The following is a 140,630-nucleotide window of genomic DNA, read 5'->3' on the forward strand; positions in this document are numbered from 1 at the left end:
GGTAGGATGCTGGCTTACCAGGGGAAGCCAGGGCAGTGGAGCTTGGGCACACTGTTTCCAGCCAAGTATGAGAAATGGAAGCCTCCGGGGTTGAGGACCAAGGGAGTCAGATCAACCATGTGGCTGCAAGACAAGGTAGAGACAGGCCGTCAGCCCTGGGCCCCTCCAAAAGCTTCCACATGCAGGATTCCCATACAGAACCCAGACTCTTTCCCCGGGGAAATGAGGATAATAACCACTCAACATTGTGGAGAGAAGCGAGGCACCAGTGCTTCAGGCCTATAATCCCTAGCAACTCAGAAGGTTGAGATTTGGGAATCAAGATTCAGAGCCAGCTGTCGCAGACAATCTGCAAGACTCTTATCATCAATTAACCTACAAAAAGACAAAGTAGAGGCATGGCTCGAGTGTTAGAATGCCAACTTTGAGGGAAAAAGGGCAAGCAAGAGTGTGAAACCCTGAGTTCAATCCCAGTACGAGTACACACAAATAATAATAATAACAATAACAATAATAAATTGGTTGGGAGAAAACATCAATGGAGTTGGCTTTCAGGATACCCCCTAATCTTTAAGAAAGATTTTGTATTAGCATACATGAGTTGTACAGGGGAGGGTGTCATTGTAACATTTCCATACTCCTATATTATATACCCTATCAACCTTATTCCTCTATCACTCTCTCTTCTTCTTTCCCCACCTTCTAAAAACAATTTCAAAAGATATCACTTTTCTACTTTCACACACACATAAAGTGCTTTGATCATATTCATCATACATTCTACCCCCTCACATCAACATCCGTACCCTCAAACAGAACTTTACTATATTCTTTTTTTTTTTTTTGGTGCCTGTACTGGGGCTTGAACTCAGAGCCTAGGCACAGTCCCTTTTTCACTCAAGGCTGGTGCTGTATCACTTGAGCTACAGATCCACTTCAGGCTTTTTGGTGGTTAACTAGAGGTAAGTCTCACAGACTTTACTACCCAGGCTGACTTCAAACTGTGATCCTCAGATCTTAGCCTCCTGAGTAGCTAGGATTATAAGTGTGAGCCACTGGTGCCTAGCATCTCTTATGATTCTTTGTAGTGGATATCAAGTGTATGAAGGATTTTCACTATGGTATTTCACAAATGCATAATACACATATATGTACTATACATATAATATACATATATGTTATATGTCATATATATTGTATATATTATACATACATATATATATATCAGAATAATCATCTCTAGGAGAACAAAAAGATGTAGGGTAAATAATTTCAAAATACAGGGCTGGGACAATGGCTCAGTAGTAGAGTGCTTGCCTTGCATGCTTGAGGTCCTAGGTTCGATTCCTCAGCACCATATAAGCCGAAAAAGTTGGAAATGGCACTGTGGCTCAAGTGGTAGACCACTAGCCTTGAGCTGAAGAGCTGAGGGACAGCGCCCAGGCCAAGGGTTCAGGCCCCATGACCAATAAAAAAAAAAAAAATTTCAGGGGCTAGGAAGGTGGCTCAGTGGTAGAGCACTTGCCTTGCATGCATGAGGTCCTGGGTTTGATTCCTCAGCACCACATAAGCAAAAAGAAAAAAAGCGGAAGTGGTGCTGTGGCTCAGGTGGTAGAGCGCTAGCCTTGAGCTGAAGAGCTGAGGGACAGCGCCCAGGCCCAAAGTTCAGGTCCCACGACTGGACCCAAAAAAAAAAAAAAAAGAAAGAAAGAAAAAAAATTTCAAAATACATTGTAAACTACATATGTATAGCATAAGGGATCTCAAAGAAAGCTGCTGATAGGGTTGGGGGGGAGCAAGAAAAGAAGGCAACAGAGAAGGTTATTCTGAGCAAAATATAATATTTGCATATCTGAAATGCCATCATAAAACACTTGATACATTAAATAATGAATAAAAGGAAAGTAAAACAGGCTCTGTTTCAGGTTAGTACCAGTGAGAGTAGAAGGCTAATGAAGAGGGTGAATAGGATGTCCACAGTTGAAGTAGTTTACACATATGAAAACAAAACAATTAACCCTGTTGAAATTGTCTTAAGAAACAGGGAATGGGATAAATGTGATAGAGGGGGTAAAGTTGATTGAGATACATTATTTACATATTTGCAAATATTGTAATTAAACCTTCTTGTACAATTAATGTATGCTAATTTTAAAAAATAACAGAAGTGGAATGATGGCTCAAGTGGTAGAGCACTAGCCTTAAGCACAAAAGCTCAAGGATAGTGCCTAGGACCTGAGTTTAAGCCCCAGAACTGGCACAAAAATAAATAAGTAAATAAATAAAAATAAAGCTAAAAAAAATAACCCCCTCTCTATAGTTCTCTCTTTTGCTGTCACCCTATCCATATACCACAATGTTCCTTTTTCACTTCTCTCAAACCCAGAGTAAATTCCTTCCACCTCTTTGGGTTTGATGACAGGCCATTCCAGGTTAATTTCACTTCAGACTTTGAAATGTCCAATTTCTCCATCTGCAGGAAACAAAGAAATTTCAGGACAAATGTAGACACTTCAACATGCAGAACACTAATCCTCACGTAAGAACCAGAAGATTTTCATTCATTCAGCATAAGTATCAATGCCACCGTTGCTTTTGACATTTTAGGGGAACAGAGAATGAACTGATGGCTGGGATCCTAACCCAGCATAGAGGGCTGCCTGGAGGAGGTGGAAAAGGGACCTGAAGTGAGATGCCCAAGATAAACAGAAAACTGGAAGTATTTACATTGAAAGGAGGCAACAAGGAGACAACAGCCATGGAGAGGAGAAAAGTGAGGTCAAGGTTAACCCGAGGGACTGGGAATGTGGCTTAGTGGTAGAGTGCTTGCCTAGCATGCATGAAGCCCTGGGTTCAATTCCTCAATACCACAAAAACAGAAAAAGCCAGAAGTAGTGCTGTGGCTCAAGTGGCAGAGTGCTATCCTTGAGCAAAAGCAGCTCAGGAACAGTGCGCAGGCTCTGAGTTCAAGCCCAAGGACTGGCAAAAAAAAAAAAAAAACAAGAAGAAGAAGAAAGAAAGAAAGAAAGAAAGAAAGAAAGAAAGAAAGAAAGAAAGAAAGAAAGAAAGAAAGAAAGAAAGAAAGAAAGAAAGAAAGAAAAGGTTAACCCAGGGAGAGGCCCATGGCTTACCACCTGTCCTTTGGGAGTTCAAGAAGCCTCACCAATGTACTTGGGTGAAGGTAGAAATATGGCAGGGAGAGTGGGGGGGTCCTGGGGCCTGAAATCAGGCCTGGGCTCTGTCCCTGAGCTTTTGTACTCAAGGCTAGTGCTCTACCACTTGAGCCACAGCTCCAATTAATTTTTTGTGGCTAACTGGAGATAAGAATTCTCATGGGGGGCTGGGATGTAGCTCAGTGGCAACGCACTTGCCTAGCAAATGCAACGTCCTGGGTTCGATCCTGAGTACCAAAAAAGAAAAAGACAAAAAAAAATACAGTTAAAAAAAAACCCAAACAAGCAAACAAAAAAACAACCCTTGGGGCTGGGAAGGTGGCTCAGTGGTAGAGTGCTTGCCTTGCATGCATGAAGCCCTGGGTTCAATTCCTCAGCACCACATAAGCAGAAAAAGCTGGAAGTGGTGCTTGGCTCCAGTGGTAGAGCGCTAGCCTTGAGCTGAAGAGCTGAGGGACAGTACCCAGGCCCAGAGTTCAGGCCCCATGACTGGCAAAAAAAAAAAAGAATTCTCATGGGCTTTCCTTCCCAGGACTGCTTCAAAGCATCATCGTCAGATCTCAGCCTCCTAGGTAAATAGAATTACAGGTTCAAGCTACTGGCACCCAGCAGTCTGTGCTTTTGACTCACACTATGACCTGCCAACCAGAGTTGCCCCTTTTTCATCCATTGAAATTCTACCAAACCTGGTCTACAAAGGTCTATCTGCAGGGATCTGAGTGCCATGGCTGCGAGCCCAGGACAACAGCAGGGATTGTTCTGAGTAGGAGGCTCAGAGGCTGCCCCAGCATGAATCTCTGAAGTGAGGGAAGTCCACTGACCGTATTTGGAGGGAAGGGACCAAAGACCCTAGGCATAGTATAGACAGGTGGTGATGAGGCCACCACAGAGGCCATGGTGTTGACAGGTGGAGGCAGTGCTGGAGGTGACAGGCATGGGGAGGTTGACTGGTCCTGTGAGAAGACGGGAACTGGCTTCTTGAGTTTAGGCTTTCTCCTCTTCCTCTTGGCATCTATAACAAAAAGTGCAGTGAGTGCCTAACCTAGTCCAGTGCAGGGTAGAATAGGGGCCTAAAATAATGGGGTACAAGGTCTTCACACTATCCATAAAAAAGGGAAGCACTCGCCGGGCGCTGGTGGCTCACACCTGTAATCCTAGCTACTCAGGAGGCTGAGATCTGAGGATCGCGGTTCAAAGCCAGCCTGGGCAGAGAGACGGTGAGACTCCTATCTCCAATAAACCACCAGAAAACCGGAAGTGGCGCTGTAGCTCAAGTGGTAGAGCGCTCGCCTTGAGCTGAAGAGCTGAGGGACAGCGCCCAGGCCCAGAGTTCAAGCCCCACGACCGACAAAAAAAAAAAAAAAAAAGAAAGGGAAGCACCTCACAGCAATAACTCGAACCACTTCAGACAGGCACCACCAAGTGCCATCTTACCAACCCCATAGTCCTATGGGAAAAAGGTACTTCTGTCTGAGAGAGATAGAGCTCTGTCTGTACAGTCAGAATCCACACTGGACAGTGAGATAAAGTACGAACCAGGAATTAATGACTCATATCTAAAATCCCAACTACTCAGGAGGCTGAGATCTGAGGAGCACAGTTCAAGGCCAGTTCTAAGAAGGGAAGTCCATGAGACTCCTATCTCCAATTAACTAGCAAACAAGCTGAAAGTGAAGCTGTGGCACAAGTGGCAGCCTTGAGCAAAAAAGTTAAGGGACAGGGCTGGGAAGGTGGCTCAGTGGTAGAGCGCTTGCCTTGCATGCCTGAGGCCCTGGGTTCGATTCCCCAGCACCACATAAGCAAAAAGAAAAAAAAAAAAAAAAAGCCGAAAAAAGTTAAGGGACAGCATTCAGGTCCTGAGGTCAAGCCCCAGTGTGTATACACACACACACACACACACACACACACACACACACACACAAAGGAGAGGAAAGCATGGCTATGCAAACTAACTCCCCAGCTCTGTGGAAAGTTGAGTCTGACAACATCAGCAAGGGACATCCATGCCACAGACCTGGGTGAGCAGACCCAGACTCAGGGCTGTCTTGGGGCATGGATATGAAAGGGGATGTATCCTTCATTAGGAAACATCCACTGAAGTCTATAGAGGTGGCCTCCGGAAGGGAATCTATGAGGGTTTGGACCTGGGCCACTTCCTTCCCTTGTTCTTCTCTTTTAGATCTTTCTAACATATTCAAGAGCCAGGCTATTTGTACTGTTTACACATTGGAGATGAGTAGCATGGTGGTACACACCCATAATCCTAGCTACTTGGGAGGTAGAGGCCAGCCAGGGCAAAAAGTTTATTTTTATTTTTTATTTTTGGGGTCTGGTCGCGGGGCCTGAACTCTGGGACTGGGCGCTGCCCCTCAGCTCTTCAGCTCAAGGCTAGCGCTCTACCACTTGTGCCACAGCACCACTTCCGGCTTTTTTCTTTTTGCTTATGTGGTGCTGAGGAATCGAACCCAGGGCCTCAGGCATGCAAGGCAAGCGCTCTACCACTGAGCCACCTTCCCAGCCCAAGGGCAAAAAGTTTATAAGACCTCATCTCAAATCAGTAAAAAGTTCAGTGTGGTGGTGTCTATTACACAAGAAGCAAAAATATGTTGGGGTCCAGGCCAGCATGGGATAAATACAAGACTCTAGTTTTAAAATGACAAAAGCCAAAAGTGCTGGAGGTGTAGCTCAAGGGGTAGAATATCAGTTAAGAAAGCACAAGACCCCTAAATACTGCAGTACCACACACAAAGTAGAGATGTCCACAGCGCTCAGGCCCAGAGTTCAAGTCCCATGACCGACAAAACGAAAACAATAAACAAAACAAGTATAGATGTCCAGTGACAAGAGTGCTAACATATCCCTCAAATAGCTCATCAGAACAGCTCATCTATTAACTGTAGTGATAATAATCAGCACCCCTCTGGCCTGCAGTTAAGAGCCAGTGCTCCTGAACCAACCCAGACCCAAGCTCAAGTCCAGCCTCAGCCATATTTACACTACATGACCTTTCATATGTCACTTAACCTCCTGATTCTTTCTTGTTCTAACCTCTTCTTTCTTGTTCTAGAGTTCAAACTCTCAGCCTGGGTACTGTCCCTGGGGCTTCTTTTGCTCAAAGCTAGTACTTTACCACTTGAGCCACAGTGCCACTCTTGGCTTTTCCTGTGATTAATTGGAGATAAAAGTCTCACAGATTTCCCTACCAGGCTGGCTTCAAACTGCGATCCTCAGATCCTCAGATCTCAGTTTCCTATGCAGCTAGTGCAGCTAGGATTACAGACCTGAGCCACCAGTACCTGGCTCTCATGTTTTTGTGTATATGTGTGCTTCTGGTGTATGTGTGTGTTGAACCTGGGTCTTGAACTCAAGGCCTGGGCACTAAGCTAGCTAGCATTCCACTACTTGAGCCAAACCTCTACTTCTGGCTTTTGGTGGTTAATTGAAGAGGCTCACAAACCTTCCTGCTCACTTGACTTCAAACTTTGATCCTTTAATAGGTGTGAGTCACCAACACCCGGCTTCTATTTTGGTTTTTTTTTGTTTTTTTTTGGGTCTGGTCGTGGGGTCTGAACTCTGGGCTTGGGCGCTGTCCCTCAGCTCTTCAGCTCAAGGCTAGCACTCTACCACTTGAGCCACAGCGCCACTTCCAGCTTTTTTCTTATGTGGTGCTGAGGAATCGAACCCAGGGCCTCGAACATGCAAGGCAAGTGCTCTACCACTGAGCCACCTTCCCAGCCCCTATTTTGGGGTTTTTGTTTGTTTGTTTGTTTGTTTTTGCCAGTCCTGGGGCTTGAACTCAGCCTGGGCACTGTCCCTGAGCAGCAGCAGCTGCTGCTGCTGCTTCTTTCTTCTTCTTCCTCCTCCTCCTCCTCCTTCTTCTTTTGCCCAAGGCTACCACTCTACCACATGAGCCACAGTGCCACTTCTGGCTTTTTCTGTGTATGTGGTTCTGAGGAATTGAACCCAGGGCTTCATGCATGCTAGGCAAGCACTCTACCACTAAGCCACATCCCAGTCCCATCAACTTCTATTTTCTTTTTTTTTTTCTTTTTGTCAGTCATGGGGCTTGAACTCTGGGCTTGGGCGCTATCCCTCAGCTCTTCAGCTCAAGGCGAGTGCTCTACCGCTTGAGCCACAGCTCCACTTCTGGTTTTCTATTGGAGATAAGAGTCTCACGGACTTTCCTTGCCCAGGCTGGCTTTGAACTGTGATCATCAGATCTCAGCCTCCTCAGTAGCTAGGATTACTGGCATGAGCCACCAGCGCCCGGCTCAACTTCTATTTTCTATAAAACAGAGATAAATAACCCAGAAGCCACTTCAGTGGCTATATATCCTGTTATTGCAACCACTAGATGAACCAGACACATGGATGAGCCACGTAGAGCACTACAGAAAGTGGAGGCCTTCATGTGTGCAGGGTCTCCTACCCTACCTCTAGTGTCACCTATCACTCAACACAAACACGCCAGAACTCAGCCTGAATCCAGTAGCGCCATTAGAGTGACTGTTGAAGAAATAGGGGACAGACGAACTCTCAAAGCACAACACAATTTCAACAGATGACATGAGGGGGAAAAGAGAGGAAGTGGCACCATCCATCTCAAAGAAGTATCCAGAGATTGCCCATGGCAACCTCAACTTACATCTGCCATCTTCATGTGATTAAACTGTCCCCAATGGAACACTGTGTGTGTGCTGATACTCCGGGACTTGAACACTGAGCGCCTGGGTGCTGTACCTTAGTTTTTTCACTCCAGGCTGGCACTTTACCACTTGAGCCACAGTTATGCATTTTGGCAGCTAATTGGAGATAAGAGCCTCATGGACTTTCCTGCCCAGGCTGGCTTCAGACTACAATCCTCAGATCTCAGCCTCCTGAGTAGCTAGAATTACAGGCATGAGTCACTGGTACCCTGAACACAAATATGCTTACTCCAGTGCCACAGTAACCTAAGAAGCCTAACACCCAAAATGAATGTGCATGCCTCAGTGAATCCTGATAGGAGGTTGAGATGAGATCATTTGAGCCCACAGGTTCAAGACTAGCCTAGACATAAATAAAAAATTCATCTAAAAAAAAAATTAAGGTATGTCCTAATGAATTAAGAAAACACAATGAGCCAGCTGCCGGTGGCTCACCCCTGTAGTCCTAGCTACTGAGGGGGCTGAGATCTGAGGATCATAGTTCAAAGCCAGCCTGGGCAGGAAAGTCTATGAGAGTCTTTTTTTTTTTTTTTGTCAGTCATGGGGCCTGAACTCTGGGCCTGGGTGCTGTGCCTCAGCTCTTCAGTTCAAGGGTAGCACCCCACCACTTGAGCCACAGAGCCACTTCCAACTTTTTCTGCTTATGTGGTGCTGAGGAATCGAACCCAGGGCCTGATGCATGCAGGGCAAGTACTCTACCACTGAGTCATCTTTCCAGCCCTGTGAGACTCTTATCTCCAATAAACCACTCAGAAAACTGGAAGTAGCGAGCCAGGCGCCAGTGGCTCTTGCCTGTAATCCTAGCTACTCAGGAGGCTGAGTTCTGAGGATGGTGGTTCAAAGCCAGCCTGGGTAGGAAAGTCCATGAGATTTATCTCCAATAAACCACCAGAAAACCAGAAGTGGTGCTGTGGCTCAAGTGGTAGAGCGCTCACCTTGAGCTGAGGAACTAAGGGATAGTGCACCACGACCGACAAAAAAAAAGAAAAAAAGAAAAAACGAAATGGCACTGTGGCTCAAATGGTAGAGTGCTCATCTTGTGGTTGAGTGCTCACCTTGAGCTGAAGAGCTGTGGGACAATGCCCAGGCCCAGAGTTCAAGTGCCACGACCGACAAAAAAAAAAAAAAAGAAAACACAATGACAACATCTGAGATTCCCTTTAAAATATGCTAGGCAGCCAGGTGCCGGTAATCCTAGCTACTCAAGAGGGAGATCTGAGGATCATAGTTCAAAGCCAGTTGAGGCAGGAAAGTCTGTGAGACTCTTATTTACAATAAACCACCAGAAAACCGGAAGTGGCTCTGTGGCTCAAGTGGTAGAGTGCTAGCTTTGAGCTGGAGAGCTGAAGGACAGCGCCTAAGCCCAGAGTTCAAGCTCCATGATCAACATAAAAATAAAATAAAATATTCTAGGAAAAGACAAGGAGTTACAAAGAATGAAATAAGTATGGCATGAGGAGGCCACTGGCTGAAGCTCTGGTGACAGATACTTTGGGTGCACTTTCTTCCTGTGGGGCTTGAACTCAGGGCCTGGGAGCTGTCCTTGAGCTCTTTTTGCTTAAGGAAGTGGTACTGTGGCTCAAGTGGTAGAGCGCTAGCCTTGAGCTGAAGAGCTGAGGGACAGCGCCCAGGCCCAGAGTCCAGGCCCCACAACCGACAAAAAAAAAAAAGGAAAAAGAAGAGTCTCTCAGACTTTCCTGCCCAGCCTTCTGAGTAGCTAGGTGACAGGCATGAACCACTAGTACCTGGCAGTGAGTGTTTTCTTTGTAGTCTTGTGTGTGTGTGTGTGTGTGTGTGCCTATACTGGTGCAGTTAATTGGAGAATCTTGAAGACTTTTGTACCCCATCTGGCTTTGAACATCCATCTTCCAAGTCTCAGCCTCTTGAAGCTAAGATTACAGGCAATAACCACCAGCACCTGATTTGTGACCTCTAGTTTTATGTGTAATTGTGTGTGTGTGTGTGTGTGTGTGTTAGTATTGGAGCTTGAACTCAAAGACATCACTCTGCTTTGGCTTTTTTGCTCTCAGTTGCTGCTCTACCACTTAAGCAATGCTTCTAGACCAGCTTTTTGCTGGTTAATTGAACACTTTTCTGCTTAGCCTAACTTGGGATAGAAATTCTCAGAACTCATCATCCTGAGTAGTTAGGATTATAGGTGTGAACTATAGATGCACACTGTATGATCACTTTCTCAATAAGAACTCTGACAAGTGTCTACTAGTGGGTGATATGTCAGGCTGGCTGGGTTAGTAAAGCCAGGCAGATCCTATATTTCTCCACACACTACTCCAAAGCATCATATGAGTTTATCTGCAAGGACTCTCCAGTTATAAGGGTAACAGTGATTTGCTCAGATAGGAAGAATTGGAAATTGGTCTCCTATCTAGCCAATCTAGCGAGGAGCTGTGCTTGTTTCTCTCTGGACCCCACCTGCCCCAGGTCTCCCTTTCTGCTCTGAATAAAAGTTGGCCCCAGCCTAGCCTCGTTGGCTCATGCCTGTAATCCTAGCTACTTAGGAAGCTGAGATCTGAGGATCATGGTTTGAAGCCAGGCAGGGCAGGAAAGTCTGTGAGACTCTCATCTCCAATAAACTTCTCAGAAGAAAAAACAAACAAACTGGAAGTGGGGCTGTAGCTCAAGTAGTAGAGTGCTAGCCTTAAGCAAAAGGAGCTCAGGGATAGTGCCCAGGCCCAGAGTTCTAGCACCAAGATCAGGTAAAACAAACAAACAAAGCAAAACTGGTCACAGGAAGGCAAGTCCCACAAGTGGACCCCAGCCCCTGAACTGCTCTGCGCTGACTCCTAGGGAGCGTAGGCAAAGGTTGCACCTCACCCTGGGAATACAGATGCACACGGAGGATGCGCCTCTTCAACTGCTCCAGGCGCTGGTGCATCTCTAAGGCTCCCATGGTGTTGCAGTGGTTCAGATCCCCCTGGACAGTACTGATGAACTTAGCCTGCAATAGGATGCCAAGAAGGCAAGGCCGGAAGGAGCCGGAGAGGTGAGTCGTTGGTCTGTTCACCCTTCCCTCCCCCTAGACTGGAACAGCATTGGGCATCTGGAACTTGTTACCTGGGGGCCCCAGCTAGGCCGAGTGGTAACTTCTGCCCTTTGCCCCTCCCCGCCTCCGTCCCAACCTCAGAGCCCTGCCCCCAGGGACAGCCAGAGGTGCTGGGGGAGGGGGACGGGGGGCGGGAGGGGGGGAGGAGGCGCTTCTGCACTCGGGGACCCCTTCTCCCTGGTCCGCACCCAGAGGAAGGAGAAGAGCCCTCGCTGCTCGCACTCGATCTGCTTGCCCCGGCGCATCACCCGCTCCGCCAGCGCGGGGTTGCGGTCGAGGGTGCGGAAGAGGCGGCGCAGCGCGCGCTCCGTGTAGATCGCCGCCTGCCTCTCAAAGTCTTCCTCCGAGATGAGCTGGCAGAAGGTCACACTCAGGGGGAACTCGTTGTCGAACTCATCCAGGACCTCCATCGGAGGGGGGACTGCGGGTCGTTGGGCCCCAGATGCCTGGGGAGCGGCGGGGGGCGAGTGTTTGGGGCAGGGACTCGGGATCTCCCGGGGTTCGCCCATTCCCACCCAAGGGAAGGAGGTAAGTGGCCCCTCCCCAGGGCCGAGGCTGGGGGGGCTACCCGAGGTGGCGGGGTCCTTCCAGCAGAGGCTGTTGGAACGCACCCTCTCTTCCCTACAGCCACGGTGCAGAGGCAGTTCCCCTGGCCGACCACCACCCCCCTCCCTAGCCCTTCCCAGGCAATGAGGGTGGAGGCGGAGGGGCGGGGTCAGCCCCACGCACGTGACAATGCTCCCCGCCCTGGGCATGCGCCCTGGCTCCAACGACGGGACGCACAGGACGGGACGCACAGGACGGACGCGGCTCCAAGGCGCCCAGGGTGGGTCAGGTCCCATTCCCGTGTGTCAGGCAATTCTGGCTTTTATCTCCTTCCTACTCAGGTCCAAGCCCGAAATCTTACAACTTCTCTGAGGCACTCATCCCTCGGGCCCCAGACCAATGCCCACTCAACCTCGCCAGTCTGTAGCCTTTCCCTGGGGGATTGAGTCTTGCTTCTCCCTCACTTAATTCCCACTTGACCCTTTAAGACGACTTACTCTCTGGTACATAACCCCCCCCACACACACACACACCCCTCCTTGCCCCCAACTCAGGCACCTAGCTCCTTTCCACCTTCACCTACATCCTGGACCCTCTTCATGAAGTACCTTCCTTTTCTGCTTGTTCAGTAGCTGACCCCACTATCAACCCAGACATTGAATGGGTACACTTTGGACTGCTTCCTCGGTCTGTCCATCAGTCCTGGATCCACAGGAAGACTAGCCAGAATTTTTGCTTCCTACAGCCAAACCACCAGCTTTCTACTTCCAGCTTTCCCCAACACAAGAAGTGGCAGGAACTTCTTCCTGCTTGAAGTCAGGACACCAGGTGGAGACAACTGAGATCAGGGGCAGGTCAGAAAAATCAGAAGTGAAGTTGAAAAGAACCATTCTTCTGTGCCACACACAAAAGCTGGTAGAAGAGCTATGGTTTGGCCTAAGCAACCTTGGGGTATGTCTCCCACAGAGCCAGAGTAAGGACAGGATGACCTCTGAGGCAAATGAAGGACACATCGGCTAATGGGCCCTAGAAACCTCTGGAGTCAAGCACAGGTACTTATATACCTCTGTATCTTCATGCTGCTTTCTGCCTGATGGTACTTACATAAACCTTTATAGAGGAATGACTTTTTTCAAATATCCTCTGAGGGTCAGTGATAGTACTATCATCTTATATTAATAATCATGCTTCATGTCTTATATTTGTGGTGGTATGTGTTTGTATGTGTGCGTGCATGCACACACACGCCCTGGTCCTGGTGCTTGAACTCTGGGCCTGGGCACTGTCCCTGAGCTTTTCAGTCCCTGATCTGCCCAAGGCTAGCACTGTACCACCTGAGCCAAATGTCCACTTCTGGCTTTTGGGTGATTAATTAGAAATAAGAGTGTCACAGACTTTTTCTGCTCAGTCTGGTTTCAAATCGTGATCCTCAGGTCTCAGTTTCCTACATAGCTATTGGCATGAGCCACGGGTACCAGGCTATTTTTTGTTTTTTAAAGTATACCAAGATATTCAACCATGGTGGTACTTGCTTGTAATTCTAGCAGGTAGGAGGCAAGTCCTAGTTTCAAAAACACAAACAAAGTATACTGGGCCCTTCTGGGCAAGGGAGATTTAAAAATCAAAATACAATGTGTACTAGTGGCTAGTGCCCGTAATCCTATTTACTCAAGAGGCTGAGATCTGAGGATTGTGGTTCAAAACCAGCCAAGCCAAGGAAGTCTATGAGACTTTTATGTTCAGTTAACCACCAAAAAGCCAGAAGTGGAGGGACATCAACTAGGCCCTGAGTTCCAGCCCAGGATTGGCATATATACGCATACACCCATGGCCTCTGTTCTCAGACTCCCAGTCTAAATGAGGATTTCAGCCACTAGAAGAAAACTGAGATATAATAGGCTCTGCTGGAAGAATTAGGACCAGAGAGCTAAAAGAAGGCTTTCCTTGAGGGATTCTTTAACAGCGAGTATAGAATCTGTTCAAGAGAAACAAGCAGGCTGGGCACCAGTGGCTCATGCTTGTAATCCTAGCTACTCAGCATGCTGAGTTCAAAGCCAGCCCAAGCAGAAAAGCCCAGGAGATTTGAATTAACCATCAAAAAGATGGTGAGGAGCAGCCACCTCTAGCTTTGGGCCCAGGAGTCCAAGGAAAGGGAAGATGAATTTCATTCAGGTGACCCTGTGATCAAGAAGCATCAAAGGAGCTGGGCACCAGTAGCTCACACCTGTAATCTTAGCTACTCAGGAGGCTGAAATCTGAGGATCACAATTCAAAGCCAGCCCAGGTGGGAAAGTCCATGAGACTCTTATCTCCAATAAGCCACCAGAAAATAAGAAGTGGCGCTGTGACTCAAGTGGTAGAGTGCTCACCTTGAGTTGAAGAGTTGAGGTACAGCGCCCAGGCCCAGAGTCCAAGCCCCATGATGGACCAAAAAAAGAAAGAAGCACCAAAGGGTCAGGACTAGAATGCAAGGAGCTTGTGCCACTGGCATGCATCCTCCATGGTACTAGGGAGATGTAATATCATTTCCAGTAGTATAGAAATCAGTGTTGCAATGTTCTCTGCCAGGGGTGAAGAGTACTCTCAAAAACCCCTCTGGAAACCTGGGTTTCCTCTCAGAGACCAGCTTGAATGACTGTCATTCACTGGGCACATTGTGTCAGGTCCTGATGGTAGAGGTGGCCCTGCAAGCACACCTAGGGGCAAGATCCTTGGAAGTTCAGCTCCAGTCTTCTTATTGCAGATGTGAAGGCAGGCATGCCAGGCACATCACAGTCCTCCCTGCAGGCTCAGGACATAGCTAGCTCCCTTTAAGAGAACAAGCTGGCAACTGGGCCCTGTAATCCTACCTTATCAGGAGGCTGAGATCTGCGGATGGAGAGTCAAAGCAAGCCTGAGCAGGAAAGTCTGTTAGACTCTTATCTCCAATTAACCAAGGAAAAGTGGAGCTGTGGCTCAAGTGGTAGAGTGCTAACTTTGAGCAAAATGCTCAGGGACAGTGCTCAGCCCTGAGCACGCATGCACATGCACACGCACAAGTGCGCACACACACGAGCATACACACACACACACACACACACACACGAGCATACACACACGAGCATACACACACACACACACACACACACACACACACACACACACACACAAACTAGTCTGGTTCTGGTTGATAGGCCTTGCTGATATGATAATATCCCAGATAAATGTCACTCCAGCTGATCTTCAAGGCAATTAATGCCCTAATGTGAAAGCTACCTCCCAAAGCCAAACCCCGAACATTCACTCCAGACTCTTTTCAAACATTCAAGGAAGTCTGGGTCCAGTTGACCCCCACATGGTAATAGTTGGACTGGATCTGAGCCAGGTACTGAAAGCCTCTGCATGTGGCCATTTATTTCTCCACAATCTTACCTGGGGAGCCAGTGTGGGAAGATCTTCAAATAAGAGCCTTTGTGAATCTGAGGTCTATGTCTTTCCATCTATCCAGCCATGTTAGACAGCTTGGGGGATGACCTAAGGATCCACTGATCCTCTATCTGATGAAGGATCCAGCTCTGGTGTCCATGTTTAACTAGTCCATGCATGTGCTGTCTGGGATTTTCAGCTTTCTGAGCTTGAGAGAAAGGAAGCAGCAAACCCTCTTCCCACCAAGCACTGTGAGCAGCAGGCAGGGCCTGACCAATGCCCTTTCATCATTGCACTGCTTTCCAGCAGCCCACAGTAGTGCAACAGGGAAAGAGTGTTGGCCAGGCCTACTAACATCTGTCTTTTCTCTCTCCCCATGGTGGTGGTAATGGTGGTGGTGGTGGTAGTGGGTGGTATCTGAAACCTGGAATGCAGGCCCACTAGGCGGGGCCTCTGCCTGGGGGGAAGGGTGCCCTCTGACCCCAGAGGCCCAGGCCTGGCTAGAATCTCAAGTTTCCATGGAGAAGGGAGTGAAGTAAGGAGGGGGAGGGGAGAACCTGCAAGCCCAAGGTACTAGGCCTAGAGGGAGGAAAAAGGGGTTGTGATGGGGAGGGAGGGGGTCTCCAAGGCTGGTCCCAGATGCTATGACAATATCATTGCACTGCTTCTCAGAGCACAGTAGTGCAACCTCGTCAGAGCACCTGCAGCCAGCAAGGGGGGACCCCATCACCCACCATACTCGCAAGGCGGGAAGCTGAGCCAGGGATGGGTGGGTGGGGCCAGAGCCCTTGTCCATGACTTGGGGGCGCAGAAGCCGATATCTGAAGGACTGCCATCTTCAGGGTCTTCAGAACCCTAGGACATCCAAACCAGATCCAGGATCTAGTGGAAGACAAATCACAGCTATGTTGGGAGAGCTGATGGGCTAGACAGAGGAGGGAGGGCACACACAAAGGAGAGGGACCGCATTCTGCCCGCTCTCCGAAGCCCACTAGTGCTCGGAGCAGGGCGAGTACAGCCCGACGACCCTGAGCCCACATTCGCCCCGCAGCTCTGGGACCACAGTGCCCGCCCCCTACCCCCACCCCGGTGATACACCTCTTCTGAGCTCAATTCCCCATTGCCCTGGCTCCTAGCCCTCCCTTGGGCTTTGCATTCTGTCCTAACAGATTCTCCTACCCAAGGGTCCACAGCGGAACAGAAAAATGCTCCCTTCTGGACTTCCCCGTGGAGTGAGGGCGTTCGGGGGTCCTGGTAGCACCCCCTCCACAAATCCCACTCTGCCGCCCTTCTTCCCGCGCCCCTCCGCCCCAGATCGGCGACTCACGGGAAAGACCCTCCTTTTGCCCAGGGCAGGGACAATACCTAGGCTAGTGCGAGCAAGTCCTCCAATTGTAGTCCGCCCCGGGCCCACCCCGACGACCCCGCACCTCGTGGTGCTCTCTCGCCCGCCGGCTCCATCTTTAACCCGCTGACAGTCGGAGAGGCTGGACCCACAGGTCCTTAGCATAGCGCCACGCTCATTGGCCTGCGCCGGTGCGGGGCTGCGCCTCCCGCACACTTTATTGGCTGTTACCCGAGAGATTTTAAAATAGCCTCCGGGTTTGGATTGGCTTGGGTTTGGATTGGCTTGGCGCCTCCCGAGGCTCGGCTCCCGTGGTTTTAACAATGAGTTCCACAAGCACTTTCTTCCCATTCATAACTTATCAAAAGGAAATTTTGCCCGCCTTTTTCTTAGCAAGTTTTCGAGCAGTAACCTTCCCGGAGCGCTTCGAAGTCCGATGGGAGGGGTCCTGCCGCTGAGCTGGGGGCTGCGACCCCTGGAAAGTGTTTGAACCCCTGATCAAGCCTGTTGTTGAATGCAGTCGCAGGCTGCTTCTTATTGTGTGCCAACATTACTCGATGTGCATCCGGGATGAAGTACTCATCCGGACCCCTTGGGCTTCTGAGAGGGGTGGTCCCTTCTTTCTGTCCTCTGACTCATCGCCGGAGTGGCGATGTGGAGCTTCAATGAAACCACTTGTGCTGAATTGGGCTGTGGAGATTGGATCCCGAGGCCCATGAAGCCTTGGGCATATGTGGATGGGCACAGGGAAAAGGATGCTTGAATCCCTAGAAAAGGGTGATTGTGATCCACAGATCCTGTGGGCTCTAGAGCAAGAGGGATATGTTTCTGGACACTAAACAGTTCTGAAGGTGTGGGAGTGTTGGGAGCTAGGAGGAATGTTTAAACAATTAGGCATCTAGGCCTTTCCTGTTTTATTATGTTTAGTGGCTGTGAACAAATGTTTTTGAAGCAGGAAGGGCTGGTTTTGGACCTTTACAAACCTCAACTGTTTTCTCTGCAAAACTGAGACAATAATTGGATCTATTTCATAGTAGCCTCCAAATGCAAATTAGATGATGTAAAAATCATTCACCCAATACCAGGCACCTATGAAGTGTTCAATAAATTCGAGTTCTGCTGCTAGTGTGGTTTTTATTTTTAGTTTTGTCCTGAATTTGCCTGGAGCCAATTTATCTACTCCCAGTTTAGGGTTTGGTGGTCCAGGGAGTCCTGCTTGCTGTGCCCTGTTGGGTTCCTCCCTTTATGTTACCTCATTCCTTTCCTCTGTGTTGTGTGCCTGGTATAGGAGGGTGCATCAGGATAAAGCAAAAGTGCACTCATATGCAGGGTATAGTCCATTTGTGCCATGAATCCCAGAGCACATAAAGAATGGTCACTGCCAATACCTGTGGTTCTACCTAAAGGCTTTATACTGACCACAGAAACTCCTTCTCCAAGGTACAAAACAGTGGGAAGTTCTGCCATGTGATTGCCCCCACCCATCAGGCAGACCACAACCAATCAGGAAAGACATTTTTGGTGGGTAAGTAAGTACCCTAGCTTCTTTGCCTTTCAGGTAGGACCTGTATATATGTATGTATGCATGTATGTATGTATGTATGTTTGTATTTATTTACTTATGTACTTAGTGCCATTTCTAGCATTAAACTCAGGGCCTGAGCACTGTCACTTAGCTTTTTTGCTTAAGGCCTGTACTCTACTACTTGAGCCACAGTTCTGCATCTGGCTTATTGGCTATTAATTGGAAATGAAAATCTCTTGGACTTACCTGCCCAGTCTGGCTTGAAACCATGATCCTTAAATCTCAATCTTCTCATTAGCTAGGCATTTTATTTTTATTTTTTGCTGGTCGTGGGGCCTGAACTCTGGGCCTGGGCTGTCCCTCAGCTCTTCAACTCAAGGTGAGCACTCTACTGCTTGAGCCACAGTACCACTTCCAGCTTTTTGTGCTTATGTGGTGCTGGGGAATTGAACCCAGGGCCTCATGCATACAAGGGCAAGCATTCTACCACTGAGCCACCTTCCCAGCCCCTAGCTAGGCATTTTAAGCAGAAGCCATCAGTGCCTGGCTCAGGTGGGACAACTTCAATGAGATCCCCAATAAGCCTGAGTTCCAGTCTCTTGCATGGGAGTAATTTGCACCACAATGCACCCTTCACTGGCTCTTTCCCCTTCCCCTCTCACAACTCCCTGTTCTGTATGTGTGTGTGTGTGTGCGTGCGTGCGTGCGTGCGGTGTGTGTGTGTGTGTGTGTGTGTGTGTGTGATGGGGCTTGAACTCTGGGCCTAGGTGCTGTCCCTCAGCTCTTCAGCTCAAGGCTAGCGTTCTACCCTTTCAGCCAAAGTGCCATTTCTGGTTTTCTGAGTGGTTTATTGGAGATAAGAGTCTCATGTACTTTCCTGCCCGGGCTGGCTTTGAACTGTGATTCTCAGATCTCAGACTCCTGAGTAGCTAGGATTACAGGCGTGAGCCACCAGGGTCTGGCAACCCTACTATTCTATCATGGTGTTTTCTGGGACCAACTCCCAACAGTCTAGCTCCATTTAAGTCCTCTCTGATCCAGAGTGATGAAAGAGGTGAATAGATTGTGGATGATACTCTAAAGAAGTATGGCAGTGGAGGCTGGGGATGTGGCTTAGTGGTAGAGTGCTTGCTTAGCATGCATGAAGTTTTGGGTTCGATTCCTTAGTACCACATAAAGAGAAAAAAAGAAGTGGTGCTATGTCTCAAATGGTAGAGTGCTAGCCTTGATCAAAAGAAGTTCAGGCCTTAAATATGTATTTTAATGTTTTTTTTTCTTTCATGCATGTGTTTCTAATGCATTTATAAGATTATTTCTTTGTTGCTTTGTATGTCCCTCCCCCACAGTGTAACCCCCACTTTCACTATATTTGATGTCAGTATAACTTGTGGAGGAGATGGGGAAAAACAAATCGTTTAAGGATTCAGGTGGACCTGTTGCAACAATGAGAAGTACAAAATGTCATGTCAAAAACGAGCTTTACAATGTCGGTGTGGGGGGGAGGGGGGGAAGGATTGGGTGGGGGGGGAGGGGGAGGCTGGGAAGGGAGGTGAAGGGTAAACAAAGGAGGAGGCTGCAATGCTTGGTAAGAAATGTATGCATTATCCTGCCCATGTAATTGTAACCCCTCTGTACAGTATATTCTCAAATAAAATAAAATAAAATTTAAAAAAGAAAAAAGAAACAAAAGAAGTTCAGGGACAGTGCCTTGGCCCTGAGTTCAAGCCCCAGGGCTGGCAATAAAAAAAAAAAAAAAGGTATGGCGGTGGAGGGCCTGGGTCTCAAAGGGAGAGAGGAAGAAATAGAGTAATACATCCAAGGCTTTCCCACAATGACCCATCCCACAGAACTCAATTGATTTAGAGCTTCTCTCCCATCCCCACCCTCCTAGCATTTAAAAAGGCCAATTGATTCCCCAAATATAAGTTCTTATTTCCACACTATTCCAAGCCCTTTCTGGCAAGGTGCCACTTCCAACCTCTCCTTGGACTCTTGCTTCAGGGAAGCAGCACCCAGCTGCTCCCTGAAACCCTTCCTCAGAGCTCAGTGAGCTAGTCCAGGAAGTCTGTCATCCCCTCCTGCACCTCCACATACCCGTAGAGCTATTAGTTTGCTTAATTTGGGCCTTCCAGTTGTTATGCTTCTGTCTTTAAATTACAATACTTGCATTGACCAAATTGTGTCCCCTCTTCCAGTAAGCCCTCTCAGATTTCTGCAAGGATTTTCTTTGTAGTTATTTTCACTTAAGGTATCTTGGTAAATTCTCTCTTTAGGATCTTGGAATGTTGTGGTGAAGACCTGAGATGCCACATCCCTGAGTAGTTTGTAGAGGGTGGAATTCCATTATACCAAGAGTCAGGGATCCTGACCTGGCACTTGGTCAGAGACAAGTGTCAAGACTGCCACAGAAACCACAGGAATGAGGTCTATATTACAAGAGAAAAGGGGACTGAAGAGCCTGAGTCATCTACGTTGGCCCTTAATAAGAAATTTCATTAAGTTCAAGAGCTGGGAAACCCTCTTAACATCACAGCAGCTAAGGGTAGAGAGGAGAGCTGACTGCTCAGAGAAGTATTAAAAAGCATAGAATATCAAAAAGGTTTGGACAAGCGGGGCCCTGGTGTGGCTAACACCTGTAATCCTAGCTACTTAGGAGGCTGAAACTTGAGGATTGTGGTTCAAAGTTAGCCTGGTCACTAAGAGACTTTTATCTCCAATTAACAACTCCAAAACTGGAAGGGGCGCTGTGGCTCTAAGTGGTAGAGCACTAGTCTTGAGCTAGAGAGCTCAGGGACAGTGCCCAAGCACTGAGTTCATGCCCCATGACCACCACTAACAACAACAAAAAGAATAGATGGTAAACTGGGTCTGGGCTAGGCAGCAAACTCCTGGTCACCCCCAGACTCACAGCAAACACAAACACAGACCAACGTTCTTTAATCACAAAGGCACTTGAGGACCCCTATAAACACAAAGTCTCTGCCGAGAGTGGCTCTGCACCCTCTGCCACCCAGTTACTCATCCGTGCACTCAGAGTTCATCATGACCTGCAGAGGGCTCTGCACCAGGCTTGATGAAGATGCCTTCCATGGCCTTCCATGTATTGTGTGTGTTGGCACTGGGCATGCCGTGTACCTCAAGCTGTCCACGGATGGGACTCCCATACTGCTCACCAGTGACTGACAGGAATACAGAGGTGCCCACATGCTGGAAGCGCACAGTGGCCTCACGTTCCCAGTGCTGCCCAGAGCAGCGCACTGTCCACAGGTCCAAGTCATCACCCTCACCATCTTCTCCAAAGGCACTGACCTCCTGTAGGCATCGGAGTAAAATGGGTTAAAATGATCAACACAGAGTCCCCCTGAAGCTGCTTGCCTGGCAGGGGAATTTAGACCCATGCACTCATCTCTAGTCCTTTCCCTGCCTCTCTATGATCCTCAGCTTCTACAGCTGCAAAAGTAAGACAGCAGGACCCTGCCCCTGCCCCTACCCCACCACCACCAGTATTCTTTCCCCAGTGCAGAATTTATGACACATACACACATGTATTCATGCAACTATGTAATGATCACTGGTCCCTTGAGAGCTAAAACCTTTCCCCTCATTCTCAAGTCCTAACCCCTCTAAAGTCCAGTGCCTAGTTGAGGCCTCTATCTCCAAAAGCATTGTCAGGCTGGGTAAACCTGACTCATTGTAATCCTCGCTACTCAGAAGTCTGAGATCTGGGGCTGGGAATGTGACTTAGTGGTAGAATGTTTGCCTAGCATGCATGAAGCCCCGGATTACAGAAAAAGCTACAAGTGGTGCTGTGGCTCAAGTGGTAGAGTGATAGCCTTGAGCACAGAGAGGCTCAGGGACAGAGCCCAGGCCCTGAGTTCAAGCCCCAAAACTGGCAAAAAAAAAAGGCTGAGATCTGAAGACTGTGGATCAAAGCCAGCACAGGCACGAGTGTCTTCATGAGACTCTTATCTCCAATTAACCACCAAAACAGCCAGAATTGGGGCTGTGGCTCAAGTGGTAGAGTGCTAGCTTTGAGCAAAATAGCTTGGGGACAGCACCCAGGCCCTGAGTTCAAGCCCCAGGACTGGCACCAAAAACAAAACAAAAAAAACCCTCAGATCTCAGCCTCCTAAGTAGCTAGGATTACATGAGCCACCAGTACCCACCTGACATTGCTTTTGGAGATAGAGCCCTCAAGTGTGGACTGGACTTTAGGATGTTGAGAACAAGGAGAAAGAGGTTTTAGCTCCCCGCCCCCAATCTACCAGCCACAGCTGTAATGATCTCCCTGTGTGTGTACACGTGCACCAGGGCCTGAGTGCATTTTCACTCAAGACTGATGTTCTACCACTTGAGCCACAACTTCACTTCCAGTTTTTTGGTGGGTAATTAGAGATAAAGGCCCCACAAAATTTCTTGCCTGGGTTGGCTTTGAACTCAGGTCTCAAGGAGTACAGGTTTGAACCAGTAGCAACTCACTTAATCTCCAAGTCTTGACACATGCTCATAGAGGTCTGGAAAGTCTGTTTCCCCTCTGAGGCCAAGAAGAGAGCTCCTCATCCTTCTACACCCTGCCGAGATTTCCCCTCCCCTGTGGAATTTCCTATTCCACATCCAGAAGGCTGTGTGGATCCCTCTTCTGAGTCTCGTGTACCTACCAAAGAGGAGCTAATGACAGGGATCTATCTCTCTTCCAATCTCTCAGCAGGACTGGAAGCTCCTGGGGACAGGAACCCCTTATCACCAGAGAGGGCGCTCAGGTAACATTTCAGAATTGAAATCCCCATTTCTCAGAGGCCCAGAAACCTTAACCTGGGTGTCTCTCCACGAGGTCAGGGAGTGGGCTTACCTGGTTATTGGATAGCGGCGAGGGAAAGTGGTGCGTGTGCAGATTCTTGCCCGTGAGCACGTGGGTGAGCCGCACAGCCTGCCCGCAGCGAACCGGGAGCCCCCGCGGGCACCCGCCCTCCGAGCCGCCGCGAATCCGCCAGTAGCTATTGGCGTCGTCTGACGCTTCCACACCGGTCACCGACTGTTGGCCGCTGCCTAAGGAGTGACATCCCCACCCACCCCAGGGTCTGTCAACCGCAGAATACCAGACGCTGGTCTTGAACATCATCAAACTATCCCCACAACCCCAAGTCTGGGACTCCAAAAACTCAGTCCTGCCTGAACCCCAAGGCACCAGGTTCCCTGTTGACCTTCCCAATAATGTAGACGGCCCCTCAAAGCCCCCGTCTTTATCTCTCAAGGGCCAATGACTCTAGGTTCCCCCAGCCACCACGGATCGCTACAACTACAGCTCAACCTCCCCTCCCCCGGGGTCCCCCCACCCACAGTGGCCAGCTCCGCGCACCAGATCCGTATTTGATGTCATGTGAGTGCAGCCGAACCCTGTGGTTCGTGTTGAGTAGCTTCAGCACCGACCCACATGTCACGAGTCCCGCGCCAGTCTTCGAGGTGCCATCGCCTGGCACCAAAAATGCCAGTAGCAGCACCAGGAGCGCTAGTCCAGCAGCCCCGCCGCGGCCCGCGCTCCACATCGCCGCTGCCCGGCCCCCGCTGCTCGGGACCCTGGGAAGCTTCCGTCCCCGCCACAAGCCAATCCGGCTCTGACAGCGCCCGCTCGCGGCAGCAAATCGCCATCCCGCTCGGAGCTCTTTCCGCACTGCAATTGGATTATAGTGAAAAAGACCCACCCCCAGCTTTCCAGATAGGTAGGTGGGAGGGGACTGCAGACACGAGGAGGGTTTTGATTGGTCCACGCTTCGGAAACCTCGCCAATGAATGCCAAGGCTCTATTCCCAAGCTTTAAGAGATCGCGGGGTGGCGTGGTGAGTGAGCTTCCTCAGCTTTAGGTCCAGTGAACAGCAAAATACCACCTCAGTGTCTTAAGACCTTTATGCCAGGAAGCTTGTGATTCTGGTTTCCTAGGGCCTTATTCATGTGTGTCTCTCCCTGGACCTGCAGCTTGCCTTTTATTCTTTTCTTTTGGTGCCAGTCCTCGGGCTTGAATTAGGGCCTGAGTTTAGGACCTGGGCTCTGCCTTGAGCTTTTTTGCTTAAGACTAGCACGCTACCATTTGAGACACTTCTGCCTATTTGGTGGTTAATTGGAGATAAGAGACTCACATCCTTTTCTACCCCTGCTGGCCTCGATTCTCAGATCTCATCCTCTTGAATAGCCAGGATTACAGGCATGAGCCAGCAGTGACTTGCTAATTTCAGTCATATGTATATGTGTGTGTGTGTGTATATATATATATATATATGTATATGTATATATGTGTATATAGTGTGTGTGTGTGAAAATACTGTACAGAGGGTTACAGTTACATGAGCAAGGTAATGATACATTGTTACCTGCTCCTTTGTTTTTCACCTACATTCCCTTCCCTCCCACCTCCATAACTACACTCCCCCCCCCCCCCCCTTTGCAGTCTTGAGGCTGCTGGGTCACTATATTTTGTGATCACAACTCTGGGATCTGTGACTCCATTGCTGAATCCTCTGATCCTTCAGTCTTTTACCCTTAGAATTCATTGATTCCCCCAGCTATTTGATCTCTGTAACACTTGGTCACCTAAATCCCTGGACAGTGGGGTTTCTGAATTTCTCTGACCATTCTTCCATGCCAAACTGTCATGATCACTGGGTCAGGCAGTAGAGGGCAGCAGGGAGCTATGGTTTTTGAGGAGAATAGCAGGTTCTCAAAGAAGTCACAATGCTGTCTTAGGAAACCATAACCCAAGGACACTAAGGAACTGTAGGAACTAAGCCTGTGTAATTATGACTCAGGTCTTCTGGACATAGGTGGGTTCACATCTTGATACCTTCTCAGACAATTGTCTGCTCAGTCTTCAAGGGAGGAAAAGCTGCCATTGTTTACTTATTCATGCAAAGTGCCTACATTGACTTCACTCCAAGCTTTATGCTGGTGGTCACAGAGGAACTGCCTCTGAGCTGCATTTCCTAATAGTCTGACAAATCATGTACTTATGGCACCGGAAAAAATGGTGATTAAAGTTCATATTAAACTATTCAGAATTTTGCATTAAAAAACCCAAAGGTGCTGAAAACGGATGGTCTATGTCTGTAACACAAACTACTTAGGAGGCTTAGATCTGAGGCCTGCAGTTCAAAAGTAGCCAGGGGAAAGTCCATGGGACTTTTATATCCAATTAGCCAGTAAAAGCAGAAATAGAGCTGTGGCTCAAGTGGTAAAGCATTATCCTTGCGTGAAAAAGCTAAGATAGTACCCAAGTCCTGAGTTCAAGCCCTAGTACTGACGGGGGGAGAGAGACAGAGACAGAGAGAGAGAGAGAGAGAGAGAGAGAGAGAATTCAAACCTAGTACTGGGAGAGAGAGAGGCCTTTTCAGTACAGCAACATGATTTGATTTTTTTAAATAGTACTGGAGTTTAAACTTAGTGCCCTGGTAGGAAGTACTGTACCACTTGAGCCCTAAGTCTTTTATTTATTTATTTTTTACCTTTTAAAAAGATGTTCCTGGGGCCAGTCTCTGACCAAAATTTTCATGATATGTGCCTCCTGAATAGCTTGGATTACAAGGGTATAATGGTGTTAATTTAGACTGTTTCCTGTAGTGCTGAGGGTCAAACCCAGAGCCAAACACTCTCCCACTGACCTCAAAGCAAGGTTTTTCCTGTTTAATGTTGCTTTGATTTTGAATTACATATGGGATAACAAAACTTGAATCTGGGCATCAGTGGCACATGCCTGTAATCCTAGCTACTCAGGAGGCTGAGGTTTGAAGATCTCATGTATCCTGCCTGGTAACAAGAACCACTCACAAAACACTGCACACAACCTTGTACAAAGGCTGTCACACCTGATTAGAAGATATTTCTACAAGGAAACATCTGTGCACGTGTGCCAGTAATGGGGTTTGAACTCAGGGCCTCAACCTCCTGCTTAGCTTTTTCTGCTCTACCATTTGAGCCGTACTTCCATTTCCAGCTTTTTGCTGCTCAATTGGAGATGAATCTCTTAGATTTGTCTACCTGAGCTAGCTTTGGACTGAGATCTTCAGATCTCAGCCTCCTCTTGAGTATCTAGGATTACAGGCTACAGGTATGAGTCACTCGTACATTTGTTTTGTGTATTGGGGGCCGGGAGAGCCTTGAACTCAGGGCCTTCCTATGCTCTCTTGGCTTTCTTTTTCTTTTTATTTTTTTGCCAGTTCTTGGGCTTGAACTCAGGGCCTGGGCTCTGTCTCTGAGCTTCTTTTGCTCAAGGCTAGCCCTCTACCATTTGAGCCACAGCATCACTTCCAGTGTTCTCTGTTATATGGTACCTATCTTTTGGCTTTTTTTGTATGTGTGTGAAAATACCATACAGAGGGTTTACAATTACATGAACAAGATAATGAGTACATTTCTTTTTCTTTTTCTTTTTTTTGTTTTTTTTTTTGGGGGGGAGGTTCGGTTGTGGGGCCTGAACTCTGGTCCTGGGCGCTGTCCCTCAGCTCTTCAGCTCAAGGCTAGCACTCTACCACTTGAGCCACAGCACCACTTCCGGCTTTTTTCTTTTTGCTTATGTGGTGCTGAGGAATCGAACCCAGGGCCTCATGCATGCAAGGCAAGCACTCTACCACTGAGCCACCTTCCCAGCCCCATGAGTACATTTCTTTATTTTATTTATTTTTTTTTTTGGTGGTCCGGTCGTGGGGCCTGAACTCTGGGCCTGGGTGCTGTCCCTCAGCTCCTCAGCTCAAGGCTAGCACTCTACCACTTGAGCCACAGCGCCACTTCCGGCTTTTTTCTTTTTGCTTATGTGGTGCTGAGGAATAGAACCCAGGACCTCAGGCATGCAAGGCAAGCATTCTACCACTGAGCCACCATCCCAGCCCAGTACATTTCTTATCAAGCATTGTTGCCTCCTCCTTTTGTTTCCTCTTACCATGCTCTCTTGGCTTTTTCATTCAAGGCTAACCCTCTACTACTTGAGCCATACCTCCACCTCAGTTTTTGCTTTTTAATTGGAGATAAGGCCAGGTGCTGATAGCTCCTGTCTATAATCTTAGGTACTCAGAAGATTGAGATCTGAGGATCTGGGTTTGAAGTCTGCCCAGGTTGTGAGGCTCTTATCTCCAATGAAAAGCCCAAAATGGGGCTGTGTCTTGAGTGGTAAAGAACTAACCTTGAGCAAAAATAAACTCAGAGACAGCTCCCAGACCCTGAATTCAAGTTCCAGTACTGGCACAAAGAAAAGATATATTGTCTGGCACAAATGGACCTGTGACCTAGCCACCTTTAGAACCTAGGTCCTGCAGAATGAGAGCCAACGAAACACTCCTCAAAACTAAAGGTGTGTGGGCTGGAGAGCTGGCTCAGTGGTAGAGTGCTTGCTTTGCATGCATGAGGCCCTGGGTTCAGATCCTCAGCACCACATAAGCAGTAAAAGCTGGAAGTGGCGCTGTAGCTCAGGTGGTAGAGCTGAAGAGCTGAGGGACAGCTCCAAGGCCCTAAGTTCAGACTGCACGACCAACGAGGTGGGGTGGGAGACCTAAGGGTGTGGGGCGGGGATGTGGCTTACTGGTAGAGTGCTCACATAGCATGCATGAAGGCCTGGGTTCGATTCCTCAGTACCATATAAACAGAAAAAGCCAAGTGATGTTGTGGCTCAAGTGGTAGAGTGCTATCCTTGAGCAAAAGCTTAGAGACAGTGTCCAGGCCTTGAGTTCAGGCCCCAAGACTGGAAAAACAAACAAACAAACAAAACTAAGGCTGTGGGAGTGATAGGTATCCAAACCCTGCCTGGCTTGAGGACGCTCTGTACTTGCTGCATCTTCTCATGTGAGCCTTGAGTCCCTGAGCCTGATTATCAAGCTTGGCCAAGCAGACCTGCTCTCCTTTAATCACGATGGGCTCCAGATGGAGGCAAGGCTTCCCATAATGGTAGCCTACATCATAAAGGCACAGTGTTCTTTTGTCTAGAAGTGAGGCCAGGTCACAGAAACATATAGGGGAAAGTTGAGCCGTTCCATGGGTGAAGGCATGTCTATATGGTCACAGAAGGCAAAGGGAAGCAGGTGCTCTGCTGGATGGCAGGGAGCATTAGGAGAACCTTGGGAGGGAAATCTGCCAGAGTATGAACCACCTGCACAGACCCTTCTAGAGAAAGTTGTCCTGCCCAGAACCATTGCTGAAGAGTTACTTATGTGGCCAGCCCTTGGCAGCCTGACTTGATCAGCAGTCACAAGGTTGCTTGGAGTGGAAACCTCAAATCAGAGATGCAAATTAGAATGATGATATCAAATTAGAAATGCAAATTAGAATGATGATATCCAGGACTATATCAGAAGACGGTGGCTACATAGGTTTTTGATTGCCACAAGAGGGTGTGCATATGAAATGAGAAGGCTTAAGGAAAATCCTTAAAAGCTGGAGCCATGAACAGGGTGATAGTAGCTTATGTCTATATTCTCAGGAAGCTGAGAGCTGAGGATCACAATTCAAAGCCAGCCAGGCAGGAAAATTCATGAGACTCTTACCTCCAAATAACCATCAAAAAGCTGGAAGTGGAGCTGTGGCTCAAGTGGTAGAACACTAGCTCTAAAAAAAAAAAAAAAAACTAAGGAAAGCTAGGTGCTGGCGGCTCATGACTGTAATTCTAGCTACTCAGGAAGCTAGGATCTGAGGATTGAGGTTCAAAGCCAGGTCTGGCAGAAAAGTCCCCATGAGACTTTTATCTCCAATTAGCCACTGAAAAAAGAACAGAAGTGGCACTGTGGCTCAAGTGGTAGAACTCCAGTCTTGAGCACAGAAAGGCTCAGGGACAGTGCCCGGGCCCTGAGTTCAAGCCCCACAACTGACAAGAAAAAAAAGAAAAAGAAGGGCTGGGAAGGTGGCTCAGTGGTAAAGCGCTTGCCTTGCATGCATGAGGCCCTGGGTTCGATTCCTCAGCACCACATAAGCAAAAAGAAAAAACCGGAAGTGGCACTGTGGCTCAAGTGGTAGAGGGCTAGCCTTGAGCTGAAGAGCTGAGGGACAGCGCCCAGGCCCAGAGTTCAGGACCCACGACCGGACCCAAAAAAAAAAAAAAGAAAAGAAAAAGAAAACAAACTAAGGGACAAGCTGGGCACTGGTAGCTATAATATTAGCCACTCAGAGGCTGAGATCTGAGGATTATGATTTGAAGCCAGCCTGGCAGGAAAGTCTATAAAACTTTTTTTTTTTTTTGGTCGGTCATGGGGCTTGAACTCTCGGCCTGAACACTGTCTCTCAGCTCTTCAGCTCAAGACTAGTGGCCTACCACTTGAGCCACAGTGCCACTTCCAGTTTTTAGAAATGGAGTTTCACAGTCTTTCCTTCCCTGGCTGGCTTTGAACTGTGATCCTCAGATCCCAGCCTCCTGAGTATCTAGGATTATAGGCATGAGACACCAGTGCCCATTATGAAATTTCTTTTTTTATTTTTTTTGGTCCGGTCGTGGGGCCTGAACTCTGGGCCTGGGTGCTATCCCTCAGCTCTTCAGCTCATGGCTAGCGCTCTACCACTTAAGCCACAGCACCACTTCCGGCTTTTTTTCTTTTTGCTTATGTGGTGCTGAGGAATCGAACCCAGGGCCTCATGCATGTGAGGCAAGCGCTCTACCACTGAGCCACCTTCCCAGCCCCCCATTATGAAATTTCTATCTCCAATTAGCAACAAAAAACTGGAAGTGGAGCTATGGCTCAAAGTGGTAGAGTGCCAGACTTGAGTGGAAAAGCTCAGGGACAGTGCCTAGACCCTAAGTTCAAGACCTATGACCACCACCACCAAGAAACCCCAAAACTAAGGGACAGTGCCAAGGAGCTGAGTTCAAACCCCAGTACCAATACACACACACACACACACACACACACACACACACACACACATTTATGCCATGATGTACAAGGGCACAAAGACCATAAGTAAGGGGGCCTAAAAGGCCTTCAGAGCAAGGGCGAGCCACACAGCAGAGGTGGTAGAAAGTAGCAAAGTTTGACCATGTGAAAGAAAAAAGTAATTCCAAGCTGGGTGCCCGGTGGTTTACATTTGTAATAATCCTAGTTACTCAGGAGGCTGACTTTTGCAGTTTGAAGCCCTGGGCAGGAAAGCCCATGAGACTCGTCTCCAATTCACCACTCTACCTCAAGTGGTAGAGTGCCTTTTTTATTTTTATTTGTTTATTTTTATTTATTTATTTATTTATTTTGTCGGTTGTGGGGCTTGAACCCTGGGCTTGGGCGCTGTCCCTCAGCTCTTCAGCTCAAGGTGGCACTCTACCACTTGAGCCACAGCACCACTTCCAGTTTTCTGGTGGTTAACTGGAGATAAGAGTCTCATGGACTTTCCTGTCTGGGCTGGCTTTGAATTGTGATCCTCAGATCTCAGTCTCCTGAGTAGCTAGGACTACAGGTGTGAGCCACTGTTGCCTGGCTAGAGTGCCATTCTTGACTGAAAAAGCTAAGGGACAGTGCTCAGGCCTTGAATCCAAGCTCTGGTATAAGCACAAACAAAATAAAGCAAAACAATTATAATGCTCCAAAGAAAAGTATGTTAAGTTCAGGGTCAGAATACTACTAGCTTCCTGAAGGTCAGCAGCTAGGATTAACCCAACCTGAAGGTGCTTAACACAAGGGAAGAGGCATTGGTTCAAGGAAAAGGACACTGAGATGGCTAAATAAAATGACTATTTTATTTTTGTCTCTCTCATTGGCTCCCCTGAGGGTGTCAAAAGACCTCCTTGGGGCCATTCGATGCATCCTGACCTCCAGTCAGGGCAGGGGCCGGCTGAGTGAGCAACTACTCTGATGGAGCAGCAGCAGCAGCAGGCATGTCATGGAGGATTACTGCGACTCATATCCAAGGTACTGATCAGTGTCGCTCAGGGCGGCCAATGAATGCTCAGGGCGACTATGGAACTCATTCTTATCCTCAGGGGCTCCTTCTTCCTTATCCTCAAACTTGTTCTTCTGTTCTTCACTGTCTTTACTGTCCTCAATGTTCACCACTTCCTGGGACCTGGGGACATTAGAGTCCATGCTGATGAAGGAGAACACAGAGGCATTGAGCTCTGACAAGTTTATGGGTAGATGCTCCTCAGCTTCAGCAGATCCCCGAGGACTAAGCAGCTGGAAAATGGGCAATTCGTGGAGGGAGAGGTGGGACTCGGTGTCAACCTGTTCTCGGCTTTCAGTGCCTGGTGCAAGCAGGTGCATGGACTCTGTGCTGCTTGCCGTGGTTTCCTGCTGAGTAGTAACATCGGAGGTGTCAGGCAGGTTGGCTGTTATCTGGGAGGCCTGCTTCGAGACCTGCTTTGAGGTCTGCTTTGAGGCCTGCTTTGAGGTCTGCTTGGAGGCCTGCTTCGAGGTCTGCTTGGAGGACTGCTTGGAGGCCTGCTTGGAGGACTGCTTGGAGGCCTGCTTCAAGGCCTGCTGTTCTAATTCAGTTGCCTCTAGTTTGTGTAACAGGCATTTCCAGTCGATGTTTGAGGACAGGCAGATGTGGGAATCCTTCACCTTCTTGAAGCCCAGGAGGATATCCATGAAAGTCTCAGTGACAGGAAAGGAGATGAAGCCAAGTTGCTTGTTGAGACTGTCCTCAAATTTGTACTTATAGATGAGCAAGGATACAGCTTGTTCAGTCAAAAGATCGGTGAGTTCCTCTTGCCAAGGGTTGGCTATGCTTGGCTCGGACGAGATGGAGGGCAGTGGTTTCTTCTTTAAGAACCTGCTGCTGGTGCTCTGCACAGCAATCAAAGAATGGAAAAATGAGACATGTCATCCCTTGTGAGCCATGCTCTTCTTGCTGTCCTGTGACACCCATCACATCACAGCACCCTCCTTTACAGCCCCTCCCCCAACAGCCTTGCCCATCACAAACACACAATCCATACTTGCCACACTAAGAAAACAGCTCTGCCACATCTGCCATGCTGTCACATTCAACTGCCAACTCTCACTCTTACTTCCTCTGCCTTTCCCGTTGGGCCTGGGGCAAGGCCAGTGGCCTCAGTCAGTGTCAGTAAACGTTAATCTTGATAGACTGTCAAGCTCATGCCAGACCTCTTGTTCAGAGGGAAGCACACCTAGACTCTGCTAAATGAAGGCAGAACTGGGGGAATGCTGGGGATCAACCAGGGTGAAACAACCTCCATCTTCCACATACCCTTCCTGAGCAATGTTCCCTCAGCAGGGTAAACATATCAGCTAGACTCTACGATACAGGATCTTAGTTCCTGCCTTGGACAATGGCTGTTGTTCAAGAGGGACCGGACCCTCTCCAGGTGGGAGGACCTCCAAGATTCACAAACAGATGTTAAAAAATAACCAGGATGTTTTTTAAAAGAAGAAGAAAAAGAAGAGCCTTTATTTGTCTTTGGCAATACTTGATAGTAGTTAGGCCAGGATTCCTAATACCCCAGCAGCTTGTACTTTATCCAAAGTTTCCAGAGTGCAGGCCAGGAGATTTTGACTTTGGCCAGTAACAGTGTCTGCTAGGAGTGGTGGATGAAACAGCACTACCCTGACAAATGTTTCCCCAAGACTCATAGCCCTATAGTGGACAGTGAAGTGGGTAAAGGGGAGACAAAGGGCAAGGACCAAAAATAATAAGGGGAGAAGAGGAGATGGTCCTTATTCATGGGAGAGTGGGGAAAACATGGGAAGGGTGAAAAACATGGGGAGAAGGAGAGATGCTTCTTTCCAAAGAGGGGAATGGGGAAATCTTGGAGAGAATGGGAGACATTCCTCACTGAGGAGAATGGAAAGAATATGGAGAAAAGGTAGGAGGCAAGCAGGAGAAGGCAAGTGATGGTGGACAGGGCCCCTGAGACAACCCTGTCTGGAGTTCAGGACCACAGGTTATTTGAGTAATTTGAGGTCTGAATTAGGTGTCCCCTGCATGGGGTAGGGCAAGGGCCTGGGGACATTGGGCTCTTCTGTGGGTGTCACCTTGGGCCTGAATCTGGTGACCATCTGGTGGGCAGGAGATATGGGGGAGACCCGTCTGGTCTTGATTTTTCTTTGAGGTGTCTTGGGGCTGGAGGTTCTGGTGGGAAAGGAATCAACCTCCTCTTTGTTGGTGGGTACAGCCATCTTAGAGTCTGCCTGCAGCAGATCGGTAACTGGGAGCCTTGGACTGGGCTCCAAGTTCTCACGGAAGAGAGGGACGCCATTGTGGCAATGGGCACTGCTGAGCTTTTCCACAGCCTGGCTGACCACACTCTGCAGGGCTGGGAAGAGGTGATGCTTGGCCAGGAAGTCCAAAGTATGATGAGGTTCACGGATCGGGCAGTAGACTGGCAGATCAAAGGATGCTGGCTGGCTCAGCAATGACTTCATTTCCTTCTTGAATTCTCGTTTGGGAGATCCAAATCCCATGTCTGATGCCCCAGAGGTGTCTGCTCTGGAGCCCAGCAGCTCTGAGAACCAGGGCAGGGGCTGCTCCCTCCATTGGCTGTTGGTAGGTGGGTTCCACAGCAGGGAGTCCCTCTGGGAGTAGCGTTGATTCATACATCTCTGCAAGAGAGACGGGGATTCTAAAAGGCATTCTGGAGCATGTAAACCAGGCTTGACCCAAGCCCTAGGCTTGGGTCCACCCCCAACTCACCCCAGCTGTGGGCCCAGATCTTACCCCTTTGTTCTCCAGTCGCTGCAATCTCTTGAGGCTTTTCTCCAGCAGGAGTTTGTCCTTTACTGGTGGCAGTGAGCCCAAGCCTTGACCATCCAAGTCACTGTCTCGGAAGCCCAGCCAGCCAGCTTTGAGGCTGTTACGGGAATCAGACACGGAGCTGGAGCAGGATGGGTAATTGTTGAGGTATCCAGTGCAGAGGGTGGGTTGAGCACGGTGCTTGTACACAGTGCTGAAACTTGGTCGGGTCCTGGGTCGCTGCATAGGAGTCGGCGCTTCCACAGGGTCCTGCACCTCCACCAATGGCACCCCAGTGTTTGTCTTCATGGCAGCCATACGCTCTGTTGCCTGTTCCACCACTAACTGCAGGCTATCCAGTATCTGGCCCTCAGTCAGGAAATCCAGGAAGCCACCAAAGGCCTGAGGGCATGAAGGGTCGAGGCGGCGGCTTCGGTGTGCTGAACCGCCATCCAATGATGGTGGAGGTGGCATGCGACCCCGCTTGGAGGCTGATCTCCTTTCTGGCAACAATGGCTTCTTGGACTGCACCTAAGCAGACAGACTTGTCACAGTGGGCAAGATGCCCTGCAAAGCTGGGGGGGGGGTGGCCTAAAGGTGTCCCTGGGGACCTCCTAAAGTGTAGGAACTGCTTGGGGACTGAGCAGTGAAATTATTTTTTTTTTCCTTTTGGTGATGCTGGAGATTGAACCCAGGACCTTGAGCATGTTATGTGAATGCTCCATCACTAAACATTTCCAGCCCTGGAATTTTACACTAAAAGTCACTTAAGCTGGGCACAGGTGGCTCATGCCTTTAATCCTAGATACTAAGGCGGCCCAGATCTGAGGATTGCAGTTTGAAGCCAGCCTGTCAGGAAAGTTCGTGGGACTCTTATCTCCAAATTAATGATAGAAAAAGCTGCTGGAAGTAACACTATTGCTCAAGTGGTAGAGTGCTAGCCTTGAGCAAAAGGAGCTCAGGGACAGTGCCCACCAAGTCCAGAGTTCGAACTCAAGACAGGCAAAAAAAGAAAAGAATAAAAAAGTCATTTAATCCAAGAGCAGTGGTGGCTCACATCTTTATTTTATTTTTTGCCAGTCCTGGGGTTGGATCTCAGGGCCTGGGCACTGTCCCTGAAATAATAATAATAATAATTCTTTTGGTCTTGAGGCTTGAATTCTAGGCCTGAGCGCTGTCCCTCAGCTCAAGGTGCTACCTGAACCACAGCACCACTTCCAGTTTTCTGGTGGTTAATTGGAGATAAGAGTTTTATGGACTTTCTTGCATGGGCTGGCTTTGAACCATGATCCTCAGATCTCAGTTTCCTGAGTAGTTAGGATTACAGGTGTGAGCCACCGGTGCCCAGCTTCCATGAACTTCTTTTGCTCAAGGCTAGCACTCTATCACTTGAGCCACAGTGCCACTTCCAGCTTTTTCTGTGTATGTGGTACTTAGGAATCAAACCCAGGGCTTCATGCATGCTAGGCAAGCATTGTAACACTAAGTCACATTCCCAGCCCTTGGCTCACATCTCTTTTTTTTTTTTGCTGGTCATGGGGCCTGAACTCTGGGCCTGGGCCCTGTCCCTCAGCTCTTCAGCTCAAGGCTAGTGCTCTACCACTGGAGCCACAGTGCCACTTCTGGCTTTTTTTGCTTATATGGTGCTGAGGAATTGAACCTAGGGCCTTATGCATGCAAGGCAAGCACTCTACCACTGAGCCACTTTCCCAGCCCACATCTTTTATCCTAGTTACTTAGAAGGCTGAGATCTGCAGTTCAAAACCAGCCTGGGCAGGAAAATTCATAAAACTTTTATCCTCAATAAATCACCAAAAATCTGGAAGTGAAGCTGTGACTTAAGTACTAGAGCAGAGCACCAGCCTTGAGTGAAAAAGTATGGGAGAGCAACGAGGTCTTAAATTCAAGCCCCAGTAGTGGACTCTCTCTCTTTCTCTCTCTCTCTCTCCCAGAGTCAATTAATCCTAGGTTAGAAGTCTTGGCTTTGTTATCCTCAGGTGGGTGACAGTGCCCATGCCAGCCCCTATTAAGGTCCAATTTCCTCATGTATAAAGTGAGGCTCTACATGGCTGGGCAGTCTGAAAAAGCAAACCAGACTCTGTACTCACATATGGTTTGAATGGGATTTTTTTTTTTTTGGTCAGTTGTGGGGCTTGATCTGGGCCTTGCTCTCTCACTTGGCTTTTTCCTTCTGCCACTCTACCACTTGAGCCACAATTCCATATATGGCTTCTTACTGGTTAATTGGAGATAAGGGTCTCATAGGCCTTGCTGCCTGTGCTGCTTCAAACTGCAATTTCAGATCTCAGCCTCCTGAGTAGCTAGGATTAGAGGCATAAGCCACCAGTGCCCAGTTCTCTGGCCCTTAATTCATCCATAGAGCTACTAACTACATTCACTGCTGTGCAATGAAGAGACCCTGATCCCCTGCTCTACCCAACTTGAGTCTTAGGCCTTGGTTGTCTATGCTCTAATGCTGAGTTCCATCCAAGTCCTCCTGCGTGGCTGGAGTCAGAGGGCAATAGGAAACCAAAGGTGATCAAGATGCAGCAGGCAGTCAACACTACCTACATACTTCACTACGAGTGAAGTGAGGCGAGTCAATAGGAACTGGGAAAGGAGGTGGTGGTCTGCTGGACACACTTACCCGTGCCACAAAAGTGCTGTGGCCAGCCTCATCATCGGCCAGGTATCCGGACTGGCGGTGGTAGCTAGCCATGATGCTTGGAGACAAGCCTTCCCTGCTTCCTCTCTCTTAGGTTGGCAGCACAGCCAAGGACTCCTTTGGTGGGGGGGTGGGGGGAGGAGGGGGGAGGAGGGGAGGAGGAAGATGGCATGAGGTTCGGTCTAGTTCTTCATGGATCTAATACCTTATTCGTTTTTCCCTTTCTGTTTCAATGCCCTAAGGCCCCTTGTTCCCCGCACCCTGTGTCCTGGGTGCATAGAGAGCCCTTCCTTTGCTCAGAAGCTTCTATGCCTCTGCGGACTGTCCCATTCCAGAGTCGCCGCAATGGAGGAACATTCAAATCCTGTTTCTGACTGTTCCCGTGGCTGGGTATGTATCCAATCCTCACTCCTCCCAGACCAGGGTCGCCCTGACATTCTGACCCTCACCAGAGTCCCAGCCGCGCAGAGCTCGGATCAGGTTCCCGCGATCCGCGCACACTGAATAGAATGGTTAGAATTGCCAGGCAGCCTCCCTCGCTTGCTCATTTACATACAGAGTCCTGATTGGATAATAACATCTCTTTTTCCACTAGTTTCCCCGACACAATGGGTGGGGTGTGGTCATTCTTGGCTCCTCCCCCGCCACGCCTTGCTCCGGAAGGTCCACTGAGAATGGCTGCTTTGTCCTGCCAGATGGGAGTTTTGAAACTGGGGCTCAGATCATTTTTAGGGCAAAAGCTAAGGCCTCCATCAGTAAACACTTTGCCCAGTTCCTCCCTGGTCACTACTCTGCTTTCCAGTCTACACCCAGCTCGACAACCCCAGTCTTTCAGGTCCTGGCTCTCAGGCACAAACTAAGCTTCAATACCTGGCTCTGATGTTTCTTGCTAGTGTGATTCAATCTGAGCATAGACTCATCTGAAAAAGGTTGAGCATTATTCTATGAGGGAGTAGGAGGATTACACAAAATCGTCATAAAATACAAAACTGTAAGAGAAGCTCCATATATATTTTTTTTATTTATTTACCAGATGGTACTGGTCCCTAATTTCTAATCTTCACATTGCCTAGCATGCAGAGATACTTAATGTCAGTTTCTCCTTTCCAATTACTATGATGGAATACAACAATCTTTATAACCACAATCTTGGTTGAAAGGCCCTTTGAGGACTCCAATCTTCACAAGATCCAGTGATGCTGTTTATAATTCTACTCTGCCCCTTTGCCCCGATTTAGGGGATCAGACAAGGGATACAGGCCATCAGACAAGAGATACAGGCCCAGAGCTGCAGAAAAGTCTCAGCTCCATCGCTACTGGCAGGATCACACCCTGCTCTTTAGACTCGGTTTCATTATCTGTGTAAAAATGGGAGCGAGACTACAAATCTTATATTTGGGCCCAAATAAATGCCAGACTTTCCATAGAAATCAAGATAGCCACATTACAATAAAAACTGCCTATCATCATGATATCAGAATACTTATGGACAAAGAAAGATTTTTTTTTTTTTACAAAGGGCAAAAAGCAAGGTTATGGTTGTAAAAGTTGTAACTTTTCCCATAACTGGAGATAGAAACAGGGTCTAGGGCTGGGAAGGTGGCTCAGTGGTAGAGTGCTTGCTTTGCATGCATGAGGCTCTGGGTTCGATTCCTCAGCGCCACATAAGCAGAAAAAGCAGGAAATGGCACTGTCACTCAAGTGGTAGAGCGCTAGCCTTGAGCTGAAGAGCTGAGGGACAGCAGTAGACCCAGAGTTCAGGCCCCACAACGAACAAAAAACAACAACAACAAAATAAAAAACAGGGTCTAATGATTTCTTTGATGAAACCATTGATATAAGTGGTCATTCATTTTTTTTTTTTTTTTTTGGATCCGGTCGTGGGGCCTGAACTCTGGGCCTGGGCGCTGTCCCTCAGCTCTTCAGCTCAAGGCTAGTGCCCTACCACTTGAGCCACAGCACCACTTCCGGCTTTTTTTTTTCTTTTTGCTTATGTGGTGCTGAGGAACCGAACCCAGGGCCTTGAGCATGCAAGGCAAGCGCTCTACCACTGAGCCACCTTCCCAGCCCCATTCATTTTGTTTTTATGTTTTTGTTTATATGGTACTGAGGAATAGAACCCAGGACTTCATGCATGCTAGGCAAGTACTCTACCACTAAGCCACTTTGCCAGCCCCAAAGTGGTCATTCATTTACTTGCTTACAGTTTTTATTAAGCAAAAGCTTTGGTGGGCACCAGTAGCTCACACCTATAATCCTAGCTACTCAGGAGGCTGAGATCTGAGGGCCTTGGTTCAAAGCCAGCCTGGGCAAGAAAAATCTGTGAGACTCCACCAGAAAACTGGAAGTGGCACTGTGGTTCAAATGGTAAAGCACTACCCTTGAGCTGAAGAGCTGAGGGACAGCTCCCAGGCCCAGAGTTCAGGTCCCAAGACCAACAGAAAAAGAAAAAGAAAAAGCTTCCTCAGATGACACTGTATGAAAGGAAATGTGCTCATTACCTGACTCATGTAAATGTAACCCCTCTATACATCACCTCTATAATAACAGTAAATTTTTTTTAAAAAAAGAAAAAGCGGGCTGGGAATGTGGCCTAGGGGTACAGTGCTTGCCTAGCATGCATGAAGCCATGGGTTCAATTCCTCAGTATCATATAAACAGAGAAAAAGCCAGAAGTGGTGCTGTGGCTCAAGTGGTAGAATGCTAGCTTGAGCAAATGAAGCTCAGGTACAGTGCCCAGGCCCTGAATTCAAGTCCCAGGACTGACAAAAAGAAAAAGAAAAAGAAAAAAAGAGAAGAGAGAGAGAAAAAGAAAGAAAGAATGAAAGAAAAAAAGAAAGGAAGGATGGAAGGAAGAAAGAAAGAAACAAAGAAACAAAGACAGACAAAAGAGTTTCCTGCCAGGCACTGGTAGCTTATGCCTGTAATCCTAACTATTCAAGAGGCTGATATCTGAGGATCCCAGTTTGAAGTCAACCCAGGCAGGAAAGTCCATGAGATTTTTATCTCCAATTATCCACCAGAAAACCAGAAGTGAAGCTGTGGCTCAAAGTGGAAGAGCACTAACCTTGAGCAAAAGAGCTCAGGGACAGGGCCCAGGCCTTGAATTAAAGCCCCATGACTGACCAAAGGTGGGGAAGGGAAGTTTCCTTTTAGTAGATACTATGTGGAAAATGAACTATGTAACTTATGGGCAGGAATGGAAGGGGATAATTGGAAAGCAAATAAAGGGGTGACATCGTTCAAAAAGACATACACTCATGTCTGGCACCAGTGGCTCATGCCGATAAATGCTCGCTACTCAGGAGAATGAGATCTGAGGATCAAGATTCAAAGCTAGCCCAGGGAGTAAAGCTGTGAGACTCTAACCTCCAATTAACCACCAGAAAACCAGAAGTGGTGCTGTGGCTCGAATTGATAGAGTACTTGATAGCCTTGAGTGAAAAGTTTAGGGACGGTGCCCAGGCCCGGAGTTCAAGCCCTACCACCGACCAAAAAAAAAAAAAGCACCTCTGCTTAGAAAAAAATCAGCAAGGGGCTGGGAAGGTGGTTCAGTGGTTGAGCGCTTGCCTTGCATGCCAGAGGCCCTGGGTTCGATTCCTCAGCACCACATAAGCAAAAAGAAAAAAGCCGGAAGTGGCACTGTGGCTCAAGTGGTAGAGCGCTCGCCTTGAACTGAAGAGCTGAGGGACAGCGCCCAGGCCTAGAGTTCAGACCCCATGACCGGACCCAAAAAAAAAAAAAAAAATCAGCAAAAGACAATAGACAATTTTTGTCAGTCCTGGGGCTTGAACTCTGGGCTTGGGCACTGTCCCTGAGCTCTTCAGCCCAAGGAGAATGCTCTACCACTTGAGCCACAGAGCTACTTCCAGTTTTCTGGTCGTTTATTGGAGATAAGAGTCTCACAGATGGGGCTGGGAAGTTGGCTCAGTGGTAGAGTGCTTGCCTTGCATGCGTGAGGCCCTGGGTTCGATTCCTCAGCACCAGATAAGAAAAAAGCCGGAAGTGGCGCTGTGGCTCAAGTGGTAGAGCGCTAGCCTTGAACTGAAGAGCTGAGGGACAGCGCCCAAGCCCAGAGTTCAGGCCCTACGACCGGACCCAAAAAAAAAAGAGTCTCACAGATTTTCTTGCCTGGGCTGGTTTTGAACCGTGATCCTCAGAACTCAGCCTCCTGAGTAGCTAGGATTACAGGCCTTAGCTACCAACGTCCAGTGACTAGACAAAATAAAAATAGCTAAATGAAAAAGATATCTATATATCAATATATAGATTGACATATAAAGATATATAGACATATAGATATTACTATAAAAATAAGGAAAGGGGGGCTGGGAAGGTGGCTCAGTGGTAGAGTACTTGCTTTGCATGCAAGAGGCCCTCGGTTCAATTCCTCAGCACCACATAAGCAGAAAAAGCTGGAAGTGGGGCTGTGGCTCATGTTGTAGAGTGCTGGTCTACAGCTGAAGAGCTGGGGGACAGCGCCCAGGCCCAGACTTCAGGCCCCTCAACCGACAAAAAAAAAAAAAGGAAAGAGGCTGGGTGTTGATGGCTCACACCTGTAATCCTAGCTACTCAGGAGGCAGAGATCTGAGGATTGCAGTTTCAAAGCCAACCGGAACAGGGAAGTTCGTCAGACTCTTATCTCTAATTAACCACCAGAAAACTGGAAGTAGTGTGTCTCACGTGGTAGAGCACTTGCCTTGAACTGAAGAGCTCAAGGACAATGCCTAGGTCCAGCGTTCAAGCCCCATGACCGACAAAAAATAAGTAAGAAAGTAAAGGGGATCAGGCACTGGTTCTTCACACCTGTAATCCTAGATACTCAGGAGGCTGAGACTGAGTAGCCTGCTTTAAAGCCTTGCCAGCCAGTGAAGTCCGTGAAACTTTTTTAATCACCAAAAAGCTGGACGTGGAGCCGTGGCTCAAGTGGTAGAGTACCAACCTTGAGCAAACAAGCTAAGGGACAGACCCAAGCTCTGCGTTCAAGCTCTAATTCTACCTCTCCCCTCCCTCTCTTTCCCTCTCTTCTCTCCCTCCCTCTCTCCCTTCTCTCCCTCTCTCTCCAAATTTCACTTTCTAGTCAAGGAAAGTTCTGGGATGCCTTGAGGGCAGTCGGCAGTGTGGTTGCAGTGCTTCACCGGGACCACTAGATGGCAATAACAAAACCGTGTTTGGGCATGTGCGTCGGGGCGGGGCCTAGCAAGCTGAGGGGGTGTCCAGCTTCTATCTCTTAGGCCGAGGGTTCCCCGCGATCATGGCCTGGCCGCGCGTGCAGCTGGTGGTCACCGCGGATGACTTTGGCTACTGCCCGCGACGCGATGAGGGCATCCTGGCGGCCTTCTTGGCAGGAACCGTGACCAGTGTGTCCCTATTGGTAAACGGCACATCCGCAGAGAGCGCGGCGGAGCTGGCCCGCAGGTGAGAACGATCCCCTCACAGGATCGGGTGGGGCTGGGGGGGCTGGGGGCTGCCTGTGCTCCCGCTCGAGCTCCTCCCGCAGGTACAGCATCCCCACGGGCCTCCACGCCAACCTGTCCGAGGGCCGCCCGGTGGGCCCGGCCCTCCACGGCAACTCGTCACTGCTCAGCCCGGAAGGCTTCTTCCTTGGCAAGATGGGATTCCGGGAGGCAGTAGCGGCCGGAGACATAGCTTTGCCCCAGGTGCGGTGGCGCGCCTGCAGGAAGATGCGCACGATGACCCCTAAAGCCCAGCCCAATGGTAGCACAAAGAGGGGACCGTCTGTAGCTCATCTGGAAGCTTAAGGTGTCCGTACCTCTTCCCCCAGGTGCGGGAGGAGCTAGAGGCCCAACTGAGCCGCTTCCGGGAGTTGCTGGGCAGGCCCCCCACGCACGTGGATGCCCACCAGCACGTCCACGTGCTCCCAGGTGCGTGGACTGACGCTCCCTCCCATGTCTAAGGGGCGTTGCTCCCGGGTGAGGAGTCTTGCTCTCCTCCTAAACCTGCTCCTCCAGCAGGCGTGTGCCAGGTGTTTGCTGAGGTGTTGCACGCTTACGGGGTGCGCTTCACACGGCTACCAGTGGAACGCGGCATAGGCAGCTGCACTTGGCTGGGAACACCGGCGCACGCCTTCGCCTGCACTGTGGAGCGCGATGCCCAAGCTGCCGTGGGCCCCTTCTCCCGACACGGCCTGCGGTGAGCACCCCTTCCCACTCCAGTCCTCTGGTTCTCCCCGCTGTCACTCCTCCCTCCCCGCCACCCCCCGGCCACATGGGACTTCAGGGCTGTTGGCCTGAATGTGTCCCTGGTCTGCTGGCCTGCTGTGTCCCTTTCTTAACCCGGAAATGGGTCAAGCATCCACTGGCTGCCCCCATTCAAGTTCTGCCCCGACTTGCTGCAGTTCTTGTCCTGGCACTCACAGGTGGACTGACACCTTCGTGGGCCTGAGCACTTGCGGCCGACACATGTCTGCTCAACGTGTGCTGGGGGCCCTGGCACGAGCCCTGGAAGGTATTCCTGCGAGCCAGCCTCTGACAGCCGAGTTAATGGTCCACCCAGGTTATCCGAGTGTGCCTCCATTTGGGGGATGTGGCCAGGGCCCTGATGCTTTCTCCTGTTCTTGGGAACGGCTACATGAGCTCCAAGTCCTCATGGAACCTACACTGAAGACCCAGCTTGCCCAGGATAGCATACAACTCTCTACTCTTGATGACCTGCACTCCAAGTGGGCTGAGGAAGGAGTCCCTTGTGAGCCAACTCTGGAACCTATCCTGGAGCCTTCACCTTGATACTAGCAGCCTAAGCACCAATGCCCCAAGTGGGGAGGAACTGGTCAAGATTAAGCTCTTGCACAGCCTGGTAACAGGCCTCAGAGCAGTGTCTATGACTTCCCAGGGTAAAACACTGTCAGTTCTGTGCCCAACTTTGTGTTCATATGGCTCAGAGTGATAACTAGTGTCTGTGACATCTTGATCTAAGGCCTGCAGAGCCAATTCGTGTTGCAGTGTCAAAACTGATTGCTCAGGGGCAATGGGTAGAGACCTTATGTTAATAAAAGAATAATTGCTTCTTTCAGACTTGAGTGGTTTTCACAAAAACAAGATTGGATATAGAGCAACTCTTTTGTGGACCAAATCCAAAAAAAAATGTTTCATGGCTAGGAATGTGGCTTAGTGGCAGATTGCTTGCCTAGCATGCATGAAGCCCTGGGTTCGATTCCCCAGTGTCACACAAACAGAAAAAGCCAGAAGTGGGCTGGGAAGGTGGCTCAGTGGCAGAGTGCTTGCTTTGCACAACAAAAGAAAAAACAAAAAAGAAAATGTTTCCGAAAATATAAGCAAAAGCATCTCCACATTCTAGTTTTGTTCATGTTTAGGTGTTTGGATTTTGACTTAGGGAGGGGTCCCATTATGGCCTTGAACTCCTGGAGTCAAGCCTCCTACTAGCTGGGACAGGCACATGCTACTGCATCTGACAAAACTTCCTTTTTTTTTTTTTTTTTGTTGGTCATGGAACTTGAACTCAGGGCCTGGAGCTGTTCCCTGAGCCTTTTCAATCAAGGCTAGTGCTCTACCACTTTATGGCACAGCTCCACTTCCAATTTTCTGGTGGTTTACTGAAGATGAGAATCTCATACTTTCCTGCCTGGGCTGGCTTTGAACCATTGTCCTCAGACCTCAGCCTCCTGAGTAGCTAGCATGAGCCACCAGTGCCCACCTTCATTAAAAAACTTATTGTAAAGATGATGTACAGAGGGATTACAGTTACATAGGTAATGAGTACATTTCTTTTAGAACAGTGTTACCCCCTCCCCAGCTTCAGTTTTTTAATTTTTGGTGGGGAAGGGATAGGAATAAGAGTGTCATCTCAGCCGGGCACTGGAGGCTCACGCCTGTAATCCTAGCTACTCAGGAGGCTGAGATCTGAGGATCGCAGTTCAAAGCCAGCCCGGGGAAGGAGAGACCGTGAGACTCCTATCTCCAATAAACCACCAGAAAACCGGAAGTGGCGCTGTAGCTCAAGTGGTAGAGTGCTCGCCTTGAGCTGAAGAGCCTAGGGACAGCACACAGGCCGAGAGTTCAAGCCCCACGACCGACAAAAAAAAAAAAGTGTCATCTCACTAGTCTATTTTGAGACATATGGTAACCTGAAGGAGACTATCATCTCACTAGTCAATTTTGTGAGACATATGGTAACCTCAATTTTTATTTAAAAAAAAAGATCACAACAGGTGCTGGTGACTCACATCTGTAATCCTAGCTACTCAGGAGGCTGAGATCTGAGGATCATGGTTCAAAGCCAGCCTGAGACTCTTAGCTCTAATTAACCACCAGAAAACTGGAGGTGGCACTGTGGCTCAAATGGTAGAGCACTAGATTTGAGCTGAAGCGCTGAGGGACAGCATTGAGACCCAGAGTTCAAGACCCACAACTGACAAAAAAAAAAAAAAAAAAGACCCACAACTGACAAAAAAAAAAAAAATCAGGTTGATCCCATTGTTAGTAAGCCTTTCTAAGGTACAGGTTTGCATAGAAACTGCATGCTCGTAGAAGTGTTTTTTTTCCAGGACAGGCAATCTTCTGTGGAATTAAGAACCTGATAGCAGCTGGGCACCAGTGGCTCATGCCTGTAATCCTAGCTACTCAGGAGGCTGAGATCTGAGGATCGAGGTTCAAAGCCAGCCCAGGAAGGAAAGTCCAGGAGACTCTTATCTCCAATAAACCACTGGAAAACCGGAAGTGACACTGGCTCAAGCGATAAGAGCGCTCATCTTGAGCTGAAGAGTGCAGGGACAGTGTCCAAACCCAGAGTTCAAGCCCCACGACCAACCAAAAAAAAAAAAAAAACCAAAAGAACCTGATAGCTGGGTGCCAGTGGCACACCCCTGTAATCCTAGCTGCTCAGGAAGCTGAGATCTGAGGTCTGAAGTTCAAAGTCAGCCCAGGCAGAAAAGTCCCCGTGAAACTCTTATCTCCAATTAACTACTCAAAAACTGAAAGTGGTGTTGTGGCTCAAGTGGTAGAGTGCTAGCTCTGAGCACAAAGAGGCTCAGGGACAGTGAATAGGCCCTGAGTTCAAGCCCACAACTGACAAAAAAAAAAGAACCTGGGATTCCTCACTGGACTTGGTCAAATATGGTTCCTCTCAACAGGGACTCTTAGATCTATTGGATCAAAAACCCTGAGATGAAGGGAACAAATAAGCAATTCACAGGGAGTTCTGGACATAATCCTCCATCCCACTCCGGAGGATGGAAAAGTAGGTCTCATTTCTTTCTTTTTTGATGTTGGTACTGGGGCTTGAACTCAGGACCTTATGTTCTTGTTCAGCTTTTTCAATCATGGCTGGCACTCTATACTTCAACCACATCACTAGGTCTGGCTTTTTGATGGTTAACTAGAGATAAGAACCTCATGATTGGGCTGGGAAGGTGGCTCAGTGGTATAGAGCGCTTGCCTTTATGCATGAGGCCCTGTGTTCGATTCCTCAGCACCACATAAGCAGAAAAAAAGCCAGAAGTGGTGCTGTGGCTCAAGTGGTAGAGCACTTGCCTTGAGCTGAAAAGCTGAGGGACAGTGCCCAGGCCCATTGTTCAGGCCCCACGACTGGACCAAAAAAAAAAAAACCCAAAAAACAAGAACCTCATGATTACTTAATTTCTCATGTCCTCATTTACAGACTTATAGGTAGGAGTCACAGAGCACAGCTTTGAATATGATAATTCATTTATTTGATATACATTAGCCCCTGGCCTGAGTCAAATATGGGATCAGATGCCAAGAGGGCTACTACTCAGTCTTGGCAGTCTTTGGGGACAGGTAGTTTTCTGAAGGCATGAATCGAATCTTGTACCTCCTTCCTGCCTCCAACCTCTGAACTATGGTTTCAGCTCTGTCATTTATTTGTTTATCTATTTTGCAGTTCCTGGGTCTTGAACTCAGGGCCTGGGGACTGTCCCTGAGCCTCTTAGTGATCAAGGCTAGCACTCTACCACTTGAGCCACAGCACTATTTCTGGCTTATTTGAGCAATTTACTGGAGATAAGATCTAATGGGGACTTTTATAACTGGGCTTGCTTTGAACTTTGGTCCTCAGATCACAGACTCCTGAGTAGTTAGGATTACAGGCATGAGCCACCTGTGCCCGGCTTTCAGCTCTGTCTTTTCTAGTTCCATACTCATCTTCCCTCCTAACCTGCCCTTGACTTTGACAAGAGTACCTTTCCTACTTTTTTTTGGGGGGGGGAGGGAAGGGTCAGTCATGGGGCTTGAACTCTGGACCTGGGTGCTGTCCCTGAGTTCTTCAGCTCAAGGCAAACACTCTACCACGTGAACCACACACCCCTTCTGGTTTTCTGGTGGTTAATTGGAGATAAGAGTCTCATGGACTTTCCTGCTTGAGCCCGCTTGGAACCGTGATCCTCCGATCTCAGCCTCCCTAGTTAGAATTATAGGCATGAGCCACAGATGCCTGGCTTCCTACTTCTTCTTATTCCTGCTTAAAGGACTTGTAAGTTTGGTTCCTGCTGTTGTCTAGGCTTTGCCTCCTGGCATCAGCCAGTCTAGTGGCAGTGATGGTTAGTCACAGCAGCAGGCTGCTGGCTGGGGCTGGCAGGAGGGTATGGCCACAGAGGCAGCTCTCAACAGAGGCATTCTGCTATGGAGTGCTCAAAGCTGACAGCACCTGGCTCTGTTTGGGAGAGAAGTTGGGTAAGCAGAAGATAGACTTGGGGAAACAGGAGCCTGCACAGATGCTCAGAGGGAGCTGCAGGAATGGCTACCCAAGGGAAGGAAGAAGAGATCAGCAGTGAGAGGCTAAGAATAGCTCTTTGACTGTGAACATTCAGGAATGGGGAGACTTGCAAGAGAATCAGGTGAACAAGGCTCACCTCACTGGGGAAAGAAAACAATGAATCTACGGACAGAACTTAGAGAATGTCAAATAAATGAATGAGAATTCAAAGCTCTACTCTGCCACTTCCACCACTAAGTCTGTAAAATGGGGGCATGAGAAATTTAGTGACTGTAAAACTTTTTCTTTGGTTCTGGGGATTGAATTCAGGGCAGGGCAGGGATCTGTCCCTGAGCCTCTGTGTGCTCAAGGCTAGTGCTCTAGCACTTGAGCCACAGCGCCACTTCCAGACTGTGAAACTCTTATCTCCAATTAACTGTCAAAAAGCAAGATCTGCTGAGCAGGTGGCTCATGCCTATAATCGTAGCTACTCAGGAGGGTGAGATTGGAGGATTGTGATTTGTGGCCAACCTAGGCAGGAAAGTCTATGAGACTCAAAAAAATATTTTTGAGAAGGGAAGGTTGGTCACGGGGCTTGAACTCGGCTTGGGCACTGTCCCTTAACTTTTCTGCTTAAGGCTAGCACTCTTCTCATAGCTCCATTTCTGGTTTTCTGGTGGTTAATTGGAGATGAGTCTCATGGGGACTTTCCTGCCCAGGCTGGCTTTGAACCATCAACCTCAGATCTCAGCTTCCTGAGTAGCTAGGTTTACAGGCGTGAGCCACCAGCATCCAGTTTGTGAGACTTCTTCCAATGAACTCAAAAAAAGTCAAGCAGTAGAATGCTAGCCTTGAGCTGAAGAGCTGAGGGACAGTGCTTAGGTCCAGAGTTCAGGTCCCACTACTGACAACAAAAAGTCAGTAAACTGGGTGCTAGTGGCTCATGCCTGTAATCCTAGCTACTCAGGAGGCTAAGATCGGAGGATCGCGGTTTATAGCCTGGGTAGGAAAATCAGTGAGACTCATGATCTCCAACTGACCACTAGAAAACTGGAAGTGGTGCTGGGGCTCAAGTGATAGAGCGCTAGCCTTGAGCTGAAGAGCTCAGGAACAGTATCCAGGCCCAGTTCAAGCCCCATGACTGGCACATGCACACGTGTGCACATACACACAAAGCCAGATCTTTTTTTTGGGGGGGGGTACTAGGGTTTGAACTCTAGGTTTATATTTGCTATGCAAGTGCCTCCAGTATGAGCATATTATGAGGAGTCCTCTGCACACAATAAATGACTTAGACAAATGGTTTACTGTTATTCCAAACTTCCAGTCCTCATGCATGGAAGGTCTGCTTTTGCCAGAATCCAGCCTGGCCAACACAGTAACGGCCAGTGTGATCTACTGGGGAACCAGTACACTGGGGAACCTATAGTCATGTGTGAGGCCTATACGTGGACATCCCTAACCCTGTCAGGAAGATTCTCCAGAAGTGGCTTACTTCCCTGATCCTCAGGGCTCTCCCAGGAGTCCTAAGGAACTTGTTCTAACCAATCAAGTAATGGCTATTTTATCAAGTGTGGCCTGGACCAGCCAGGCACTGGGCTGTAATGAAACAGTCCCTTGTCCTGGCTTTACTGTGGGCTCAAGCAGGAAGAAAGACTAGATAGAGCCAGGCAGGAAAAATATCAGCTCTGGCTTCCTCTTTGACTGGGTTGAATAGTGTATGTGGGCACAGATGCACTGCCAAATGAAAGTCAGAGAAGGGCTCAGAAGTTGCTCATTTGGCAGTGAGGTAATTGTGAGTCCTATGTCCAAAAGGGGCTTCAATATATAAGGTTGACAAGCCAGTATCTAATTGGTACCAAAGTCATGAACTAAATGCTTATTTAATTCTAAACAATAAACTGGGGAAGAAAAGACAGGTGTGATAGCACTCACCTATAATTCTAGCACTCAGAAGTCTGAGGCAGGAAGATGTTAAGTTCAATGTCACCATGTACTATGTATTGAAACCCTCTCAAAATATCAAAAACCAGGGCTGGGAAGGTGGCACTGTCCTGAGCTTTTTAACTGAAGGCTAGCACTCTACCACTTTGAGCCAGAGCTCTACTTCAGGTGGCTCAGTGGTAGAGTGCTTGCCTCACATGCATGAAACCCTGGGTTGAATTCTCCTCAGCACCACAAAAGTAGAAAAAGCCAAAAGTGGCACTGTGGCTCAAGTGGTAAAGTGCTAGCCTTGAACCGAGCTGAGGGACAGTGCCCAGGATGAGTTCAGGCCCCTTGACCGACAAACACACACACACACACACACACCAAAAAAAACCCAAACCAGCACACACACACACACACACACACACCAAAGAAAACCCAAACCAGAACACACACACACACACCAAAAAAAACCCAAACCAGATCGGTGCTGGAGTTCAAGTCCCACGACTGACTAAACAACAAAAAAATCCCAACCCAACCCCCCTCTAAACTGTTGGAGTGTGAAGGCCAGAAAATAGCAAGATTTAGAAAACAGGTAGTTGAAGATTTTTCAGGCCTCTGACTTTAGTGGAGAAATTGTAGCTAGGTCTAGACACACAGGGATCCCCAGGAAGGCAGTATTTGATTGGCAGGACCACACTGTGATTAAGTGTAAAAACACAGCCAGGTATCCTTGGCCATTATTTGGAGCCTATGTAATAAAAGGTTCTCACAGCAGTGTGTTGGGACTAAAAACGACAAAAATGTGTGTGTGGCAGAACCCATCTATGATCAAATGAAAGGACCTTTCTTTTCCCCCTGGTAAAAATGACACACTAGGAAGTTTCCCTCCCTAAGATCTGCAGATGTGGTCTCATCTAGTGGCCAGTTCCAAGTAGAAAACCTGGTCTGACCAAAAGTATTCATTGGTCTGTCTGAGTCAGCCCTATTGCTGGCAGTGCCAGCTATCCTAGGGATTCTGAACTGTTTCTGGCTAGAATCCTTCAGGGAATTAGCCCAGCTCCACCCTCAAGCACACATCCTTTTTTTTGTTAAGGACCTTGATCAAGCCACCCTTCTCAGAGTGTCTTCACCTCTGCTAAATGAAAGTGGTTTATATCATTGCTTTTCACCCATCTGCTTATGCCCCTTTTTGGGGTTGGGAAGGAGAGATCAGAGGCCCAGCCACCCCTTCCCAGTGTCCAAGGCCCTGATAATGCCCACCCCTAAAGGAAGAAGGCAACATGACCAAACCAGTGTTGGAGAGCATTTTTATTAAGGGCAGCAGAATGGGTTCGCAGCATCTTAGAAGAAAGCCTATTCTCCGCCACTGTGGAGGGGGCAGGGCGAGGACCTAGGGCACTTCAAGGAACCAGGCAGATGTGAATTCCTGAGGCAGCACGGGTCAGTGGTGGATGGCTGCTCCACAGCTTGCCCCTTCTCCGGAGGATCCAGCTTTTAGGGTTTGGAGCAGCCGGAGCTGCCACCAGCTTGCTCAAAGCCTAACCAAGGGCAAGGCTGAGAGGAGTCCAGGACACCTAGGCCCAGGGAGGGATACCCACTGCACTGACTCCAAAGCCAGGCCTCTGCTGCCAGGGAAGACAAGAGTCCCTGAGGGGCTGCCGGCATGGCGGTGCCCTCCTGTGGGGGACAAAGAGCCGTGAGGGAGTGTCAGGCAGGCAGAGCTAAGTTGGCAGAAATGTGAAGCAACAGGAGTTTCAGGAATGGCAATATTTCTAGATTTGAAGGAGTAACGAGAACAAATGGTGGCTTGTTTAGATAGCTTCTGACAGAATTTGGCATTTTATTACAAATCTGAGTGTGAGTGAAATAAAATCCATGATCACTTTTCTGCTAGTGGAGACAAAAGATGTGGAAATGCTAGCCCAGTGCTCTTGCCAACTGGAAACATGGGAATCTGCAGCAACCTGCCCCCCCGCGTACCTAGGACTAAAGAAGCTGAGTTCATTTCCACATTGTGGGGCTGCGTGCTTGAGGCAGTATTATGCTGCCTGACCCACAAAACTTCTTACTTCTGCACAGATGAAACCCAAAGCTGTCTTACACATCTGTGAGCCAGGAAGACCTCAAGCTCTAGAACTAAAGTTAAAACAGAGTAAAGTTTCTGGAAGTTGTCTTCTCCACAGGATCTAGTCTCCCCACAAGCCGAGAAGGGAAGCCGCCAGTGGTAGAAGCAGAGTTGGTGATACAGGGTTGGGCGAATGCTTGTCAGCTTCCGCAGGGTATCAGAGTGCATTGTACTTGCTACTGTTTCAGGGATAGTCCCACTTGCTTTGAAAAGACATTAACATTCAACTCCTTACAAAGTTCATCTGATGATAAATTCTAAGGTCAATTTTTATTTCTACAAAAAAAAGGCAATCAAAACAATATAAAACACATTGAAAGGGTATTGAGTGAGCTTCAAGTGGAGCTTGACTCTGCAAAGGCTGTGAGTCCAAAGAGAGGGAAGGCCATCTTGTTCCTGGGCTGGGCTGGCAGCTGCTCCGAAGGAAGAGGCCAGTAGGAACCCGAGCGACCCCAGACTGGTGCTGGCCACAAAGCCGAGTTCTACCAATTCCAATTCTGCAAAGGGTCAAATCTGCCAAGGGAGGGCTGTGGTGGGACTGCCGCACTGAGTTGGAGAGCTCTGTGGCACATTCAGATGGTAGAGGAGCTCGGTAGTAGAGGAGCTTGGAACTTCAAAAGAATATTCTGGCTTTTGCTTTATGATGACCAGTGGATCTTCTAACATGGCTGCATGAAGGGATGCTGACCTTTGAGAGCTTTCTGGTGAGAAATTCATCACACAAGTGCACAGCATCCTCAACTGGCAGGCCCTAACTCCAGGATCACCACAGACCTGGCCACATACAAACAGTGGAGCTTTTGCCCATTCAATCCACAGTACTGTGGAAACAACCAAGATTTTATACAGGAGCTGGGCTTCTCTTTGGGTGGCCTTTCTGTTTTATTTTTTTTTTTAATTATTATTTTTTAAAGACAGGAGGTATGTGCGTGGAGTGTGGATGTTTGCTTGTATTGTCTTTTTTTTTTTTTTTTTTAAAAAGAATGTTATAAACTGGTATCAGGAAAAGTCTGAACCAGCTCCCACAGGGCAGTGTGACAGAAGAAAAGTCACCACTGCCACTTTGTATAGGGAGGCAATAAGACTTGGGCCTGGGGAAGTGAATTACTTGAAAAATAAACTAAATGCAAGAAAGTAGGAGTTGCAAGGGCAGGAGAGGAAAAGGAACCACAACCTTTTTTTTTTTTTTTTCCCAACCTTCTGGACTAACTTGAAGATTTGGGGTAAATTTGGACAAGAAAAGAAACACCATTCTTTTGAAGTAGATTGAAGCAGTGATTTTTAAAACAAAGAAAGCAGAACTAGAACATATGAAATTTTTAATCCTTTCTTTACAGGTTACCTAGACCACTTTTGATTAAGAAAACTGTAGAAAGTTAGTAACTGCCACAAGCGAACGCCAGGCGGTGGCACATGTCAATTTTCCACAGAGTCCTGCTTTGCGGGGTGTCTGAATGCACTGCTCGGGGTCTCTGTTCACACTTGCTGGAATCGTTCACGGCAGATTTTAGTCCACAGGTCGCTTTTCCCCATATTTCTTTGTAAACTCTTCAGCGTTCTTACAGAATTTTTTACGGTCCTTAGAGTATTCTTCAGCTAGGTCAGCCCGGAGGGGGTGCTCGGGCTGGGGATCGTTCACCAGTGCTATGAGGGACTGGATTACTGCCAAGAGAAGGACAAGGCATCGGGGGTTAGAACAGACTCAGAGAGTACAAGAGGCCGCTGATCTCAGGAAACAAACTCTTGACTTCTACAAGGACTAATGAAGAAAAATTAGTCTCTTTTTATTTAAAATTTTGGCTCACCAGAATTCAACCTATCTTTCCTCTGTAATCAGAAGAAAAAGTGATTGGTGGCAAACAGCCAACGTTAGAATGGATATCTGAGTGAAGCCCTGAGCCTCTGGGAAGGCTTCCTGACTTGACACCTTGGGATTCCCTGGCCCTGGTCACTCCCATCCACCTTCTGTATGTTGAAAACAGTGAGTGCGCATGGTCCCCCCATGCACACATAGTCATTTCTCAGATCCAGACTGGGTAATGCATGTGCTCAGGTGGTACTGTACATAGTTCAATACAGTTTCAATCACAGTGACTGAGTGAGCAGGTGAAGGAAGGGAAAGGGGAGTATAATAAGGCTGCACTTGTCCATGTGCAATGAGCTCATCCTAGTGGAACCCAGAATCTTCTGAATCTGGAAGTAAAATGAGTTGGTATACTTCATCCAACTACAGAGAGATTGACAACTATCAGCAATATGAGACTGTCAATGCCACAGGTATTGACAATGCTGTGTCTGTGTTACTTCCCACTGACAAGTTCCTGGGTCAAAGGTGCCTCTCATCTCTGGATGTTGATGCTGCAGATTCCTCTCCCGGGGACCCAGGCTTTGCATCTATCATTACAAAAAAATGGAGTAAAACACGAATACTGGTTCAGTTATGCAGAAGTATAACCAGTAACAACACATGCTGAGTGAAGCATGGCACAAAGACCTCTATCCCCAGCACTGCCTATTAATGTCACTAAGTAAGAAGTAGAGGTCATCAGAGAGCTCATGTGATCATGATGGGCCCAGACGGACATGGGGAAAGTGTAGAGCTGGCAGGGTCCAGGATGAGTAGGAAAGATGGGTGGGTGGACACAAAGGGTAAGCTCTGAACAGTGGAAAGATGCCAAGGACCTAGAAGGTCTTATGAAGGCCAGAACTGATTCTCGAATTCAGACTCAATACCCTTCAGAGTAGACACTTTCTTGTGACACACCTTGTACCCACCTCTAAAGGAAGCATGTTTTTGTCTCTTTATTTCAAGATCTTCCTTTCTACATTTTATTATCACTTGACTGAACAGACACGATAAACACATTTTGTTTCTATTTTTTCACTGCTATGCACTGTTAGCCTAATATATGCATACAGTCAATATTTTTGTTTGTTTTATAAAATTCATTGTGCTTGTACTAGGGCTTGAACTCAGTACCTGGGCTATCTTTGAGCTCTTTTGTTCCATGTGAGCACTCTATAACTTTAAGCCACAGTGCCACTTTTGGTTTTCTGGTGGTTAACTGAAGATTCCCACAAGTGTTCCTGCCCTGGCTGACTTTGAACTGTGATCCTCAGATCACAGTGGACTGAGTAGCTAGGATTAAGGTGTGAGCCACTGACACCCAGCTCACCCCAACTTTTTGATGGCTGAAGATGAGAATCTCATTGACTTTCATGTTTGGGCTGGACTTTGAACTGAGATCCACAGATCTCAGCTTCCTGAGTTGCTAGGATTATGGATATGAGCCACCAGCTCCTGGCCAGTCAATTTTACTGTTGAGTACATTTCCAAAGATTGCCTCATGGAGGTAGGCAGTGTGCTAAGGGCACGCTAGGGATATAGTTCAGGGCTATATCCCTACTCTTTAAATACATTTTTCAGAGACAGGGAATATCAATGACTCATATGAAAAATCATGTTTATTTGCCATAAACAGAAACCAAGCATTAATAAATATCAAACAGGGTAAAAAGTGTATCTTAATGGTAGAGTGCTTGCATAATAGGTATGAGGTCCTGAGTTCCATCTCCAGAAACAGAAAATAAAAAGTATATCCAGGTCTCCCTCACTTCCTGTCTGAGCAGGTCCAAAATCACACTGGGGAACACACCTCTCTCAAGGCCATTTTCATGCTTCTTTAAGACCTACCCTTGGCTTGTTGACCATGGTGTGTTTCAGTATATGCTAAGCTTTTCTAACACTAACAGATACGAGACTGCTCCCTTTACTTTGTTGTTTTTGATTTTAGGCTTGGAAACTTTAACCAATTTACTAAGAAGCAACAATATATGGTGGCTTCCCTATCTTTTTTCATGATTAGAAGTGGTTCTAAAATAGAAAAATTATTGCCTCATTAATACTTTAGTAACCTCACTGGGCTAAGGGCAAGCCAAATGCATTGTGAAGGATATTCAATAAGCTTTCAGGATTTCCTGCTCACTCTGCTATAGATGCTCAAGCTCTCTACTTCTGTGACCATCATAGCACCTAATTTATTAATATAACATCATTTAGTTATTAGCACCTGATTTTTTTTTTTGGGGGGGTCATGGGGCTTGAACTCTGGGCCTGGGCGCTATCCCTCAGCTCTTCAGCTCACGGTGAGCGCTCTACCACTTGAGCCAGAGTGCAGTGGCACTCCTGCTTTCTGGTGGTTTATTGGAGATAAGAGTCTCACAGACTTTCCTGCCGGACTGGCTTTGAACTGTGATCCTCAGATCTCAGCCTCCTGAGTAGTTAGGATTACAGACATAAGCCACCTGCGCCGGGTTTAGCACCTGATTTTTAAAAGATAATCACCTTGCAAGTTGATTATATATTTCGTTCTTTTCTGGGGGACTCATTTTTACTGCAAGTCTAAATTAAAACAAACTTATGTAGGCTGGGAATATGACTTAGTGGTAGAGTGCTTGCCTAGCATGCATGGAGCCCTGGATTCGATTCCTCAGTACCACATAAACAGAAAAACTGGAAGTGGTGCTATGGCTCAAGTGGTAGAGTGCTAGCCTTGAGCAAAAGAAGCTCAGGGACAGTGCCCAGGCCCTGAGTTCAAGTCCCAGGACTGGCAAAAAAAAAAAAATGTAATCTTATGAATCTCATTCTTTGTTTCTTTGGGTACATTTCTGGTTCCTCAGCTAAACTATAATATTGACAGCAGTAAAGAACTTGGTTTTACCAGAGAGAACCCTGACAGCTGCAAACTATGTTTTCAAGCTAACCACTATTGCTGTCTTATCCTCATCATTTTTCACATACAGAACAGTGTATTCATCATATTCTACAACAGTCTGGCCCTGGATTCTTCATTTTTCTTTCTTTTTTCTTTTTCTTTTTTTGGTTGGTCGTGGGGCTTGAACTCTGGGCCTGGGTGCTGTCCCTCAGCTCTTCAGCTCAAGGCGAGCGCTCTACCACTTGAGCTACAGCGCCACTTCCGGTTTTCTGGTGGTTTATTGGAGATAGGAGTCTCACGGTCTCTCCTGCCCGGGCTGGCTTTGAACCGAGATCCTCAGATCTCAGCCTCCTGAGTAGCTAGGATTACAGGCGTGAGCCACCAGCGCCCAGCTTCATTTTTCTTTTCTTTTCTTTTTTTGGTGGTTGTGCGGCTTGAACTCTGGGTCTGGCACTGTCCCCAAGCTCTTCAGATCAAGTCGAGTACTCTACCACCTGAGCCTCAGTGTCATTTCTGGTGGCTAACTGGAGATAAGAGTCTCCTGGACTTTCCTGCCTGGTCTGGCTTCGTGATCCTTAGATCTCAGCTTCCTGAGTAGCTAGGATGCCGGTGGCTCACGCCTGTAATCCTAGATACTCAGGAGGCTGAGATCTGAGGTTCAAAGTGAGCCCAGGTAGGAAAGTCCATGAAACTCTTATCTCCAATAATCGACCAGAAAACCAGATGTGGCATGTGGCTCAAGTGGTAGCATGCTAGTCTTGAGCTGAAGAACTGAGGAACAGTGCCCGAGCCCAGAGTTCAGGCCTACTACATTGAAAAAAAAGGGGGTGGGGGAATAACTTTACCTCAGCGGTAAAGTACCAACCTAAACCAAGCATGAGTCCTTGAGTTCAAGCCTCAGTCCTGCCAACCTTACCTCCTACTTGACTATATTATTTTATTTTTTTGGGTCTGGTCGTGGAGTCTGTACTCTGGGCCTGGGCGCTGTCCCTCAGCTCTTCAGCTCAAGGCTAGCACTCTACCACTTGAGCCACAGCACCACTTCCGGCTTTTTTCTTTTTGCTTATGTGGTGCTGAGGAATCGAACCCAGGGCCTTAGGCATGCAAGGCAAGCGCTCTACCACTAAGCCACCTTCCCAGCCCTTGACTATATTATTAAAAATAAATCTTGTAAAATTTCCTCCTTGTTTTTCTTAAAGACAGTTCATTTATTTTTTTGTTTTTGTTGGTCACAGGGCTTGAACTCTAGGCCTGGGCGCTGTCCCTCAGCTCAAGGCTAGCACTCTACCACTTAAGCCACTTCCAACCTTTTCTGTTTATGTGGTGCTGGGGAATCAAACCCAGGGTCTCATGCATGTGAGGCAAGCACTCTACCACTGAGCCACCTTCCCGGCCACACAGTTCATTTATAATAGAGGACATAAACACTATTTCTTGTTCATGGAGATCCAAGGCTCAATTCTCATATGTCAGTGGTACCTTCCTCCAACCCCAAATGGAACGTGATAAGGCATATAAATTAGACTTACCCTATTTATTATATTGTTTGAGTGCTTTCTAAATCTTATATACTTATTTGCTATAAGATAATGGTTTACAGGAGATTGAAACATACTACTGATAGATGTGATTTTTCTCTTCATATAATCTTACTCCTGTATTGTTTGCAATATGGAGATTCAATATAGAGCTGGCTTTAATACCAACTGTATTTTTTTTTCGGCGTGTTGGTTGTGGGGCTTGAACTTTGGGCCTGGGCCCTGTCCCTCAGCTCTTCAGCTCAAGGCTAGTGCTCTACCACCTGAGCCACTGAGCCACTTTGGTTTTCTGAGTGGTTTATTGGAGATAAGAGTTTCATAGCCATTCTTGCCTGGGTTGGCTTGGAACCACAATCCTCAGCTCTCAACCTCCTGAGTAGCCAGGATTACAGGCATTAGTCACCGGTGACCGGTGATCGGCCACCAATTATTATTATTTTTTTTTTTTGGTCGGTCGTGGGGTCTGAACTCTGGGCCTGGGTGCTGTCCCTTCAGCTAAAGGCTAGCTCTCTACCACTTGAGCCACAGTGCCACTTCCAGGTTTTTTTCTTTTTGCTTATGTGGTGCTGAGGAATTGAACCCAGGGCCTCATGCATGCAAGACAAGCGCTCTACCACTGAGCCACCTTCCCAGCCCACTAACTGTATTTTATACAGAAAACCTCATTTGGCCATCAAACTGAGATTTTTTTTTTTTTTTTTTTGATCTTGCCAGGCAGAACAAGTTAGCCTTGAACTCATAATCCCCCGCTTAGTCTCCTAAGTGTTAATGATTACAGGCATGTGTCACCAAGCCCTGTTCTTTTTTTTTTTTTTTTGTCGGTCATGGGGCTTGAACTCTGGGCCTGGGCGCTGTCCCTCAGCTCTTCAGCTCAAGGCGAGCGCTCTACCACTTGAGCCACAGCGCCACTTCTGGCTTTTTTTCTTTTTGTTTATGTGGTGCTGGGGAATCAAACCCAGGGCCTCATGCTTGCAAGGCAAGCGCTCTACCACTGAGCTACCTTCCCAGCTCCCCAAACAAAACTCTTTACATTCTTTCTTCTGCTATTATTCCTTCAGTATACTGTTTTTCCTTCATGCTATTTTTGCTCAACTTTCAGTGCTTATATATAGACTTTCAGTTTTTTAAAACTGAGACTTAAATTCATATACCAAAAATGTAACTCATTCCCAAACACAGTGGGTGTTTTTGGGGGGGAGGGACAAATTCACAAAGTTGTGCAACAACATCAACATTTTTTTTTTCTTAGCCATAGGACTTGAACTCAGGGCCTGGGTGCTGTCTTTGAGCTTTTCACTTAAGGCTAGCACTCTACAACTTTAAGCCATAGCTTCACTTTCAGTTCTAGTGGTTAATTGTAAATAAGAGTCTCACAGCCTTCCCTGCCTGGGCTGACTTTGAATAGCAATCCTCAGATCTCAGCCTCCTGAGTAGCTGGATTACAGGCCACAGGCGCCTGGCTCAATATTTTATTCTTTTTGTTGGTCATGGGGCTTGAACTCAGGGCCTGGCCACTGTCCCTGAGCTTCTTTTTCCTCAAAGCTAGCATTCTACCACTTCAGCCACAGTGCCACTTCCAGCTTTTTCTTTTTATGTGGTACTGAGGAACTGAACCCAGGGCTTTATGCATGCTAGGCAAGCACTCTACCACTAAGCCACATTCCTAATCCGTCAGCTCAACACTTTTTTTTTTTTTTTTTTTTTTTGCCAGTCATGGTGCCTGAACTCTGAGCCTGGGCACTGTCCCTCAGTTCTTCAGCTCAAGGCTAGTGCTCTACCACAGCACCACTTCCAGCTTTTTCTGCTTGTGTGGTGCTAAGGAATCGAACCCAGGGCCTCATGCATGCAAGGCAAGCACTCTACCACTGAGCCACCCTCCCAGCCCCCACTTTTTTTTTCTGGGGGGGTGGTCAGTCATGGGGCTTGAACTCTGGGCTTGGGCACTGTCCCTATGCTCTTCAGTTCAAGGCAAGAGCTCTACCACTTGAGCTACAGTGCTATTCTAGTTTTCTAGTGGTTTATTGGAGATAAGAGTCTCATGGACTTTCCTGCCTTGGCTGGCTTTGATCCATGATCCTCAGATCTCAGCCTCCTGATTAGTTAGGAATACAGGAGTGAGTCACTGACACCCAACTCAGCTCAACACTTTATTATCACTCTCAAAAGAAAACCCAAGCCGGGTGCTTGGCACTGTGGTTCAAGTGGTAGAGCACTAGCCTTGAGCTGAAGAGTTGAGGGACAGTACCCAGGCCCAAAGTTCAAGCCCTAGGACCAAGAAAAAAAAAAACAAAAAAACCAGTCTTCTCAGTAGTTACTTCCAATTCTTTCTGTGGTCAATCACTAATTTATTTTGATTTTATAGATAGATTTGTCTACTGGACCATCCTATAAACTATTAAACATTATTATTTATGGTTATTATGTTCTATAAACTCACCATGAACATTGAATTAACACTAAATTATTGATCCTAGGGTAAATAAAGAGGATCACGAGTCCTACAAACGGGGCTGGGAAGGTGGCTCAGTGGTAGAGTACTTGCCTTGCATGCCTGAGGCCCTGAGTTCGATTCCTCAGCACCACATAAGCAAAAAGAAAAAAGCCGAAGTGGTGCTGTGGCTCAAGTAGCAGGGAGCTAGCCTTGAGCTGAAGAGCTGAGGGACAGTGCCCAGGCCCAGAGTTCAGGCCCCACGACCAGACCCCCCCCCCCCCCCAAAAAAAATGAGTCCTATAAACTTCTGTTTAAACATCTACTGTTAATATACAACCATGTTTTATATGTGTTTAAAGAAACTTTAGTTAAGCCAGCAAAGTGACTCAAGCCTGTAATCCCACCTACCTAGAAGATAGAGATTGAGGGATTGTGGGTTAAGGCCAATCAAGGCAAAAAAGAAGTTTGTGCCAGGCACTGGTGGCTGAAGCCTGTAAGCCTAGCAACTTAAGAGCACAGTGGTTCAAAGCCAACCTGGGCAGGAAAGCCAGTGAGACTCTTATCTCCAACTAGCCACCAAAAAGCTAGAAGTGGAGCTGTGGCTCAAGTGACAGAGCACTAGTTTTGAGAAAAAAAAAGCTGAAGCATAGTGCCCAAGTCCTGAGTTCCATCTGGCAAGAAGCAGCAGCAGCATGATTAGGACAGCAACTATTTAGAACAAGTTGGCTCAAGTGAGCTTTGAGTAGGCTTTGCTTTGCTTCTATAACCATCACTCTTATCTGTACACCCCAACTTCAGACTTGCTACACATTTTTTTTTTTGGTCGGTCGTGCGGCTTGAACTCTGGGCTTAGGCGCTGTCCTTCAGCTCTTCAGCTCAAGGCGAGCTCTCTACCACTTGAGCTACAGCGCCACTTCCGGTTTTCTGGTGGTTTATTGGAGATAGGAGTCTCATAGTCTCTCTTGCCCGGGCTGGCTTTGAACCGCGATCCTCAGATCTCAGCCTCCTGAGTAGCTAGGATTACAGGCGTGAGCCACCAGCGCCCGGCTTTGCTACACATTTTATCCAAACAAGCAGCCTGGCCTGGAAGGACTTCCCCATAGGCCTGGCTAAATAGGGACATCTGACTATTAAGGTAAGGTTCCTAGGAATGGGTTGACAAGACACTCATTAGCAAATGCAGTTGTAGACTTCCACTAGAACTAAGAATCCAGGGACACCAGTCTGGCCCACCAAGAAATGAATCAAGCCATCATAAACATCAACTTCCATACTATCAAATGTCAAACCCACTGGAGATCACTCCATGGTTGGGCATCTAGTAATTACACCTATTAACTACTTAGATGTGACTCCATTTTTTTCTTGTGAAAGGATTTCAATTCTATCTTCCAGGATTCCACAAAAAAATAATTGCCAGAGTCACTGAAAAACTTCACTGCAGCCTGGCCAAGGACAGCTTTCTCCACTCTGTAACCTAAATAGACCTCATGCTCATTCCATTATTTAGACTAAGACTTCAAAACATAATCCCTGAAATTAATAAAAATTAGAATCCATAATAAAATTTTGTTATGGGCTGGGAAGGTGGCTCAGTGGTAGAGTGGTTGCCTTGCATGCATGAGGCCCTGAGTTCAATTTCTCAGCACTACATAAGCAGAAAAAGCTGGAAGTGGCACTGTGGCTCAAGTGGTAGAGTGCTAGCCTTGAGCTGAAGAGCTGAGGAACAGCGCCCAGGTGCAGAGTTCAGGTCCCATGACCGGCAAAAAAATAAAAGAATAAAGTTTTGTTACTTCCAAAGGACAAGAGGGAAGGGTAATCAAAATACTTTTACCACCAAATAAGTATGACTGTGTCACCCAGACACATGGATGCACACAACCACACCCAATTTCAGAAGAGTTCCAAGCAGATTACAGCCAACTATATATTCAAGTTTATGCCTTCAAGTCTACCCTTCCAAATCCCTCCCTCAAAACACACACACAGAACCACAGGACTTTGGCTCATACCCTATGGTTAGCCTGAAATGACTACATCAACCTCTCTGTTTTGTTAGTTGAGGGAATTGAATTAAGGGCCTGGGTGCTGTCCCTGAGCTTTTCTGCTCAAGATTAGTGCTCTATCACTTTGAACCACAGCTTCACTTCTGGTTTTCTGGTAGTTAATTGGAGCTAAGGGTCTCACAGACTTTCATGGCCTGGGCTGGCTTCGAACCTCAGACCTCAGCCTCCTGAGGAGCTAGGATTACAGGGGTGAGCCACCAGTGCCTCACTCCCTCTGCTTTATGAAGTCAAAGTTCAGGTGCTAAATGTTGCATGAGCCAACCTGAAATACCACTCTCTCTTCTAGGTAATACTACAATACTTTGCCACTTCCAAGGACCAGTGCTCACACCCCCTTTGCAGCATTCGCAACAAAACACTGGGTTTATCTATGTCTAGGGGACCAATGGAGCAGTCAGAGAAGGGCCAACTCAATACCTTCCCAGGTCTACACAAGCCCCCCCAAAATAGGTCGGATCTCTGCAGTACTTCTACATACACTTGAGTTGGTACAGTAGGATTTCTAGACTATATCTGGCATGGCATTGGAAGGGATTCTCAAGCCTCATCTCCACAGTACATCCTTCAAAAAGCCCTATCCAAGGCAGACAAGATTGTACCTTACCTTGGTCAGTCTTGGTTGCTGGCTTCCAGTTCTCAGCACTAATGACGGGCAGACAGACCTGCCCTTTTTCATCAATGTTGGGGTGATAGATCTTTGTTTTAAATGTGATCTTCGGTGGTTTGAATGGGTACTCTGCTGGAAAGTTGATTTCAATTCTGAAGGCCCCCTTATCATACGGAGGGTTATCCTGGCAGGAAAGAAAGTAAAATGAACATACCATTATAATTCATATAGCTGTGGTCAAGATAGAACTGTTATTATTCATTTAAAAGATTATTTCTAGGGTTGGGAATGTGGCTTAGTGGTAGAGTGCTTGCCTAGCATGAATGAAGCCCTGGGTTCAATTTCTCAGTACCACATAAACAGAAAAAAGCCAGAAGTGGCACTGTGGCTCAAGTGGTAGAGTGCTAGCCTTGAGCTCAGAGAGGCTCAGGGACAGTGGCCAGGCCCTGAGTTCAAGCCCCAGGATTGGCAAAACAAAAGATTATTTCTAATGTTGCATCAACCAAAATCCTGCCTCCAACCCCCCCCAACACAATAATTAGCTTTATTTCTTCGTTTTTTTGTAGGGCTTGAACTCTAGGCCTGGGCGCTGTCCCTCAGCTCTTCAATTCAAGGCTAGCACTCTACCACTTGAGCCACAGCACCACTTCCAGTTTTCTGGTGGTTAATCGGAGATAAGAGTCTTATGGACTTTCCTGCCCAGGCTGGCTTTGAACCATGATCCTCAGATCTTAGCCTCCTGAGTTGCTAGGATTACAGGCATGAGCCATAGGCACTGGCAAGCAGTATTTCTAGAACAAGTGTCCAGTAAGCTGTGCACACGACTTACCCTACCCCCACCCCATCCTGGGTGCTATCTCTGAGCTTCTTTTGCTCAAAGTGAGTACTCTACCACTTCCAGGTTATTTGAGTCATTTATTGGAGATAAGGAGTTTCATGGACTTTCCTGCCTGGGCTGGCTTCAAACCAAGATCTTCAGATCTCAGCCTCCTGAGTAGCTAGGATTACCTGCATGAACCACCAAAACCTGGCAACTTTTTAAAAAATACTTTATGCAGATGCTATGAATATTTGTTAAGAGAGGCACTAGTGGCTCATATCTTCTTCAGTACCAGCTACTTGAGAGGCTGAGAGTGTAATGATTATTGTTTGAGGTCAGACCACAGAAAAGTTGAATATAACCACAGCTGGTGCAAGTGGTTCACCTGTAATCTTACCTACTCAGGGGGCTAAGATCTGAAAATTGTGGCTTGAAGCAAGCTAACATTAACAAATCCGAGACTTTTTTTTTGTTGTTGATCGTGGGGCTTGAACTCTAGGCTTGGTCACTGTTCCTGTACTCTTTAGCTCAAGGCGAGTGCTCTACCACTTGAGCCACAGTGCCATTTCTGGTTTCTACTGGCTTATTGGAGATGAGTCTCACAGACTTTCCTACCTGGGCTGGCTTTGAACCGTGATCCTCAGATTTCAGCCTCCTGATAGGATTACAGGCATGAGCCACCGGTACCCAAGACTCTTATTTCTAATTAGCAAATAAAAGCCCAGCCAGGCATTGGTGGCTCACACCTGTAATCCTAGCTACTCAGGAGGCTGAGAGCTGAAGATTGTGGTTCAAAGCCAGCTAAAGCAGAAATGTCCCTGTGAGACGTTTTTGTTGGTCATGGGGCTTTAACTCTGGGCCTGGGTGCCGTCCCTGAGCTCTTCAGCTCAAGGCAAACACTCTACCACTTGAGCCACAGCGCTACTTCTGTTTTTTTAGTGGTTTATTGGAAATAAGAGTCTCATGGACTTTCCTGCCCGGGCTGGCTTTGAACTGCGGTTCTTAGATCTCAGCCTCCTGAGTTGCTAGGATTACAGGCATGAACCACCAGTGCCCAGCTCCTGTGAGACTCCTATCTCCAGTAAACCACTCAAAACCCAGAAGTGGAGCTAGGGCTCAAGTGGTAGTGTTCGTCTTCAGCAAAAGAGCTCAAGGACAGTGACCAGCCTTCAAGTTCAAGCCCCACTGACAGACAAACCAACCAACACACCTAATTGTTTGTTTGTTTTGTACTTGCCAGTTCCGGGGCTTTAACTCAGAGTGTGAGCACTGGCCCTGAGTTTCTTTTTCACTCAAGGTTGGCACTCTACTCTACCAACCTGAGCTATAGCACCACTTCTGGCCTTTTCTGTTTATGTGGTGCTGAGGAATCGAACCCAGGGCTTTGTGCATGCTAGGCAAGCACTCTGCCACTAAGCCACATTCCTAATTTTTAAAACCTAATCACCCTAAGCTCACCCATATCCTATTTGCTCAGGAGGCTAAGATATAAGGATTGCAGTTTGAAGACAGCCTGAGCAGGAAAGTCTGAGAAACTCTTCAATTGATTAGCAAAAAGGAAAACAAGGTGGCTAAAGTGGTAAAGCACCAGCTGTGAGTAAAAAAGCTGCACGAGAGCTCAAGGCCGAATTCAAGCCCTACTTCTGACACAAAACAAAAACAACAAAAATAAACATCTCTTTTCCCCAATCAGAAATGTGGAATTAGGATGTTGGGGCCTGAAGTGGCCATCATTAAGTCATGATGAAATTAGTGTTCTTACCAAACACTGCTACATTCTACTACTATGCAAGGACACAGCAAAAGGGCAGTATTATAAATTAGGAAGTGTACCTACCCTCAACAGATCTACTCTATTGTTAGTCTCTAGAGCTATGAGGAAATAAATTTGTTGCTTATAAGCTATATAGTTTTCAGTATTTTTGTATACTAGCCTGAATGGACCTAGACAGTATTCTTTTTTTTTTTTGTCAGTGGTGGGGCTTGAACTCTAGGCCTGGGTGCTGTCCCTCAGCTCTTCAGCTCAAGGCAAGCACTGTATCACTTGAGCCATAGCATCACTTCCTGAGTGGTTTATTGGCGATAAAAGTTTCACAGACTTGGGCTGGGAAGGTGGCTCAGTGGTAGAGCAATTGCCTTGCATGCATGAGGCCCTGGGTTCGATTCCTCAGCACCACATAAGCAGAAAAAGCTAGAAATGGTGCTGTGGCTCAAGTGGTAGAGCACTAGCCTTGAGCTGAAGAGCTGAGGGACAGTGCCCAGGCCGAGTTCAGGCATCCTGACTGGCAAAAAAAAAAAAAAAAGTTTCACAGACTTTCCTGCCCCGGCTGGCTTTGAACCATGATGCACTGACCTCAGCCACCAGAGTAGCTAGGATTACAGGCGTGAGCCATCAGCGCCCGGCTTTTTTTTTTTTTTTTTGGCTAGTCTTTGGGCTTGAACTCAGGGACCTGGGCACTGTCCCTGAGCTTCTTTTGCTCGAGGCTAGCACTCTAGCACTTGAGCCAAAGCACCACTTCCAGACTTTTGGGTTTATGTGGTACTAAGTAATCTAACCCAGGGCTTCAAGAATGCTAGGTAAGCACTCTACCACTAAGTCACATTCCCAGCCCAGTACTGTCTTTTTTAATTTCACTTAGTAATATGCATGTCTTTTTAGCACAGAGTAAGGAAGTAATATGCATGTCTTTTATTTGCCCACATGTACCACAATTTAATCATTCATGTGCTTAAAGGCCATCTTGGTTGCTTGAGTAGGTACTGAGCAGACTACAAGTTTTCAATTCATGTGAACATAGCAAGAAGCCCAAATGCTGGATTATGTGGTAAGGTGTATTTAATTTTGTAACTGCCAAACTGTCTTCCAAAGTGGGCTGCTCTATTTTGTATGCCTGTCAGCAATCAATGAGTTCCCATTGCTCAACATCTTTGAGTTATCAATGTTTTTGATTTTTACCATTTGAATAGGTATGTAGTGGCACCTCACTGTTATTTCAATTTCAGAAGTTCTTGAATAACAATGTATTTCTCTCTTCTGTCCTCTTCCCCACCTCCCATCCCCTTTCCTCTTTTTTTTTTTTGGGTCTGGTCATGGGGCCTGAACTCTGGGCCTGGGCGCTGTCCCTCAGCTCTTCAGCTCAAGGCTAGTGCCCTGCCACTTGAGCCACAGCGCCACTTCCGGCTTTTTTCTTTTTGCTAATGTGGTGCTGAGGAATCGAACCCAGGGCCTCATGCATGCAAGTGCTCTACCACTGAGCCACCTTCCCAGCACCCCCCCTTTCTTCTTATGAGAGGTAGAGGTCTCACTGTGTTGCCTAGGCCCAAATTGGTCTTAAACTACTGCTAGGATCAACGGATCCTCCACTTAGCTTCTCAAATAGCTGAAACTACACAGATACACATATTACACCTTGTCTTATATCTTCATTTGTAAATTAGCTATTTAGGTGGGTTTTTTTTTCGCTCCCTCCTGTGTGTATGCCTGCTGGGGCTTGAACTCAGGACACTTTCAAGCTCTTGCTTGGCCATTACCCAGTTGAAGAAAAGAATCTCAGGTTGGGAAGGTAGCTCAGTGGTAGAGTGCTTGCCTTGCATGCATTAGGCACTGGGTTCGATTCCTTAGTACCACATAAGCAGAAAAAGTCAGAAATGGCACTGTGGCTCAATTAGTAGAGCGCTGCCTTGAGCTGAAGAGCCGAGGGACAGCACCCAGGCCCAGAGTTCAGGCTCCACGACCAACAAAAAAAAAAGAAAAGAATCTCATAGACTTTTCCACCTTAGCTGGCTTCAGATCTGTCTCCTGAGTAGCTAGAATTATAGACACGAGCCACTGATGCTCAATAAACTTTTCTTTCTTTTTGAGTGACCATACTAGGGCTTGAACTCAGGACTTGGGCACTGTCCCTGACCTCTTTTGTTTTAGGCTAGCACTCTACCACTTTGAGTCACAGCTCCACTTCCGGTTTTTGAGTGGTTAACTGGAGATCAGTCTCATGGGGACTTTTCTGTCCAGGCTGGCTTTGAACTGCAATCCTCAGATCTCAGCCTCCTGAGTAGCTAGGATTGCAGGGTGCCAGTGGCTCAAACCTGTAATACTAGCTACTCAGGAGGCTGTGAGTTCAAGGAAAGCACCAAAGCCCTGAGTTCAAGCCCTATAACTGAAAAAAAAAATTCTTAGATTTGTTTGTGCCTGGGTTGTCTGGGCTGGCTTTGAACTTTGATCCTTAGATCTCAGCCTACTGAGTAAACTAGGATTACAGGCTTTGCCCAGCAACACTAGTTTTTTTTGGGGGGTGGGTAGGGGGGGTCTGGGTCGTGGGGCCTGAACTCTGGGCCTGGGCGCTGTAAGCTCTTCAGCTCAAGGCTAGCACTCTGCCACTTGAACCACAGCGCCACTTCCAGCTTTTTAAAATTTTGCTTATGTGGTGCTGAGGAATAGAACCCAGAACCCAGGACCTCAGGCATGCAAGGCAAGCACTCTACAAATGAGCCATCTTCCCAGCCCCAACAGCAACACTAGTTTTTACTACCTTTCAGGTACTTGGGCTCTCTTGAGTCATACCAAACACACAACTAACCAAGTTTTTGCAGGATGGGTAGAGGTAATCTCTTAGCAACTCATATACCTAAGCCTGCTTCCTCACACCTTGGCGTAAGTGGGCATTCTCCAGTAAACACAGTTCCTGGGCTGAGGAAATCTCCTTTCCCAGCAAGGGAAAGGAAAACACTGAGAAGGGACCTTAAAGAACAGAAAATCAGGTAATGTTGAGGGATGGAACAACCCGAGCCAGTCAAAAGTCTTCAAGCAGGCAGTGTGGATGCGGGGCTACTAAGACCACCCATCAAGACTTAAACTGGCCCCTGGAGAAAGAATCTTTGTTAGGTTGATCTCCACAGAAAGGTAGAAAAACCTGGGTCCAACCAGAGGTGTAGACAGTACTTAGAAATAGTCCAAGTATGGCCATGTAGGGTACTACTTATGAAATATGGAATAGACAATATTTTTATCCCAATAACTTCTAAAACACCCCAGAACTTAGTTCTGTTTATACACTGCTCTAGTCAGATAAATGAAATTCTGTTGCCAATGAGTTAATGAGAAATCAGTGTTCTGACAGCTTTTCTGAGTGTTGGCTGGTAAGATCTAAGTGTATTCACTCAACATGTAGGACTGACCAATCGCCCCTGCTGTCAGCTGTCTGACAGGCTGTCTGTACTAAGAGCTGAGACACAAGGTTGAACAAGGGCAGGTGGTTGCTAGTCTAGCAGGTGAAAGCTCAGCCTGGCACTTTCTAATATGGGGCAAGTCTAAAAACATTCCCAGGGACTGGGAAGGTGGCTCAGTGGTAGAGCGCTTGCCTTGCATGCACGAGGCCCTGGGTTCGATTCCTTAGCACCACATAAGCAAAAAGAAAAAAGCCGGAAGTGGCGCTGTGGCTCAAGTGGTAGAGCGCTAGCCTTGAGCTGAAGAGCTGAGGGACAGCATCCAGGCCCAGAGTTCAGGCCCACGACCGGATCCCCACCCCCCCAAAAAAAACCATTCCCAAACACCTGTATAATAGGGGTAGTAACAGTCTGCACACAAAGTTGATGAAAAATAAAGACTGTCAAGACCTACATGCCTGGCACATGGTCAAAAGCTCAAGAAAGCAGCTCAGGTTGAGCACCAGTAGTTTACACCTGTAATTCTAGCTATTCAGGAGGCTGAGATTTGAGGATTGTGGTTTGAAGCTAGCCCAGGCAGATAAATCTGTGTGACTCATCTCCAATTAATTAGCAAAATATTGGAACTAGAGGGATGGCTCAAGTGATAGACTAAAAGCCTTGAACAAAAAAGCCAAGCAAGAGTGAAAGGTCCCAACCTACTGGCCTCTCCCCTGAAAAAGAAGGATGATTCATCTAACCAAGTAAACAGTTTTAGTATAAATTTAGTGTACATCTGTCATAAAAGGAGGGTTTTTGACATTTCCACACATGTAAACAATGTATCCCCAATCAACCTCATCCCTATATTACTCTTCCCTCTCCCCAAAACAATGAATAGATATCACTGTTCTGTTTTCATACATAAAAATGAACTACATTTATTGTAATTTAGCCTCTTCCTTCTTAGTCCTCTATGTTTCTGCTAGTGCCACCTTTGAATCTGAGCCTGATTCAGTTTCCTGTCATCATTTTTAAGTCTGCATAAATAAAGGGTTTCACTGCAGTATATCAGATGTAACTGAGTGATTTCTGGTAAATATGTGCAAAGTTAAAACAGTGTATGTCTTCTGGTTAAAGGCCTAAATAAACTCCACAAGAGAATTATTGATATTTTAGAGCTAAATTTGTCCCATGGAAAGGTTGTTTAAAAATCATAGCCGAGTGCCAGTGGCTCATTCCTGTAATCCTAGCTGTGATCTGAGGATCATGGTTCAAAGCCAGTCTGGACAGGAAAGTCCGTGAGACTCTTATCTCCAATTACCTGGAAGTGGCACTGTGCCTCAAGTGGTAGAGCACTTGCCTTGAGCTGAAGAGCTCAAGGGCAGCGCCTAGGCTGTGAGTTCAAATTCCATGACCCACAAAAACATATACAAGCAAACAAAAACAACAAATTACACAGAACATTAATGGGTAAATGCATTTTGTAGAAAACCATTATATAAGATTTTAGGCATTTATTTCAGAGATAAGACACACACATTCTGTGTATCTGACTCATTACTTTTTTTTTTTTTTGGTCCGGTCGTGGGGCCTGAACTCTGGGCCTGGGCGCTGTCCCTCAGCTCTTCAGCTCAAGGCTAATGCTCTACCACTTGAGCCACAACGCCACTTCCAGCTTTTTTCTTTTTGCTTATGTGGTACTGAGGAATCAAACTCAGGGCCTTGAGCATGCAAGGCAAGCGCTCTACCACTGAGCCACCTTCCCAGCCCAACTTTTTTTTTTCTTTTTTTGCCAGTCCTGGGGCTTGAACTCAGGGCCTGGGCACTGTTCCTGAGCTTCTTTTGATCAAGGCTAGTCTCTACTATATGGGCCACAGAGCCACTTCCAGCTTTTTCTGCTTATGTAGCACTGAGGAATTGAACCCAAGACTTCATGCATGCTAGGTAAACACTCTACCACTAAGCCACATTCCCAGCCTAAGTGACCACTGAAAATCTCTCTTCCTCCAAATGGGTCACAGAAATTCTCTCTCCCTTTTGTCTAGTTCCAGGGTTTGAACCCAAGGCTTCACACTTGCTCAGCTGTGCTTTACCATTTGAGCTATGCCTTTATCTGGTTTTGAACTGAAATCCTTTAGACTTTTAACTTTCTAAGTAAGCTAGGATTAAATTAGGCATGAGCAGGACTTTCACAGAAACTCTTGAATCTCCTCTACCATACACTTTTCTGTTCTGGAGTTTTCCATAAAGATATTGGCTGGGCACGGATGGCTCACACCTGTAATCCTAACTACTCAGGAGGCTGAGATCTCAGGATCAAGGTTCAAAGCCAGCCTAGGCAGAAAAGTGCCTGAAACTCTTTTTTTATTTTTATTTTTTGGGTCCGGTCATGGGGCCTGAACTCTGGGCCTGGGCGCTGTCCCTCAGCTCTTCAGCTCAAGGCTAGCACTCTACCACTTGAGCCACAGCGCCACTTCCGGCTTTTTTTTTTTTTTTTGCTTATGTGGTGCTGAGGAATCGAACCCAGGGCCTCATGCATGCAAGGCAAGTGCTCTACCACTGAGCCACCTTCCCAGCCCCGCTGAAACTCTTATTTGCAGAAAACCAGAAGTGGTGCTTATGGTTCAAATGGTAGAGTGCTAACCTTGAGCAAAAGAGTTCAGGGACAGCGCCCTGAATTCAAATCCCACGACCGACCAAAAAAAAAAAAAAGATCAAAAAAAAAATTTCTGACCCATGACCCTTCTCATTCCAGAGGGATCCCGTTCCAGGCTGAAGAAAGAAATACTGCAGAGGGATGCTGAGAAGAATCTGAATTGATAGGCCTTGCTGGACTCCCCCTCATCCATTAGAACAAGATCATGCTCATTTGTCCCAATTACCCTCCTACCTGGTTGTCCATAATTCAATTGTGCCTATTCAAGGAAATCTTCATAAAACCCCAAAAAGGAGCTGGGCACCGGTGGCTCATGCCTGTAATCCTAGCTATTCAGCAGGCTGAGATCTGAGGATTTCCAGCCTGGGCAGGAAAGTCCATGAGACTCTTATCTCCAATAAACCCTCAGAAAACCAGAAGTGGTGCTGTGGCTCAAGTGGTAGAGTGCTTGCCTTGAGCTGAAGAGCTGAGGGACAGTGCCCAGGCCCAAAGTTCAAACCCCATGACGGACAAAAAAAAAAAGGGCCAGAAATATGGCTTAGTGGTAGAGGGCTTGCATGCCTAGTATGCATGAAGCCCTGGGTTTGATTTCTCATTACCACATAAACAAATGGTGCTGTGGCTCAAGTAGTAGAGCACTGGTCTTGAGCAAAAAGAAGCTCAGGGACAGTGTCCAGGCCCTGAGTTCAAAGCCCAGGACTGGCGCAAAAAAAATCCAAAAAACAAAACAAAAAAAAACCCACCACCAAAAAAACCCCACAGGGCCAGGCACCAGTGGCTCACACCCATAATCCTAGCTACTCAGGAGGCTGGGATCTGAGGATCGAGGTTCAAAGCCAGCCCGGGCAGGAAGAACCTATGAGACTCTTATCTCCAATAAACCACCAGAAAACCAAGAGTGGCGCTGTGGCTCAAGTGGTAGAGCACTAGCCTTGAGCTGAAGAGCTGAGGGACAGTGCCCAGGCCCAGAGTTCAAGCCCCACAACCTACTAAAACAAACAAACAAACAAACAAAAACAAACAGGGTTTGGAGAACTTCTGAATAGCCAAGAATGTGGAAGTTCTTAAAGTATGTCAAGAGAAGGCATGAAAAACTCCACATTACTTTCCCCATTTCTGTTCTACACATCTCTCATCTATATACTTTATAATATTCCTTACTGGAAACTGGTACACATTTTTTAGTTCTGTGAGCTCTTTGAGTAAGTTAAACCAAACCAAGAGGGGGGGTTGTGGAAATCCTGATTTAGAGCCAGTAGACCAGAAGCATAGTGAGTGAGTCATAGCCTGTAATCTCAGCACTTGGGAGGTCTCAAAAAACCCACAACACACTGGGCGCTGGTGGCTCATGCCTATAATCCTAGCTACTCAGGAGGCTGAGATCTGAGGATGATGGTTCAAAGCCAGCCCGGGTAGGAAAGTCCATAAGACTCTTATCTCCAATAAACCACTAGAAAACTGGAAGTGGCATTGTAGCTCAAGCAGTAGAGCGCTTGCCTTGAGCTGAAGAGCGCCTTGAGCTGAAGAGCACAGGGATAGTGCCCAAGACAACAGTTCAAGCCCCATGACCAACAACACACACACACACACACACACACACACACACACACACAAAATATCCAACATAGGACTTCTGACGGGCATCTCAGGAGGGAAGTGTTTAAAGGGACTGAGTCCTCGATTGTAGGATCTGTGTGTATGTCTATCTGGGTGTGGAGTCTTTCGGTGGGATCTGTGTGTATATAACAGAAGAAAACTAACTCTGAGTTTGTTTTTGTTACTATGTCTTAAACTGATGCCACAGACAGGAGCTGGTGGCTCATACCAGTACAACTGATTATAATCCTAACAATTTAGTAGGCTGACATCTGGAAGATTGTGGTTTAAAAGTCCTCAAGACTGTCTTTCCAGAATAACTAGCAAAAAGCTATCTTAGGCTGGGAATTGGCTTAATGGTAGAGTGTTTGCCTAGCATGCATGAAGCCCCATGTGCAATTCCACAATACCACATAAACAGAAAAGACCCAAAGTAACACTGTGGCTCAAGTGGTAGAGTGCTAGCCTTGAGCAAAAGAAGCTCAGGAGCAGTGCCCAGACTCTTAAGTTCAAGTCCTAGGACTGGGGAAAAAAAAAAAAAAAGAAGCTAGTCCAGTAAGTAATCTGTTAGTGTGAGACCTAAAGTTGAAATCCCATGGTACTAGCAAAAATAACAAAAAACTGAAGCTATACTTTAATTTCAAATTCACCAAAAACTTCGTTTTATTTTCTCAGGAATCTGACTATTGCTTTTCTGTTATCCATTCTTTAATTTGGAGCTCTGAATTCCTTTAAGCATCACAGATTTATTTGGCTTTGGTATTTGTTTTGTTTTGTTGACAGGGTCTCCGTATGTAGTAGAGGCTGGGCTCAAACTCACAATCCTATCTCAGACTTCTGAGTGCTGTGATTACAGATATGTACTATATCTGGAATTTTTAATTTCACATGCTCTAAAATAGTCTGCAAACTATTTAACTTATGACTTTCACATTTCACTTCTATTATTCCTGAAAGCACTACAGATGATAAGTCAAATATGTATTTAAAAAAAAAACCTCAGTCATGTTGGGCACCCATGGCTCATGCCTGTAATCCTAGCTACTAAGGAGGCTGAGATCTGAGCCTCATGGTTCAAAGCCAGCCCGGGCAGGAAAGTCCATGAGACTCTTATCTCTAATAAACCACTAGAAAACTGGAAGAGGCACTGTGGCTCAAGTGGTAGAGCACTCGCCTTTAGCTGGAGAGTACAGGGACAGCACCCAAGCCCAGAGTTCAAGCCCCACGACTGAAAAAAACCAAACAAACAAAACAAAACAAAACAAAACAAAAACCCCAAACCTCATTCGGGCTTGGTAATGCAAAGGACAGGTTTGAGTCAACTATGTTCTGGGCCAGGCTACGGAGCAGATGAATGAGGTAAAGGAGAAGGGCAATAAGGCCCTGAGTGCAGATAACACTGATGATGTGTTATGATGCTACTCTGAAGCAACTGAATTATGTCTCCAGAATCAGCCTATTCAGCCTATGCCAAGAAAGGAAACTATCAGAAGGTTATGAGGATGGCTACAGAACTGTTGACCTAAAGCCTAAAGCAAGGGCTATTTAAGGAAGCAACATTCAAGTTTATTAAACTTATTTCAAGAAGCCAAATGAACTTACTAGGTTTAAAATATGAAGCAAATAACCCTCAGCTCAAAGACAGTTTACAGACTATGGAGGCCTGGTAAGCAGAGAGGAAATGCATGAGTACTTTCAACATGCCTCATCTATACCAGAAGTTAGAGAGTGATTCAAAGACAAGGATGATGCTTGGCAAACCCAACTATCGGAAACTGATAGATTAACAGAAAAAGCCATAGATGTGGGCACCTAAGATCTCTGAATCATGACTACTATCAGTATCTTCCTTGGGTTGATCTGGGAAGTATGGATGAGGTGGTAGAGGCTTTTAAGTTCCCACTCCCCCATCACCCAAAAAAGAGACTAAACCAGAGCCAATGGGAAATCTTCCAGAGAATAAGAAGTGGGCACTAAAAGATAGAGAGCTAGGGAATGAAGACTACAAGAAGAAAAGACCTTGCCGGGCACTGGTGGTTCACACCTGTAATCCTAGCTACTCAGGAGGCTGAGATTTGATGATTGCAGGTTAAAGCCAGCCTGGGCAGGAAAGTCTGTGAAACTTTCATCTCAAATAAACCACTAGGGCTGGGAAGTTGGCTTAGTGGTAGAGTGCTTGCCCTGCATGCCTGAGGCCCTGGGTTCGATTCCTCAGTACTACATAAGCAAAAAAGAAAAAGCCCAGAAGTGGCACTGTGACTTAAACGGTAGAGCGCTAGCCTTGAGCTGAAGAGCTGAGGGACAGTGCTCAGGCCCAGAGTTCAGGTCCCATGACCGGACCCAAAAAAAAAAAAAGAAACAAATCAAATAAACCACTAGAAAACCGCAAGTGGCACTGTGGCTTAAGTTGAGCACTAGCCTTGAGCTGAAGAGCTGAAGGACAGCACCCAGGCCCAGAGTTCAAGCCCCATGACAGACAGACAAAAGAAGAAGAAGAAGGAGGAGGAGGAGGAGGAGGAGAAGGAAGGGGAGAAGGGAGAAGGGGGAAGGGGAGGAGGAGGAGCTTGATATACCCTAAATAAAGCATTATGACAGAACTAAGAAACTTGGACATCACCAATATGACTTACATTACCAATTAAACAATTGTGTGCTTTGAAAATGGCAACTATTATAGATGCCAGAAATGGTGTAAGGCCATAAGAGTAGGGAAGAGAACTGAGAAGCCTATACACAGAATGCTTAAGCTTGTGCTTGAATTCGCAGCTCCTATTTCTTTTTTTTTGGGTCCGGTTGTGGGGCTTGAACACTGGGCCTGGGCGCTGTCCCTCAGCTCTTCAGCTCAAGGCTCGCGCTCTACCACTTGAGCCACAGCGCCGATTCCAGCTTTTTTCTTTTTCTGCTTATGTGGTGCTGAGGAATCAAACCCAGGGCCTCATACATGCAAGGCAAGCGCTCTACCACTGAGCCACCTTCCCAGCCCCATAGCAGCTCCTATTTCAAAGAAGTACAAGGATGTCATCCATTTCAGAAACAAGTTTTTGGTCGAGCACTGAACCCCTGATTGCTCAAAAAGTGTCAACAGCAGCTGAGCACTAGGTGGCTCATGCCTGTAAGTCTAGCTACTCAGGAAACTGAGATCTGAGGATCACAGTTGGAAGTCAGCCTGGCAGAAAAGTCCCTGTGAGCCTTATGTCCAATTAATTACTGAAAAACCAGAAGTGGTACTGTAGCTAGTCTGTAGAGCACTAGCCTTGAGCCCCAAAGAGGCTCTGAGTTCAAGCCCCACAATCACCACCACTACCACCACCACCACTAACAACAACAACAAAAAAGTGTTATTAGCTAGGAAATCCTACAGGAGCAAAACCAGTTGGCCTCTAGGAACCTAGCTTTGAAGTAGGACAAGGGCAACTAGTGCTTTCAGAAAAAGGACTATCCCTAGGTCATAAAGTATTACACAGAAGCCAGTAAACAGCACCAAAAAGATTTCAAATTGTTCGGTGACCAAACTGCCTGCTGCACCAAACTTGACTTGCACTCAAGGACTGTGAGTATGTCTAGCTGGAGCTGACCTGCATCAAGGGCTATACATAGAAAGTGGTTACCCTAGAAGCCATATAGGACTACATTAAAACTATGGATGTACCAGGTACCAGTGGCTCATGTCCATAATCCTACTTACTCAGAAAGATGAGATCTGATAATTGCAGTCCAAAGCCAGCCCAGGCAGACATATCCAAAAGATTTATTTCCAATTAACCAGCCAAAGTCAGAACTAGTGACATGGATCAAGAGTGCCAGCTGTGAGGAAAAAGCTCTGAACAAGGTCCAGAGTTTAAAACCCACTACTAGGGAAGGAGGACGGGGGAGAAAAAGAAAGGCACACACTTTCCTACTGAAAGGAAACAATAAGTAGATGGTTATCAGTGCTATATGAGTACAACCAATGTGACTATCTCAAGGATATGAAGTGACAGGCCATGGCCAATCCTGAATTGCAGCACAGAACCCAATGTGCTCAGCAAATACTTAAAGAACCCTTTAACAGTGCAATATATCAGAAGTTGATGGATGTGGATCTCATTAAAATTCAGTGTTGACTTACTCATTTCTTTTACTCTCGTGTGGAAAGATAAGATAGGAAGGCAGCAAGCAATGGGAAAAAGATAGTTTATTTTTTCATTTATACATTTTACTGTGGAAGCCAGACTCACCTAGCTTCTGCCTTGGGCCCTCTGAGCAAACACATTGTCTCTCCATTGCTGCCCTAGAGTTCATATTGCTTTCCCCTGTCCCCTAGTCACTGTCTTGGCTACACTCCAATAGTTGGTCATTTCTCTTTTTTGGTTTGTTTTTGTTGGTCATGTGGCTTGAACTCTGGGCCTGGGCTCTGTCCCTCAACTCTACAGCTCAAGACTAGTGCTTACCACTTGAGCCACAGTGTCACTTCTGGTTTTCTGAGTGGTTTATTGGAGATTAAGAGTCTCTCGGCCTTTCCTGCACCAGCTGGCTTTGAACTGCAATCCTCAGATCTCAGCCTCCTGAGTAGCTAGGATTATAGGCATGAGCCTTCGATGCCTGGCTTTGGTCATTTCTTATTTGGGGCAGTAGGTATATGTGGGGAGGGAAGGGTGCTCTTGTAAACCTAGGGTCACAGTTCTCTTTACATTGTTAGTTCACATATTCATCTCTAGTAAATAAGCCAGTTGAGTATGGTATTACATTTTTTTTTGGTAATAAATTTTAAAATGCATTTTCATTTCTAAATTCTGAGAAAGGGACAACAGATATAGCTTAACGGTAGAGTATTTGCATAATACTCAATGGATGGAACTCAATCTCTGAGTTCCATCTTTAGTTCCATCCCTAGAACTGTAAAAATTCCAGCCAGGCACTGGTGGCTCAAACCTATAATCCTAGCTACTCAAGGAGGCTGAGATCTGAGGATCATGGTTGGAAGCCAGCCCTGGCAGAAAAGTCCTGATGAGACTTTTTTTTTTTTTTTTTTTTTTTTGGGGGGGGGGGGGTCCGGTCCTGGGGCCTGAACTCTGGGCCTGGGCGCTGTCCCTCAGCTCTTCAGCTCAAGGCTAGTGCTCTACCACTTGAGCCACAGCGTCACTTCCAACTTTTTTCTTTTTGCTTATGTGGTGCTGAGGAATCGAACCCAGGGCCTCATGCATGCAAGACAAGCGCTCTACCACTGAGCCACCTTCCCAGCCCCCTGACGAGACTCATCTCCAATTAATCACTCAAATACTGGAAGTAGAGCTGTGGCTCAAAGTGGTAGAGGAATGGCCTTAAGAAAGAGTTCAGGAACAGTGCCCAGGCTTTAGTTCTAGCCCCATGATAGACTTAAAAAAAAAAAAAAAATTCCAGAAGAATAGTTTTCCACTTTCCCTTTATTTAAGTGACTGGTTTCTTGTGTAGGGAGCAGAAAATATTTTGGTTTTTTTTCATGTTCTCCCACCCCCTTATTGTGTTATACTAAAACAAATTTATGAGAACAAAAAGACTGGTTGAAAAGTATTCATTTTAATTGGGTATGACTGTACATACCTGTTAGCTCAGCTGTCTGTTACAGTAACAGAAAGCTAACTCACATGTGTGATATAAATAAGACTTGACCGGGGCTGGGAAGGTGTGACTCAGTGGTACGGTGCTTGCCTCACATGCATGAGGCCCTAGGTTCAATTCCTCAGCACCACATAAGCAGAAAAACCAGAAGTGACGCTGTGGCTCAAGTCGTAGAGTGCTAGCCTTGAGCTGAAGAGCTGAGGGACAGCACTCAGGCCCAGTTCAGGCCCCATGACAGGAGAAAAAAAAAGAAAAAAAGGGCTGGGAAGGTGGCTCAGTGGTAGAGCGCTTGCCTTGCATGCTTGAGGCCCTGGGTTCCATTCCTTAGCACCACATAAGCAGAAAAAAAAGCCGGAAGTGGTGTAGTGGCTCAAGTGGTAGAGCGCTAGCCTTGAGCTGAAGAGCTGAGGGACAGTGACCAGGCCCAGAGTTCAGGCCCATGACCGGACCCCCCTCCCCCTGCAAAAGAAAAAAAAGACTTGACCAAAGCTCAAGTACTATGTTATATTACAGGTATTTTTCTGTCCCATCTAGTGATGTCTCTAGCAGAAACCCGCAGAGTCATATGCTGTCATTTCCCACATTTGGAAGTATGGCAAAGGAAGTAGTTGAATGCTTGTCTTAAGACCCCCTAAACTACTCAGGCTTCCTTCCTTTAATGCAACTGGCACCCAGCTTCCTATCCCTTGTATTAATGTATTTAATAACTTTTAATCTCCTAGCTTGTTAAAAAAAGAACAGGAAGCCAGGTGCCAGTGGTTCACACTTGTAATCCTAGCTACTCAAGAGGCTGAGATGTGAGGATTATAATTCAAAGCCAGCCCTGGAAAAAAAGTCTATGAGACTCTCTTTATCTCCAACTAACTACCAAAAACCCAGAAATGGAGCTGTGGTTCACAGTGTAGAGCACTAACCAGCGGACACCTACAGAAAGAAGAAGGAAGCTAGGCCCTGGTGGTTCATGCTGGTAATTCTACCTTCCCAGGGCCTAAAATCTGAGTATTGAGGTTCAAAGCCAGCCCAGGAAGAAAAGCCCATGATACTCATCTACAATTAACCACCAAAAAGCAGAAATTGAGGTATGGCTCCATTTCTGTGGCAGAGTAAAAAAGCTAAGTTCTTGAGTGAAAAAGCTAAGGGACAGTGCCTAGACCCTGAACTCAAGCCCCAGTACCCTCTGCCCCATATACACAGCCTAGCTAATAAGAGTAAGCTAAAATTATTTTAGCTGGGCACTGGTGGCTGATACTTGTAATCCTAACCGGAAGCTGAAATCTGAGGATTGAGGTTCGAAGGCAGCCTGGACAAGAAAGCCCATGAGACTTTTTTTTTTTAATCTGTTGTGGGGCTTGAACTCTGGGCCTGGGTGCTGTCCCTCAGCTCTTCAGCTCAAGGCGAGTGCTCTACCACTTGAGCCACAGTACCACTTCTGGTTTTCTAGTGGTTTATTGGAGATAAGAGTTTCATAGACTTTCTTGCCTGGGCTGGCTTTGAACCGAGATCCTCAGATCTCAGCCTCCTGAGTAGCTAGGATTACAGGCGTGAGCCACCGGGCGCCTGGCTGTTGTGGGGCTTTAACTCAGGGCTAGGGTGTGGTCCCTGAGCTGCTTCTGCTCAAAGCTAGAGCTCTATCTGCCACTTGAGCCACAGTGCCACTTCCAGCCTTTTCTGAGTAGTTTATTGAAGATGAGAGTCTCACAGGCTTTCCTGCAGAGACTGACTTCAAACTGCAATCCTCAGTAGCTAGGATTGTGTGAGCCACCAGCACCCAGCACAAAGGCAGTTTCTTTTCTTTTCTTTTTTTTTTGGTTGGTCAGGGGCCCTCAGTGGTTTAGCTCAAGGTTAGCACTTTACCACTTAAACCACTCTTGGCTTTTTCTGCTTATGTGGCGTAAGGAATCGAACTCAGGGCCTCATGCCTGCAAGGCAAGCATTCTTTCTACCACTGAGCCACTTTCCCAGCCCACAAAGGCAGTTTCAAAAGAAAAGTTTGTACCTATAATTGCCTAGATTAAAAAAACTGAGAGAGGGGCTGGGAAGGTGGCTCAGTAGTAGAGTGCTTGCCTTGCATGACTGAGGCCCTGGGTTCGATTCCCCAGCACCACATAAGCAAAAAGAAAAAAAGCCAGAAGTGGCACTGTGGCTCAAGTGGTAGAGCACTAGCCTTGAGCTGAAGAGCTGAGGGACAGCGCCCAGGCCCAGAGTTCAGGCCCCACGACTGGACCCCACCCCCCAAAAAAACCCACAAAAAACAGAGATAGCTACACTTGTAATCGTAGCTACTCAGGAGGCTGAGATCTGAGGATCCCAGTTCAAAGCCAACCCGGGCAGGAAACTCTTATCTCCAATAAACCACTCAGAAAATGGGAAGTGGAACTGTGGCTCAAGTGGTAGAGCGCTTGCCTTGAGCTGAAGGGCTGAGGGACAGTGCCCAGGCCCAGAGTTCAGGACCCACGACAGACACCCCCCCCTCCAAAAAATAATAAAAATAAAGGAAGAAATTAATTGAATACAGGCCAAAGAATAGAATCAAAACAGGAAATTCTTTGACAAGGTAAATAAGTCTGACAAACTTTATTTTTTTTTTGCATCAGGGGTCTGGGCCTGGGCGTTGTCCCCGAGCTCTTTAGCTGAAGGCCAGTGACCTATCACTTGAGCCACAGTGCCTTCTGGTTTTTTGGTGTTTTAATTGGAGGTAAGAGTCTCATGGACTTTCCTGCCAGGGCAGGCCTTGAACTATGATCCTCAGAGCTCTGCCTCCTGAGTAGCTAGGATTACAGGTATGCACCATCCGGCAAGACTGACAAACTTTTAAGTAAACTAACAAACCAAACCCCCAATTAATAAAATTAGAGATGAAAAGGGAGATAATGCAAAAGTTATTAGTAAAATTCAGAGGCTCATCAGGGATTATATATTTAAATTTAGCTTTTATTAGTTATACAGGATGGATTTTATTGTTTCATCTCCACTGTTTACGCTGTAATCAGTATCATTCTACCTATTCCCTTTTTTCCTAAAAATATCCAACAGGTTTCAGTGCACATCATCTACTTTGATGGCATTCAACTTCCCTAACTTTCTCCTGCTAGTACCCAACCACTGATAGTCTATTTCTCTTTCTCCACAACCCCTCTCCCAGTTTCTTTATGCTGTTCATATATACATATAAATATATATATATATATATATATATATATATATATATATATGTAGCATATTACAAAGTTATTCACTCTCTTTATCAGGGTCTCTGAGCCTCACTGTGCTCAAGGCACAAACCACTAGAGTCATAACACCACTTCTGGTTTTTGACTGGTTAATTGGAGATAAAGAGTCTCTCAGGAACTTTTCTGCCGAGGGTGGCTTCAAACCACAATCCTCAGATCTCAGCTTCCTGAGCAGCTAGGATAACAGATGTGAGCTACAGGCGCCTGGCTTGTAAACTTCTATTCCAATAAACTGGAATATCCAGAAGAACAAATCTATCCTATCAAAATTTAACTAGGTAATCTAATCAAATCTATAACAAGCAATGAGGGGCTGGGAAGTTGGCTCAGTGGTAGAGCGCTCGCCTTGAGCTGAAGAGCTGAGGGACAGCGCCCAGGCCCAGAGTTCAGGCCCCACCACCAGACTCAAAAAACAAAGCAAAACAAAAAAACAAGCAATGAGATTGAAGCAGTTACAAGAGTCTCACAGCCACTACTCTTATCTCAACCTCCTCAAAATAGAGAAGCAAGCAACAAAGAACAGATAATCCAATCAATAAATGGACATTTAAAAAAAACTGGACAAATGGTCATGCTGGTGGCTCTCGCCTGTAATCCTAGCCACTCAGGAGGCTGAGATTTGAGGATCACTGTTCAAAGCCAGTCTGGGCAGAAACATCCATGAGACTCTTATCTCCAATAAACCACCAGAAAACCAGAAGTGGTGCTGTAGCTCAAGTTAGTAGAGTGCTTGCCTTGAGCTGAAGAGCACAGGGACAGCGCCCAGGCCCAGAGTTCAAGCCCCATGACCGACAAAAAAAAAAAAAAAGACCAACAAAAAAAACTTGGACAAATGGTCAATAAATATGTAAAAAGAAATGTTCAACATTTTTAACTATCCAAGAAATACAAATCAAAACTACTTTGAGGGCTGGGAATATGACTCAAGTGGTAGAGTGCCGCCTGCCTAACAAGCACTAGGCCCTATGTTCAAACTTCAAGACCATCAAAAACAATACCTAGCCAAAGCACCAATGGCTCACACCTGTAATCCCAGCTATTCGGGAGGCTGATATCTGAATTGTGGTTCAAAGCCAGCCTGGGCAGGAAAGTCCATGAAAGACTCATTTTCAATTAACCACCAGAAAACTGGAATTGACACTATGGCTCAAAGTGGCAGAGCAATAGCCTTGAGTGAAAAGCTCAGGAACAGTGCCCAGACTCTGGGTTCAAGCCCCACAACCGACAAACAAAAACAAAAACAAAAAAAACCCATATCATCACCCCCACTCCCACCCTCACGCTAGAATGGCTATCACCAAGAAATAAATACTGGCAAGGATAAGTGTTGGGAATATAAATTAATCCAGTCACTATGAAGTCAGTATGGAGTGTTCTCAAAAATAAATAAATAAATAAATCCACCATATGATCCAGAATTACCAATCCTTGATATATACCCAAAGCAACCCAAGTATACATATAATAGATAGCTATGCATCATGCACATGACACTATTCACAATATCCAAGTTACAGAATCTGTCTTGGTGCCATCAATGGATGAAGTTTTTAAAATGTGGTATATATACATAATTGAGTATTATTCAGCAATAAAGGCAACAAAATGTCATTTGTAAGAAAATGGAAAGATTGGCTGGGAAGGTGGCTCAGTGGTAGAGCGCTTGCCTTACATGCATGAGGCCCTGGGTTCGATTGCACCATATAAGCAAAACAAAAAAGAAAAGCCGGAAGTGGCACTGTGGCTCAAGTGGTAGAGCACTAGCCTTGAACTGAAGAGCTGAGGGACAGCGCTCAGGCCCAGAGTTCAGGCCCCACGACCAGACCCAGAAAAAAAAAAAAATTCTCAAGAGTTTGATGGACTTTCCTGCCTAGGCTGGCTTTGAACTGCAATCCTCAGATCTCAGCCTCCTAAGTATCTAGGATTACAGTCGTGAGTCACTGGTGCCCGGCTCCTCCCGGTTTTTTGAAAAGGAAGTCTCAACTCTCAATTCTCCAGCTTTAGCATCCCAAGTGCTGAGACTACAGGTGTGAAACACCACACCTTATATTTATTCTGGTTGTTTTGGTATAAATCTAGGCCTTGGGTTTACTAGACAAATGTTCTATCACTTGAGTAACACCCACCAATCCTTTTTTTTTTTGTATTTTATGAGATAAGGTTGTGGGCATAAGAATCTTCCCAGCTACCCAGGAATACAAAGATCCTCTCACTTCTGCTTCCTAAATTACTGATTATAAGCCTGTTCTACCAGGACCAACTTCAACCTGTTTTCAACCTGTGTCACTGTAACCAAATACTTAACAATCCAACTTAAAGATAGAAAGGTTTATTTTGACTTATGGTTTCAGAGTTCAGTGTGTGGTCACTTGTTCCCATGTGCTTGAGAAGGTCATTATGGTGGGTGCTTCTGGCAAACTTTTTACTTAATGTCAGACAAAAGGCAAAGATCAAGGAAGGAGCCTGGGCCACGTAAAACCTTCCAAGTCCTCTAGAGATCTACTTCCCCCAACCAGCTGGGGACCAAGAGTTCCCTCAAGGAGGGAAGTTAACTCTCAGTCTATTTAATAAAGTAACATTCTTAGCCAGGTGTGGTAGCTACTGGGAACTTGAAGAGATTAGAGACCTGATGTTCAAGGTAATCTAAGCAAAAAGACAGCAAGACCCTCTGTCTAACTCAAAGAACAAGCTGAGATGTTTGCTTCAATTTTCAGGAATGGAATCTTGATTCTAGCTTTTTTTGGGGGGTGGCGGGTGGAGGGGTTGCATTCTCAGGCTTGAACTCAAGAAAGAGGTGCTGCTCTTGAGCTGTTTTTGCTTAAGGCTAGTACTCTACCACTTGAGCCACAGCTCTACTTCCAGCTTTTTTGTAGGTTAATCCTGGACTTTCCTTCCAGGATTGGCTTTGAACTGCAATCCTCAGATCTCACCCACCTTGAGCAAAAAAGCTCAGGAACAACACCCAAGGCCTAAGTTGAAGCCCCAAGGCTATCCAAAAACAACAACACACACAAAAAAAAAAGCTCAATGAAAGCTGTTAATCCAACAGGGGGGGTAGAAAAACAGAAAACAGGTCCTTGTTGGAGTGACAGGAAGAGGTGGTTGGGTTAATTTAGAGGGTGAATGAAGGTGAATATAATCCATATGGTTTATTTGCATGTATGGAAATAGAACAATGAAACCTTCCTAAAACAATTTTAGGAAGGGGTAGAGGGATAGAAGAGACAGAGAAAGTGAGGCTGATTGGGAGTACAAGTATATAAATGTCACAATATAACCTCCTTTCTAGAACTAATGTATACTATTAAAAAGCATTCACTGGCTGGAAAAGTGGTTCAGTGGTAGAGTGCTTGCCTAGCATGCATGAAGCCCTGGGGTTCGATTCCTCAGTACCACATAAACAGAAAAAGTGGGAAGTAGTGCTGTGGCTCAAGTGGTAGGGTGCTAGCCTTGAGCTGAAGAGCTCAGGGACAGCACCTAAGCCCAGAGTTCAAGCCCCATAACTGATTCCCCCCCCCCCAAAAAAAAGCATTCATTATTTCCTTTTGCTGTACAGAAACTTTATGATGATGTCCCACTTGTCTTATTTTTTAGGCACCCTTCAAAGTTTTCTACAGGTCCTGTGCTAGTTTCTTATGTTACATTTAGATCTTAAATCCATTTGCAGTAGATTTTTTTACAAGGTGAGAGACAGGGGACTAGTTGTTTTGTTGTTGTTGCTGTTGTTTTTGGCCAGTCCTGGGGCTTGAACTCAGGGCCTGGGCACTTTCTCTGAGCTTCTTTTGCTTAAGGCTAGCACTCTATTTGAGCCACATTGCCACTTCCAGCCTTTTTTGTATATGTGGTACTGAGTAATAGAACCCAGGGCTTCATGCATGCTAGGCAAGCACTCTACCACTAAACCATATTCTCAGCCCCCAGGGGACTAGTTTTAGCTCTTATATAGAATCCATTTTCCATCATATTCATTGAAGAGGCTGTCTATTCTCTGGTGTATGTTTTTGGCTTCTTGGTCAAAAATTACATGGCTGTTGCTGTGTGTGGTTTTATTTCTGGGTTCTCTACTGTGTTCCATTGGTCTACATGTCTGTTTCTGTTCCAGTACCATGCTGCTTCTGTTGTTATGGCTCTGTAGTATAGTTTGAAGTTGGGTATTCTGACACCTCCTATATTGCACTTTTTGCTCAGGATTAGTTTTGCTATATCATGTCTTTCTTTCTTTCTTTTTCTTTTTTTTTTTGTCAGTTGTGTGGCTTGAACTCTAGGCCTGAGTGCTGTCCCTGAGCTCTTCAGCTCAAGGTGAGTGCTCTACCACTTGAACTATGGCACCATTTCTAGTTTTCTGGTGGTTTATTGGAGATAAGAGTCTCACGGAGGGGCTGGGAAGGTGGTTCAGTGGTAGAGTGCTTGCCTCACATGCATGAGGCCCTGGGTTCGATTCCTCAGCACCACATAAGCCAAAAATGCTGGAAGTAGGGCTAAGGCTCAAGTGATAGAGCGCTAGTCTACAGCTGAAGAGCTCAGGGACAGTGCCCAGGCCGAGTTCAGGCCCCACAACCGACAAAAAAAAAAAAAAAAAGAGTCTCAAGGAGTTTCCTGCCTGGGCCATGATCCTCAGATCTTTGAACCATGAGCCTCAGATCTTAGCCTCCTTGAATAGCTAGAATTGCAGGCATGAGCCACTGGCATCTGGCTCCAGCCTTAGTTTTTACTGGTTATTCTGGAGTTGGAGTCTCATGGATTTTTCTTCCTCGTCTGGCTTCTAACTGTGATCTTCTGATCTCAGCCTCCTGAAAAACTAGAATTACAGGCATGAAAAACTAGTTCCTGTCTTATTCTTCCCACTGTTAACTCTCAGTGTATACTGAAATTCTTAGTCATATCAATAGGCAAGAAAAAAAAATAAAGTAGATTCAAATAAGAAAGAAGGCAAATTATCCCATCTTGCAAAGATGTGACATAATCTTATATCTAAAAGACTAATGATTTCCCCCAGAATTCCTATATCTGATAGTTTTTTTTTTTGGGTCCGGTCATGGGGCCTGAACTCTGGGCCTGGGCGCTGTCCCTCAGCTCTTCAGCTCAAGGCTAGCGCTCTACCACTTGAGCCATAGCGCCACTTCTGGCTTTTTTCTTTTTGCTTATGTGGTGCTGGGGAATCGAACCCAGGGCCTCAGGCATGCAAGGCAAGCGTTCTACCACTGAGCCACCTTCCCAGCCCTATCTGATAGTTTTGACAACATAAGCAAGATATAAAATCAGTAATCTAAAATCTGTAACTTTTCCATGCACAGGCTAAGAAAGAAAACAGTCCTGGGGCTGGGAAGGTGGCTCACTGGAAGAGTGCTTGCCTTGCATGCATGAGGCCCTGGGTTCCATTCCTCAGCATCACATAAGCAGAAAAAGCCGGAAGTGGCACTGTGGCTTAAGTGGTAGAGTGCTAGCTTTGAGCTGAAGAGCTGAGGGACAACACTCAGGCCTAGAGTTCAGGCCCCACGACCGACAAAAAAAGAAAGAAAATACTTCCATTCATAGTAGCCTCAAAGAAATAAAATACCTAAGTATAAACTAAGGAGGTGAAAGATCTCTACAGTGAAAACTATAAATAAACTATGAAACGCTTATGTCCAATTAACCATCAAAAAGCTGCAAGTGGAGCTGTGGCTCAAGTGCTGTAGAGGGCTACCCTTGAGCACAAAGAGACTCAGGGACAGTACTCAGGCCCTAAGTACAAGTCCAAGGATTGACAGACACAAGAAAAAGCTGGAAGCTGGGTACCGGTGGCTCACGCCTGTAATTCTAGCTACTCAGGAGGTTGAGATCTGAGGATCTCGGTTCAAAGCCAGCCTGGGCAGGAAAGTCCATGCAAATCTTATCTCCAATAAACCACCAGAAAACCGGAAGTAGCACTGTAGCTCAAGTGGTAGAGTGCTCGCCTTGAGCTGAAGAGCTGAGGGACAGCGCCCAGGCCCAGAGTTCAAGCCCCACAACCAACAAAAAAAGAGGCTGAAGGCATGGCTCAAATGGTACAGCACCAAACAAGCAAGTTCAGTGTGTGAAGCCTTAAATTCTAAATCTCAGTACAGCCAATAATAGTAATAATAGTAATAATAATAATAAATAACCAGCAAAAACTGAACTGTGGACATGGTTGAAGAAGTACAACCAGCCTAGCAAGTGTGAGGCCCTAAATGCAAAACCCAGTATCAACCACCCCATTTCCTGGCCTTTTCCTGTGTAGAATGGCTTCAAATTGTGATCCTCAGATCTTAGCATCCTGAATAGTTTAGTGTTACAGGTAAGAGCCACCAGAGCCTGGTTAGAATTTTTGCTGTTGTTGATCATGGGGCTTGAACTCAGGGCCTGGGTGCTGTCCTTGAGCTTTTTTCTCAAAGCTAGTGCTCTAACACTTTGAGCCACCGAGCGATTTCCAGTTTTCTGGTGGTTAATTGGAGATAAGCGCCCCTGAGTTTCCTGCCTGGCAGGCTTTGAACCACAATCCTGAGTAGCTAAGATTACAGGTATGAGCCACCAGTGCTGTGCTGGTTAGAACTGTGAATTTCGTTAAAAGCCTTTTCAATAGCAAATGAGACGATCACGTGATTTCTGTCCTTGATGCTGTTTATGTACTGTTAATGTTTCTTGACTTGTGTATATTTACTATCCTTGCATTCCAGGATGAAAACAATTTGATCAGGATTTATTATCTAATTAACATATTGTTGAATTTGGTTTGCAAATATTATATGCAGAAATTCTGCATCTATGTTCTACGTGTTTACTACCTAAAAAACAACATCCTACTATAAAGACGTAGGGTAAGGATACACACTTCCATGCTTTCAGCTAGCTTTGCTTTCATCCCAACCAGGCTGACCTCAAGTGAGTTAGGATAGAAGGTACCCAAGCTGGTCTAGCCCCTGAAATACAGGAAAGTCCAAGGCCCAGTTGTCGTTAAAAGTATGGACATAAAGCAGGGAGGGTCAGGTATCAAGAAAGCCAATTACCTTAAGAAAAAAAAAAAAGTTTCCTTAGCTGGGCACTAGTGGCTCATATCTGTAACCCTAGCTACTCAGTAGGTTGACATCTAAGGATCACAGATTGGGGCTGGGAAGGTGGCTCAGCGGTAGAGTGCTTGCCTTGCATGCATGAGGCCCTAGGTTCGATTCCTCAGCACCACATAAGCAAAAAGAAAAAAGCCAGAAGTGGTGCTGTGTCTCAAGTGGTAGAGCGCTAGCCTTGAGCTGAAGAGCTGAGGGACAGCGCCCAGGCCCAGAGTTCAGGCCCCATGACCAGACCCCCAAAAAAGAAAACAAAACAAAACAAAACTTAGGAACAACATCCAGGCTCTGAGTGCAAGCTCCCAAATCAGCACAAAAATAAAACAAAAAACAAAACAGGAAGCCCCTACATTTAAAAAAATCTGAGCCTGGGGTTGGGAAGGTGGCTCAGAGATAGAGTTCTTGCCTTGCATGCATGAGGTACTGGGTTCAATTCCTCAGCACCAAATAAGCAGGAAAAAAAAGCCAGAAGTGGTGCTATGGCTCGAGTGGTAGAGCATTAGCCTTGAGCTGAAGAGCTCAGGGACAGTGCCCAGACCCAGAGTTCAGATCCCACAACCAACAACAAAAAAAATCTGAGCATATCAGGCAAACAGCACGCTTGTTCTCAAATGTAGAAGTTAGATCTAAAATACATACGTGCATGATAACATATATAGGGTTTTATGCATAAATACATACAAATTGATTAAAGGATGTAGTTAGGGGAGAATCCAAAAGTGTAACTCCTCTGAAAAACATTATAATGACATGGGCATTAGTGGCTCATGCCTGTTATCCTAGCTTAGTACTCAGGAGATGAAGATATGAGGATTCCAATTAAAAGCCAGCCTGGACAGGAAAAGGACGTCCTCCAATTAACCACCAGAAAACCGGAAGTGACATTGTGGCTCAAAGTGACAGAGCACTAGCTTTGAGCAGAAGAGCTCAGGGACAGCACCTAGATCCTGAGTTCAAGCCCCATGACTGACAAAAAAACAAGAAAAACCCTAATGACCTGTTTAAAAAAATGAATATTAGAAAACAGAAAATATGGGGCTGGGAAGGTGGCTCAGTGGTAGAGCGCTTGCCTTGCATGCATGAGGCCCTGGGTTCGATTCCTCAGCACCACATAAGAAAAAAGAAAAAAGCCAGAAGTGGTTCTGTGGCTCAAGTGGTAGAGCACTAGCCTTGAGCTGAAGAGCTGAGGGACAGCGCCCAGGCTCAGAGTTCAGGCCCATGACCGGACCCCCCAAAAAAAAGAAAAAGAAAAAAGAAAACAGAAAATATTTTGGGGGTGGGTAGGGTAAAGGGTAGAGAACATAAATAGAGGAAGGGTGAGCAAATACAGTCATTAAATCCAATGTACATTATGTAAAAACTGAACAAACTATATAACTTAACAGTGGGGGAGGGGACAATAGAGAAGAATGATGGAAAGAGTGACATTGATCAAGAATACTGTACTCATAAACTAACTTACAGAACTATTCTCCCTATAGAACTAGAAGAAGAACAGTAGTAGTAGTAGCCGCCAGGCACTGGTGGCTCACGCCTGTAATCATAGCTACTAACGAGGATGAGATCTGAGTATCTCAGTCCAAAGACAGCCTGGGCAGGAAAGTCTGTAAGACTCTTAGCTCCAATTAACCACCAGAAAACCAGAAGTGGAGCTGTGATTCATAGTTATAGAGCACTAGCCTTTAGCCAAAAGAACTCAGGGACAGCACCCAGGCCCTTACTTCAAGCCCCACAACTGACCAAAAAAGTAAAAAAAATGAAAATATGAAAATGGAACTAGTAGAATTGAGGGGGATGGGTAGGTGGGTTTGGAGTGATGGGTAAGAATGATGAAAGGGGTGATATCAATTAAGATGCATTGTAACCAGGCACCGGTGGCTCATGCCTGTAATTCTAGTTACTCAGGAGATTGAGATCTAAGGATTGTGGGTCAAAGCCAGCCCAGGCAGGAAAAGTCCACGAGACTCTTACCTCCAATGAACCATGAGAAAACCCAAAGTGATGCTGTGGCTCAAATGGTAGAGCACGCCTTGAGATGAAGAGCTAGGGTCAGCACCCAGGCCCAGAGTTCAAGCCCCACAACCAACAAAAAGAAAACAAGATGCATTGTACTCCCAAACTGAATTGAAACTCTTCTTTACAAGTACCTAAAGATAACAATAAGAAGAGACACTAGTAAGAAAATGAAAAAAAAAACAGGACTGTGAATGTAGCTTACTGGTAGAGTGCTTGCCTAGCACACATGAAGCCCTGAGTTTGATTCCTCAGTACCACGTAAGTAGAAAAAGCTGGAAGTGGTGCTGTGGCTCAAGTGGTAGAGTGCTACCCTTGAAGCTCAGGGACGGTGCCCAGGCCCTAAGTTCAAGCCCTAGGACTGGCACAAAAAAGAAGAAAGTAGTAATGGTAGTAGTAGTCCTATTGTCCAAAAAGACATTTACTCTTTACCTGACTTATGTAACTGTAACTCCTCTGTACATCATCTTTATAAATAATAAAAAAATAAAGCCAAAAGTGGAAAAAAAAACAGTAGCACCTATATTAGTTATCCAAAGGATTACAAACATAAATATACAAATCTAGTCATTGTTATTCAAGTTCCTCTGAAAACACAAACCAGTATCAAGAAGCAAGTATTAGCTGAGTACCAGTGGCTCATGCTTGGAATCCTAGCTACTCAGAAGGTTAGGATCTGAGATTTGAGATTCAAAGTCAGCCCAGTTAGACAAATTGAAGAGACTTTTAATCTCTAATTAACCACTAAAAAGCAGGAAGTGGAGCTCTGGCTCAAGAGCTAGAATACCAAACAGTCTTGAGCAAAAAAAAAAAAAAATTAAGAACAGTGTCCAGACCCTGAGTTCAAGCCCTAGTACTGGCACAAAAAAAGAAGAAAGTAGTAGTAGTAGTCATCATAGTAGTAGTGTGTTAAGTAAGCAAACATGTACTCTAACTCAGCAAAGGAATCAATCTGCCCCTGTGAAACATTCTATGTTAACAATGGCAGGATAGTGGATAGTGTCAGGCACTGGGAGAAGGCCTGAGGCTCAGGCAGACAAAGTAAGGAAATGTGAAAGAAGATATGTAGAGGTGGAATAACAAGAAAGGAAGAGAAGGAGCCGGGTGCCAGTGGCTCAAACCTGTGATCCTAGCTACTCAGGAGGCTGAGATCTGAGGACCTCGGCTCAAAGCCAGCCCGGGCAGGAAAGATCTTGAGACTCCTGTCTCCAATAAACTACTAGAAAACCGGAAGTGGCGCTGTAGCTCAAGCGGTAGAGCGCTTGCCTTGAGCTGAAGAGCTGAGGAACATTGTCCAGGCCCAGAGTTTAAGCCCTACAACTGACAAAAAAAAAGGAAGAGAAGGTCAAGTGAACTCAAACAGAAGGCTATGCAACATCCAAGTGAAGCCACCTGGTGAACCAACAGTACAACTTTGGGATATAAAGTTAGAATGGAGACAGAGGGGTAGAAATCCTTATACAATATGATGGCTATTATGCTGTTATGTTTGTTTCCAGAGACAAAATGAAGGAGGGAAAAATGAGACTTACAAAACTCAAGTGTAAGAGGGAAAAGCACCAGCAGGCCACCAAACAGCAAATTGGTTACAGGCCCAAGGCCTACATTACCAAAAGCTCAAAGTTCTGGAAGCAAGGATCAGGTGTGTAACTGAGAGGCACTCGCATAATTAAGATGAAGCATTTTCAGGAGAATAGGAAAAATGAGCACTGCACAACAGTTAAGTACGGGGCAAATCTCTGGAAAGATGAGGGAAATCAAAGGATGGGGAATAGAGGAGACACAAAATCAAGAGAGTAAGTACTGAGGCTGAGTGTAGTGAAGCTCTTCATTTAGGAGAAACCCAAGCCTGTCCAAAGGCAGAAGTCTCTGCAAAGGGAACTGGGACTGTGAGAGGCAAACAGTGGAAGTACAAGCACTAGAAAAGGGACTGGGTGAGGGGAACAAGTAGGTAATTGGGAATAGGGATTTAAGATAAACTGAAGTCACATGTTGGAGGGTAACAAGGGTTAAGTCCAGAATAAAAGTGTCCAGAAGTGAGAGACACAGATGCAAAATCAACGGGGAAAGCAAAAGATCTAGATGGGAATGCTGATCCTCTCCCAAGAGTAAGAGATATACTCCTGATAAACAGGGCATCCAGAAGTTAGGAAAGATGAGAGAGAAGCAGAGCGTGGATACATACTTCTTATGTGTTGATACCAGATCTGATGCCCAGATCTGAACATTTGAAGACTCCTAGAATTATAGAAAACCAATGCTAAGCCATGATTCTACTCAAGAGCCCAAGGCTACACCCTATCCTGTCACTCTGGAGCTATAGCCCACTTCTGTGCATCTGTGGGCTGCCCAGACTATAAGCTACTTAGTAGCACCAGCAGCACACCACCTGAAATAATAATCTGATAAGAAGTGGAAGTGTTCAATACTCACAGGAACAATAAGCCCTTGCCAAGTCAATAAATTAGCTTCATCAACCTGGATGTTACGGAAGTTTTTCATTCCACATTTGCGGATCTCTTCAAGCTCCTGTTAATTAACAAAGCATAAAGGGGTGTCAAATAAGGGAAAGAACCATATATTAAGATCCCTCCTGACTCCCTCATATTAAACCAGGTGAGAACACCACCAATGACATCTGAGAGTAAAAACTAGACTAAACCTAGCCAAGTTAAGGAGGCAAGCTGGGGTAGTCCCCTCTGTGACATCATTGCTTCTACCCTGCCCCAGACCCTGTCCCATCTTGGTAAACCCATCAAACAAGTTGAGGGGAACTATGTTTATGTGACCACATCACTACCTCTTTGGTTGGTCACTGTAACTGTCTAAATACCATCAGTACCAGCACAAGGCAAATATACAGCAGGGTCTGACGTTAGATGCTACAGACCTGTCTTCTTCCAGTCAAGATTTATTTATCAAGTGCTGACCATACACTGAAAGCTAAAAATGTAAAGACAAATAAACCTGAGAACTAGGAAACAAAGACAAACACATACCCACAACATTCCCTATATATGACTGTTTATTTACAATTTTAGAACTCCACCCCCTAGCACAGACACAAGCAAAGAAAACAATCATCCAGTCCCGGGATGGGGTGTGAATAGGAAAACATCAGTGAGCTTTGGTTGTCTTAGCTGCCAATAGGATAATAAGAATCAGAGTTGCAGGGCTGGGAAGGTGGCTCAGTGTTAGAGCGCTTGCCTTGCATGCTTGAGGCCCTGGGTTCGATTCCTCAGCACCACATAAGCAAAAAAGAAAAAAGCCAGAAGTGGCGCTGTAACTCGTGGTAGAGCGCTAGCCTTGAGCTGAAGAGCTGAGGGACAGCGCCCAGACCCAGAGTTCAGGCCTCACGACTGGACCCAAAAAAACAAACAAACAAAGAATCAGAGTTGCAGACAATGAAAGGGAAAACACACTGTAAGCAGTATGGCTTCCTACAAATATGAGAAGTTGTGTGCGTGTGTGTGAAGTCAATGGGGGCAAATGCAATTTCATTTTTCCCAGAAAGTGTAACTGTCATGACATTACTTTAGAACCTGATCCAAGATGTCTTTACAACTGTCACTTGCTTTTTCACCAGTCTGACTTTAGTCATTGCCTCACACAAGCAGTCGTCATGACACAAGCCAGTCAGTATATACCCTCCCACCTACATTACATGATCAACATTCCTCCAAATTTAAATTCATGAATGTAGAGTGCCATTTCTACCATTGCCTCAACCAGGGCTTCCATCCAATAGCATAACAGATTTTCCCAATTTCTCAGATGCTGTCTCTTCTACACCCTAACACCACCCGGTGGGGTCCTGCCTCTGCCAACCCTTACCTTTTCTAGTAGGAAAAAGTATCTCCTTGAGCAGAGCCATGGCTCAAAATAGTATGGAGACAATTTGTTAGAACCCCTAGTCAACAGGTCCAAAGGATCCTTCACACCCCACACTCCAATCATAGAGCAGCAGTTTGTAAAGCACATTGAAGCTACATAGACATGGCTACATGGAAAAAAAAAATACCTCCAAGGTAGGGAAAACAGATGAAGTCAGTGTTACAGTACTGAGTTAAGAGTGGAGGTTGGTCCACATTAAAGAAAGGAGTTTCATGACAAGTGGAAGGCCCAAGTGTTTTCCCACAGAATGCTCACTACTTGTCAACCCACAATCACCTGGACTCAGATTCAGTCCCAGAAATTCTAGCCCAGCAAGTGTGGGTGGAGACTGAAATTCTTAACAAGTGGCACAAGGAGGAAAGGGAATTATGACACTAAGCAATGAGTCCTTTCTTGGGGCAAGGATGGGGTATTAGGCTTGAACCATGTCCCAAGCCCTTTAGTTGATTTAATTATTTCTCAGATGGAGTCTCATGGTTTTTGTTAAGGTCAGCCTTGGACCATGATCCTCTTACCTAAGCCAGTAGCTAGATTACAGGTATGCCACATCACGATGAAGACTTGTTAACCTTTTGTTTACTTGCTTGTTTGTTTTTTTTTGGGGGGGGGGGTGGTCATGGGGCTTGAACTTAGGACCTGGGTGCTGTTCCTGTGCTCTTTTTGCTCAAGTCTAGTGCTCTACCACTTCTAGTTTTTTAGTGGTTAATTAGAGATAAGAGTCTCATGGAAATTTCTGCCTGGGCTGGTTTTGATCTCAGCCTCCTGAGTAGCTGGGATTATAAGCACGAGCCACCAGTCGGCTGATTTATTAACATATTACCCAGACTGGCCTCAAACCACAATTCTCCTAATTTTTGCCTCCTAAACAGTTGAAACAACAGATATGAACCACTATAGCTAGCACTCAACAAATCCATTCCAAAAGAAGGAATGGCATTAGTGGCAGTAACTATGACCATACCACCACCCCTGCCCCATAGCAGGGGATGGCATCTACTGGCTCCTCTACAAAGAAAGCATTGAACTTGAAGACCACTCCAACATGCCAGCTGCCATCTTGGTCCTCCAGTGCTGATGCCTAAGACTCACCAGAAACCCTCCCTGGGGACTATGAAATCTAGATAAACAAAAGACAAGAGGTCTCACATCTATCCACCACTTCCATCTGCTTCTCAAATAGAATGTCAGCTCCGTGGAGCCAGGAATGATGACAGAGATCAGGAAGCCCCCGCACTGCCAGAGAGTCATAGTGGGGCCCAGAAATTTGCTCAATGACTAGGTTAGTGAATAACTAGGAAGCTGGGGCTTCAAGAGGGGGAAAAAAAAAAAAGGATCCAGCACAGAAAAGATTCTCTATAAATAGAGTAGTAAAGCTCTATTTTGGCATCCTGGTTCTTGGCTCAATATAACTAGGAATTCTTGGCTATGGAGAGAAGATATCATAGCCCTTATGGTCTAAGTCCCACCAAACTACCAAAATGCCTTTTTTTTTTTTGGGGTCCGGTCGTGGGGCTTGAACTCTGGGCCTGGGCGCTGTCCCTCAGCTCTTCAGCTCAAGGCTAGCACTCTACCACAGCGCCACTGCCGGCTTTTATTCTTTTTGCTTATGTGGTGCTGAGGAACTGAACCCAGGGCCTTAGGCATGCAAGGCAAGCACTCTACCACTGAGCCAACTTCCCAGCCCCAGAAATATCCATGAGACTTGTTTTTTTGTTTGGGTTTTTTTTGGGGGGTCTGGTCATGGGGCCTGAATTCTGGGCCTGGGTGCTGTCCCTCAGCTCTTCAGCTCAAGGCTAGCGCTTTACCACTTGAGCCATGGCGTCACTTCCGGCTTTTTTCTTTTTGCTTATATGGTGCTGAGGAATCGAACCCAGGGCCTCAGGCATGCAAGGCAAGTGCTCTACCACTGAGCCACCTTCCCAGCTACCAAAATGCTTTAAACATAGAAGACGATGGAGGGGGATAGAACTTCAAAACAATTCTTTAAAAACAAGGCCAAAAGAAAGTCCAAGCATGGGGTTCAAACCTGCAATCCCAACTGCTGGGGAGGTATAAAACAGGTGGATCATGGTTTGAGGCCAATCAGGCCTCAACCAAAGAGCTAAGCGTTATCACCTATCATTCTAGCCACATGGGAGGCATAAATAGGAGAATAACAGTCTAGACTGGCAAAAACATGAGATCCTATTTTAAAACTAACTAAAAAGGAGCCGGGCACCAGTGGCTCATGCCTGTAATCCTAGCTACTCAGGAGGCTGAGATCTGAGGATCAAGGTTCAAAGCCAGCCCGGGCAGAAAGTCCATGAGACTCTTATTTCCAACTAACCACCAGAAAACTGGAAGTGGCGCTGTGGCTCAAGCAGTAGAGTGCTCGCCTTGAACTAAAGAGTGCAGGGACAGTGCCCAGGCCCAGAGTTCAAGCCCCATGACCAACAAAACAAAAACCTAAGGTGTCTGGGAAACAGTTCAAGAGTTTAAAGCACCATGAGCTGGGAAGGTGGCTCAGTGGTAGAGCACTTTGCATGCATGAGGCCCTGGGTTCAATTCCTCAGCACCACATAAACAAAAAGGAAAAAAAGCCGGAAGTGGCGCTGTGGCTCAAGTGGTAGAGCACTAACCTTGAGCTGAAGAGCTGAGGGACAGCGCCCAGGCCCGGAGTTCAGGCCCCATGACCAGACCTCCCCCACAAAAAAAAAAAAAGTTAAAGCACCTGCCTATTAAGAACAAGGCTCTAGCTAGGTGCTGAGAGTTCACATCTATAATACTACCTATTCAGGAGGCTGAGATCTGAGGATTGAAGTTTGAAGCCAGCACAAGCAGGAAAGTCCATGAGCATCTTTTTTTTTGTCAGTCATGTGGCCTGAACTCTGGGCCTGGCTGTTGTCCCTCAGCTAGCGCTCTACCACTTGAGCCACCGTGCCACCTCCAGCTTTTTCTGCTTATATGGTGCTGAGGAATCGAACCCAGGGCCTCACGCATGCAAGGCAAGCACTCTACCACTGAGCCACCTTCCCAGCCCTGAAATTTGTTTTTATAAATAGTATTTAGGCTATGTATTCAGCCTAAACTACTGATCAAGTCTCCTTCATTCAAGAAAACTTAAAAGGAAGATGGGTTCTACTTATTCAAAGAAAAGATAGATTCTATCTAAAGTTGTGAGACTCAGGCTGGAAGTAAGATTAAATGGTGAAGCTTCTACTTAAAGATCTGAGATTGAAAAGTCAGAATTATTGAAGTTCTCAAGATGGCAAACCCTGAGCCAGTGGTGGCAGCTCATGCTTATAATTCTAGCTACTCAGAAGATTGAAATCTGAGGCTAGTGGTTCAAAGTCAGCCAGAGAAAAAACTAACAGTTTCCATCTTTAATTAATGGGGGGAAAAAAGAAGGCTGAAGGAGCAGCTCAAAATAGAGCTCTGCCATGGGCAAACAAAGCATGAGCACAAAGCACTAAGTTCAAGGCATGGAACCAGAAAAAAAAAAAAAAAAAAAAAACTTCAGGCAAAACTGTGTCCCTACATGCCCCTATAATTAAGAAAGTTCTTGATAATAAATATTTCCAGAAGAATGGAAAGAAATCCATGTAAATTCAAAGAGGTTGAGTTCAAGGCGCTGTGAAAGAAAAAGGAAAATCATAGCCCTCAGCTCTAGAACAAAAAAAGGAAGACCAAAGCCAATGAAAGCTTAGAAAATATGCAATACATTAAATGGTACACTTCAAATGTATCCATTTCTTTGTATGTAACTTTTACTTTAAAAAAAGAACTATAACTGGGAGAGATGGAGAACACTTGTACTCCCAACACTCAGGAGGCAGAGGATCTCATGTTCCAAGTCAGCCTGAACTTCATATCAAAACTCTATCTCCAAAAACGAAGAGACAAACGGTACATGGTCTCCCTCATAAGTGGATGCTAAATCCAAAAGGTTAGGTGATACAACAAAACTAACAGGACTTAAGAAACAAAGAACTCCCGCTCATCTGGTTGAACCACTACTAAATATCCTCATGCTGCTGATCACAAATATGGTATATAACATGTGAACACTGTTATATATTACAGACTGTGGTAGACAATTTGCTCCAGGGAAGTTAGAATGAACTTGTGACTTTGAAATTATGTAATCATTTAATCACAATCAAAAAAAAAAAAAAAAGAACCTCGGGGAAGGGAGGGAGGGAGGGGATGGTAGGGGGAAAACAATGGAGGGGGTAACAATGTTCAAGAGGAAGTGTACTCATTACCTCACTCATGTAACTGTAACCCTCTGTATAGTAGCTTTACAATAAAAAAAATAAAAATAATAAAAAAAATAAAAAACTATCTCATTTTTTAAAAAGGACTATAAACAAAATTTTTATTGTGACTGATATGTATGCTGTACAGATATCTGTAACTTCATAATGTATCAGAAGGTGCCTTGAAGATGAACAGGTTAAGATGCTAATGTGCATATATTTAAAAAAAAAACAAAAAAACCCTGCTGGGGGGCTGGGAAGGTGGCTCAGTGGTAGAGCGCTTGCCTCGCATGCCTGAGGGCCTGGGTTCAATTCCTCAGAACCACATAAGCAAAAAAGAAAAAAGCCGGAAGTGGCGCTGTGGCTCAAGTGGTAGAGCGCTAGCTTTGAGCTGAAGAGCTGAGGGACAGCGCCCAGGCCCAGAGTTCAGGCCCCACGACCGGACCCAAAAAAAAAAAAAAAACAACCCTGCTGGGTATCAGTGGCTTACACCTGTAATCCTGGGTGAGGGTGAGATCTGAGGATCATGGTTCAAAATCATCCAGAGCAGGAAAATCTGTAAAACTCTTATGGCTTTTTTGTAGTATAGAGCACTAGCTGTGAGCAAAAGAAGCTCAGGGACAGCGCCCGGGCCCTGAGTTAAAGCCCTAGGCTGGGCACTGCCCCCCCTCCAAAAGAAGAAAAACCTCGTAAGAAAAAAAAGAGAAAGAGAAAATGTTCCTGCAAAGGTTCATTTCAGTTCTGCTCAAAATCAGACACCACAGCCTGGGGTCAGCTGATCATGGCCATGCTGATGGCACGATACTGACAAATCAAGAGATGAGCTTGATGGAAAGCAGAACTACCCACTTGCTCAACCCTTCTGGCAGGGGAGATCAGGGCTTCCCAGCCAAGGTAAGTAGTAACACATGAGGAAAAAGTAACTTTTTTTGTAGGTAGTGGGGCCTGAACTCTGTCCCTAAGCTCTTCAGCTCAAGGCTAGTGCTCTACCACTTGAGCCAAAGCTTTTTCTGCTTATGTGGTGCTGAGGACCTCATGCATGCAAGGCAAACACTCTGCCACTGAGCCATATTCCCAGCCCCAAGAAGAGTAACTTCTTAAAATGAGGTCCTTTCTCAGCTCTGAAGCAGAGTGTATGGTGAAAACCTGAAGAGTCTTACAGTCTCAAACTACAGTCTTGTTTTTTGTTTGTTTTTGTAGTGCCAGAAATTGAACACTGGGCCTCATGAATGAGAGTGCTCCACTACTTAACATCTCAAAGCAGCCCATTACCTAACTCCAACCCAGAGATCTAGATTCCCACATGTCAGCCAAAGGGACCAAGTAATGGCATATGACATGGGAATTATACACAACCTGAAAGCTGGGCCTTGCCCACCTGCCTAGAGCCCACCAATCCAGGTTCTAAGAGATGCTAAGAAAAAACAGATGCACAGAAGAACAGTCAACAAGGCCAAGTCAGGGATGCTTCAGATGTCAAGACAATACTAGAAATAGTGTCTAATACAGGGATGTGTGTGCAATGTAAATAATCATATCCAATACCACAGAGTCATTTTTTTTTTTTATCAGTCGTGGGGCTTGAACTCTGGGCCTAGGCGTTGTCCCTCAGCTCTTCAGCTCAAGGCGAGCACTCTACCACTTGAGCTACAGAGCCACTTCCGGTTTTCTGGTGGTTTATTGGAGATAAGAATCTCTCAGACTTTCCTGTTTGGGCTGGTTTGGAACGGAGATCCTCAGATCTCAGCCTCCAGAGTAGCTAGGATTACAGGCGTGAGCCACCAGCGCCTGGCTACAGAGTCATTTTTGTACTTATTAAATTTAAAAAGGCAAATTATATACCTAAAGGAATTATTTTTAGTAAAGCCTAACATCCCCTCTTAGCTGCTGAGGCTGAGTTAGAACAGCTAAAAACTACTGTTCTAGGTACCTCTGCGTCAGAGAGAAGAAAGCCCAGCAGATCTCAAGATGGAACAGCTTAAGTAGGACTTAAAGGACAGGCAAAAATTGAATTGGTAAATAGAAGTGAGTGGGTGTCCATGTATGGGAAACATGGATGCAGGTGATTTAGGAAACCAACTTAGCTGAAGTGTTAATTAATGTTGGGGAGACTGTCACTATCATATCTGTCAATCAGGGTGCATGAATCCTGTGGATCTGGATCTGTCCAATACTCTTCATCAGAGAGACAATGGGAGGAGTGGAGGACAGAGACTAGCTAGTCCTCAGAGTCCACCTAGGACTTACAGCACTAAGTTCCTGGTGGGTTAGGGCCTCTATCTGAGGAACATTCTCCAGCTACACCCCATAAACCACCATGCTTATGCTACCCAAGTCTTTTAGCAAGGAAGAAACTGAGGCCCTAATCGTCATTTCTACTGCTAAAGAAATAAAACCTGGGGCTGAGAAGGTGGTTCAGTGATAGACTGCTTGCCTTGCATGCATGAGGCCCTGGGTTCGATTCCTCAGCACCACATAAGCAGAAAAAGCTGGAAGTTGCACTGTGGCTCAAGTAGTACAGCACTAGCCTGGAGCTGAAGAGCTGAGGGACAGGGCCCAAGCCCAGAGTTCAGGCCTCATGACCGACAAAAAAAAAAAAACTTCCAGGGCTGGGAATGTGGCATAGTGCTTGCCTAGCATGCATGAAGCCCTGGGTTCAATTCCTCAGTACCACATAAACAGAAAAAGCTCGGCTGGGAATGTGGCTTAAGTGATAAGAGTGCTTGCCTAGCAAGAAACCCTGGGTTTGAGGGGCTGGGAAGGTGGTTCAGTGATAGAGCGCTTGCCTTGCATGCCCGAGGCCCTGGGTTGGATTCCTCAGCACCACATAAGCAAAAAGAAAAAAAGCCAGAAGTGGCGTTAATGGCTCAAGTGGTAGAGCGCTAGCCTTGAGCTGAAGAGCTGAGGGACAGTGCCCAGGCCCAGAATTCAGGCCCCATGACCAGACCCCGCCCCCCCCCCCCAAAAAAAAAGAAACCCTGGGTTCGATTCCTCAGTACCACATAAACAGAAAAAGCCAGAAGTGGCACATTGGCTCAAGTGGTAGAGTGCTGGCCTTGAGCACAGAGAGGCTCAGGGACAGTGCCCAGGCCCTGAGTTCCAGCCCCAGGATTAGCAAAGAAAAACAAAATTAAACTAAACCAAAATGAAACAAAACGTCCCTTTATACAACTACTTAAAAAATAAAATTTTAAAAAAGGATAAACCATGTTCATTGCCACACTAATCACAATAACTAAATTGTGTAAGCAGCCCTGATGCCCTACAAGAGGATTAAGTAAATGTGAAACACATATACAACATAATTTTACCCATCTGTTAAAATGAATGTCATTAAGTCGGGCGCTGGTGGCTCATGCCTGCAATCCTAGCTACTCAGGAGGCTGAGATCTGAGGATCTCGGTTCAAAGCCAGCCAGGGCAGGAAAGACCATGAGACTCCTATCTCCAATAAACCACCAGAAAACCAGAAGTGGCGCTGTAGCTCAAGTGGTAGAGTGCTCACCTTGAGCTGAAGAGCTGAGGGACAGCGACCAAGCCCAGAGTTCAAGCCCCACAACTGACCAAAAAAAAAAAGAATGTCATTTATAGGACAACTGATGGACCTAGAAAAACTTATGTTAGGGCTGGGAAGGTGGCTCAGTGGTAGAGTGCTTGCCTTGCATGCATGAGGCCCTGGGTTCGATTCCTCAGCACCACATAAGCAAAAAGAAAAAAAGCCAGAAGTGGCGCTGTGGCTCAAGTGGTAGAGTGCTAGCCTTGAGCTGAAGAGTTGAGGGACTGAGCCCAGGCCCAGAGTTCAGGCCCCAAGACCGGACCAAAAAAAAAAAAAGAAAAACTTAAGTTAAGCCAGGGTCAGAGAGACAAACCACATATTTTCTTTCATGCGGAAGCTAAATCAAAATACAAGTATACATGATAACATACACATGATTAACAAAATGAATACTACCAGAAAGCAGCAACATGTTTCTATGGAGAAAAAGAGGAGAACTGTGCACATAAATGGAGAAAGGATGAGTAAATGCAGTCATTATATTCATTGTACCATTGTACATTATGTAAAAACTGAACTATGAAACTTGAAGGTAGGGATGAGAAGGTGAAATGAGGGAAACAATGATGCACTGTATTCATAACCGGACACATGGATGGAATTGTAACGCTTTGTACAGCCACTTAATTTTTTTTTAATTTAAGGATAAAACCCCCTAGGTACTGGTGGCTCACACCTGTAATCCTAGCTACCCAGGCAACTGATATCTGAGGCTTGAGATTCAAAGCTAGCCCTGACAGACAAATCAGAGACTTTCATCTCCAACTAATCTGCAAAATAACAAAAATGGAAGTATGACTCAAGTAATAGTGCCAGAAGTGAGCAAAAAAGCCCAACAACAGTGCAAGAGTGCTTGCCAAACATGCATAAGCCCTGGATTTGATTCCTCAGTACCATATAAACAAAACAAAAACAAAAAAAAAAAAGCTGGAAGTGGTGCTGTGGCTCAAGTAGTAGAGTGCTAGCCTGAGCAAAAGAAGCTCAGGGACAGTGCACAGGCCCTGAGTTCAAGCCCTAGGACTGGCAAAAAAAAAAAGTGCAAGGCCCTAAATTCAAGCCCCAGAACTAGCAGAAAAAAAGAGGAGAGAGTAGGGACAAATCATTCCCACTGAGCTAGACACATGGAATCAATACTAAAAGTCCTTTTCACTATAGGAAGTTTGAGGTCATAGAAATCCAGAAGTTATTCTGAATTGTTTCTATTTTTTTTTTTTTTTTTTTTTGGGTCCGGTCGTGGGGCCTGAACTCTGGGCCTGGGCGCTGTCCCTCAGCTCTTCAGCTCAAGGCTAGCACTCTACCACTTGAGCCACACCGCCACTTCCGGCTTTGTTTCTATTTTAAAGGTGAATCCTGAAACAAGGCAGTGGTGGCCCATGCCTATAATCCTACCTACAACTCAGAAGCTAAGATCAAGGATCATGGTTCAAAGCCAGCCTAGGCAAACAAATCTAAGATATTCTTATCTCTAACCAGCAAGAAGATAGAATTGAAGCTAGCCTTCAGTAAAAAAGCTAAATAAACCAAGCAAAAGTGCAAGGATCTGAATTCAAGCCCCACTACTAGCACACTCACACAAAAAGGAGCTATGCTGGATTGAAAGCACGGGTCAAGTGGTAAACCACTTAATTTGCCTAGCAAGCCGCCAGTGGCTCTCATCTGTAATCCTAGCTACTCAGGAGGCTGAGATCTGAGGATCAAGGTTCAGTAAAATCCGTGAGACTCTTATCTCCAGTAAACCACTAGAAAACCAGAAGTGGCGCTGTGGCTCAAGCGGTAGAGCACTCGCCATGAGCTGAAGAGCACAGGGACAGCGCCCAAGCCCAGAGTTCAAGCCTCACAACCCTTTAACTGACAAAAAAAAAAAAAAAATTTGCCTAGCAAATGTGAAGCCCTTAGTTCAAAACCCCAGTACTGCCCCCTGAAAAGTAACAGAGAATTCTTATTATGGCGCGCGCGCGCGTGTGTGTGTGTGTGTGTGTGTGTGTGTGTGTGTGTGTGTGTGTGTGTGTGTTTTTTTTCTTTGTCGGTCATGGGGCTTGAACTCGGGTCTGGGCGCTGTCCCTCAGCTCTTCAGCTCAAGGCTAGCACTCTACTACTTGAGCCACAGCACCACTTCTGGTTTTCTGGTACTTTACTGAAGATAATAATAGTCTTGTGGACTTTCCTGCCCGGACTGGCTTGGAACTGCGATCCTCAGATCTCAGACTCCTGAGTAGCTAGGATTACAGGCATGAGCCACCTGCACCTGGCTTATATTTATTTTTTATTGCTATCTAGTCTGAGTATTTCTGTATTAAGACATGGTAGCATAAGTCAATATCAGGAGTATCATAAGACAGAACTCAACAAGAGTATCTCTTAAGGCAGAAACCAACATCTAAACTCGGGTTCCTGTTACTCTACCACAGCACAGAGCTAGGCAGGTAGGCTATTCCTCAAGGTCTTTCCAAGAGGACATGACTGAAAGGAACCCATACATGCAGCTACAGCGGTCATGGCTACTTGGGAGGCAGATATCAAGAATAGAGTTTTAATTCAGCTTAAGCATAAGTTTATGAGAGGGGCTGGGAAGGTGGTTCAGTAGTAGAGTGCTTTGTCTTTCATGCATGAGGCCCTGGGTTTGATTCCTCAGTACCACATAAGCAGAAAAAACTGGAAGTGGTGCTATGGCTCAAGTGGTAGAGCACTAGCCTGGAGCTGAAGAGCTCAGGGACAGTGCCTATGCCCAGAGTTCTGGCCCTGTGACTGGCAAAAAAAAAAAAAAATAATAATAATAAAATTATGAGACTTCTCAACCAATGACTGGTGTGAGATGGTATATCCCTTTATCTCATCTATAGGGGAAGTACACAGTAAAACCAGTGACACATGCTTGAGACAAATGGAAGCACAAGTAGGATCAGAGCCCAAGCTAGCCCAGAAAAATAACCAATGTAAAGAGGGGTTAGGTGTAGCTAGAGTAATAAAGCACCTGCCTAGCAAGGGCAAAGTCCTGAATTCCTACAGTCACAGGGAGTGAGAGAGGGCAAGCATGCCTATGTCCTCAACTGAGCAGGTTCTCATGCCAGCTCCACTCACAGGCAGCTTCCCACAAGCCTTGCTCATGAAATGTGTTTCCATCTTTATCTAAACATAGGTGTGTCTGGCATTCTTGACATATATTACACACTGCAAAGTCCAGCACACCCATCAAACACCACCTACTTCAATTCTGTCCAGAACAGACCCAGAAACACAGGACAAGTAAGCAGAACGGAAACTGCCTATGTAAAATACATGGTAGGGGTTTGGGATGTAGGTCAGAGGAAAGCCTTTACTTTAATACACTAGAGGCCCTGGGTTCCACCCCCAGCATGACAAGAAACAGATCACTCCACTCCTTCAGTACATTTAGGTTTGTGTGTGCTGTTTTTTCTTTTTAATTTAATTTTATTGTCAAGGTGTTGTACAGAGGGGTTACAGTTACATACATAATTTCTTGTCAAATATTGTTACCTTCTCCCTTATTTTTCTCCCACTTCCTCCCTCCCCACCATACCCCTCCTCCCCATGTGCTGAGTTTTCATAAGGAAAGACACACTGATGTTGATACTTATAATCTTGAAAAGGGCTAAGAGGCTGGTGAACTTCTCAGTTATACCCTTTCCTCTACCCATGAAAGAACTGTATGCCAAACCCTCACAAAAAGATTTTTATGAAGCCCAGTGATGACTACTGTCTTTGACATTAGCTTCTGCTCTCATTGGAAATGAACCCACTGAGCTAAGACTTGTCAAAAAAGAACTTTACCACTCTGCTAAACTATGCTAAGGTGGAGGCAGAATCTGGCAAGATGATGAAGGATACAAAAGTATAATCAACTGGAAAACAAAAATTAACAAAAAAAAAAACCTAACCTGAATGAATCTTGCTATTCTCTACCCTGTCTACCTCCCTTAAAACCAAAAGCATGGGTGCCCATGGTTCAAACCTGTAATCTTAGCCACTCAGGAGGATAAGATCTAAGGATCCCCATTTGAAACTAACCCAGTCAGAAAAAGTCCATGAGGGTTTGGAAGGTGGCTCAGTGGTAGAGTTGCTTTGCCTAGCATGCATAAGGCCCTAAGTTCAATTCCTCAGCACCACATAAACACAAAAAACCAGACATGGTGCTATGGCTCAAGTGGTAGAGAGCTAGCCTTGAGCAAACAAAGCAGCGGGAGCACACATACACGCACACATGTACGTACACACACACAGACAGAGTAGCTATCTAAGCTGGTACATGGCACTAAGAACAGGAACACCTGGGCAATGGACTTGGATCCACCCTCACCTGTAAATGAAGGCGACCCAGCATCTGCTTTCCCAGACTTATTGCAGTTCTGGGATTCTAGAGCTCTATAATGACACAATTCAAAAGGAAAAACTCAACAACCATCAGAAACAAGCCATGCAGTTTCAGCCAGGTAGTGGTAGCTCATGCCTAAAATCCTGTAGCTACTCAGGAGGCTGAGATAAAAGATCTCAGTTAAGCCACCCTTAACAGGAAACTCCAATTAACCAACAAAAGGATGGAAGGAATCAGGTGCCTATGGCTCATGTCTGTAATCCTAGCTACTAGGAAGCTGAGATCTGAGGACTGCAGGTTGAAGCCAGCCCAGACAGGAAAGTCTGTGACACTCTTATCTGCAATTAAACTATTCAGAAAAAGCTGGAAATGGCACTGTGGCTCAAGTCATAGAGCAAAATAAGCTCAGGGACAGTGTCCAGGCCAAGTTCAAGCCCAGGATTGGAAAAAAAAAAAACAGGAGAGCTATGGCTCAGGTGGTAGAAATCCAGCCTTGAGCAAAAGAGCTAAGGGACATCACTCAGGTAATGAGTTCAAGCCCCTGTACCAGCAAAAAATACTTCCTGCTTGCTTCTAGGCTGAAAGAATAGACAAGAGACTTCTGTGGAATTGCCAACCATTTACTAGGAGAGTTTCTTTTATACCTCTGTACACATCTGTGGTAGATGACAATCACTGCACTGATGTATATTCAGGACAGGAAAGGAAAACACACAAGATAACATGCTGAAATTTTTCTTTGATAAAATAAACTTTATATTTAAAAAATTGATGGTAAAATAAGGTAAATATATGAAGGAAAAGAGGTTCTATATGGAGGAGTAAAACAACATGTGATTTTTGTGTGTATAAATCTATAGTTTCTTTCTACTTTTCCACTCTTCTATTACAACTATCAGGTTAAAGATAACTCTGTTGTTGCTTTAAGAGTAGTATAGAACTCAATTCCCTCATTTACCAGTAAGGAAACTGAGGCACAAGAAGGTCAGGCAATACATTCAATCACCTAAACCTTAACATGCTGAAATATTAAGAAGACTCATTCTGAGGCCAAGAGCTCTCAATTTTAAAGGAATTTGCATCTAGCTGTCTCTGCTTTTATCAATTACACAAAACAGGTACTTTCAGAGGTAGTAAAGCACCATAGCTAAGTGAGATCATGTCCAGGCAGGCCCACCTCCACCCAACCCACCTACTTTTCAGTATCATCTCTCCTCTCCATCCTCTAAACCCTCCCCACTCCTGCCAGGCTGGTCTTACTACCTTGGAAAATAATGTGCTCACTTTTTTTTTGGGGGGGGGGGTCGGTCGTGGGGCCTGAACTCTGGGCCTGGGCACTGTCCCTCAGCTCTTCAGCTCAAGGTTAGCACTCTACCACTTGAGCTACAGCGCCACTCCGGCTTTTTCTGCTTATGTGGTGCTGAGGAATCGAACCCAGGGCCTCATGCATGCAAGGCAAGCACTCTACCACTGAGCCACCTTCCCAGCCCCTGTGCTCACTTTCAATAAGATTATCTACAGGAATGGGAACTTCATTGTACAACCACTTAAAGATAATAAAAAATTTAAGATTATCTACAGTATATCCGTATATGCCAAATACTCTTCGAAGAACTTGATATTCACTGGTTTAACCTACACACATAGATGAAATAATCTGAGGTACAGAGGTGAAACAACTTGCTCATAGAAGATACTTCAGGGCCAAGATTCAAAGTCTCCATCTCAGTATCTTTGCCATGAATGAAAGTCTCCCCCTCCCCCTTTTTTTTATAGGCCCTGGGGGGTTGAACTTAGGTCATTAGCACTGTCCCTGAGCTTCTCCCAGTCCCCACCATTGGTCCTGGTGCTTGAACTTGGGACCGAGGCACTGTCCCTGAGCCTCTCTGTGCTTAAGGCAAGTGTTCTACCAATTGAGCCACAGCTCCACTTCTGGTTTTTTTTTCTGCTTATGTGGTACTGAGGAATTGAACTCAGGGCTTCATGCATGTTAGGCAAGCACTCTACCACTAAGCCATATTCCTAGCCCCTGTCCCTGAGCTTTTTTGCTCAAGGTTAGTGCTCTACCACTTGAGCCACAGCTCCACTTCTGGCTTTTTGGTAATTAGTTGGAAATAAGTTTCTTGGACTTTCCCGCCTGGGCTGACTTTGAACCTCCACCCTCAGATCTCAGCTTCCTGAGTAGCTAAGTAGCTAGGATTACAGGCATGAGCCACCAGCACCTGGCTCTTCCCCCTTTTACTAAGGCAAGTTAGGTTTATCTGTTTCCCTTCAGAGTCTGACACTGGCTAGGAGACAAATGTAGGCAAAATAAGTGAGAAGCTGGCCACTTCTGAAGGCAATAACTGAAACCTAAAGGTTATACCCTCTACCACCTGCCTTGAAGTCATCAGCATCACTTTTTATACTTTTTATAACATCTCTTCCAGAGGCTGGCTAGCCAACTTGGTCCTGCCAAGGCTGCCTTAGCCCCATAGGTGGGAGGCATCTAGTTCTAGAAAAGCCAGGAACTTTATACATGCCAACCTCAAGTAAAAGTAGGCCAGTTCTCCAGTGTTTTTGTAAAGCACCTCAGGTGCTAGCCTAACTAAAAACAAAGGAGGGGGCAGCACAGAGAAGAAGGATGCTTTGAGGAAGCTGGCAGATGGTTTTGGGGCTCCTTATGGCATCTCTCTGAACCACTGCCCAGAGTCATTCTGGAATGAAACTGAATCCCACTGGTCTATATTCTAGGCAGATCAAGATTAGCTAGAGACCCCTACAGTAACACCAGAAACCTATCCTCTTCTACTACTGAAATCCTATTCATGCTTAAAGGTGCTAAACCATATTCCATATCCTCTTCAATGTGTGTGTATGAGAGAAATCTTTTCTTCCCCTGTACACCACCATGCTGTTGACACTGACATATACTGGGAACACAACAGATAGGCCAGAATTTCTTGGTTCCAGATGCATGATATTTTTCTTACTGATTTGCTCAAAGGAGGAAATTCTCCCAAAGAAATGTTCCTTGAAGTTAGTCTCAAAGGATAAGAAGTCACTCTGGTACAGAGAAGAGACAGGAACATTGCATTGAGGCTGTTGCTCCTAGAAGTTAGAAGTGTGCTCACCTAGCATACATAAGGTCCTGGGTTGGGAGAGGGGAAAAAACAATTAAAAGATCCAGAGTAAAGTCTGTAAACCTCAAGAGGCTGACATCACAGGCACGGGTGACTCATGCCTGTTATCCTAGCTACTCAGGAGGCTGAGATCTGAGGTTCAAAGCCAACTCAAGCAGCAAAGTCCATAAAACTCACCTCCAATTAACCACCAGAAAACCAGAAGTGGTACTGTGGCTCAAGTGGTAGAGTGCTAGCCTTGAGCTAAAGAACTCAGGGACATTGCCCAGGCCAGAGTTCAAGCCCCACAACTAATTAAAAAAAAAAAAAAAAAAAAGAGGCTGACATCTATCCCATGATTGCAGGGGGTATTTTTTTTGTGCCAGTCCCGGGGCTTGAACTCAGGGCCTGGGCATTATCCCTGATCTTTTGTTCTCAAGACTAGAGCTCTACCACTTTGAGCCATAGTTGCATTTCTGGTGTTTTAGTAGTTAACTGGAGAGTCTCAGATGTTCCAGCCCAGGCTGGTTTTGAATCTCAATCTTCAGATCTCAGCCTCCTGAGTAGCTAGGATTACAGGTGTGAGCCATAGACACCCAGCTGTGGATTGATGTTTGAAGCCAGCCAAGATACAAATGTCTATGAGTCTTAACTCCAATTAACCACCAAAAGACCAGAAGTAAAGTTGTGGCTCAAATGGTAGAGAACTAGCTTTGATCACAAAAGTTCAGGCCCTGACTTACTGTTTCACATACACTCACACATACATATACAAAAGATCCAGAATGAGCAAAGCATGCTTTATGGGAGATTCCATGGGCAAGTGGAGAAGAGAGGAGGGTGGAAAGCTCAGACTTGAAGAAAGATGCTAAGGATATGGACTTAAGTCTGACTTTCAGCCTCATCTTGCCTTACTCCATGTAGTATGCATGTATGCATGTCCTGAGCAGATGTATTCTCTTTTCCTCCCCCCAATTGGTTGTGGGGCTTGAACTCTGGGCCTGGGCGCTGTCCCTGAGTTCTTCAGTTCAGAGCAAATGCTCTACCACTTGAGCCACAGGGCCACTTCTGGTTTTCTGGTGATTAATTGGAGATAAGAGTCTCACAAACTTTCCTGCGTGGGCTGGCTCTGAACCGCAATCCTCAGATTTCAGCCTCCTGAGCAGCCAGGATTACAGGCATGAACCATCAGTGCCTGGCTAGATGTATTCCTCTCCACAAACAACTCTGATCCACTGCTGAGCAGCAAAGGACAGGCTGACTGGTAAGGAATCTGAGGAATGTGCAGATGGCCCATCACAGATGAGGATGGCCTGAACTAAAGCAGCAACACAGGAGATGAAGAGAAGACAGCCAGAGAACAGAGATGGTTGTTGGCACAGTTCAGTAGAAACTGGCAGATGTCGGGCTGGGAAGGAGGCTAAGTGGTAGAGTGCTTGCCTTGCATGCATGAGGCTCTGGGTTCTATTCCTCAGCATGACATAAGCAGAAAAAACAGAAGTGGTGCTGTGGCTCAAGTGGTAGAGCTCTAGCCTTGAGCTGAAAAGCTGAAGGACAGCGCCCAGGCCCAGAGTTCAGGCCCCACGACCGGACCCAAAAAAAAAAGGGGGGGGGGGGGACTGCAGCCCAACACTGAAGAGTACTGACCTAACCATTTCCTACAGGAAATGATTTCAATTTCTAACACTGCAGAAGTGTGTGTGTGTGTGTGTGTGTGTGTGTGTGTGTGCGCGTCGCACGCGCAGTCCTTAAACTTTTTTTTAGACTTAAGGCACAGCTCCATTTCTGGCCTTTTGGTTAACTGGATAAGACACTATCCTGCCAGAGCTGGCTCTGAACCTCCATCCTCAGATCTCAGCCTTCTGAACAGGTAGCATTACAGACATAAGCTACCTGAACCCAGTTCCCTTAACTTTTTGGCTCAAGGCTGGCACTGTACCACTTGAACACAGTTCCACTTCCAGATTTTTGGTGGTTAACTGGAGATAAGAGTCTCTTGGACTTTCCTTCACCATCTGGCTTTTAACTGCAATCCTTAGACCAGGCCTTCTGAGTAGTTTAGGATCACAGGAATGAGCCTCCGGTTCCCAGAATTTTTGTTGTTGAGATTGGATCTAGGCTGGCCTTGAATTTCTAGGCCCAAGAAATCTTCCTACCCCAGTTCTCCCAGATAGCTGAGACTATAGATCTGCACAACTCCCAGCTCTCCCCTTACCTCCTAACAAAACCACCAGACACAGTCAGTGCTCCATTACCCAACCTAGGAGAACATACACCTATATAGACTCAAGAGCAAACTGGTCCATCCCTTTGTACAAAAAATTCCAAAAAGCCGGGCAACAGGGGCTCACGCCTGTAATCCTAACTACTCAGGAGGCTGAGTGAGATCTGAGGATCGTGGTTCAAAGCTAGCCCGAGCAGGAAAATCATGAAACTTTTATCTCCAATAAACCACCAGGAAACCTGAAGTGGTGCTGTGGCTCAAGTGGTAGAGCACTAGCCTTGAGCGGAAGAACTGAGGGACAGCGCTCAGGCCCAGAGTTCAAACCTCACGACCGACAAAAACAAATAAATTAATTAATTAAATAAAATAAAAAATAAATAAAAATTCCAAAAAACTATTCTATTCCTTCATGTGTTTATGAACTGAGACAAACACAAATGAGCATATCTGAGCGAACATTTAAACAGCATTATAATGATACGCAATTCTTTTTCTCAATAACTATACCCTAATAACTAATGAAATGTTATCTTACTCTCTCTAAATCCACAAATTTCCCCTCTAAGAAAAGCCTTTCAGGGAAGCAACTCAATGGGAGGTCCCTTAAGGGAGATTGTGTAGTGTTAGGCTACTAAAAACTGATCAGTTAGTTAGGCATCAGTTTCCCTAAGCCACACACAAAAGTTTTACTTTTGGTTTTGTAGCTATTTTGCTGACCACTGAAGCAATGGCTACAATCTACGTGGTGTTGTCAACAATGCTGAATTAGCTGCTTGCATATAAAATGTAGTTAATTTTTTTTTTTTTTTTTTTTGCCGGTCATGGGGTCTGAACTCTGGGTCTGGGCGCTGTCTCTCAGCTCTTCAGCTCAAGGCTAGCGCTCTACCACTTGAGCCACAGCACCACTTCCGGCTTTTTCTGTTTATGTGGTGCTAAGGAATCGAACCCAGGGCCTCATGCATGCAAGGCAAGCACTCTACCGCTGAGCTACATTCCCAGCCCCGTAGTTAATTTTTTATTAACATTGTAATTCATAAAAATTGGTCTGAAATAAGTTAATCTTTTACCTTAATGCTTTAGAAATTAAAAAAAAAAACAAACTTTATGTTAAGCTGGGCACCTGTGGCTCACGCCTGTAATCCTAGCTACTCAGGAGGTTGAGATCTGAGGATCTCCATTCAAAGCCAGCCCAGACAGGAAAGTCTGAGAGATTCTTATCTCCAATAAACCACCAGAAAACGGGAAGTAGCTCTGTGGCTAGTGGTAGGGGGCTCACCTTGAGCTGAAGAGTTGAGGAACAGTGCCCAGGCCCAGAGTTCAAGCCCACAACAACAACAAAAAACTTTATCTTAGGTTACTTTACCTAAAATAACTTCTCAATCTGGTAAGAACAAAGCACTTTTAATATTGTATTTTACCTACATTGTTACAGAGAAACTTTTCCTACCAAATGTCCTTTGGAAAAGACTTTTTGAGGAAATCTAAGGTTAAGATGTAATTAATTTGATTATTTGACATGTATCTGTTTGTTCTGCCTGTGGCACCATTGTACTCCCAATTTTTCTTTTCTTTTTTTTTTTGGGTCCAGTGGTGGGCCTGAACCCTGGGCCTGAGCACTGTCCCTCAGCTCTTCACCTCAAGGCTTTTTAGGGCTCTACCACTTGAGCCACAGCGTCACTTCTGGCTTTTTTTTTCTGCATATGTGGTGCTGAGGAATCAAACCCAGGGCCTCATGCATGCAAGGCAAGCCCTGCACCACTAAGCCACCTTCCCAGCCCTTTACTCTCAATTTTTTTTTTGGGGGGGGGTCCAGTCGTGGGGCCTGAACTCTGAGCCTGGGCGCTGTCCCTCAGCTCTTCAGCTCAAGGCTAGCACTCTACCACTTGAGCCACAGTGCCACTTCCGGCTTTTTTCTTTTTGCTTATGTGGTGCTGAGGAATCGAACCCAGGGACTTAGGCATGGCAAGCATTGTACCACTAAGCCACCTTCCCAGCCCTTTACTCCCAATTTTCAACCAATGAAAATTCCTTTTCTTGGCTAGGAATGTGGCTTGCGTAGCATGCATGAAGTCCTGAGTTCCATTCCTTAGTACCACATACAAAAAAGCTGTAAGTGGCACTGTGGCTCAAGTAGTAGAGTGCTAGCTTTAAGCAAAAGCAGCTCAGAGGTCTAGGAAGGTGGCTCAGTGGTAGAGCGCTTGCCTTGCATGCCTGAGGCCCTGGGTTCGATTCCTCAGCACCACATAAGCAGAAAAAAAAAAAAAAAAAGCTGGAAGTGGCACTGTGGCTCAAGTGGTAGAGCACTAGCCTTGAGCTGAAGAGCCGAGGAACAGCGCCCAGGCCCAGAGTTCAGGTCCCACGACCAAACCAAAAAAAAAAGCAGCTCAGAGACAGCACCCAGGCCTTTACACAAGCCCCAGGACTGGCAAAAAAAAAAAAAAAAAAAGAAAAGAAAATTCCTTTTCTTTTTTTGTCAGTTTGGGACTTGAATATGGGGCCTAGGCACTGTCCATCAACTCTCTTGCTCTAGGCCAGCACTCTACCATCTTAAGCCAAGTGCTACTTCTGGTTTTCTGGTGGTTAATTGGGGGTAACAGTTTCATGGAGACAGGCACCGGTGGCTCACTCCTGTAATCTTAGCTCCTCAGGAGGCTGAGATCTGAGGATCAAAGTTCAAAGCTAGCCCAGGCAAGAAAGCCCATGAGGGGCTGGGAAGGTGGCTAAGTGGTAGAGCGCTTGCCTTGCATGCCTGAGGCCCTGGGTTCGACTCCTCGGCACCACATAAGCAAAAAGAAAAAAGCCGGAAGTGGCGCTGTGGCTCAAGTGGTAGAGCGCTAGCCTTGAGCTGAAGAGCCGAGGGACAGTGCCCAGGCCCAGAGTTCAGACCCCACGACCGGACCCAAAAAAAAAAAAAAAAAAAGCCCATGAGACTATCTTCTTCAATTAATCACCAGAAAAGTCAGAAGTAGCTGGGCACTGTTGGCTTGCAGGGTGAGGGTGGGGTAAGTCCTTTACAGAGCTTACTGGACACTTGCTCTAGAAATACTGCTTGCTGGGTAACTGTGGCTCAGGCCTATAATCCTAGCTATTCAGGAGGCTGAGATCTGAGGATTGCAGTTCAAAGCCAGCCAGGGTAGGAAAATCCATAAGACTCATCTCCAATAAACCACCAGAAAACCGGAAGTGGTGTTGTGGCTCAAGTAGTAGAGCAATAGCCTTGAGCTGAAGAGCTCAGGGACAGTGTCCAGGCCCAGAGTTCAAGCTCTACAACTAACAACAACAGGGGCTGGGAAGGTGGCTCAGTGGTAAAGCACTTGCCTTGCATGCTCGAGGCCCTGGGTTCGATTCCTCAGCACCACATAAGAAAAAAGCTGGAAGTGGCGCTGTGGCTCAAGTGGTAGAGCGCGAGATGAAGAGCTGAGGGACAGCACCCAGGCCCAGAGTTCAGGCCCCACAACTGGACCCAAAAAAAAAAAAAACTAACAACAACAACAACAAAAAGCCAGAAGTAGAGCTGTGACTTAAGTATAGAGCACTGGCTTTGAGCGAAAATGCTCAGGGATAGCATCCTGAACTCAAGCCCCAGAACCCACCCATACACACACACACACACATACACACACACACAAAATAATACACTGAGTAAACAAAAACTCAAGTAAATCTTTCATTTAATAATAATAAAAAAACTCAGTAGTTAATGTTAACTTTTTCTCCCCTCTGCTCAAATTTTCTGGAAATACATAATTTAAAATGTTAAGTGCTGGCCGGGCACTGATGGCTCACACCTCCAATCCTAGTTACTCAGGAGGCTGAGATCTAAGGATCAAGGCTCAAAGCCAGCTTAGGCAGGAAAGTCCACGAGACTCTCATCTCCAATTAACCACCAGAAAACCAGAAGTGGTGTTGTGGCTCAAGTGGTAGAGCTCCAGCCTTGAACAGAAGAGCTGAGGGACAGTACCCAGGCCCAGAGTTCAAGCCCCACAACTGAGAAAAAAATTTAAAAAATAAAATAAATTTTAAAAATTTAAAAATAAATCAACTGTTAAGTGCTGATGGCTCATGCCTGTAATTCTAGCTACTCAGGAGGGTGCGATTTGAGGATCACAGTTCAAAGCTAGCCAGGGCAAGAAATTGGAGATTCATGGGACTGGGAAGGTGGCTCAGTGGTAGAGTGCTTGCCTTGCATGCCTGAGGCCCTGGGTTCGATTCCTCAGCACCACATAAGCAAAAGGAAAAAAAAGCCGGAAGTGGGGCTGTGGCTAAGGTGGTAGAGCACTAGCCTTGAGCTCAAGAGCTGAGGGACAGCATCCAGGCCCAGAGTTCAGGCCAGGACCGGACCAAAAAAAAAAAAATTGGAGATCCTTATCTCCAATTAACCACCAAAAACCAATCAGAAGTTGTGCTGTGGTTCAAAGTGGTAGAGTGCTAGCGTGGAGCAAAAGGAGCCCAGGGACAGTGCACAGGCCCAGAGTTCAAGTCCTAGGACTGGCAAACAAAAAACAAAAACAAAAACTTAATTCCTCACCCTATGCCTCTACTCCTGAAAACTTGACCTGGACTAAATTAGAGGGATCCCAGGATTAACGAGTCAAGACCCCTGCCCTTCAGGATTTTGGAATCTAGTATAGAAAAGTACATCATGCAAATCAGATTATAGCAATACTGGTAGAGAAACAAAGTGTTGTATTCACACAAAGGAAGCAACTCATTTTGAGGGGCAGATAGTTCACAAAGTAGGTGGTACTAGAATTGAATCTAAGACTTCCCTAGCAGAGAGGAGAATGAAGGAGAAGGTAGTATTTTTCAGGTAGAGCAAAGAGCATGTGCAAGGGGAAAGCACACAGCAAGTGAATACCATTTTAGAAAGCTTTGTTTTGGAGTCAAACTATTTTAATCACACTTTACTCTTTCCTTTGCTGGGAACCTTGAGGCAAGCCAACAAATCTCTGCAATCCCTTTTCTCATCTACAAGACTGTCTACTTCAAAGGGAGAACTACACCTGATCAAGACTATGAAGCACAGAGCTGGATAAAGTAAAAGATGGAAAAATGGTAAAAGCTGCAATAAGATGTTAAGAATAGTGAGAATCTAAAGGATGGGATGTGAAGCTGTACAGAATGCTATTCAGTCTAAGAAAGGTCTTCCATGACACACAGCAGTTAGAATTACTGAAAAGAATAAAACCACAGCTGGGCATCAGTAGCTCACACCTGTAATTCTAGCTATTTAGGAGGCTGAGATCTGAGGATAATGGTTCAAAGGCAGCCAGGGCGGGAAAGTCCATGAGACTCTTATCTCCAATTAACCAACAGAAAACCAGAAGTAGTCTGTGGCTCAAAGTGAGAGTGCTGGCCTTGAGCTGAGGGACAGCGTCCAGGTCCAGAGTTCAAGCCCCACAACCAACAGAAAAAATAAATAATAAAATAATAAAACCACAGAAGTAGCCTGGTGCTAGTGGTGGCTCACACCTGTAATCCTAGCTAGTCAGGAGACTGAGATCTGAGGATTGCTGTTCAAAGCCATCCTGGGCAGGAAAGTCTGTGAGACTCATCTCCAATAAACCATCAGAAAATCGGAAGTGGAGCAGTAGCTCAAAATGGTAGAGCACTTGAGCAAAAATGCTGAGGGATGGGAGCACCCATGCCCTGATTTCAAGCCCTATGATCGACCCAAAAACAAAACAAAAAACAAAACAGAACAAAAAAATGTACAGAAGTAAAACAATTAAATGTATGCTTTAGAAAAAGAATTCTGGTGTCCACAAAGGGGAGCTGGAAAGTGTTTTGCAAGTGAGGAGGGGTAAGTGGATTCAAAAAATTTCTGTTAAAGATTAGGAAGCAAAGAATGCAAGTACAAAAATCTTCCTGAAGTCATATCCACAGGATTGATGGAGGGCAGCATTTGGGGAGTAGCGCAGAAAAGTCATTAGCAGTTCTCTCAAGTAAGTAAATGGTGCTGCCACTGGCACCAAGATGAGAAGTCTAGGGTCTACTAATGGTTCTTTTGTGCTCACTTCTACGCTGGCTTTAAAAAGTTCAATGTCTGCTCTATCCCTTAGTGAACAAAAGGAAGGAAATGTTACCAGGGAAGGAAGGCCTACAAGGCTGTGACTAGCTCAATGTCTATTTCTACCAAGAACAGCTCCTTTTAGGTTACAGTAGGAACCCCAGCCCTTCAGGTGCCCTCCAGAACCAACTCATGGGCCTTTTGTATTTTCGGCCCAGTGGCAGCTCGGCGGCACTAACGAGCAGCCAACTCGACGTCCTCGAGACAACTCCCCAGGACGTCGGCAAATCCAGAACTAAACCAAGTTTGCACCTGTGTTCCTCATCAAAGGAGCCAATTAGCAAAAAGGCACCCCGCTGTATTCGAGATCCAAAGTACATTTACAAAGTTATTTTTATAAACTTTGGTTTGTTTTGATACGAACAACAGAAACCGAATCTCCACCCCCACCCACACCCCACACCCCAAAAAAATGTCACTTTGCTTCATCAGGGAAAGGAATGACTAAGAGGTGGATAAGGAAGGAGACCAAGAAGGAGAACCAAGTCACGATTTGGGGCCAATCCCACGCCTTCCTGGAGTTACAACTTGCCCGCTGTGCGACTACAGTCAAAGCGACAGTTCGCTCGAAGCCAACACCATTTCAAACAACCGACCAACAAACTGACCTAACTTTGGCCACCCTTCCTCCTCCTTACTTCCCCAGCTCCGGCCTCCCAAGTCTCCCGCTGCACGGGTTGCGGGTCGGCCGAACGGGGTTCCCAGTCCGACGGCCGTGGCCCAGGGCGGGGCGTCTCCGCGGCGCGGGCTCGCGGCCGGGGCTCCGGCGCTCGGGCCTTCCTCGCGGGGGCCCGGTTAGGGACCTCCCGGCCGAACCCCACATCAACGGCGTCCCTAGCCCAGACCGCGGTCCCCGCGACGGAGGACACACGGCTGGGTTGTGGGAAGAGCGCGGTGCGGATGCCCCGGGCTGGGGGGAAGGGACCAGCGGCCGTTCCCAGCGAGGCCTGGCGCTCCCGCCCAGGTTGAGGCCTAGGCGGCCCCGTTAGTTGCCCGAACCCGCACGCTGCCTGGCGACATGGCGGGGCCACACAGAAAAGGAAACCGGATGGCGGCGTTTGGAGAAGCCCCAGCCAGCCGTGAGGACTCCCGGAGAGGAACGGCGCCCCCCGCCTGTCCGGCGCCGGAGAATGGCTTTTACCTTCATCAGCCTCCTGCTGGCCGCCATCTTGAATCTGGTGCTGCTGCTTTCCCAGAATGCATCGCGGCGGACCCGGCGGCTAAGCCCCCGCACTTCCTGGACAGGCAGACAGGGGGAGGGGCTGGCGGGGTGGGGCGTCCAGTAAGGGAGAAGCACCTACTGTGTGCCAGCACAGTGCTGGAGAAGTGTACTTGGACTCAGGTAAATTGCGTATGTGAAACCCAGCCTTTATGCAGTATGTAATCTGGTAGCCACTATAATAGATGGCACATAGTAGGCGCACTGTAACTTTAATTTTCATAAAATAATTGGCTCAAAACCTGTATTCCTAGCAAGTCAGGAGGCTGAGATATAAGGATCGATCGCCATTCACTGCCTGCTGGGGCAGACAAGTTTCTGAGACTCCGTCCTCTAAACCCTCCCCACTCCTGCCAGGCTGGTCTTACTACCTTGGAAAATAATGTGCTCACTTTTTTTTTTCTTTTTTTCTTTTTTCTTTCTTTTTTTTTTTTGTGGGTCATGGGGCCTGAACTCGGCTGGGGCACTGTCCTTCAGCCCTTCAGCTCAAGGCTAGCACTCTACCACTTGAGCCACAGTGCCACTTCCGGCTTTTACTGCTTATATGGTGCTAAGGAATGGAACACAGGGTTTCATGCATGCAAGGCAAGCAGTTTACCACTGAGCCACCTTCCCAGCCCATTCCAGAGACTCAGAAAAACTGGAAGTGGCTATTACTTAAAGTGGTAGAGCGCTTCCTTGAGTGAAAGAGCTCAGGGACAGCGACCTAGTCCTTGAGTTCCAGCCCCACGACCAACAAAACAAGTAAATGAATAAATAACTGTGAGAGAGTAAGGGAAGAAGAAAAAAATGTACTCATTAGCCTGGCGCTGGTGGATCATGCCTGTCATCCTAGCTACTCCAGAAGCTGAGATCTGAGGATAGCGGTTCAAAGCCAGCTGGGGCAGGAAAATCCATGAGACTCTTATCTCCAATTAACCACCAGAAAACTGGAAGTTACTATGTGACTCAAGTAGTAGAATACTAGCCTTGAGCTGAAGAGCTCAGGGATAGTGCCCAGGCCCAGAGTTCAAGCCCCACAACCAAAAACAAAAAAAACAGTGGGGCTGGGAGTGTGGATCAGTGGTAGTGCTTGCCTAGCATGCATGAAGCCCTGAGTTCAATTCCTCAGTATCATATAAACAAAAAAGGAAGGAAGTGGCACTGTGGCTCAAGTGGTTGAGTGCTAGCCTTGAGCAAATGAAGCTCAGGGACAATGCCCGTGCCCTGAGTTCAAGGACTGGCCTAAAAATAAAAAGCAAAAAACAAAACAAGAGGATGGGAATGTGGCTTAGAGGTAGAATGCTTGCCTACCATGCATGAAGCCCTAGGTTCGATTCCTCAGTACAACATAAACAGAAAAGGCCAGAAATGGTACAAATGGTACAGTGCTAGCCTTGAGCAAAAGAAGCTCAGGACAGAGCCAGTTTCAGCCCCAGGACTGACAAAAATAAAATATTAAAATACAGCTGGGCCCTGGTGGCTCATGCCTGTAATCCTAGCTACTCAGGAGGTAGAGAGCTAATGATCAAGGTTCAAAGCCAACTTGGGCAGGAAAGTCCATGAGACTCTCATCTCCAATAAACCACTCAGAAAACCAGAAGTAACACTGTGGCTCAAGTGGTAGAGTGCTAGCCTTGAGCTGAAGAGCTGAGAGACAGCATGCAGGCCCAGAGTTCAAGCCCCATGACCAACAACAACAAAAAAAAATTAAAATACTTCAAAACAACAACAACAACAAAACTTTATTATAGGTAAATATGTTCAGATAGCCATGTACCACGTAACATTTTAATGAATATATATCATCATTGTCCCATAAGGGACATACTTCCACTAGGGGCATTTTGTTGGTTAGCTGAAGATTTATTTGCCTCAGCTGGCTTGGAACCACGATCCTGAGATCCTTAGATCCCAAGTCTCCTGAATAGCCACCAATGGCCCAGCGTATCCTTTGGCTTTGGGGGTCTTCCTCCTGTTGTAAAACCATTTCCTAAACCAGCCAGAAGAGCTGGCTTCTGGTCACACCAGCTCCCCTCCTCTCAGCCAAATCTCACTTAGACCGGACCTGTCCTTTCTGTGTCACTTCCCAAACCTCCGGTCACATGTAGTCTCTTCTTCCTCTTCTGCTTCCTCCTTTTGATCTCAGGCCCTTTGCCCATACTTTCTCCAATCAGCACAGGATCTGGAATGCTCACCTTCTAAGCTTCAGACTGAGGTCCAGAAAGGAAGCGAGTCCGATGGCACCCTGCCCTCAAGTATCTCAGAGCATGCTGGGTAGGTCCTAGGAAAGATGCCATGTGGTTATACATATGTAAGAAGCCCCTGAAATGAGCCAGGTACTTACTGCTCTAGGTATTTAGGCGATAGCAGAACATTAGACAGAAAATATATCAACACAAAGGTAAGACAGGACAATCAGGACCATATGGCTCACCTCTATAATCCTAGCTACTCAGGGTGCCTCTGAGATCTAAGGATCAAGGTTTGAAACCACTATTGTCTAGGAAAGTCCATGAGACTCTTATCACTAATTAACCATTAAAAGGGGAGAAAGCTGGGGATGTGGCTTAGTGGTAGAGTGCTTGCTTGAAGCCCTGGGTTCAATTCCTCAGTACCACATAAACAGAAAAAGTGAGCCGGGCGCTGGTGGCTCATGCCTGTAATCCTAGCTACTCAGGAGGCTGAGATCTGAGGATCGCGGTTCAAAGCCAGCCCGGGCAGGAGAGACCGTGAGACTCCTATCTCCAATAAACCACCAGGAAACCGGAAGTGGCGCCGTAGCTCAAGTGGTAGAGCGCTCGCCTTGAGCTGAAGAGCTGAGGGACAGCGCCCAGGCCCAGAGTTCAAGCCCCACGACTGACAAAAAAAAAATTTTTTTTAAAAAATAAAAAAATAAAAAACAGAAAAAGTGGGAAGTAGCCAGGTGCCAGTGGCTCACACCTGTAATCCTAGGTACTCAGGAAGCTGAGATCTGAGGATTGAGGTTTAAAGCTAGCCTTAGCTAGCCTTAAAGCTAGCCGAGGCAGGAAAGCCCATGAGACTCTTATCTCCAATAAACTACTAGAAAACTGGAAGTGACGCTGTGGCTCAAGGGGTAGAGCACTCACCTTGAGCTGAAGAGTGCAGGGACAATGCTGAAGCCCAGAGTTCAAGCCCCATGACAAGCAAAAAAAAAAAAAAGCGGGAAATGATGCTGTGGCTCAAGTGGTAGAGTGCTAACCTTGAGCAAAAGAAGCTCAGGGACAATGCCTAGGCCCTGAGTTCAAGCCCTAGGACTGACAAAAAAAAGAAGAAACAAAATAGAAAATGGAGCTGTGGTTCTAATAGTAGAGAGCCAGCCTTGAGCAAAAAAACAAAAAGCTAAGAGATAGTACCCAAGTTCTGAGTTCAAACCTCAGTACTCAGGGCTGGGAATGTGGCTTAGTGGGAGAGTGCTTGCCTAACATGTATGAAGCCCTGGGTTCAATTCCTCAGTACCACATAAACAAAAAAGGCCGAAGTGGCCCTGTGGCTCAAGTGGTAGAGAGCTAGCCTTGAGCAAAAGAAGCTCAAGAACAGTCCAGGCTGGCAAAAAACAAAAACAAAAAAACCCTCCGTACTCGCAACACACACACACACACACACACACACACACACACACACACACACACACACACACACACACACAAGGTAGGTGGATGGAAGGTGCATCCAGAAGACTAAAGCCTTCTGTGGTGAAGTCCATGCCCTTTTCCAAGGCCAGGCAAGCTTGGCCAAGCTCAGAGCTTTATTTTTTGGGGGGGTCTGATTGTGGGGCCTGAACTCTGGGCCTGAGCACTGTCCCTCAGCTCTTCAGCTCAAGGCTAGTACTCTACCAGTTGAGCCACAGCGCCACTTCGGTCTTTTTCCTTTTTGCTTATGTGGTGCTAAGGAATCGAACCCAGGGCCTCATGCATGCAAGGCAAGTGCTGTACCACTGAGCCACCTTTCCAGCCCCAAGCTCAGAGCTTTAATAGCAGCCAGGCCAAGAGGAGAGATGTAAACTAAATCATCAAGGATCCCAGATCCTGTGACCCAAGGGGTTTAGAGTTCTGGGAAAAGGAAACAGATGACAATGTGGCCAGGCACTAGTGGCTTTACCTTTTATCCTAGTTTCTCAGGAGACTGAGGATTGTGGTTCAAAGTCAGCCTGGGCAGGAAAATTCATGGACTCTTATCTCCAATGAACCACCAGAAAACTGGAACTAGAGGTATGGCTCAAAGTGGTAGAGCACTAGCTGGAGCAAAAATGCTCAATGAAGGGTTGGGAAGGTGGCTCAGTGGTAGAGCGCTTGCCTTGCATGCATGAGGCCCTGGGTTCAATTCCTCAGCACCACATAAGCAAAAAGAAAAAAGCCGGAAGTGGCACTGTGGCTCAAGTAGTAGAGCGCTAGCCTTGAGCTGAAGAGCTGAAGGACAGCGCCCGGGCCCAGAGTTCAGGCCCCACAACCGGACCCAAAAAAAAAAAAAAAAAAAAGCTCAATGATAGTGCCCAAGCCCTGAGTTCAAGCCCCACAACAAAAGTGATGATAATGTAGAGCCAACTAGAATGTAAAGGAAACACATTGCCTTCTCTCCCAAATGTGTGTGTGTGTGCACCTGTGTGCACATGCATGTCTATGTCTGTGTATGCACACAATAAATAGGAAGACTTCTAACAGGATTTTCAAACTAACCTCTTTCAAATAGTTACATTGTTGTTTCAAATAGCAATTTTTTTTTTTCTCAGTCATAGGGCTTGAACTCTGGGCCTAGGTGCTATCCCTTAGCTCTTCAGTTCAAGGCAAGCACTCTACCACTTGAGCCAAACCACCACTGTGGTTAATTGGCGATAAGAGTCTCATGCTGGACTGGATTTGAACCTCAATCCTTAGATCTCAGCCTCCTGAGTAGCTAGGATTATAGGCCTGAGCCACCAGCACACAGCTTAGTATAGCTCACTCTTTCTTTTTTTCTTCTTTCTTTCGTTCTTTCTTTCATCTCTGGGCCTAGGTGCTGTCTCTCACCTCTTCAGCTCAAGGCTAGTGCTCTAACACTTAAGCCACAGCGCCACTTCCAGCTTTTTTGTTTTGTTTTGTTTTTGGGTCCTGTCGTGGGGCCTGAACTCTGGGCCTGGGCACTGTCCCTCAGCTCTTCAGCTCAAGGCTAGCACTCTACCACTTGAGCCACAGCACCACTTCCGACTTTTTCTGCTTATGTTGTACTGAGGAATCGAACCCAGGGCCTCAGGCATGCAAGGAAAGCGCTCTACCACTGAGCCAACTTCCCAGCCCTTAGCATAACTGTTTAAATAAAACAACTCTTGTTGTTTTTTTTTTGGTTTTTTTTTTTGTCTTTTCTTTTTTTGGTACTGGGGATCGAACCCAGGACGTTGCACTTGAACAACTCTTGTTTTTGGAGACGTGCTTTGTAGTTTAGTTTAGCCTCAAACTCTCAATCCTTCTGCCTTAGTGTACCAAGTATTGAAATTACAGGCACATGCCACTAAGATAATCTTTAGAATAACTCATTTTTTTTTTGGTTGGCCGTGGGGCTTGAACTCTGGGCCTGGGCGCTGTCCCTCAGCTCTTCAGCTCAAGGCGAGCACTCTACCACTTGAGCTACAGCGCCACTTCCGGTTTTCTGGTGGTTTATTGGAGATAGGAGTCTCACGGTCTCTCCTGCCCGGGCTGGCTTTGAACCGAGATCCTCAGATCTCAGCCTCCTGAGTAGCTAGGATTACAGGCGTGAGCCACCAGTGCCCGGCTTAATAACTCATTTTTTAATACTTTGTACTGGTCCTGGGGCTTAAACTCAAGGGTGGATGCTATAACTGAGCTTTTGTGCTCAAAGCTAGCTCTCTACCACTTGAGTTATAGCTCTACTTCCAGCTTTTTTGGTGCTTAATTGGAAGTAAATTCCATGGGCTTTGCTTCTCCAGCCATGTTTTGAGCTATGACCCTCATATCTTAGCTTCCTGAATAACTAGGATTACAGGCATTAACCACTAATGCTCCTCTAGGGTAATTTTTTGTGTGTGTGTGTGTCAGTTGTGTGGCTTGAACTCTGAGCTTGGGCGCTGTCCCTGAGATCTTCAGCTCAATGTAAGCACACTACCATTTGAGCCAAAGCGCCACTTCCAGTTTTCTTGTTCTTTTTTTTTGGGGGGTGGGGGGTCCAGTCGTGGGGCCTTGAACTCTGGGCCTGGGCGCTGTCCCTCAGCTCTTCAGTCAAGGCTAGTGCTTTACCACTTGAGACAGAACCACTTTCCGGCTTTTTTTCTTTTTGCTTATGTGGTGCTGAGGAATCGAACCCAGGGCATCATGCATGCAAGGCAAGCGCTCTACCACTGAGCCACCTTCCCAGCCCCCACTTCCAGTTTTCTGTTGGTTAATTGGAGATAAAAGTTTCAGGGGCTTTCCTGCCGAGGCTGGTTTTGAACTGCAATCCTCAGATCTCAACCTCCTGAGTGCTAGGATTACAGGCATGAGCCACCAGTGCCTGGCTGAGAGTAACTCCTTTTAAAAAAAAAAAAATTATTTATGTGGTACCAAGGAGTCGAACCCAGAGCCTCATACATGCTAGGCAAGCACTCTACCACTAAGCCACATTTCTAGCTCTAGAGTAACTCTTAATTAAACCAAAATCCTCCTTGGAACTTAATAAATGACACTAATGATAGAAGCTGCCCACTGAGTCTCTGCCCTTTAGTCTAGCCTATGGTATCTCCATGGAATGCTGGAGCCCTAAGGAACCCAGTTTGAACATCACACATACACAGTCCTTTTATTTTACAAATGAGAAAGCTGGACCCAGAGAAGGCAGTGTCATGGTAAGCTAATGCCAGGTCTCCTGCTTCTCAGTCTGAAAATCTGTCATATATGTATGTGCTAGGCCTCATGCAGGGACATGATGGAGACCAAGGAAAATATAGTCCTTATACTCCCCAAGCTGGGTCTGTTGGGGGTGACATGCAAGTCTTTGGACAAAACACTAGGGAAGACCTATTTTGTTCATCTCCTTAGTCACACTCTGGTACCCTTTTGAAAAACCACAGAAGTTTCTTGTATAGACATCTGTCAGGTGGTAACTGAAGGGATCCCATTGACTCACCCAAAGTCCTGTTCCTTTGTGGCAGCCTGCTCTCCTGACCTAACAGTTTGAGACCCTACTAGAAGCTGCAGCAAGCCCAGGCTATGGAGCCCCATCCACCACTCCAAAAAGTAATAATTCAATTCAATCATAGTTGCCTAAGGCCCTGGAAAACAACCAACAACCATTCTAATGAGCATCAGGTTTTTCTTGATGAAACAGACTGTAAAGCTGGGAATTGGTGACTCATGCCTGTAATCCTAGCTACTCAGAAGGCTGAGATTTGAGGATCATGGTTCAAAGCCAGTCCCAGGCAAGAAAGTCCATGAGACTCTTATCTCTAAAAAGCCAGAAGTAGAGATGTGGCTCAAGTTAGGTAGAGTGCCAGCTTTGACTGGCATCAGAGAGAGAAAGAGAGAGAGAGAGAGAGAGAGAGAGAGAGAGAGAGAGAGAGAGAGAAGAAGGCTGTAAGGATTCCATGAAGACTATCACATAGCTATTACAGTACCACCTCCAGGTTAAGGTCATCCTTACTTCTTTGTTTGTTTTTTTTGGGGGGGGGTCCAGTCATGGGGCCTGAACTCTGGGCCTGGGCGCTGTCCCTCAGCTCTTCAGCTCAAGGCTAGCGCTCTACCACTTGAGCCACAGCACCACTTCTTTTTTCCTTTTGCTTACGTGATGCTGAGGAATCTAACCCAGGGCCTCATGCATGCAAGGCAAGCGCTCTACCAAGGAGCCACATTCCCAGCCCCTGTACTTCTTTTTTTTTGAGTTTACAAACATATCAACATATAAATAATGAGAAAGGTCCTGGGGAGCCTCCCCATTGTCTCTGCTGGAGATAACACTTGAGAGGAGCTGTCCCCACAGACATGCCTGGGGAGCTTCATGGTGTTTGTTCGGGGCCCAGCCGCTAGCTTCTTTGGCACCTCCAGGTTCAACTGCTAGTCTGATTTCTGCTGTGCCCACAGAGGGTCAGAACCCTGCAGCAGCAGTGGCCCTCCTGCCAGCCATCGCTCCAGCTCGAGCTCATGCTGGAAGGAACGCTTTCTCTCTCGACAGTGCTTCTTGTGGGCAGGCCAGTCCTTCTGCTGGCACTGGGAACCACAGTACCATGCCACCTGGCAACGCTCACAGATGTTGAACTCCGGAAGCTGCTTCTCAATTACTGTGCAAGGAGGGTAATGACATTCATAGTAGGTGCAGGAGTTCTCCTCGTCCTCTACCACATCCCCATTGGCACTGTAGTACCGAGTCACGTTCAGGACAGGGAACTGCTCTTCTATGTGGTGGGCAGCTGCTGGATTGCAAGCCAGTACAAGCTTTGCTCTCTCTGCTGGAGGTCTCTTCTGCTTTAGGTCGCCAGCCCCATGGTACCAGCTCCAAGTTGTCCTGGCGATTGTCCACTGTCACTGAGTTGAGATGCACCACTTGACACCCGGGAGCCATGCCTCCTCTGTGCCACTCCCACAGCAGCTCATGGAGGAGTCTACCCGATCCCCTTCCCCGGTTTTTGTCGAAGGCATATGCAAATATCTTAGCACCATTTCCATCAGCATCTACTTCCATTCGAGCCTCAAAGGAGTAGCTCTCCACCAGGGGGATGTCTTGCTCATCTATCAGAGTGTATTTGGTCTTCCCGGCCACCCGGCCGAGCTGCATGATGCCCAATTTGAAGTTGGTCATGGCCAGGCCTGCACTCTCAGCCGACGGCGACGCTACCTCAGGAGGCGCCCGGCCGGGCTGGGGCGAGGCCGCAGCACCCCGGGGCAGGCCGGGGCCGGGCTCGGGCAGGGCGGGCCCCCGGTGGACAAGGCTGGTCCGGGCTCGGGCCGCCGCCGCCGCCGCCGCAGCCTCGCGCCCGCTGGACCTGCCACGCGCCGCCGTCGCTGCCGCAGCCGCCGCGCGCACCCCAGCGAGCAGCATACTTACTTCTTAACTGCCACTACTACCCCCATCCTACATCCACCCCAACTCTCAAGATAAATATTTTTTTTTCTTTTTTGATGGTTGTGGGACTTGAACTCTGGGCCTGGGCGCTGTCCCTCAGCTCTTCAGCTCAAGGCTAGCATTCTACCACTTGAGCCACAGTACCACTTCTGGTTTTCTGGTGGTTTACTGGAGATAAGAGTCTCACAGACTTTCTCTGCCCGGGGTGGCTTTGAACTCCAATCCTCAGATCTCAGCCTCGTGAGTAGCTAGGATTACAGGCCTGAGCCACCAGCACCCAGCTCAAGATGAACATCTTGAGCTATAATTCCTGGCATACATACACTCACACACACACACACACACACACACACACACACACACACACACACACACACACACACACACACACACACACACCAGTCCTAGGGCTTAAATTCAGGGCCTGGGTGCTGTCCTTGAGCTTTCTTGCTCAAGACTAGTGCTCCACCTAATGAGCCAAATTCTGCTTCTGGCTTTTTGGTTTTGGTTATTTATTGAAGAATCTCATGATGCCAGGTGCCAATGGCTCACGCTTGTAATTCTAGCTACTTAAGAAACTGAGATCTGAGGATGGCAGTTTGATGCCAGCCAAGAGTGAGAAAGTCCATAAGACTCTAACCTCCAATAAATACTCAGAAAAAGCCAGAAGTGGCACTGTGGCTCAATGGGTGGAATGCTAGCCTTGAGCACAGAGAGGCTCAGGGATAGCATTCAGGCCCTGAGTTCAAGTCCCAGGACTGGAAAAAAAAAAAAAAGAAAGAAAAAAGGAAAAAGAAGCCGGGCGCTGGTGGCTCAGGCCTGTAATCCTAGCTACTCAGGAGGCTGAGATCTGAGGATCGCGGTTCAAAGCCAGCCCGGGCAGGAGAGACTGTGAGACTCCTATCTCCAATACACCACCAGGAAACCGGAAGTGGCGCTGTAGCTCAAGTGGTAGAGTGCTCGCCTTGAGCTGAAGAGCTGAGGGACAGCGCCCAGGCCCAGAGTTCAAGCCCCACGACCGACAAATAAAAAAAGGAAAAAGAGTCTCATAGTCTCATGAACTTTCCTGCCTAGTCTTCAAACCACAATCCACAGATGTAAGCCTTCTGAGTAGCTAGGATTAAAGTGTGAGCCACCAGCATCTGGAGTGTATGTGTGTGTGTGTGTGTGTGTGTATGTGTTTGAAGTACCAGGGCTTGAACTCAGGGCTTTGACACTGTTCCTTAGCTTGTACACTCAAGGCTAGTATTCCATCATTTAAGCCATAGCTCCACTTCCAGCTTTTTGGTAGATAATTGGAGATAAAAGTACATATCGGGGGGCTGGGAAGGTGGCTCAGTGGTAGAGTGCTTGCCTTGCATGCATGAGGCCCTGGGTTCGATTCCTCAGCACCACATAAGCAAAAAGAAAAAAGCCAGAAGTGGTGCTGTGGCTCAAGTGGTAGAGCGTTAGCCTTGAGCTGAAGAGCTAAGGAACAGTGCCCAGGCCCAGAGTTCAGGCCCCACGACCTGACCTTAAAAAAAAAAAAAAAGTACATATTGGGGGGCTGGGAAGGTGGCTCAGTGGTAAAGCACTTGGCTTGCATGCTTGAGGCCCTGGGTTCGATTCCTCAGCACCAATAAGCAAAAAGAACAAAGTCGGAAGTGGCATTGTGGCTCAAGTGGTAGAGCGCTAGCCTTGAGCTGAAGAGCTGAGGCCCATGACTAGACCCAAAATAAAAGTACATATTGGGGGCTGGGAAGGTGGCTTGGTGGTAAAGTGCTTGTCTAGCATGCATGAAGCCCTAGGTTCAACTCCTCAGTACCACATAAACAGAAAAAGCCAGAAGTGGCACTGGGGCTCAATTGGTAGAGTGCTAGCTTTGAGCAAATGAAGCTCAGGGACAGTGCCCAGACCCTGAGTTCAAGCCTCAGGACTGGCCAAAAAAAAAAAAAAGTACATATCACAGACTTTCCTGCCTGGGCTGACTTTGAATCTCAGCCTCCTGAATAGCTAAGATTATACGTGTGAGCCCCGCCCCCCCAACTCTTCCTGGTGGTCTTATATCTTGCCATTGCCCAAAATTATTTCCTATGGTTTTAGAGGAAAATGGTTTAAGAAACTTGGATATCATCCAGGTGTTGGGGGCTTACACCTGTAATCCTAGCTACTCAGGAAGCTGAGATCTGAAGATCATGGTTCAAAGCCATACCTGGAAGGAAAGCCAGTGAAGTTCTTAGCTCCAATTAACCACAAGAAAACCAGAAGTGGAGCTATGGCTCAAAGTAGGAGAGCACTAGCCTTGAGCAAAAAGAGCTCAGGGACAGTGGACAGTGGACAGGCCTTGAGTTCAAGCCTAATGACAGACCAAAAAACAAAACAAAGCAAAACAAATAAACTTGGATATCATGGAAAGGCCAGGTACTGAGCAAACATAGCAGTTGGGAAAATACCTAGGTACTTCTCAGGCCAGTCAGACACCTTAGAATAGAGGCAAAAGGGCTTCTAATATGACCCAACATTGGATACTGATACCTAGGAACCCCACTCATTCTTGTTTTCCACAAGCCGCTTGGCACCAGAAGTAGGGAGGAAGAGTCAGGTTAGAGTCAGATGTCTGAGCTCCCAAAACCACATAAGTAGCCAGATAAATTGTGTGTGTGTGTGTGTGTGTGTGTGTGTGTGTGTGTGTGTGTGTGTGATGCTGGTTGGGACCTCATTAACCTGAGGTTGAAGTTTTAGCCTGGCTGAGGCTAAATTAACTCATTTTACAAAAAAAAAAAAAACAGGGCTGGGAAGGTGGCTCAGTGGTAGAGTGCTTGCCTTGCATGCCTGAAGCCCTGGGTTCGATTCCTCAGCACCACATAAGCAAAAAGAAAAAAAAAGCCAGAGGTGGCACTGTGGCTCAAGTGGTAGAGGGCTAGCCTTGAGCTGAACTGCTGAGGGACAGCACCCAGGCCCAGAGTTCAGGCCCCACGACTGGACCCAAAAACAAACAAACAAACAGACATAGAAGTGGCACACAGAAAGTTGAGATTCTAGCTGGGTGCTGGTGGCTCAGGCCTGTAAACCTAGCTACTCTGGAGGCTGAGATCTGAGGATCATAGTTCAAAGCCAACCCAGGCAGCAAAGTTCTATAAACCACTAGAAAACCGGAAGTAGCACTGTGGTTCAAGTGGTAGAGCGCCCACTTTGAGCTGAAGAGCTCAGGTACAGTGCCCAAGCCCAGAGTTCAAGCCCCACTACCAGCAAAAAAAAAAAAAAAAGTTGAAATCCTCTTGGACTTCAGTGGCCCACTGGCTCCAACCACTGATAATGGAAGACTTTTGGAGGACTATGGAAGGTTCTTTGGGAGATGACAAAGGACTTGGCTTGGCCTCAAGATGAATGCTCTACCACTTCAGCCACAGCACCACTTCTGGTTTGGCCTCAAGATGAACGCTCTACCACTTCAGCCACAGCACCACTTCTGGTTTTCTGGTGATTTATTGGAAATAAGAGTCTCACAGTGGGAGCCAGTGGCTCACACCTATAATCCTAGCTATCAGGAGACTGGGATCTGAGAATTGCAGTTCAAAGCCAGCCTGAGCAGGAAAGTCCCGGAGACTCTTATCTCCAATAAACCACTAGAAAACCGGAAGTGGCACTGTGGCTTAAGCAGTAGAGCGCTGGCCTTGAGCTGAAGAGCGCAGGGACAGCACCCAAGCCCAGAGTTCAAGCCCCAAGACCAACCAACAACAACAAAAAAGAGAGTCTCACAGGCTTTTCCTGCCTGGGCTGGCTTTGAACCATGATCCTCAGATCTCAGCTTCCTGGGTTGCTAGGATTACAGGTGTGAACCACTGGTGCCCAGCTTCTGAGGAGGGCTCTCTGACTGATGGCCCAAACATCTCTAGATTTCTAGGTTCTACTTGCCTTCTCCTCCCTTCCTGTCCCTCCTCTCTCTGCAGCTTGGAAGTGTGATAGTCTCTGAGACTGAGGAAGGGTCCTCACAACTAACCCTAAGTTGGGCAGTTGAAAAACAGACCACTCATAGATCTGGAGGCAGATTTTTGCAAATTTTAATCCACACTCACATTTGGTAACCATGTGAGGCTTCTTTACCTCTCAGCATCTTCACTGGATGATGATAAAGATGAACCAAAAAATCACAGGTCAGAGATTCAGGAGTAGTATCTCACCCCTGTAATCCTAGCTACTCAGGCTGTGATCAGATCAGATTTTCCATTTAAGGCCAGCCTGGGCAAAAAGTATGGAGAATCTGATAAATTTTAAAAGCAAAAATAACTGGGGCTGGGAATGTGGCTTAGTGGTAGAGTGCTTGCCTAGCATGCATGAAGCCCTGGGTTAGATTCCTCAGTATCACATAAACAAAGAAAGCAGGAAGTGGCACTGTGGCTCAAGTGGTAGAGTGCTAGCCTCAAGCAAAAGCAGCTCAGGGACAGTGCTAGGCCCTGAATTCAAGCCCCAGGACTGGGAAGAAGAAGGAGAAGGAGATTGAGGGAGGAGAAGGAGGAGGAGGTGGCTCATGCCTGTAATCCTAGCTACTCAGGAGGCTGAGATCTGAGGACTGAGGTTCAAAGCCAGCCTGGGCAGGAAATGCTGTAAGACTCTTCTCTCCAATACACCACTCAAAAAACCGGAAGTGGCATTGAGGCTCCAGTGGTAGAGTGCTATCCTTGGGCTGAAGAGCTGAGGGACAGTGCCCAGGCCCGGAGTTCAAGCCCCATGACTGACAAAAAAAAAAAAAAAAGCAGCAGCAGCAGCTCAAGGTCAGTGCTCAGGTCCTGAGTTCAAGCTGAGTTTCAAGGACTGGAAAAAAAAAAAGTGTCTGGCTGGACACAAGAGCCATGACAGGAAACCTGCGAAGCCAGGGAAATCCAAGGATGATTAGGGACTAGTTTGAACAGATGTGTTAGGGAGCTCAGCCCCGGTCTAAGCATCTGGGAGAAGTGCTCAGCCGTGGGAGAGACCTGTGGAAAGGGGTGGGGGCCCTCCGCCTCCCCCGAGGCGGAAAAGGCACGCGGGGACTCTAGGGATCACCGGAAGGGGCACGAGGGGCAGTTGGCCGGGGGGCCGGGGCGGCGGCCGTTGGCTAACTGTGGCCTGCCAGGTGAGGTCAAGGGGTCTGGCTGGGGTGCGGCCACCATGACCAAAGATTCGCCCACCCCTTTGGGTGGCGGCCGTGCGTCGCCCAAGAAATCGGGTAGCCCCGGCCCAGCGGCAGCAGTGGTGGAGGAGCAGAGGCGGGAGCTGGAAAAGCTGCGGGGAGAACTGGAGGCGGAACGCGCACGCGGGCGGGCGGAACGGCGGCACTTCGCAGCCCAGGCGCGCCAGCTGCGGGAGTCCGCCGAGCAGGAGCGGCAGCAGCTGGCCGACCATCTGCGCTCCAAGTGGGAGGCACAGCGCTTCCGGGACATGCGGCAACTGCAGGAGGAGGTGCAGCGCGAGCGCGAGGCCGAGATCCGGCAGCTGCTTCGCTGGAAGGAAGCCGAGCTGCGGCAGCTGCAACAGCTGCTGCACCGCGAGCGCGACGGGGTGGTGCGCCAGGCCCGAGAGCTGCAACGCCAGCTGGCCCAGGAGCTGGTGAGCCGCGGCTACTGCGGCCGCGCGGGGGCGCGGGAGATCGCCGCCACGCAGTGCCGCTGTCGCCTGCAAGAAGTGCTGGCGCAACTGCGCTGGGAGAACGACAGCGAGCAAGCCGCACGCATCCGCCACCTGCAGGCGGCGCTCAACCTGGAGCGCCAGCTCTTCCTCAAGTACATTCTAGAGCACTTTCGCTGGCAGCCGGCCTTGCCGGGGTCCCTGGACTCCGAAGCCGTGCCACCCTCGGAAGATCGACTCACAGGAGCCGGGAGCAGTGCTCGCTGTACCTCCAAGCCCCCGTGTCGAATCGGATCCCTCGACAGCTTGAGCGATGGCGTCCGCGTTCGCTCCCGCTCTCTCGACCTAGGGCCTGCGGTGTGCTCCAGCTCCCCAGACGATCAGCTCCCCACTCGCGCCACCTCCCTGGGTTCCTTAGCAACCGCGCGCTCCTGCTCGCTGGACAGCGCCCTGAGTTGCCCCAAGGCCCCTGAATCTGAAGTGCGGGCCTCCTCGACAGACAGCTCCATCCCAAGCTCTTCTAGTCCCTCGCTGCCGCCCCTGTCATCACCAGCACATAGGAAACCGAACGACCCGGGAGGAGGAGAAGGCTCCGGGAACCAGCCCTGTGAAGCTCTGACCCCTTCGCCCCTGGACTACAAAGAACTGGTGAAGCAGAACTCGATGCTGACGGAGGCGTTGCAGGTACTGTCGCGTCGTTGTTCTGGTCTGCGCCAGGAGAACATGCAACTCCGACGCGCAGGCTTCCCGGACCAGACCGATGAGAGGGTGAAGCGGCTCAAGGTAAAGCACGCGGAGCTAACGGGCCTGGCACGGCGTCTGGAGGACCGTGCCCGCAAGCTTCAGGAGACCAACCTACGAACCTTGAGCGCGCCTGTTCCAGGTGAGAGCCGCGCCGATCTGGAGTTGTGCCAGGCTTTTGCTCGCCAGCGCACCCGGGACCTGTCGGAACAGGCCAGCGCGCTGCTGGCCAAGGACAAACAGATTGAAGAGCTGCAGAGGCAGTGCCACCTGCTTCAGGCGCGCGTGGCCACGGACCACGGCAGCGCCTCGCATCCTGAAGGGGGCGCTCCTCGCGCGCCGTGGCTCAACATCAGCGACTTAGACCGACTGCAGCGCGAGTCCCAGCGGGAAGTGTTACGCCTGCAGAAACAGTTGACGCTGCAGCAGCAGTGCAACGGCGGCGCCGGGGCTGAGGCAAGCGGCCAGAGCTCACCTTGTGAGGTGGCGCCAAACCAGGTGCAGGCTCTGGAGCGCGAGCTGGACGCACGGCGGCGCGAATGCGAAGAGCTGAACGCGCTGGCGGCGGCCGCACGGCGGCGGGGCGAAGATACAGAGGCGCAGCTACAGGCGGCGCTGCGCAAGGGCGCCTGGTTGGCAGAGGAGAACGCGCGGCTGCAAGCCCAGGCCGACTGGGTGCAGAAGATGGCAGCGGAGAATAGAGACGTGAGGGGGCAGCTGGGCCGTGTGGGCCAGGCGCGAGATGCCTCGGACCTATTGGCAGGGCAGCTGCTGCAACAGACAGAGCACGGGCAAGATAGACAACAGCAGTTGCAGCACGACCTGCAGACGGCCCTGGAGGACCTCCAGGCTGCCCAAAAGGAGAGGCAGGCATTGCAAAGTCAGCCTGGCCACCTTCCCCAGCAGCCACAGGAAACCTCCCAAGTCCTTGAGTCCCAAGCCCTGGGCAGTGAAAAGCCCAAATTTAAGCCAGGGCCTGAAGACCGTGCACTATCACTACCCAACAGAGACAAACAGAAACAGCCTTCTGTTTGCCTCGCGCTGCAGGAAAAACCACTTGCCTTTGGAGAACCAGCCACTGCTCCTCAAATGTCAGACAAAGACTCTACTAGTGAACCTCTGGACTCCAGACCTCAAGCCAAGAAAACCAGTTCCCAATCGAACTCCTCTTCAGAGATGGAGTCTGTGTGGGCCACAGTACCATCTTGTTTTACTCTGGACAGAGACACTGCTAGTGAAGTCGATGATCTGGAGTCAGACAGTGTGTCTGCTTCTCTGGAAGAAGGAGTCTCTGAGGCTCGGACCACCCCCAAGCTCAAGATCTTCCTGGCTAGATATAGCTACAATCCCTTTGAGGGACCCAACCAGCATCCTGAGGGTGAACTGCCCCTCACAGCTGGGGATTATGTGTATGTCTTTGGGGACATGGATGAGGATGGCTTCTATGAAGGAGAGCTTGAGGATGGTCGTCGGGGGTTGGTGCCTTCCAATTTGGTGGAACAGATTCCAAACAGTCCCAACTTGGACTGCCCATTACTCAAGGCCCCTGACCTTAGCACCTCTGCATTACCAGCTAAGCAGAACAAAGCCTCGAAGAAAGAGAGCTTATCATTTGGAGAAGCCCAGGTATCCATAGATAAAGGGTCAGACATAGCAGTAGAGATGTTGGAGAAGAAGACAGAAACTTGCTGGTTGGGCTCACCACAGAGTGTGGGAGAACATGGTTCCTCTATACCCTTTCTGGAAGCCAAAGGAGGGCTCTGTGTGGCCCCCATGAAACTTCACCTGCAAAGTGTCACTGCTACATCAGCTGAGATCGCCTGGGTCTATGGCAGCAGCAGGCACCCCCATATGGTATACCTTGATGACCAGGAGCATGCTCTAATCCCTTCAGGTGTGAGCTGCTATACTTTCCAAGGCCTACATCCAGGCACACGATACCAGGTGCAGGTGGAAGTGCGGCTGCCTACAGACCTGCTGCAAGTGCTCTGGGAAACAATGTCCTCCACGATCACCTTTAACACACCCTTAGCAGGACCCCCTGACCCTCCACTGGATGTACTGGTTGAACACCATGCCTCACCAGGCTTCTTAGTGGTCAGCTGGCTCCCTGTGACCATTGACTCAGCAGGGTCCTCCAATGGAGTGCAGGTTACTGGCTATGCTGTGTATGCAGATGGGTGCAAGGTTGCAGAGGTTACTGATGCCACGGCTGGAAGCACCCTATTGGAATTTTCCCAGCTCCAGGTCCCTCTTACATGCCAGAAGGTCTCAGTGAGAACCATGTCACTTTATGGTGAGTCCCTGGATTCAGTGCCAGCTCAGATCCCTGAGGACTGCTTCACCTATCACTCATTACTGGAGACCCCTCTCTTCAGCTACATCTGTAGCGACCCATCCACTTGCAGAGTCAACTTCCCTGTTTGTCACCAGCAGCTGACACAGGCTTCACTGAATACCAAAACTAGTCCCTACACCTCTAAAAGCTGTGAGCAGCCTCAGGCTAATTTTCTAGAAGTTTCCCCTGAAGTATCCCCAAGGAAGCCATCTCCAACGTCTAGTGTGATATCAAAAGGGGCTGGCAAGCAAGCTCAGGGACCTATTGAGGCCAAGAAGGACTGTGGAAAGAGCCTGCCTTTTCAGAAGAGTCCTTATAACCACAGACTACTTCTACCCACTGGCAAGTCTCAGTACCAGCACATGAGCAACAGCAGAAGTTCTGCTTCAGGATTCAGCCATCTGTCTTTGGAGCATGGGCCCAGGGAAGAGCCACGTCAGGAGAAAGCTCCCCTTGAGAAGGCACTCAAGCAAAAGCATAATGGCCACATGTTCATGCCTCCCCAGAAGGGTATTAACCAGAAATATGCCACCAACTTCCATACAGTTTTAGAAGAAAAGGAGGTAGAGTGCTGGGATCCTTGGCACACAGGAAAACCAGACCAGAGAAAGACACTCAAGCCTCAGAGTGGGCAAGGACAGGCTCTGGGGGACGAGAGAGAATTCTGTGAACCTGACTTGGTGCAATGTCCAGCTCCATCCACCCAAGTCATTAAAATGTCCAGAGTTAGTAGCTCACTGCCAGGATCAGAGGCCAATACTCCAGCTAGGGTCTTTGTGGCCCTTTTTGATTATAACCCCTTGGTGATATCTTCTAATCCTAAGGCTGCAGAGGAGGAGCTGGCCTTCCAGAAAGGACAGTTGTTGAGAGTAAGGGGATCCCAGGACCCCCATGGCTTTTACCGTGGAGAGTACAACGGAAAAGTTGGCAACATCCCAGGGCACCTTGTAATGGAGGTAGAGGCAGGTTCAGAGCTGACTGATGGGAAGTGGCATTTGTCAACACAAGGGCACTTTGAGGACTTTGAGAGGCTCACCAGTCCCCAAGGATCCTTCCTAATGCCCCAAGGGAACTCTAGGTCACCTACCCTGTGGACCTCAAAGACAATGGTGGCAGTCCTGGACTATAATCCCAGGGATGAGAGAACAGGGGCACGGTCAAAGGGCAAGCTGACACTGAGGGCAGGGGATATGGTTACTGTCTATGGGCCCGTGGATGATAAGGGATTCTATTATGGTGAATCTAGTGGCCACAGGGGCCTGGTCCCTGCCCATCTACTAGATGACTTGTCTGTTCATGCAAAGTGAGCATAGCTCCTTTCAAGGTGGTAGCTTCTGGTTACTCATACCCCTCTAGAAAAACATGCATATGTGCCCTCACACAAAGCCCCTCACCACCACCTTAAGCAACATTCACTTCAGGTACCACAGTGTTAAACTGGTGGCAGTCCCCAAATGTCCTCTAGCTTCTGAAAGCAGCAAGGCTGAAGTCTGAGTTGTTTCCCAAAGAAAACAAAACATGCCAATTCTCTGAAAGTTTGGTTGTTTCATAGTTGTGGGTAACTCTGATATGTATTTGAAGAAGTGCTTTTTTGCCTGTGATCAGTGTTTTCTTTAGCAGGTTAACATTATTCACCCATTGCCTTGTATGAAAGTCTCAAGAAAAATCTGCATCTCAAAAAAAGTAATCAAAATGTTTCTTTTTCTATTTTATGTTCAACCCCTCATTAAAATGTTCATAGAAAAAAAGAATATTCTAGAAGTTAAAGCATAACCAAAGGAAATATGAACACACTTCTTTCCCCCTCTCTCTTCTGTCCAGTGGATCTCCAAGTGTAGCAAATATGCTGTCCCAATGGGAAAAGGGAAAATACAGTTCTTTAGGGTGGACCCAGCTCAGAATAGGCTAGTTTGGCCACAGAAGGTCTCACAAAGTGTTAGAGATGAGAACTTCCTGTTAGGGCTGTGGGTAAGTTTCATGTCTCCCAAATGAGAGTTGCCCTCTAGTAGCTGCTGGTTCCCCATGATGTTTTGTAAGGGATTCCTTAGGAAGACACTTAGTTGTCTCACTATGAAAGACTACTGAGGCTCTAAGGAGCCTTAATGTCTGTGGTCATACAACTCAAGGAAGTCATTATATCTCCTGTGGCCTTCTGTTGCTTCCTTCTAGGAGAGTAGGTTAAAAAAAGGAGTGGTCAAGCTGGGTGCTGGTGGCTCATGCCTGTAATCCTAGCTACTCAGGAGGCTGAGATCTGAGGATCGCTGTTCAAAGCCAGCCCAGGCAGGAAAGTTCGTGAGACTCTTATCTCCAATAAACCACTAGAAAACCGGAAGTGGTGCTGTGGATCAAGCGGTAGAGCGCTCACCTTGAGCTGAAAAGCACAAGGACAGCGCCCAAGCCCAGAGTTCAAGCCCCACGACCGACAAAAAAAAAAAAAAAAAGTGGTCTTCATCCTTCCCACATCCCCTTGTTCCCTACATGGGGAACTCTGTTAAAAGGACACTGCTAGCTGGGTGCCAGTGGCTCTCACCTGTAATCCTAGCTACATTGGAGGCTGAAATTTGAGGATCCAGATTTTAAGCCAGTTTAGCTAGGAAAAGTCATGAGCCTCTTCAATTAACTACCAAAAAGGGGAGCTCTGGCTCTTTGGTAGAGCTCTAGCCTTGAGGGAAAAGCTCAGGGACAATGCCTGGGCCCTGAGTTCAAGCCCAAAAACTGGTACAAAAAAAAAAGGAAGTGGCGCTGTAGCTCAAGTTGTAGAGCGCTCGCCTTGAGCTGAAGAGCTGAGGGACAGCGCTCAGGCCCAGAGTTCAAGCCTCATGACCACCAGAAAAAAAAAGAAAAAGTAAAAGGGCTGGGAACGTGGCTTAGTGGTAGAGTGCTTGCCTAGTATGCATGAAGCCCTAGGTTTGATTCCTCAGTAATCACATAAGCTGGAGATGGCACTATGGCTCAAGTGGTACAGTGCTGGCTTTGAGCAAATGAAGCTCAAGGACAGTGCCCAGGCAAGTTCAAGCCCCAGGACTGGCAAAAGAAAAGGAAAGGAGGGGTTGAAAGGTAGCTCAGTGGTAGAGTGCTTGCCTTGCATGCATGAGGCCCTGGGTGCGATTCCTCAATACCACATAAGCAGAAAAAGCTGCAAGTGATGCTGTGGCTCAAGTGGTAGACACTAGCCTTAATCTGAAGAGCTGAGGGACAGCACCCAGGCCCAGAGTTCAAGTCTCACAATGACAAAGAAAGAGAGAGAGAGAGAGAAAGAAAGAAAGAAAGAAAGAAAGAAAGAAAGAAAGAAAGAAAGAAAGAAAGAAAGAAAGAAAGAAAGAAAAAGAAAGAAAGAAGAAACAAACCCAGGCACTGGTGGCTCACACCTGTAATCCTATCTGTTCAGGAGGCTGAGATCTGGGGACGACAGTTCGAAGCCAACCTGGGCAGGAAAGTCCATAAGACCTTTTTTGGGGGGGGAGGGGTCATGGGGTTTTAACTTGGCTTGATTATTGTCCCTGCCTGAGCTTTTGTGCTCAAGGCTAGCTCACTACCACTTTGAGCCTCAACACCACTTCCAGTTTTCTGGTGGTTAATGGAAGATAAGAGTTTCATGGACTTTCCTACTCAGGCTGGTTTTGAACCATGATCCTGAGATCTCAACATCCTGAGTAGTTAGGATTACAGAAGTGAGCCACCGCTGGCACCTAGCTATTTCTCTGAGACCTTATCTCCAGTTAACCACTGGAAAACTGGAAGTGGACCTATAGCCCAAGTGGTAGAGCACTAGCCTTGAGCAAAAAATTCAGGAACAGTGCTCAGGTTGAGCAAAAAAATTCAGGAACAGTGTCCAGGTCCTGAGTTTTTAAGCCCTATGACAAAAAAAAGGAAAGAAAAGAAAAGGGCTGGGAAGGTGGCTCAGTGGTAGAGTGCTTGCCTTGCATGCATGAGGCCCTGGGTTTCATTCCTCAGCACCACATAACCAGGAAAAGCCAAAAGTGGTGGTGTGGCTCAAGTGGTGAACATTAGCCTTGAGCTGAAGAGTTCAGGGACAGCACCCAGGCC

At 46.9% G+C, this 140,630-nt stretch overlaps 6 protein-coding genes and 2 pseudogenes across 7 annotated transcripts in view; 3 read left to right on the top strand and 5 right to left on the bottom strand.

The window, feature by feature from the left end:
• LOC122095970 overlaps window positions 1–11,603 on the bottom strand; it is a 15,341-nt gene extending 3,738 nt beyond the window's left edge. Inside the window, exons 1-6 of one of the 2 annotated variants that reach the window (XM_042666321.1) lie at window positions 11,512–11,603; window positions 11,132–11,389; window positions 10,715–10,838; window positions 3,995–4,185; window positions 2,403–2,473; window positions 19–123 (exon numbers count right to left, since the gene is read on the bottom strand). In XM_042666321.1, the coding sequence (XP_042522255.1) occupies window positions 19–123; window positions 2,403–2,473; window positions 3,995–4,185; window positions 10,715–10,838; window positions 11,132–11,353 (713 nt within the window). In that variant the 5' untranslated portion in view covers window positions 11,354–11,389; window positions 11,512–11,603. The remainder of the gene's footprint in view (window positions 1–18; window positions 124–2,402; window positions 2,474–3,994; window positions 4,186–10,714; window positions 10,839–11,131; window positions 11,390–11,511) is intronic. The other variant, XM_042666322.1, reaches the window with a different exon arrangement.
• A 9,081-nt stretch (window positions 11,604–20,684) lies between these two features.
• On the bottom strand, window positions 20,685–23,355 carry Sdf2l1 (stromal cell derived factor 2 like 1). Its single transcript, XM_042666232.1, has 3 exons — window positions 23,121–23,355; window positions 22,614–22,810; window positions 20,685–21,076 (listed from the first exon to the last, which is right to left on the bottom strand). Exons 1-3 carry the CDS (start codon window positions 23,305–23,307, stop codon window positions 20,795–20,797), a joined length of 666 nt encoding a protein of 221 aa, XP_042522166.1. The 5' UTR covers window positions 23,308–23,355; the 3' UTR covers window positions 20,685–20,794.
• Window positions 23,356–30,600: 7,245 nt separating this feature from the next.
• Ccdc116 (coiled-coil domain containing 116) lies at window positions 30,601–36,177 on the bottom strand. Its single transcript, XM_042666184.1, has 4 exons — window positions 36,051–36,177; window positions 33,389–33,934; window positions 32,707–33,273; window positions 30,601–31,497 (listed from the first exon to the last, which is right to left on the bottom strand). Exons 1-4 carry the CDS (start codon window positions 36,120–36,122, stop codon window positions 30,601–30,603), a joined length of 2,082 nt encoding a protein of 693 aa, XP_042522118.1. The 5' UTR covers window positions 36,123–36,177.
• Window positions 36,178–41,280: 5,103 nt separating this feature from the next.
• On the top strand, window positions 41,281–43,102 carry Ydjc (YdjC chitooligosaccharide deacetylase homolog). Its single transcript, XM_042666276.1, has 5 exons — window positions 41,281–41,486; window positions 41,569–41,728; window positions 41,854–41,953; window positions 42,044–42,221; window positions 42,448–43,102. The coding sequence occupies exons 1-5, from the start codon at window positions 41,323–41,325 to the stop codon at window positions 42,812–42,814; spliced, it is 969 nt and encodes a 322-aa protein (XP_042522210.1). The 5' UTR covers window positions 41,281–41,322; the 3' UTR covers window positions 42,815–43,102.
• A 9,014-nt stretch (window positions 43,103–52,116) lies between these two features.
• Ube2l3 (ubiquitin conjugating enzyme E2 L3) lies at window positions 52,117–118,881 on the bottom strand. The gene is made up of 4 exons (XM_042666197.1): window positions 118,823–118,881; window positions 92,703–92,798; window positions 62,169–62,355; window positions 52,117–52,476 (listed from the first exon to the last, which is right to left on the bottom strand). Exons 1-4 carry the CDS (start codon window positions 118,847–118,849, stop codon window positions 52,322–52,324), a joined length of 465 nt encoding a protein of 154 aa, XP_042522131.1. The 5' UTR covers window positions 118,850–118,881; the 3' UTR covers window positions 52,117–52,321.
• Window positions 65,802–81,043, top strand: LOC122095991 (annotated as a pseudogene).
• Window positions 118,882–126,892: 8,011 nt separating the features above from the next.
• On the bottom strand, window positions 126,893–127,657 carry LOC122095893 (annotated as a pseudogene).
• A 5,391-nt stretch (window positions 127,658–133,048) lies between these two features.
• LOC122095892 (RIMS-binding protein 3-like) lies at window positions 133,049–137,890 on the top strand. The gene has a single exon (XM_042666196.1). The coding sequence runs from the start codon at window positions 133,049–133,051 to the stop codon at window positions 137,888–137,890; it is 4,842 nt and encodes a 1,613-aa protein (XP_042522130.1).
• The last annotated feature ends 2,740 nt before the right edge of the window (window positions 137,891–140,630 follow it).

Source organism: Dipodomys spectabilis, unplaced genomic scaffold (assembly GCF_019054845.1).
Source record: "Dipodomys spectabilis isolate Male_0828 unplaced genomic scaffold, ASM1905484v1 ptg000363l, whole genome shotgun sequence".
Lineage (NCBI taxonomy): Eukaryota > Metazoa > Chordata > Mammalia > Rodentia > Heteromyidae > Dipodomys > Dipodomys spectabilis.

Bases quoted from the DNA above. Each gene is read 5' to 3' on its own strand.
- Sdf2l1 (XM_042666232.1), bottom strand. From the start codon at position 23,307: ATGTGGAGCGCGGGCCGCGGCGGGGCTGCTGGACTAGCGCTCCTGGTG. The intron at 22,811-23,120 runs GTGCGCGGAGCT...GTCACTCCTTAG, and splicing joins TGACATCAAATACGGATCTG to GCAGCGGCCAACAGTCGGTG. The intron at 21,077-22,613 runs GTAAGCCCACTC...CGATGCCTACAG, and splicing joins CGCCGCTATCCAATAACCAG to GAGGTCAGTGCCTTTGGAGA.
- Ccdc116 (XM_042666184.1), bottom strand. From the start codon at position 36,122: ATGGCTAGCTACCACCGCCAGTCCGGATACCTGGCCGATGATGAGGCT. The intron at 33,935-36,050 runs GTAAGTGTGTCC...CTGTCTGCTTAG, and splicing joins ACAGCACTTTTGTGGCACGG to GTGCAGTCCAAGAAGCCATT. The intron at 33,274-33,388 runs GTAAGATCTGGG...TCTCTCTTGCAG, and splicing joins AGCGACTGGAGAACAAAGGG to AGATGTATGAATCAACGCTA.
- Ydjc (XM_042666276.1), top strand. From the start codon at position 41,323: ATGGCCTGGCCGCGCGTGCAGCTGGTGGTCACCGCGGATGACTTTGGC. The intron at 41,729-41,853 runs GTGCGGTGGCGC...CTCTTCCCCCAG, and splicing joins GAGACATAGCTTTGCCCCAG to GTGCGGGAGGAGCTAGAGGC. The intron at 42,222-42,447 runs GTGAGCACCCCT...TGGCACTCACAG, and splicing joins TTCTCCCGACACGGCCTGCG to GTGGACTGACACCTTCGTGG.
- Ube2l3 (XM_042666197.1), bottom strand. From the start codon at position 118,849: ATGGCGGCCAGCAGGAGGCTGATGAAG. The intron at 92,799-118,822 runs GTAAAAGCCATT...GTTAATTAACAG, and splicing joins CCAGCAGGAGGCTGATGAAG to GAGCTTGAAGAGATCCGCAA. The intron at 62,356-92,702 runs GTGAGTATTGAA...CTTTCCTGCCAG, and splicing joins GGCAAGGGCTTATTGTTCCT to GATAACCCTCCGTATGATAA.
- LOC122095892 (XM_042666196.1), top strand. From the start codon at position 133,049: ATGACCAAAGATTCGCCCACCCCTTTGGGTGGCGGCCGTGCGTCGCCC.